Source organism: Drosophila persimilis, unplaced genomic scaffold (assembly GCF_003286085.1).
Source record: "Drosophila persimilis strain 14011-0111.01,24,50 unplaced genomic scaffold, DperRS2 tig00000606-arrow-arrow-pilon, whole genome shotgun sequence".
NCBI lineage: Eukaryota > Metazoa > Arthropoda > Insecta > Diptera > Drosophilidae > Drosophila > Drosophila persimilis.
The window spans coordinates 1,412,485-1,524,878 of record NW_020825324.1 but is presented as its reverse complement, the minus strand read 5'-3'; the positions used below and the strand labels follow the sequence as shown (position 1 = coordinate 1,524,878).

General features: G+C 45.5%; 11 protein-coding genes and 1 long non-coding RNA gene across 30 annotated transcripts; 6 read left to right on the top strand and 6 right to left on the bottom strand.

The window, feature by feature from the left end:
* The first annotated feature begins 4,908 nt into the window (after positions 1-4,908).
* LOC6597344 (transmembrane protein fend) lies at positions 4,909-12,618 on the top strand. Of its 2 annotated transcripts, XM_002022510.2 has the most exons (4): positions 4,909-5,472; positions 10,943-10,990; positions 11,743-11,994; positions 12,085-12,618. In XM_002022510.2, exons 1-4 carry the CDS (start codon positions 5,206-5,208, stop codon positions 12,466-12,468), a joined length of 951 nt encoding a protein of 316 aa, XP_002022546.1. In that variant the 5' UTR covers positions 4,909-5,205; the 3' UTR covers positions 12,469-12,618. The 2 variants fall into 2 exon arrangements, with proteins under 2 accessions (XP_002022546.1, XP_026846438.1); XM_026990637.1 differs by lacking the exon at positions 10,943-10,990.
* Positions 12,619-21,069: 8,451 nt separating this feature from the next.
* On the bottom strand, positions 21,070-30,310 carry LOC6597342 (AP-1 complex subunit gamma-1). Of its 9 annotated transcripts, none has more exons than XM_026990775.1 (16): positions 28,761-28,948; positions 27,323-27,811; positions 27,177-27,238; positions 26,946-27,087; positions 26,681-26,869; positions 26,387-26,625; positions 26,242-26,318; positions 25,738-25,755; positions 24,518-24,774; positions 23,865-24,460; positions 23,649-23,787; positions 23,293-23,584; positions 22,756-23,229; positions 22,554-22,697; positions 22,375-22,482; positions 21,070-22,310 (listed from the first exon to the last, which is right to left on the bottom strand). In XM_026990775.1, the coding sequence occupies exons 2-16, from the start codon at positions 27,337-27,339 to the stop codon at positions 22,200-22,202; spliced, it is 2,865 nt and encodes a 954-aa protein (XP_026846576.1). In that variant the 5' UTR covers positions 27,340-27,811; positions 28,761-28,948; the 3' UTR covers positions 21,070-22,199. The 9 variants fall into 9 exon arrangements, with proteins under 9 accessions (XP_026846576.1, XP_026846577.1, XP_026846578.1 ...); XM_026990776.1 differs by having other exon boundaries at positions 27,323-27,808; XM_026990777.1 differs by having other exon boundaries at positions 27,323-27,735.
* A 32-nt stretch (positions 30,311-30,342) lies between these two features.
* LOC6597341 (ADP-ribosylation factor-related protein 1) lies at positions 30,343-31,244 on the bottom strand. Its single transcript, XM_002022507.2, has 3 exons — positions 31,056-31,244; positions 30,720-30,972; positions 30,343-30,658 (listed from the first exon to the last, which is right to left on the bottom strand). Exons 1-3 carry the CDS (start codon positions 31,146-31,148, stop codon positions 30,402-30,404), a joined length of 603 nt encoding a protein of 200 aa, XP_002022543.1. The 5' UTR covers positions 31,149-31,244; the 3' UTR covers positions 30,343-30,401.
* Positions 31,245-31,357: 113 nt separating this feature from the next.
* LOC6597340 (protein CutA homolog) lies at positions 31,358-31,977 on the top strand. Its single transcript, XM_002022506.2, has one exon. The coding sequence runs from the start codon at positions 31,405-31,407 to the stop codon at positions 31,927-31,929; it is 525 nt and encodes a 174-aa protein (XP_002022542.2). The 5' UTR covers positions 31,358-31,404; the 3' UTR covers positions 31,930-31,977.
* Positions 31,978-32,172: 195 nt separating this feature from the next.
* On the top strand, positions 32,173-34,149 carry LOC6597339 (puff-specific protein Bx42). The gene is made up of 3 exons (XM_026990592.1): positions 32,173-32,477; positions 32,558-33,118; positions 33,178-34,149. The coding sequence occupies exons 1-3, from the start codon at positions 32,255-32,257 to the stop codon at positions 34,035-34,037; spliced, it is 1,644 nt and encodes a 547-aa protein (XP_026846393.1). The 5' UTR covers positions 32,173-32,254; the 3' UTR covers positions 34,038-34,149.
* A 939-nt stretch (positions 34,150-35,088) lies between these two features.
* On the top strand, positions 35,089-46,160 carry LOC6597241 (probable phosphorylase b kinase regulatory subunit alpha). 8 transcript variants are annotated; one of them, XM_026990792.1, is made up of 13 exons: positions 35,089-35,339; positions 35,404-36,010; positions 36,076-36,743; positions 36,818-37,141; positions 39,820-39,967; positions 41,728-42,057; positions 42,129-42,386; positions 42,551-42,715; positions 43,229-43,288; positions 44,566-44,822; positions 44,897-45,164; positions 45,230-45,827; positions 45,916-46,160. In XM_026990792.1, exons 2-13 carry the CDS (start codon positions 35,434-35,436, stop codon positions 46,019-46,021), a joined length of 3,759 nt encoding a protein of 1,252 aa, XP_026846593.1. In that variant the 5' UTR covers positions 35,089-35,339; positions 35,404-35,433; the 3' UTR covers positions 46,022-46,160. The 8 variants fall into 8 exon arrangements, with proteins under 8 accessions (XP_026846593.1, XP_026846590.1, XP_026846594.1 ...); XM_026990789.1 differs by having other exon boundaries at positions 44,350-44,822; XM_026990793.1 differs by lacking the exon at positions 39,820-39,967 and adding an exon at positions 37,351-37,495.
* A 2,431-nt stretch (positions 46,161-48,591) lies between these two features.
* LOC6597245 (T-complex protein 1 subunit beta) lies at positions 48,592-51,631 on the bottom strand. The gene is made up of 4 exons (XM_026990659.1): positions 51,575-51,631; positions 50,438-51,127; positions 49,451-50,078; positions 48,592-49,387 (listed from the first exon to the last, which is right to left on the bottom strand). Exons 1-4 carry the CDS (start codon positions 51,575-51,577, stop codon positions 49,101-49,103), a joined length of 1,608 nt encoding a protein of 535 aa, XP_026846460.1. The 5' UTR covers positions 51,578-51,631; the 3' UTR covers positions 48,592-49,100.
* A 2,519-nt stretch (positions 51,632-54,150) lies between these two features.
* LOC6597244 (chitooligosaccharidolytic beta-N-acetylglucosaminidase) lies at positions 54,151-56,017 on the bottom strand. The gene has a single exon (XM_002022503.2). The coding sequence runs from the start codon at positions 56,006-56,008 to the stop codon at positions 54,194-54,196; it is 1,815 nt and encodes a 604-aa protein (XP_002022539.2). The 5' UTR covers positions 56,009-56,017; the 3' UTR covers positions 54,151-54,193.
* A 14,201-nt stretch (positions 56,018-70,218) lies between these two features.
* LOC113566190 lies at positions 70,219-71,176 on the bottom strand. The gene is made up of 4 exons (XR_003408976.1): positions 71,120-71,176; positions 70,694-71,056; positions 70,482-70,624; positions 70,219-70,417 (listed from the first exon to the last, which is right to left on the bottom strand). It is a non-coding gene; the product is annotated as an uncharacterized LOC113566190 (long non-coding RNA).
* A 3,339-nt stretch (positions 71,177-74,515) lies between these two features.
* On the top strand, positions 74,516-77,576 carry LOC113566185 (centromere-associated protein E-like). 3 transcript variants are annotated; one of them, XM_026990655.1, is made up of 11 exons: positions 74,516-74,575; positions 74,649-74,692; positions 74,753-75,026; positions 75,093-75,317; positions 75,379-75,539; positions 75,618-76,000; positions 76,061-76,375; positions 76,466-76,721; positions 76,807-77,009; positions 77,113-77,334; positions 77,400-77,576. In XM_026990655.1, the coding sequence occupies exons 1-11, from the start codon at positions 74,548-74,550 to the stop codon at positions 77,428-77,430; spliced, it is 2,142 nt and encodes a 713-aa protein (XP_026846456.1). In that variant the 5' UTR covers positions 74,516-74,547; the 3' UTR covers positions 77,431-77,576. The 3 variants fall into 3 exon arrangements, with proteins under 3 accessions (XP_026846456.1, XP_026846458.1, XP_026846457.1); XM_026990657.1 differs by lacking the exon at positions 77,400-77,576 and having other exon boundaries at positions 76,807-77,060; positions 77,113-77,159; XM_026990656.1 differs by lacking the exon at positions 74,516-74,575 and having other exon boundaries at positions 74,740-75,026.
* A 268-nt stretch (positions 77,577-77,844) lies between these two features.
* On the bottom strand, positions 77,845-79,190 carry LOC6597243. The gene is made up of 4 exons (XM_026990708.1): positions 78,703-79,190; positions 78,483-78,630; positions 78,203-78,401; positions 77,845-78,144 (listed from the first exon to the last, which is right to left on the bottom strand). The coding sequence occupies exons 1-4, from the start codon at positions 79,136-79,138 to the stop codon at positions 77,935-77,937; spliced, it is 993 nt and encodes a 330-aa protein (XP_026846509.1). The 5' UTR covers positions 79,139-79,190; the 3' UTR covers positions 77,845-77,934.
* A 1,771-nt stretch (positions 79,191-80,961) lies between these two features.
* On the top strand, positions 80,962-81,805 carry LOC113566195. Its single transcript, XM_026990729.1, has 2 exons — positions 80,962-81,498; positions 81,551-81,805. The coding sequence occupies exons 1-2, from the start codon at positions 80,962-80,964 to the stop codon at positions 81,758-81,760; spliced, it is 747 nt and encodes a 248-aa protein (XP_026846530.1). The 3' UTR covers positions 81,761-81,805.
* The last annotated feature ends 30,589 nt before the right edge of the window (positions 81,806-112,394 follow it).

Here is a 112,394-nt window from a genome sequence, read left to right as displayed (position 1 = left end):
GGGTAACAAAACGTTTTTTCACGTAGTAAAATGTAGTAGTAAAAGTGTGGCTCGAACCGTTTCTGAACCTTTTCCCGCATCTTAAGAGCTTCCCATTATTGGAAACAGTTCTTCCAGCTCTCATTTGCAGTTTGAACTAGATCGAAATAGTGTTTTTGTGAGCTATTTTTATTGATAATAAGCTCAGTGGTCATTCAAAGTCAAGATAAATGGTAAGATGAGTAACGCCCATACATTTCAATGGTCAGAGTAGCTAGGAGGAGGTAGATCCCAGTCGTACCTGGATGTACTTTAGTGTTTCGGACCTCGCAGCGTAGTCTAGAAGTTTGGTGATGATGGATGTTACGCCTAACCATTGGTTTTGAGTGCTCGGCTACTGGCAGGACGAGGCACTGGCGAGCATTAGTAGCGCGACTCCGAAACGGCTTTAGCAGCGACGACCTCAGAGGAAACTCCGGAAAAGACGATGTAGCCAAATTCCTCAAGCTAGAACGATATCTCAGATCGCGGTATGAATCTTCACATTATTATGTGGAAAATGGGAGCACCAAGGGTCCTTTTAGTCTATATCATCAACTTGTAGAACAAAAACTTGGACGATGAACTCAAGTACTTACAGGAAATTTCTGCAGAAATCTAAAGCACCAGTTCAACAGCTTGGCGAACCCTGATTCCATTAAGAGATCATATAGTAGCACTTTTAATACTGATGTTATTGGTATTGTGGTATTTTAATATACAATGTATGTAGTTTAGATCCAATGAGGAACTTCTGCTATTATGTGCAGCTTGCTCTTCCCTTGGGTGCCCTTTTTGCGGTACACTGAGAAAAATGTACATATATCAAAGTGCGGAAGAAGCTCATTAGAAATGTGAAATGAAATGGTTCCTATTGAAGATGGGGAGGCCTTGAGCTAAGTTTTCTGCGTCACTTCCCTTATGTTCATTTTGGACTGCCCTGCTCTCTCTCACTCTCTCCCTTTGAGAAGAAGCAAGTGCACGGGGCCAGAGCTCTCTCTCTCTCGCTCGCACGATCGTTTGGGTTTGGGTTCACCGTTATGTTCGGCTTACTTCCGAATTGGTTTTTTGCTCCCGCTCTCTGTCTCCCTCCCCTTCCCACCTTTCCGGCCGCTCTCTTTTGCATCCCGTTTATTTATTGGATGGCGGCCACACGCAAACGACAAAGTCAATTGCGGCAGCCGCAAAATGAAAATGGAAATTCAAAGAGCAGCGGAATGAAATGGAAAAGGGCTTTTGGGCTCTGCGAGCAGGGGCATGGGCTGCGGGCTGCGGGCTGTAGGGGCGCTGTGGCATGATGGCATGTGGGCCAGGAGGGGGGAATAGGCAAACGAGACTTGTTCAGAAAAAAGTTGGAGCACTGGCAAATGGCTCGCCATGGGCGCATAAATTTCGTAGCCATGGTGTATTTGCATAAAGGTGTGGAGCCATTTCCCGAGAGCTCTCTTACGGTAGTTGGCTATTTTGTATACGAGAATGGGAGAATGGGCATGGATGGCTCTACACCTTGTGTAAATACACCTTGTCCCCGGATACCATGTCCCTACTTCAGGGTACATCAAATGGAAGGTTAGGCAATTCCCCTACCGCACACAGGCTGCCCTCTAGCCATGCCCAACCTTGAGTTTATGGCACCTTGCACCAAGCCACCTTGTCCGTTAGTTGTCTATTTTTTCTTTTTGAGTTTTCGTTTTATTTTTCTTGCTTTTGTTGTTGTTTGTTCGCATTTCTTTTCATATTTTGTTTGTGAGTGTGTGGGTTTTTTTTTTGGCAATTTCAAACATGCAACATGTTGCAATGGAGTTATAAACCAAGCCCCGAAAAATTCAAACTTTTCAGACACGGACGCTAAATGAGAAAAAATGTTCCCCCTTCCCCCCCACCACTTTTTTGCGATTCTCTCCGGCTGTAGCGGTGCCACCACACCCCTCTAGCACTCTCTTCCTCTTCTCTAGCTTTATTAACGTTTTGATGGGTGATGGGGAGAGGGGTAGGGGGTAGGGGGTAGGGTGCATGGTGTATGGTGTATGGCGTTCGGGATATTGTTCGCTGGCAGCGCAGTCTGTAATATTTTTGCCGCATAAAAGTCAAAATATGCAAATAAACCTTCCCGAATGGTGGAGATTCACATAGTATGAGTATGAGGGAATGTCGGGTGGAGGGTGGTGTTGGGGAGGGGGGAATCTTTATGCATTGAGGCAGCGGCAGCGGCTAATACGGTAAAACAGACATAGGAAAAGGGACATAGAGACAGGGACGACTGAAACAATGCGCATAGGGGGGTAGGGGTACGGGCACAGTCCAGTGTTCATGGGGACAGGCGGCTGTGGGGTGCGGTGCCCCCAGCAGCAGCATGGCTTAAATAATAAATGTAGTACACGCTTTGAAAGAATTTACTATACTTTGGCAAAATGGAGGTTATAAAAAGGCACACACACACACATCCATACAATGTGGAACACACACACCACATACTCATACACACACACATGCTTGGCATATAAATAAACAATGCCCCTATGTAAGAGGGAAAGGGGTGGAGGTGAAGGGAAAGTCGAAAGGGGCCTGGACACAGAAGAGGAATGGCAAGAGGCAGGAGGCAGGAGAGGGAGCAGCATTTCCATATTGTTGCTATAATCAGCGGCCCGCTTTGATTCATCTGCATGCCTGCCTCGCACCAACCACCAGCAGCAGGAGCGGCAGGAGAGGCAGAGGCAGAGGCAGTGGCAGCAGCAGTAGCAACATGACGAGAGCAGCAAATACGAAGTCAAAGCCAAAGCCTGCTTGGTGCCTTGCTGCCATTGCCCGTTTTCCCGTTTGCCACCCCATTATCATCAAAGAGACGGAGCTCAGCTACCCCTACCCAACTGATTGCAACCTTAACCCCTCGAACCAAGCAACCAGCAACACATCCAACCGACTAGCATATGTACCAGCCCGGCGCGATTCGCAGACTCCGCAACATCGAACTTCCAACTTCGAACTCCTGTCTTCGAGCTCCGAACCTTCTGGTTGCATCAGTGTTGAACGATCTGACGACAAGCCAGAGCAAGGAAAAAAACAATACGACCAAAACAAACAATAATAGATTGAAGACATGGAAAAAACGATGTAGCCAGGTTCCGGATGTTAAGAGAATTCATGAACAGTTTGCCAAATTTTAGTATGAATTCTCACATTATTGATTATGTGGATAACACAGATGTCCTCCCAATTCACAATAAAATGATATTAGCTGAAGGAGAAAATGAGAGCACAAAGGGTTTTTCTAGAAAAAAACTTGGAAGATGAGCACAAAAACTTTCTGCAGACACCTGAAGCACTAATTCAACAACCTGGCGAACCAGTGCCGTCCAACTGATTCCATTAAAAGATCATATAGTAGCACTCTTAATACTCATGTTTTTGGTATTGTGGTCGGTAGACTCTGAACATTGTATCATACATATGTAGCTTAGATCCAATGAGGCTAAGTGGAAAACACTGCAGGGCATCCAACTGTTCAGTTCGCTTCGAGCATGTTCGAGTTTGACACTACTTTTGGATGAGACAAGCAACGGTGTGCTGTGTGAGAGATGTTCGAGTAGGATTTGGCTGGCGGACTTGCTGACAAATAGCTTTAAAATAGCTCAATAAACAAAATGTGTTAGGGTATTAAATTAGATATTAAGGAAATGGAAGGTTTTTTAATCAAAAATGGATAAAAGTAAATAAAAGTAAGCAAATGTAGCAGAAATGTTTTGTAGCTAAAAAAGATTTATGGCCACTAAATAATATTTTATAGTTCAATTTATCTATGGCTTGATGAAGCAGATGGATAAGATGCAAGAAACACTTACAAGACCAGCAGGGATTTTCATTGAGTACTTAAGAGGATGTCCTTGCTCAATATGTACCATTGGTTTTAGCTATAGCCATTTGGCCAGCACTGTCGCTAGCTCTGGTTTCCCGTTTCTGTGTTATCTCGCAGCCGCCCCGCCGTTCAGTTCTGCTTTCGACCTTGCGCCCGCTCTATCGTTGTTTTCATTTTACACTCAACGACGACGGTTGTTCGACTCCCGCGCGAACGACGACTGCTTCATCCTAGCGCAGCGCACATTTTTTTTTAGAGAAAGACAGTTTTTGGTCTCTCGTGTTCAACGACGACGTCTTTTTTGCTGTTTGTTATAGTTGTTATTTATTGAAGTGTGACCGTGCTATGTTGTTCTTGTTGAAGTTGTCTATTTTTTCACGTGTCTGCGTGTGAGTTATTGTGTTTTATGCGGTGCCAACTTACCTGAGAACAGAAACAGGAGCAAAAGCAGAGCAGCAGCCAAAAAGGAAAAAACGGAGAAGGAAGGAAGGAAGGTGCTCAAATAACAAAGTCAAACAAACCAAACCTCTGCACGACCGACCCGGACCGCCCGGCCCGCCATTAGGCCGCAACGTCTCCACGCCCCAAAACAAATCCCAGCCTCAAAACCAAAGCCGAACCAAAAACCAAAGGCAACAGCAACAGTAACAGTAACAAAAAAAAAAAAAAAAACGTAACAGTAACGAGGCAATTTTCGTTGGTGTCGCGCTGTTTCTCTGTGTATCATCCCATACTCGTGGGTCGTGTGTTGTTTTGCTCTCCGCCGCATGTGGAGTTACAGTTACACTTACGTTTACAGTTACAGTTACAGCCTCAAGTAGTTGTTGTTGTCCCCCCCACCCCCCCATTCCACAAACATACTCTCGTTGTTGCTGTGTGACAATCGCCAAGGCAAATAAACGGTAATACGAGGAAGGAGTGAGAGAACGAGAGTGTGAGAGCGAAAGCAGAGGCGTACATTGAGGGGAACTGCTCTGCTCCACTAAATGCATCCAAAAGCACGGGACGATTATGTCTCCTCTTGATACCAAAAATAAACAAACAAAATCAATCAATTAATCAATCTGATTGAACAGATTGCTCCACGCCCACTCAGCCCAAAACATACCTATACACACACGCACACGCACACGAACCCAAACACAAACTCACACTCACGACCGCTCACACACGAGTCAACGCCCACACGTCCACACCCATTGATTGGAGTGGCGGTGGTGGGAGGAAGGAGAGAAGAGCAAGCAAGCAAGCAAAAAAAGGAGCCAACAAAGTGAGAGTGGGAGAGAGCAACAACAACAACAACAACAACAACAATTGGAACAACAAGAACAAACATGTTCAATTCACTTGCTCTGATGCTCGCCTGCTGCGCACTTGCCGCCCTCAGTCTCGCCCACAAGGATGGAGGATCGACTGCAGATGGAACGGGAACAGCCACAGAACTGAGCTCATCCTCATCCCCATCCTCATCCTCATCATCATCATCATCATCATCTCCCTCTCCCTCCCCATCCGCATCGCCATCAATGCCGTTTGCGACGGGGCCTGGGAGCAGCACCAGCAAGCAATTGAGCAGATGCCGTCAAAGCTGCTATCAGCAGGTAAGTCGCAGACGACAGACACCGAGAGAGCCTCGAAACTCAAACTCGGATCAGACTTTTTGGGCCGGGGAGATAAGACACCGATCCGATCCGATCCAAGCCAAAGCCGAAACATTTGATGGACAGTTGTATGCTCAACTGAGCAGCAGCAGCCGCATTGGCCAGGGGGCAGGGGAGAGGCAGGGGTAGGGGTAGGGCCTTCAAGGTTAGACATCGATGATGATGACAATGGTTATTCGGCTCCGAAAGGTAAAGCGACGTAATTTTTTATGCCCTGCCCCGCTCTTGCTGTGCCTTTCTTTATCTTTGGGTTGACATCGCCCTGTCGCTCTGTCGTTTGTCGTTGTTGTCGTTTTTGTCGTTGTTGTCGCTGCTGCTGCTTCTGTTGCCGCTGCCGCTGCTGCTCAGGTAGCCGCCGCTCAAAAGATGTCATCCGGGTGGTCGGCCAGTGTCATAGTGCTGCTAATAGAGATCGGCAGCGATCGGGGATTGAATTTGAATCGGCATAGAAAGAGAAAGGGGAGAGACAAAAGCCAAGCTTTTTCGAGAGCGACAGAGAGGGATTTCTTTTAGAGAGAGGAGAGCAAGAGTGACAGTTGGAACTGTTGAATAAATGTTCTGAAAGAGAAGCTGGAAGGAGCAGAGGAGCAGAGTTAGAGCGTACATACCTGGGTACAAAGGTGGAAGGAGCACAGCAGCAGAACGTGAGGGGAAACAATGAAAGAGTTGAAATGGGAGTAAAAGCAGGAACAACATATGCGAGGGGAAACGGCTGCATGCCAGATGCAACACAAGGAACACAAAACTAAAGAAAAGTCAGAGTAAATGGAATTTCTAGTACATCCCACAAAGAAAACACACAAAAAAATGTTTTAAAAAAATCATAACGAAAACTCCTAATAGATATAGCTTTATGATGCGAAGCTCATGTTTTGGAGTTGAACAAAAATTATGTTTTGAATATACATACATATATAGATGTATGTTCGATATCCATAAACTATTAGAGAAACTTGATTCTTGGTGTCCCCCCTTAGTCCCCCCATTTGTACAATTTATGTACAAATGTAACTTAAACCACATCGAAAAAAAGAAACAGAATTTTTGAATGCCCCAAAGGGGGGATTGAAATCAAGACGAAAAGATCTCGTTTGGAAAAGTTTTCCTCTCTATTGAAAGATTTCGAATTGTGATTGTCGTGTTATGGCGTGACTTCCTGGAACTGCGGATAAAAACCCCCAGAGAGCGCGTACCGCGCCCTCCATTGTGCTGACACCTCAACGAAAATGTTAATAAATTTCGGTATCAAATGAAATCAACTCAAATTCAGAAATGTTCATATCAATTCCCGTACGACCTGCAAGCGGTGCATAAATCAAGAGTCGTGTAAATATCATCTCCGATTTCCAAGTAAACCCGAGAGAGCTCGCTCCCAGCTCGGGCGTTAAGGTGAGCTCTCGACCAATTGACATGAGGAGTGCATGAATCACTTGAGCAGGAAAGTGTTGTGGCATTTTCAAAGAAAATTCAATGAAATTTGAGAGGATGGCTGAACACAATGAACACTCTGGACTCGTAGAGTACCAGAATAGACAGAGTAGGGGAGTACAGACGAGTGTTCTGTTGAGAAAATGGGAGCTTTCAAGCTGAACAGGGAAGTTCATGTAATTGAAACTCTGAATATTAATAAAAATATGTATATGTATCTATTATTTAGATACAAGAAACATTATTCTTGGTGTTGGGAAGCCCTCAGAAGCCGTGGGTAGGCTTTTTGAATTTTGAAGCAGTCTGAAAACCAAAAATAAGTATATTAGCGAAACTGGAATCGTGCCGCATCATGCACATGCCATATATGTTGTTTTTTTGCTCTCGAGTCCGAGTCCATCAATGTGCCGCGTCATGCGAGAGTGATGGGTGGAAATTAGAGCAAGGAATTTTGATCATCATCATCTTCAGCCGTACCATCATCATCATCATCATGAGCATTTGCCCTTTGAAGTCTATTCGTTGAAAGTCAAAAAGTTCTTAAGGGTTGAACGATGACAAAGCCCGTCGGTCTCGGTCTAGGACTCGAGTCGAGCCGTGCGCGAAGCTAATTTCATGCCCAGTCGAAGGAATATACTGGAACTAATCCACCCATCCAGTCAGGCAGACAGAGCAGAGCCATACCATACCATACCATCCGTAGCATCCGAGGCATCCGTTCCATCCGTTCCATCCTTTATGAATCCAACCCCTGATATCCCTGAAACCCCCGTCGAAAGCCGAATGCGTGGCTCAATCAGCGCCAAATTAACACCATGAAAGTCTTTTCCGCCCCACCCACCAGTGGGTGGATAGTCTAGATGGGTGGCTGGGATATATGCACATGTGGGAGAGGTGGTTGTGGGAGACTCTAGCGATCTTGATGTGATATGCGAGGCACGTATTCTTTTGGCTTCTGCTGCTGCTGCTGCTGCTGCTGCTACTGCTGGTGGTGGGAATCATCGAATATCTCCGTATGCGTACGTGTCTCATAAAAATTGCTTCTCCTCAAACAAAACAAAAAATAAGAGAAATAGAGAAAAAGAAATGTGGGAAGAGAACGGGGGCAAAAATGAGTGAGTGACCCTCCCGTAAGTTTTTTTTTTTTTTTTTTTTGGGTAATTTATGTGGTCAGAGGAGGAGGAGGAGGAGGGGGCACCGGCACCGGCCCTGGCACCGGCACTATGGGTGTGAAAATGTCTGGGACAATTGCATGTAAAAGTTGTCGCTGCTGGCCTGCGTTTAATTTATATATGGCCCAAAACAGACAAGACCCAGGGCCCAGGTACAAGAAGTGGGAAAAGCGGCGGCGGCGGCGGCAGAATGATTTGCCAGTTCAGCATTTTCATTGAGTCAAAGCCGTCTCTCATACCTCAATCTTCCCTCAGCCGTACCCTGTTCATTCATTCTGGCATTCAGTCATTCATTCATTTGAACGCCTTATTGTTGTTACTTATCGCCCAAGTTGTTTCAGTCCGTCGTCTCCCTGCTCTCCTCCTCCTCTTGCATCTTCAACATTTGCGTCTCCTTCTTTTATTTATTTATTTTTTTTTTTTGCAAAGAGAGGGCAAAAATTCAATTGAGCGGAAAATATGTTGTCTTTGCGATTTTCCTTTTCTGGAATTTGCCTCCTGCCCCTGCCCCTGCCCCTGGCCCTGCCTCTGTCCCTGTCTTTCCCGTTCCCGTTTTTATCTGCCACAACTGCTGGGTTTTTCGACTGCCCTGCTCTGCCCCGCCTCCTTATTGTGTAATGATGACAAAGTGCCGCCGCCCGTCGCCGCCGTCAATGTTGGGCCAAAAGGTGATGGCAGCCATTGTCCCCTGTCTGTCTCTCGGTGTGTGTGTGTGTGTGTGTGTGTGTGTGTGTGTGTGTGTTTGTGGAAGGATGTGAATCCTTAGAGATGGTCGTCTCCTTGATGGATGATCGCAGAATGCGTTTCAGGAAGTACTTAAAGGATTTCCACTGCTATGGGATTATCGCATAAGACAATCAATGGCAATTACTATCGTCAAATGTTTGAGGAAAGACTTTTTGCAATGCGGATTGGGAATTATTCTGAAAAGAGAGCTGCACATTTATTGGGGGCACTTTTGTTTTCTATTCTATATATTCTATATTTTAAATTCTTTTAGGGGTATCTAAGGATTCGAATGGAATTTTGTTTGATTATCATAGTGTGAAAGAGAAATAGCCAAAGGACATCCTGAAAGAGTTTCAATGAGGAAATTGATGGAGAAAATTAATGAGTGTGTCCGTTCGCTTATGGTACATTTGTACAGTAAATCAATGTCAGTCCCACAATGCGGACTGAATGTAGTGAAAATCTAGACTCTATGGAAAAACAACCCTGAGATATCTATAGAAATCCTCAAGACATATGTATGTGCCCATGCGAATATGTTAATTTTATTTAATTAAACGAAATATAGGGTGAATTTCTTTGTCAGAAGTTTGGTCCTTGCATTCTTATGCAGACATCTGCCTCGAGAGGAGGCTTTCTATTGTAGATTTGATGAAACGATCCAGTCACATCTGAGGTGTGTGTTGGGATCCAAAGGGGGCCTGAAATACAAGATATATTATTAAATGAAATATTTTCGAAAGGTCCCCATTTACTTGAAAAAACTTTGCATTTTCGCGTTTAAAATTTATTTAAAATAATTAGAATAGTTTTATAAAATTTTGTTTGTTTTTGTTTTTGTTACTTGCAAAGCAGTAACATATTTTTGCCCTAAAAATATATAGAAATTGTACTCAAAACTTAAAAAAAAAATCGTGGCGAATGTTGCTCGTGATTCCTTTCTCTTATGAGACAATTTGTACAGCGAATCAAATGTGATTCAAGCGAGGCCTCCAGGAACAGGGTTGTTCATCGTCAATGAATCATTTAGTCAGTGCAACGAATTAAGTTGAAAAGTCAGGGCAAAAAATTGCACAAAATCCCCATGATGCCCATAAAGGCAATAAACATATATCAAGATGGAAAACAAAGATCAATGATGGGTTTTTTATTCGTTGGGGGGTTATTTAACCCTCGCACACGCTGTCTAGCAGCGGACAGGGGGAGGACTGGACAGCAAAATGACATTGAATACACAAGGAGTTTAGATTTTTTAATATTGTAAAATTTCGGGGCAATAACAATTTGTCACGCAACCATCTCTAATCGTTTTTCTGTCGCAGTTTTTGCCATTCAATTGTGTGTCTGTCTGTCTATCTGTCCCTCCATTCTGCCTGCTCATTCATAAAGACAGGACACGAATAGATATAGAAACAGAAATGGGAATGGGAATCAGAATCAGAGAAAGAGAGAGCGTCCCCTCCCGCTGTTCTGTTCAGCTGCGTTCTGTTTTGTCCTGTGCGTAAGGCGACAGTTGACAAAGGCTAAGCAGGCAGTCCAGTTTTGATCCCGATCTGTTCCGTGCCGTTCCGTCTTCCATCCTTATCCATTTGCCATGGCAATCCCCCTCATTATCCTCATTGCCAGGAGCGTGAAATTTTCAATTCTCCACAGGCCAACGTTTGTGGTCATTTATATATATCCTTTTACGTACATAGACTTTTAGATTTCTTTTTGCCTGCCTGCCTGCCTGCCTGCCTGCCTGCCTGCCGGCCTGCCGGCCTGCCGGCCTGCCTATCTGTCTGTCTGACTGCCGGCTTTGCCTTTTATTACAAGTTACAAATTTGCGTCTATTGTTGAGGAGAAGCAAAGGACAGGACAGGCAGGACAGGCAGGGCTCAGGACTTTGGCTGTGAGGCAGGAACCAAGTCAAGGGATAGGACAAAACGAGATGAGGAGGATGACTCCTTGTTGTGTTTGTCCTCGCTGGCAGACCGCCTCGGGTCCTGTGCCTGATTACTTTTTCTTCTCGTAGCTTACTTAAAATTCGATTAGGCCACGCCCACTAACTAACTTTCGTCTCCTCTCTCTTCCCTTTACAGTTTTCGAGGGGCTGGCATTATTGTACGGATTCCACTGATTGCAGAAATGTAAGTATCTACGCTCCCCCCCACCGCCCACCATCGCCGCTCTACGCCCCTGGCATGTGACAGCCTCCTAACGATGTCATTAACCCATTAATGCTGGCTCTTGAAAATCTTCCACTTGGAGAATGTCACATTTTTGTTTTTTTGTGTGTGTGTGTGTTTTATGGTTTTGATGGATGTAGAGCCCTGGGTCTCAAATATTTGATTAACAGTTTTTTTTTTTGTTTTTTTAGCAGGGCGTTGTTTTATATTTTTTATGAATCCTAAAATGAAAGATAAAATAGGGATGAGTACTGCTGGTAATTCCACTGCAAGCTACTGCAAAAATGAAGTCAAAAACTGGTATAGATTAAATGAATTTAAAATAGTTTTACATATTTATTTAACGAAGTTTTCAATGTATTTTCATGCTTGAATGAAATTCTTCTAATTCTAATTAAATACCGAAACCCCGTTTCGGGCCATACAATGGCTATACCTCAGGATATTCCAAGCGAAGCATGACCAATACAATTGTTTCAAACCAAGAAAGAAAATGGGACTGTCCAGAGGGCCATAAGGGGTTAAAACCGGGGGCAGGAGAATGAAAGATGAGCAGAATTTCATTGCCTACCTGAGGGCGCGCGACATAATTACAAAACCTAATTGACAAATAGCTAACTTTCCACTGTTTTTCCTCCGTTTTTGTCCCTCCATCCAACCATCCATTACGCTTGCTGCCGCGCCGTGCCTTGCCTTGCCGCGGGCCGCCACAGTGCTGGGAAAACTGTCAAAAGCAATTGTCGCCCTTCGAGCTGAGGATACACAGGGCCCAGCGACAGGGAGCACTCGTGCTCACCGACATTGGCTGGGACGAGATGATAGCCAATGCCTCGCGCCAGTGCCTGATCACCTGGGAGGTGTCTGGGGGCGGTCTGATAGGCAATCTTCTCACGGACACGTCTCGTGCCGAGCTCTCCCTGTGGCCGGACACGGTCTACAATATACAGGTCACGTGTAAGCATAAGGTGAGTCGTCGTCCCCCGCCCCCTCATCCGTTGCAGCTCTGAGTGATCACTAATCCGTGGAACTCGGTATTTGTTTGCCATTTTCCGCAGCTTACTGGCATGATGCGACGCTCGAAGAAGCTCAATGTGGACACGCGCCAGTTGGTGGGCACCACCACAGAGGGCAACACCTCCACAACAACAACAACAACGGAGCGTGGACAGCCAAAGATGCATGCCCATCTGCATCCCACGGACCGGGTGTACATCATCAGTGCTTTGCCAACAACGAGCCAACTGAGTGGCGTTGTCTATCCGGCCTTTGGGGCGTTGGCCTTTTTCCTGTCGCTGTTGGTGATGTTCCTGTTTTTGCGTCCGCAGCGCAAGCGTTTCCTTCTAGATGCAGATGCCACGGAAGCGGACACGGCCACGCTGATCGGTGGACATCGGAGTTCGTCGAGGAATTCGCTGGACTCCTCGACGCTGCATGTCTAAAGCCGACGACGAGGAGGAGTGCCGAAAATTGAGAACTTGTAGTCGTATATAGAATTATATGTCTGACTATGTGATATTCTGCACACACACACACATAAAAACCCCCCAAAAACCTGTAAATACAACACTGCTATAGGCCCCCAAGCATTATCTCATGCATTTAATTATATCAAAACCAGATCCAGATACAAATCAAGAGATCGAAAGTCAAGCAACGTGCTCGCTCAATTAAGTTTAAGTTTTACCTTTTACCACTTACCACTTACCACTTACCTTTCTTAGATCCTAATGCCAAAACCAAGAGCAAGTCATACGAGTATATAGTATATGCTGCTAATATATAGAGTACATCGTTCATGCATTCAAACAGAAAAGAAAACAGGAGAATAGGAAAACATAGCTACATATATATACAGATACCATACATTATATGCCATATACTATACATATACCATATACCTATATATACACTTACATACATATATCATATATCATAGTTATACAGCAGATACAGATACGGAATATACAACTATATTATACATATATACATATATATATATATATATATACTAGTACTATAATGATAGTCCTAGGGGCCGATGGCCAACCACTACATACACCAAACTAAAATGCAACAAATTGCTACAAATTTTTGTCAATCGTCGTATCTCTCTCGCTTGCAAAATAACAAATAATTTGTTAATTAACTTAAGCAAACAAAAATTATAAAAATCACATTAAACAACTAAAGAATTTTTTTCTACATTTTTGTCGTAAAAAAAAACAAAACAAAAAAATTCAAACCTAAAATCAAAAAAACGAAATATTTTTCAAAATTTTTAAATGTTTATACCTAGACGAAAACCAACACTCAATTGAATTAAAAAAAAAAAAAAAAAAAAAAAACAAACAAACAAAACAAAACAAAATGTAACAACAAAGTAAACTATTAATTAACTGACTTACACTGTACTTGAGAGCATAAGCAAAGAGAACGGAGAAGGCGTTAGAGCAGCCACTAACTAAACTAAACTAAACTAATCACTAAACTAAATGGTTAATCAAACGTCTAAAGCAAAGAGAGAGAGAGAGAGAAAAGAGAAAGCTTCGCTACGCAAAATGCCTGTACATATTTAAGCCCTAATTTATTTATATTTAATTGTTATTAATTTTTTTTTTTATTGCCCCTAAAAACACCCCCTAAAAGCCCTTTAAGGTAATGATCTCTGTTGAATCCTGTTCGGAATAATACCCCTTAAATTTGTCTCATAATGAAATCATTGACTCTACTATTTTAATCTGAGTGGAAGAAGGTCTAGGCTAGTTTACTGGGCCTTTCAAGATCCCTTAGGTGTGGCATCGTAGAGTCCACAATTTTCGCACAAATTCTGTTTGAAATCTTCATATTTTATTCCAAAAACACTAGTATTCTAATTAAAACTTGGATAAAGCTGGAATTTGGAGTGTGTTTTGGTTTCTTGATCAAAATTTCGTTTATGCTCCCAACCAAAGGGAAGATTTCCTATCCAACTGGAAGTTACTTTGACTAAAAATGAAATGAAATTTCAGCTCAGCCCAACTCAAAATGGTTGATAAGTAATTATACATACTCGTGCATACATACATACTATATATTATATATATACTCGTACTGAAGTAAAGAGAGGCACCCCTTAGGAAAACTTAAGAAGAAAGCCGTTCCAATCTCCAAGGCGTTTTCCAAACTGGAAGCCCAGTTGTCCTTCAAGAAACCATGGTATAAGCTATCTGCTATCCCCCCTACATATTGGAACAGCGGTGGACAGGTCATCGCGACTGCTGTGAGACAAAGGCCACAAACAACATACATCTCGTGTGCACGATGCAGCGACTGCCCACCGCTGCATTTAGAATACAAGTTTGTTGAGTCTGAGCAGCCATTGCCATAGAGATACGACTAATTTTCTAGTTACAACTTTTAGTTTTAGCCTTAGTTTGTATTGTAGTTAAACCAATGCATTCTGTCAAGGAGCGAAATCTCTTCCAGGTTCCCATGTTTTTTTTTTTGTTTTTGTTTTTCACAAGAATTTAAGACTAATTCGAAATGCCAATAATATTTTTAGATATATACCAATGTAGAAGAAAACAGTTGAATAATGGAAGGACGCGAAACCCTTCTAACCGAGGAAAATTTATCCCTTATTTGTTTATTATGTAAATATAATTTGATTTGTTATTGCAGCTCATTTTTGGCTACTTTTATTTGTTACTACGGGTTGGCATGGGAATACTACACCCTTGGCGGTGGGGGGGAAAAGGGCTGGGGAAGAAATTGGAATAATCAGAAAAACTAAGTCATCGATTTTCAAGCCCCCCCTTGTGGCCCACTCTCTGGTTCTCCGAGAGTCGTCCCTTTTGTCCGCCACTTATCATATAAATTAGAGTTGGGATATGCAAATGCATTCAAGACAAAAAAGGGGGGATGATTCCTACAAGGGATTGAACGCAGGAGGACAGCGTCAGGGGCAATGGCAGGGGATGTCGTGTCGATTATGAGAAACTTCTTTGAATAGATGAAATGGAAAAATTCCTTGGCAAGAGGGAACGACCAGGCTGACGGGGATGGGATGGGAGTGGAGTGGAGTGGAGTGGCGCGGCCCCGGAAAAGTATTCTCTTAAGAATTTCCGATTAAACTTTTTTCGTTTTCTTCATTTTCCGGCAGCTCTCTCCACCTCACCCTTCAGCTGCTGTGCCCTTTCATAAATTTCTACGAAAACTTTTTCGTTTTTCTTTCATTATGTTTCTATATATTTTTGTATTATTTTTTTTGGTTCCAAAAATTATTTAAATATTTTTTCAATTCAATTTGGCTTTTTTTTTGGGATTAGCTGAGGGCCGAACGGGGTTTGGGTCCACCTCTGATGGATTTGGCGGCCACTTGGCTGCCATTAGCCCCGGCTTCAATCTGGCCCCATTCCACCTCTTGCCACTTGGCCCTTGCAACAACAGCATTCATCCAACCATCAATCCATCCCACACACACACCCGTCCCCTTTCAGCTGTTGTTCGCTGAGGCCACTTCAGGCCGCTTCAGCTCTCGTTGTTGGTCCATGTTCTCCGTCGTCCCATTCCACATTCTCAAGCACTTTTTATAAACCAAATTAAATTTATATGCCCCTACAGCCATCACCCGTCTGCCCCTGCCACCGGCCCTCGTCCCCACCCTATCCCAGTGTCCCACTGCTGTCCCACCCTGTCCTCTCGGTTTTGTGGGGCAAGCCAATCCCAGGCTCTCGACGCTGTCAACTGCCAATTAGCTGAGCATTTTTCAACATTTTAAATTGTCTTCCCAGAGAGTGCGTGCGCCCCCGCCCCCGCCCTCGCCCGCCCCCCTGCACCCGCTCTCTGGCTGCAGCACCCAGAAGAGATCAGTGGGGTGGTGGTTGTGGAGGAGAATGGGAATTAGGAGTGGATTGGGGGTATGGGATTGGTGCATTGCCTTCACTTGAGTGAGACGTCCGAGCGATTTTGCTTTTATAACCCCAATACCCATTAGGGACAAGGGCATAAACGATGGACGAAACAAATCAAACTAGATAGACCCTTGACATACCCTATAATGAATGAATACGAATATCAGGATTCAATAAAATCTTTATACACATGGCTGTACTGTTTTTAAATCTATTTATGATCCATTAGATCGGAAGGGTTGGACTTAAGAGGGTTTTTAGAGAGAGGCAAAACCCTATATATCCCCCAGCTTCCACCCCGAGGAATCGATTTCCTTTCCATACCTTCTGTCCTTCCGAGCCTCTCCCACCCACCTAATAGAATGTGACTTCCAATCATGGTATTCCAAGAGATATCTTCTAGATCAAGATCTTCCAATCCTGTCTTCCAATACTAAACTGAAATTTGCTCAATGCCAGGGTAATCTCTGGTACGTTTATCGCTTCTTTAGGGGGGCTGGCATTCTTATAAGTTTGTTTTCGTTTTTTTATGCCTCTCCCTGGGATTTCCCCACCTTCTCCTACCAATCCCCCTCCCCCGCCAACCGTCCGCCCCTTCTGTTTGTTTTAGTTGCTTTTGTTGGCTGTCAGTTGTGCAGCGCGTGCTTCATTTATCAAAAAGCAATTACAATGTTATTTCGATAAAGATGCTCCAATGCTCCCAATGGACACGCCCCCCCACACCCACACAAAGGCACAAAAAACACACAAAGATAGAGAGGTGGGAGGCGAAAAGGAGAGAGATGGCTGAATGAAAGAGAAAAGAGTGGGGTAGAGTGAGAGGGAGAGGGAGAGTGAGAGGCTCGGTCGCCCACCTGCCAAATCATTTGCCAAATTCCAAAAAGCCCGTATGCCCCCCACCAGTCCCAGTCTCAGTCCCAGTCCCATCCATGCCCCTGGCTTTTTGATTTTTATTTTGTAATATAAATTATTAAAAACAACAACCAAAAAAAAAAAAGCGTAAAAAAAGCAAAAGAAAACAAAAGAGAAGAACAAATTAAACAAAATAAAATATATAGAGTACCTACAAAAACAAACAAAAAACAAAAAAAACACATATTGTATTACAAGAAAATGACTAAGAGGTGGAAACGGAGAAGGAAAAAAAGGAATAAGAAATGGAAACCGAGAAGAAAGAAAAGGAATAAGAAGTGCTCAGAGGATGGAGCAAAATGGAGGAAAATGAAAACAAAAATTATTAATTCTAAGTAGACAAAAGAAGAGCGCGAATATGGAGATGGAAATGTAGCAGACGAAGAAGTTGGAGGTGGAGGTGGAGAAGGAGATGGAAGAAGAGTAAGAAGCAGATGAAGCGACAAACAAAATAAAATTAGACTACGACTAAAAGGCAAAACGAGAGAAGATAACTTTGGCCCCCCATAAAACTGGGGGGCAGCTGGAGTGGGGCAAGGGGGAGTGGGGCATGGGGCATGGGGCATGAGGAGCATGAAAAGCGAGCATGTGTTTGTGCCATAAAAGGTTTCTCATTACATTCTCAATATAGTACCCTTGCACGAGAGATGGAGCAAGGGCGAGAGACACAGAGGGTAGAGAGGGTATCACGACTTTGAACAGATGTTTGCCCTGCAGCGAATGATAGAATTTACGATCCTAGAAAGTACACACACATGCATATGTACATATATGTATGTGTGCACATCTGCTTGATGAGATTATTAAATCAAAAACAGGTCCATTTTTGTATCTGAAACTTTTGCACGGACACAGTCCAGTATTTTTGAGGAAAATACCGTTCAAACATAAGAGATTTTAGATAACATTGTGACTCTTGCAGATTTCATAACTCAAACAAATCAGATCAGTGTGTTTTTAGAAGATATGTATATTAACCAGCTTTCATTATCGTTGTCATTTGGATCTATGGATATCCTAGGGTATCTTAATCTTCGTCGCTGTAGATTTGTCCTTATTATTCTTGTTGTTCTTTCTGTAGCCACTGGTGCTGCCGTTGTTGTTTTTTGTGTCGTTTTTGGCCAAGGGTCGTCGCATCGTTGCACAAAATTACTTTTTTCCTCCCAGAGTGCCAGGAGGCGCAAACCAGAGGAGGAGTGGGCAAGTGGGAGTGAGGAGGCCCAGGGAATACAGCAGCAGAGGCCACAGCAACAGCAACAGCAACAGCAGCAGAAGCAGCCGCCCGAAGGGCGATTGATGTACCGTACCATGGAGAGCAGTCATGCGGGGGCGTAGTGCCACGGGGGTTAGCAGCAGGCAGCAGGCGGCAGGCGGCAGGCGGCCTCGACTTGCAGCACAAAATTCATATCAATATTGAAACAAATTTTCCACAAATATCAAAAGATTAGAGCAACTTTTCAATTAAGAAATGGAAACTAATCTCAATCATTCCATAACAGCCCACCCCTTCGGGGCAGGCCCCGCACCGAGTCAAGTATTTTCACTACGCCCTTGACAGCAGCTGCTGAGTGGGGGGGGGGGGGGGGGGGGGGGGGAAGTGGCAGCCGTGGCATAGATATACATAGATGCTTATGCTGTTTATAGCCAAAGCCAACACAAGCCCGGATGCAGGGCAGCAGGGAGAGTGGGTACAGGAGCACCACTGACAGTCATCGAACCGGGTTGCAAGCCAACACGTTCGAAGCGAACTTGTGCCGAGGCGGCCGTAGTCGTGCTCGTGGTCGAGTTGGATGCAAAGGATAAAAGCGTATCCATATCCATATCCCTCAATGCGTCGGCGCCTCTACACGTTGTCCCGCCTCGCCCCACACACACACACACACACACACACACACACAGAGAGATAGAGAGAGAGAGACAAAGGGCAGGAAACGAGCTGCTCAGAACAAGGACGAACTGCTACTGCTGTTTGGGCTTCGCATCTCTGTTTTGGCGTGGCACAATTCGCGGGTTCCGCTGTTCACATTTAACCTTACCAAAGGTTACCATACACCCACAAAATGAGAGAGTGGGAGCGGGCCCAAGAGGGAGCGCTCGTGCTCTCGCCGGCCCCAAAAAATCCCAGACACAGCTGTGGCCCGCTAGTCCTGCAATTGACAGCCGTGAGACATCCCGATATCCAGCGATGATTTCCATTATTCGCATTGTGTTACATTTTGCTGCTGCCGCCGCTGCTGCTGCTGCTGCTGTGTGGGGATTTGGCCAAGGATTAGGATTACGATTACGTCTGTCGGGGGTACGGCAGGGTACGATGACGGTGGGACTTCCACGAATTTATTCGTCTAACTTAGTGACTGACAGCCCGAGCGACTTGTGGCAGTGATTTACACGCCAGCCGCCACGTGGGACCATGGCTTTCCCTTTTTCATAGTCTACTTTCCGGGGGCCGTTACTCAGAAGGATAGACAGAGAGAGAGAGAGAGCGTGGAGTAATCGGATCGCTTGTATGCGATTACTGGAATGTATTCAGCATGCGATGGAATATTATGCTTGAAAGGAAGCCCAAAATAAAGATGAAACAAGTAAGAACGCTTTATAGGAGCATAAAAATCAGTTATAGTTACTCAAAATAGAAAAAGCTTTCTTGACTTTTAGTACAATGCTGCTTCCAATAAGTGTAGCCAATTTGAGTCACAAATCTTCAAAATTCTGTACACCACAGGGTGTGCATTCATACATATTCATACGAGTATCTAACCGATGACAAGAGATCCTGTGTCGTATTGTAAGATTATTCTCAGTTTAATATATTCTACCAGATGCGTATTTTCTGCTCTTATGGGCCTTGTTTTTTCTCTTTCATTTGGTTGTTCCTTTTTCAGTGTATCAAAAAACGATAGTAAAACGTAGTTATCATAGAACGTTTGTTCGTGAACGGACCGCGAGAGATGAGTGAAGTCTCGCTAAATGCTCGCAGACGGACTCAGAAAAGAGCATTTAGCGGGCAAAAGCCAAGCGACGACCGAACGCTGTGCCGCTGTGAGCCGCAGCTACGGCCGCGACTCTACATTTATTCCCGATACTCAGTCAGTTTGGCTCTCCTCCGCCAAAGGGCGCACACATTGCACGACGAAGAGTGTGTATGTGAGAGAGAATGAGTAAGCGCTGGACGGCGTTTCCTAGCCACTACAAATTGATTTCTTTCTTTTGGTTATAATAATGACTTCACACCAAACACACGAGGCTTCAAACAGAGCAGCAGTAGTCTGGCAGCATTCGTCCTATGCCGTGCAGGATCATGTAAGGAGCCTATCCAATTTGACTATGAATATTTAATATATTAAATAATTTAAAGGAGTTTTTTGATAACGAGTTGATACAGTCATGTCGGTATAGTGTCTTTATCTATTGAAAATAGTCGCTCTGTTATGAAGAGCTTCTCAGGAATATGACGAATCAAACCAATCAATCGAACCAAGGTTCTATAGTAACAAAATATAAAAATGTTAATAGATGGCTGTGTGTCATAATCGCTGCCTAATTGCGTTTAGTTTTTAAGATATAGTTTTATTAGGTTTTATTAACATTAGCGCGCTTTCTTACTGGATCTTTCTTTTGGCTTCCCACACAGGCAGCCCCGTGTACGAAGTGCTTAAGAATTTATTAGGTAGGTGCTTCGAGCCAAGTGTTTCCCATAGCTTTTGAGCGTCAAATGGCAGCGTTCACCCACGGCCTGAATTTTGTTATTGCATACCTGGGCATTCTCTTCATCACTAGTTTGTACGTGTCCCCGACGCCATCTGTCAAAGAGTAATTCTCGAAGCAAAATTCTCACTGAATTTCCAGTATCAGTCGTTGATACCGACCAGAAGATAGTCGGGGGCTGTCGTGTCCTTCGATAAAACAAAATCGTTTTGTTTATTTCGACTCAAAAGGTTGATTGAATATATATATATACTATATATGTGTTATATATATATATAAAAAAATGATAATAATACAAAAATAATAATATATTGTACAATATGTTAATGTTATTATTATTTCTCTCTCTCTCATACAGCTGCATAATTCATTTATAATCATAATAATAATAGTAATAATAGTTAATGGATTTTCTTTGCTTTCCGATGCCCCCGATCATGCCCATCCCCTCCCATTCTCATTCCTCAGCTCGCCTCCAGCCAGCCAAACTATTCAGTTATATGTATAAACACATATATATATATATATATGTAGGTTTATGTGTCTTGTGTGTATATTTATTAAAGATAGTATCTAGTTTTTCCACAGTGCTTTTCTGGTTTCTTTCCTTCCTTTCTCCGTTTCAGCGCCTTTTATCGACTTTAAGTACGTGCTCACAGGAAATAACAATATACAATATATATATATATACATATATATATATATTTGTTTTGTGTGTGTACATGAATGTATATATATATCAGAGGGCTTATCCACTCGATGGATGCGCTGCTCCTGCTGGGGCTGGGGCTGAAGCTGAAACTCTTTCCCTGCAAGAACCTGATCTTCCGCTGTTCCTTTTCGACATTGTTCTATCAAAAAAAAAAACAACAAAAAACCATTTGGGGGCACAATTGCATTATAAATAGAATTAACAAACAAAGTGCTTCTATGGATTCTTTATCAAATGGCCATTATACTTTTCATTTCATACCGCGTCTCGTTCTCATTTTCATTTCATTTAAAATGCTAAGCTTTTTCCCTTAAATGCCTTTTGCTACACAATTTCCGATACGGCTCTTTTTGTTGTATGTCTGTTTTATGCTTTTTAATACAATTTCTCTTTAGTCGCCTGTTTACTTTAGTTTCTGGGGGGCTATTTATAAGGTTTGACTTTTATTGTCTTATAAATTAAAACTGAAAGTTGTCTTTTGAACACACACAAAAAACGAATTACACACGATACAGAATGCTCAAACACAAGAAAATAGGACAAGTTATTGGACAAAGAATGTGTGTGTTTTAAAATCTGACAAGAAATCTATCGTAGTACAGTATATATATAAATAAATTAGCAAACAAATACGAAAGGGCTGGCCCGTTTTTGCTTGGGCGCTGGACTGGAGACAAAACAGTCTGGCAACGCTGGGCGCCAATCCGAAATCTAGTTGCGATTGTGTTTGTGTGTGTGTTAACTTAATTTACAATAAATGTGTGACAACCACAGTGTGTGTGTGTGTGCTAGCTTTTAGAATTGCTGCTCGTTTTTCCATAATTTCCCGCTGCTTCTGTTTCTGTTCTGTTCCTTCTCCTCTTTTGAGTTTTTCCGTTTCTTTGCGTTTGTTTTCCTTTTCTTTTTAGATATATTAGGCTAATTTTGCTTTAATACAAGTTACACTCTTTTATTCCGCAGTTCCTGGCTGCTGCTCTGGAAAGCCGCTGACCTCCGTCTGCTCCACGAGCTGCTGGCCATCGAGCGCATACTGAATACGTAAACGCATCCGCAATACCGCCTGGAAATTAGATTAAAGACAGTTTAATTATAGAGATAGCTCTTGGAGAACCGTGGAGACTCACATTTGATGTGGCCACAACGCGCATTTCCTGCGTGATAACACCGCCCGGCGGCAGCAGGTTACCCGAGGGCGTCAGCATTTGCAGCTGGAAACTCTTTTGAACGGCCGCCTGTTAACCAAAAAGAGAACGACTGAGTCAGAGAAAGAGACAGGGAGAGGAAGGGGAGGCATCGACCGTACCTTTAGCAAATATTGCTCTAATGTATTGTCTGAGCCGTTTGTGGTCGTCATGTAGATCCTCATGCAATCATTGCCCGTAACCGGCACCAGTTGCACCAACAAACCGTTCTTGTCCAGCGCCGTCAGCTTGGGACCCTGCGGTGGCTATTAAAACAATTAATTAGCATTACAAATACGGCAAAAACTAAGAATATATAGGCACCACTGTCACATTGTTGGAGGCTGCTGTGGGATTAAGATCGCCCAGCAGACTGCTGCCATTGCCATCCGCTGCTGCTACGGCTGCTGGTGGTGCTGCGGCGGCGGCGGAAACAATACCCAGCATGCTGGACACCAGATCATTGCCATTTGTGGGTATGCTGCCAGAGCCATCAAGACCCCCAAAGCCACCCAGATCCAGGCCGCCCAGCATGGTATTCATGTTGGCCGCACTCGTATGGTGTTGATCCAGCATGATACCGCCCGCACCTGGCGCCGTCGCTGTGACAGTCGCAGGCGCCGTCATATCCAGGTCAAGTAAATCCAACAGATCCTGGTTATTGGACACGGCTACGCCAATGTCATTGGCATTCCGCGAGTTCTTTTTATGCACGGCATTGGACAGATCGGTGGCTGCCACCAGATCACTGGCGCCCGCCGACAGATCTGTGCTGCCCAATAGATCCAGCAGAATGTTCTGAAAGAAGAGAATATGATGGTTAAGAGATGGAGTAGATGGAGGATAGATGGCATCGTGTACCGTATTGTCACCCAGCATATTCATATTGCTTTCGATAAGTGAATGTCCGACACCAACGTTGCCCCCTCCCTCCACACCATTCTCGATGACATCTGGACTGTTGTCATCGAAAGAGCCGCCGCTCTCGCCATTCTGCGAGCTTATGCGACTGATCTGCATGGCCGGCATCTTTTCGAGCAGCGCCGGACGCAGATGCTTATAGTGGCCAAAGAGTTGTGTGAATTCCACGCCTCGCTGCTGCAGATCCACATTGAGATGGCTGCCAAACGAGGTGATCAGAGCTTGGACTTCCCTAAGGACAGGCAGAGGATTAGAGAGGAGATCGTTGTGAGCTAGAGGGTTAGAGGGCTACTTACTCCACGCATTGCTGCAGACGCGTGCTTAGCTTGGCTAGGGAGACAAGGGCATATTGCTTGCTTGTGGTCGAAACTTGAGCAGAGGTTAAAAACTTATGATACATGGCGATCAGATCGCTCTCAGAGGGACGTTCAAACTCTGAAAAAAAGACAAAGCAATTTGATAAATTAAATTCCAGCATAATCTACGGCTAATCATTCGAGATATCCACTCACCATCCTCATTAGAGCCATACATGAAGAGATCCCCGTACTCGCCTATGGCCCAGACGGCAACCTGCAACAATGGCTGCTTATCCTCGCAATGGTTTGCCACCTGCAGCGATTCCCAGAAACGATTCGTGATGTATGTCTGCTCCGACACAGGGCTGCTGGACACCAGCTGTATAGTAGAGGATACCACATCGTCGCGCACATAATTGCCAGCGGCAATCAGGACACTCAGCTGTGTGTCCAAATGCCAGCGCGTATTGGGCGAATAGCGTTCGGCGGCCAAGATCATGCCAGAACTGCATTGAGCCTTAAACTCCGCATCGGCCTTCTCGAGGAACAGCAACAGCTCCTTGGTCATTGTACGTATATTTTGTGCATTGATCAGGGCAAACGACAGTTCCATTGCCCGGCGACGAATGGACACATCGGGATCCTTGAGACACTCCAGTATGGTGGTGCGATGCCGTTGCACAGCCGACGTGTCCGCATGGACAGTGCGGAGCAGCGTATTCAGTGCCACATAGCGTATGTTCTTGTCCGAATTGAGTAGGAATCGTCCCAGTATATTCACAGCCAGGACACGTAGGCCACCCTCCGAGCTGCCCAAAGAGAGACATATAAGTATTTTGGAGTCCATTAAATGCAGCAAGCCTCACCGTATATCCATTATGGAGAGCACTGTCTCATAGAGTATGGTGTTGCCCACATTTTTGCTCGTCTCCGTGTTGGTCGCCACCTGTGCCAGTATATCGTTCATCGCCTCCGAAGCATCCGGATCATTGTGGCCCAATATGCGCAGCAAGCGCAGTATCTTCACCTGCAGGAACGGATCACTCACACCGCTCACATCGTGCTCTGGCGAATAGCCGCCCAGAATAAGATTCTTCAGTATGCGCACTAGATTCGGGACGATCTGTTTGTGTAGAACGTATTAGTTTTGGGGTTCAAAAGCGGCACACGCTATTCGACGGGGGAAATGCGGAAAGTACTCATACTAGTGTGTCTTTTTAAGAGTGTGCAAGAGCGAGAGCGTGTCTGGTGTGGCGTGGTGTGGTGTGTGTGCGTGGGTCTTTGCAGGGTGTTTAAGGCTAAACAGAGAGGTGCAAACCAAACGGAGAGACCTCAAACATTTCGGAGGTCCAAAAAAACTCTATGTACAGGGGGGTATGGGTACAGGTGTTGGTGGGGAGAGAGAGATTCCTACCAAACAACAAAAAATAGTAGATCTACAAAAAAAAAAAAACTGCTAAAAAGTGGAATTCTATTACATATGTATACGTCTTTTCATCGCTTAGAAATGACTTGTTTCGGAATGTGAATCGTCCTTATGGAAAGGCCCCTTTAATTACACGTTCTGCTGGCAACACGCGGACTGTGCGTGAAAGGATTACTGCCAAAGTCACGATCAAAGAAAGCAGCGGTGGGGCTTTCTCAGGGATTCTCTTTTGCAGCATTCGCTTGTGCGTCTCGAGTCGAGCATCAATGTGCCACGCTCAAATAGACTCTTGGCAATGCCCTGTTCAAATATACTGTTGGCAGGGCCCGACGCAAAAGCACCTTGGCAATGCCACGGTGCACACTCAAACAGACGGATGGCAATGCCAGACGGATAAACCCTGCACGCGATACTGTCCGTAAGTCCGATCGCAGCCACAAAGCAGTACAAAGCATGAGTGATAATCGTTTCAAGCGTAATTAAATTTTTGTTTCACATATACCGCGACATTTATCAAGACATATACATAGGCAACAGACAAAAACTGGTTGAAAAAATATAGTTATAGGCGTATGTAAAGAGAGAGACACATAGAGAGAGAGAGAGAGAGAGGGAGGCGTTTTATATAGGAATATTTCTAGTAGGCACAAACGATCATACCTCTCGATTTCCGCTATCCTGGCAAGCAAATTACAACAAATTTCATTTTGTGTTTGCGCGGTATTCGATCAAAAACAAACAAGCATTAAAATTGTAAGTATACAGGTTGTTTGATTCAAAAAACACAAGATCCGGGAACAGAAAAAAGGAATGTGTGTGTGTAATTTTGCAAATTAAAGAATAAAGATATATAGATATGGGGAGGGGCGATATATAGGGTTAGAGCTTGGCTTTATACAACTACAGCTAGTAGGCCGCGCGACGGGCCACAAAACGATTCGACGCCAGCCCGTTTAGGGTGTTTATTTTCGAGCGCCACAAAAACAATTCATAAATAAAACAAAAGAGGAAAAAGAATACGACAAAAAACGTAATACGAGTCATATGGAAGGTACCACGAGCAGCAGCTGCAGCATTAGTAGTAGTAGTAGTATTAGGAGATGTAGCCTCTGCTTTGGGTCGGGCGGGGACACACATTATTCCTGGGGCACACCTGGGGCTTACCTTCTTGAAGTGCATTAGCGTGTCGGAGCTGTTCTCGCACATTTCCGTGATGAGCGTTACGCCAGTGATCAAAATGCCTGCAAAACAGGGGAGGGGGGATGGTTAACATTGAGGGTACGGGATATGTTTGGTTTGGGGACTTCACCATGATTCTTCTCGCTGAGCAGTGAACGCGTCGCCGGCAGGAATATCTCCATCAGCTCGGGCACCCGACGAATCACACGAAAGGCGCACAGCGTTGCCTTCTTTCGGATGTACGTATTCGGGGATTTCATCAGACGCTCCACTTCGCTGGCCAGATCTCGTGCCATCTCTGGCGAGGCAATGGCACCCAATGTGCACAGCGCCAGGCCGACCACAAACTGTGTCGAGCTGTTCAAATCACTGAAAGATATGGGGATTAAAATGATTTCGAACGTTTCAGATCTTCTGGATTTACTTCTTCAAACAATTCGTGATCAGCAGGTGTACATCTTGCCGCTCATCCAGCAGCAGCATGGCCCCCAGATAACCGATCCGCTTGTCTGTAAATCGCGTGCTGGCCGTCAGCTTAAGGCACTCCAGTTGTCCAAAGTGAGCCGGATAGCCGAGCATGTGTATGTACAGCAGCTTGGCAATGTTGCGACAGCTGCAAGTGCACAACGAAAGCAGTTATTAGCCGGTACGCAATTATGTATCATACTATATGTGAGGGGCAGACCTACCGCCAGACAGAGTCCTCTTCCCGGAATGTGCTCCGTATGTAGGCGCACTCTTTGTTGACAACGGCACGCTCCTCGGCCGCAGTGCGGGCGGCGCGAATCTGTCGGATGAGATCGCGCAGGCGTGTGGGCGTGGGCATTCTGACTGTGTGTGCGTGTGGGAGGTTGGATGATCAAGATAATTAATCGAATGCACTCCTCGTCCTCGTACTCGTACTCGTTCTCTTCACTTACCTCTCTCAACCGCCTCTGTAAATGCCTGCCGTATGGTGGCCATATTGAAGGCTGGATTGAATCTGTTTTTGGGGCGACAGAGGGATAGAGAATGGGATGTTAGAGAGAGGAGTAAGAGGTAACTGAAGCCGGTTGTGTAGGCCTACCCATGCTCGGAATTCATTGTGGAGGCAAAAACGTTGAATCACTTTTGGAGCTTTTTGCAGCAGCTTGCCTGCTCTCACGCTCTTTCTCTCTGTTGGGCCCCGCTGCACTTTCTGCTGACGCTGGCAGGCGCTCTCTTTTGATGTTGTTTGTTGTTGTTTCTTTGCTTTTGCTGTTTTTGCTGCTTTTGCCGGCCTACGCGTTTATGTACGCGTTATTGTCTGCTGGACTGTGTGGGCGGCCGTTTGGGCGTGTCGGCGAGGAGGCTGCGGCCGCGACAGCAACAATAACAACAATTTCTATGTGCAGATCTTCACGCGACTCACACAACAGTACACACATATGTCCATGCATACACAAGAAACAGCCGGCCGCTATTCCGTTATACTTTTGTTTCGCTCTCTTTGCTCTTCTGCTATAATGGGCAGCACACTCTGGTTACTCACTCGCTCGCTCGATCTTCTTCGCTCTTCACCCGTGTTACTAATCTACTGGAAAAGACCACTGGGTAAATGAGTGCGAGCAGTAGCAATTACTGCTGACGGCGTAGATCAACGGTTGTTATGAAACTTGACATCTCTCATACGCGCGCGGGTGCGTGTACTTCTCTCTGTGCTCGTGTGTGTGTGTGTGTGTTCGCTCAAACAAATGTACACATGATCTGGCCAAAGCAAAACAAGCAACATGAAATAGTAGAACTACCCTTCCCTCGATCTAGGGCTATCAGGTGTTAGCTCGGTTGAGAAGACACAATAGTCGAACGGACGGGGGGAATGCAAATTGATTAAGTGATTAATGCCTGAAACCGCACTTGAAGCATTGACACCAATACGCACGCACACTGTCGCACACAGGGGAAAAACACTTGCATATGCAAACTAAATTCCAATTGGAATGCTCGGAAAACCGCACACAGAACACAAAGGATGTACAAAATGTGGAACTAAACACAGAGATCTGTGCTTTTAATGGTTATCATTCGACTCGATCTACTTTTTGTCAAAACTAATGAATGGCCAGAAACCCATACAAATGGCCAAAACAGCTGCCGTCATCGATAGCAACACCAACATAAATATATCGATTGACAGAGAAATTAATAAGTCACTGAAGGCAGATTTGTATACTATATGCGAATAGTTAACGAATTTTAACACGTATTGTTTGAGTAGACTTTGAGTTTTCTCTTGTTTTCTTTCCGTTTTTCCCTTGCTAATTTATGCCGTTCATTGGAAAGCCAACACACAGATACAACCACCACACATGCACACGCACACATGCATTCAGGCCCTATGGCTTAGCGTATGCTCCTTTTTAGAGAAGAAAATCCGTCACTTTGGTCGGTTGAATGCATTTAAGCTACTATTTAACACTTTGGAGACTATGTGCGCTCTTATTGGCTAAGCCTCATTCTGTTTCATTTAGTGTTAGGTTAACCACCTGCCCTCCGCCTCCGCGTCGACCAACTTCCAATGCGAAATTTTACAACGCGACAAAAAATTTCAACAAAAGGGGACACGACACACTGGTGGCTTTTTATTGGCTGGAATGATTTCAATTTAGCGACAACTAGGTGGGCTACGCTCAACACATGTTCTCACTGCATTAGATTATGCTATATTTTAATTTTAATGCCACAAAATCAACGTAACAAGTAAAAAAAATGTTCGTAGAGAATATGTTGATGATGAGCGCAACAGTAGTAGTGAGAGCGAGTGAGAGGGCAATATTTACAAGCAGCGCCAAAATACACTATCGCATTGATCCAAAAATACCCTAATTGGCTGAAACTAAACTCGAATGCATTCTAATTATACCTCGATATTAATGAAATAGAGTGAAATTAATATTAAATTGCAAGTCAAGAGCATTAAATTCCGAGTAACTCAACGTTTTGCTCAACAATATACCAATATATACTAAAATATATCCATGAGCGCGAACAATGTGCATACGGTCACACTGATCACCCATAACGTAATTTTTGAAAATCGAACATCATTTCCGAATATCCCTGTTCTTACCTGCGATTGTTTTCCGGTGGCAGCACGCTCCAATCCTGCTCATAATAGGGATACATGACTCGGCGTGCTCTGAGATCTGTTTCTTTCGGGGGAGTAGCAGTAGTTGTTGGGGGTCTGGGATTGGGAGTAGCAGGCAGGAAGCATTAACTAACTTGCACACACAACACAACACACGTACGTATAAACTGTCGCCGCACACTCTGTGCTCCAGTGACACTGGAATAATGATAAGCACGCCCTACTACAGTGCTCCACATAGGCGCACACACTGTCCGTGTTATCTAATGTACATTAACAGGTAATTCCGTACGCTCTTTTCTTTTATATATATATGTACATTGATATATGAGTAAGTATATTCTGATGCTCTTGCTCTTTATTCGGTTGCTGCTCGTGTTAGCCACAGAGTCAGTGAAGGTTTAAGGCACTACTAGTTTAGGGGGATAACATTTCATTATTTTGTTGGAATATCTAACGTTGTAAACGGAATGAAAAAAACGGACTGGCCCGACCCGATGAAACTCCTGCAAAAGACTGAAATGGACTGCCTCATGGGGATTGGGCCCAGCATGAGCCTGGGCCCCAGCCCCCCTCCTCGACTGCAAGTGTTTGCAGTATTATATTGGTGGCACAGTCCGATAGAGGTGAAAACTACACACACTTATCTATTGGGAGCTGATAACACCACGCCGTGAGAACATATAACAATCTGCGTTGGGTGTTTTTTTTTCTTTCTCTTTTGGATAAGCAAAGTCGTCATTGACAACCACCATTGAGGGACTGGAACATACACATACGTCTGGACACAGCGAGCGCGGAAGATAAAGAATTCAAAGCAGGGGCAGACTAGCGCTTGGGTTTTTGGAGCATTTATAACAACATTATCTACAGCGCAGTTGGCCCCACACCACACCACACCGCATTACACCACACACTATCCCGCCTACACGTAACCTCTGTACTTTTGGCCTTAAATATTAGACTATACAAACGTTAAAGCTATAACTATCTAAGGCTGCTGCCCGGCTATTGCATCCGGCGTGTTTCGTTGCATCTTTCAATCGTTCTCTCGCGGCGGCCGTACTAAAGCATGCCGCTTGATGGCCTCCACTAGCCATTTGATGCCCTCGTCCACACCCTCACCGGTTAGGGCTGAGACGGGTATGGTGAGGCAGTCACGGCGACCGATTAGGGCCCCCGCCTGCTGGAAGACTGGCTTAATCTCGCGCACGCCCATCACATCGGGCAGATCCTGCTTGTTAGCCAGTATGAGCAGTGGCACGCCCGAGAGCAGCTCATTTTTGATCATTTTATCTGTTTGTGAGAGAGGGATCATATTTGGAAACGGATATTTAGATCGGATCTAGGGACATACCAAAAATGACCTTTGACTCGTCCATGCGCTCCCGGTCATTCGAGTCTATCACATAGATGACGCCGTGCGACTCTTGATAGTATTTGTCCCACAGCGATTGCAGCTCTTGCTGGCCGCCCAGGTCCCAGAAGTTCAGCCGCACACCCTGCACATCGATGGTGCCGATGTTAAGGCCAACTGTCGTTGTGATTTTCGTTGGATTGAGGCCCTTGTAGTTCTTTGTGAACTTGGTTTTGGCCGCCTCCAGGTACGTCTGTTGCATAGAAGAAGTTCATTTTGTAGGGACAGTTTTGCAGACGTGTCTGTCATTCTGTGTATGACGGCTGAGTGACATACCGTTTTGCCAGCATTGTCCAGGCCGAGGATCACAACACAGTACTCATCCTTTTGTGTGAAGTATTTGTAAAAGCCGTGTAGGAGTGTGTACATGGTAAATTGTTCTATTTATTTATTGTTGTTAACTTTGATTTTGTTGTCTCTGTCGTCACAGCTGCCTGCCTCTGTCGCACCTCTCTGCCGCTATTAACATAGTCGATAGTATCGATTAAATTTTTAGGCAACTTTAAGTGCGACAACCCTAAGCTTCTACATATGCTTTTAAAGTTGTTTTTCTTCACTGCTATCTCTTTTTTCACTTGCATCGAACTTGAAATCCGGTGCGGTGGCTGTTCAAAGTGCATAATTAATGCAATATAGGGGCAATGCCAGGTTCTTGCCCTCCCGCTGCTTGATTGCGCGTAATTTGCTAATTGTCGCTGCTGCTGCTGTCACAAGCCGCTCAGCCTTCGCCTCGACCACAACGTGCAAGCGGATCTTGTATTCCCCAACCAGAATGACAGACCGGCAGACTTGTGATTCATCATCGTACAAAGCCGGCAGCAGTTCGGTGGCCTTTGTGACCACTCCGGACAGGGAGTCTGCCAAGAAATTGGCTCACGGCATCATTGACCGTAAAATAGCCGCCTGTGTCAACATTATACCAAAAATCGAGTCCATCTACATGTGGGAGGGCAAAGTCACCGAGGACGATGAGTATCTGATGATGATCAAGACGCGCACCGAGCGCATCGACGAGCTGAGCAAGTTCGTCCGCGAGAATCATCCCCACAGCGTCGCCGAGGTGATCTCCATTCCCATAGAAAATGGCAATTTGCCGTATTTGAATTGGATTGTACAGACAGTGCCGGAGCTGGAGAAGAAGAAAGACTAAAATATACCCAAACATAAAAATGTAATAAATATAATTCGAATAAAATAACCATCTCATCTGAAATATTCTTTTGAAAATTTTGCAAAAACAATTTGCAGCCATTTATGCATGGTGCAGCCAGATGGGGTATCAGGGTATCGATAAAAATGCGGCTACTATCGATACATCCATGTCTCGTACGCTGGCAACTCTACTCAACTGGCTGTGAGAAAGTGTGTGTGTGCGTGTTTTTTTTTCTCCCAATATCTTTAATTTTGTGCCACAAGAATTAATCGCAACGCAAAAGCGTTATCAGCAATAAGGAATACGCAAAGAAATCAAAGTAATGTCGCTGTCGAGTCTGCTGCCCACGCCGACCAATGCGGTTTGGGACCGCGAGGACGAGCGTCGCCTGGCAGCCAAGGGTGCTCCGCAAATCGGAGCCCTGGTCTCCGCCAAAATCGCAGCTCCCCCTTATGGCTGTCGCAAGGATTGGGTGCCCCGCACAGAGGCTGACTTTGGCGATGGTGGCGCATTCCCCGAAATTCATGTAGCACAATATCCACTGGGTGAGTTCTGGCGCTGACTCCACGCTTTCTCCAGTGCATTTTTCATTGTTGGTTTTTTTTGTTTTGTGCCGTTTTCTTAGGTCTTGGTGCCCCAGGGACTATGGGCAAGAAGTCCGATGCTTTGGCTGTACGGTTGGATGACAAAGGCAAAATAAAATACGATGCGATAGCACGACAGGGACATGGCAAGGACAAAGTCGTCTACTCTTCCATCTCGCAGCTGCTGCCCGCCGAGGTGCTGGCCGAGGATGCCGACGAGCTGCAGCGTCCCGATGAGGAGAGCGTAGCCGAGACAACTGAGGAGACCCGCCTGGCCCTGGAGAAGTTGACCAACCAAAAGATAACCTCAGCACTGCCCGTCCGTCATGCCCAGAAGGCGGGACCAGCCCAATACATTCGCTATACACCGTCCCAGCAGGGCGATGCCTTCAATTCGGGGGCCAAGCAGCGTGTCATCCGGATGGTGGAGGCTCAGCTGGATCCGATGGAGCCGCCCAAGTTTCGCATCAATAAGAAAATCCCGCGAGGTCCGCCGTCGCCGCCGGCTCCAGTCCTGCACTCGCCGTCGCGCAAAGTCACGGTCAAGGAACAGAAGGAATGGAAAATCCCGCCCTGCATATCCAACTGGAAGAACGCCAAAGGTGAGCATCCATATTCAAACCCCCCATTCTGAGTGAAAACTAACGAAACTCTGCTTTAGGCTACACCATTCCGCTGGACAAGCGTTTGGCTGCCGATGGTCGGGGCCTGCAGCAGGTTCACATCAATGAGAAGTTCGCCAAGATGGCTGAGGCCCTGTACATAGCCGATCGCAAGGCCCGCGAGGCGGTGGAGGCACGCGCACAGCTGGAGAAGAAGCTGGCCCAAAAGGAGAAAGAGAAGAAGGAGGACATGCTGCGGATGATGGCCCAGCGGGCGCGTGAAGAGCGTGCTGGCCTGCGAAACCCGGAAACAGCTAGCGATCCCATCGGAGGTGGAGCCAATGGGGTGGAGGCTCGCGAGCGCAACGATCTGCGAGCCGAGCGACAAAGGGAGCGACAACGTGATAGAAATCTGCAGCGTGCAGCGCCCGAGAAGCGGTCAAAGCTGCAGAAGGAGCGAGAGAGGGACATTTCCGAACAGATAGCCCTGGGCCTGCCCGCCAAGAGTGCCGGCAATGGCGAAACCCTCTTCGATCAGCGTCTCTTCAACACCACCAAAGGCATGGACTCGGGCTACGGCGACGATGAGGCCTACAACGTGTACGACAAGCCATGGCGCGACGCCAACACCCTGGGTAACCACATCTACAGGCCCAGCAAGCAGGCGGACAGCGACAATTACGGCGGTGACTTGGATGCCATTGTGAATACCAAACGATTTGTCCCGGACAAGCAATTCTCAGGGGCATCACGTGAAACGGCCGGTGCCGTGCGCAGCGGGCCCGTCGAATTCGAGAAGGAGGAGGATCCTTTCGGTCTCGATCAATTCTTAAACATGGCCAAGAAGGCGCCCAAACGTGCCGAGGAGAAGAGCGAGCGCAACAGCCAATCGGAACGCAAGCGCAGTCGTCGCGACTAGACGTACAGCTGCATTAATAATAACCATCATCATTGATCATCATCCTCATAATTGATAATCGACATACACTTTGTGCAAATTGAATAATAATCACTCGATACTGACAAGAAAACAAGTCTCGACTTTAGCACGCGGGTACCATCTCTACTATCTATTTAATTGAACTTTTGTTGATCCATTTATGATATTAAGCAATGGGTGACTGCCTTTCGTATCCTCCAAAACCTTGATAACGTATTCAAATTTTAATTATTGAATTTTCGTCACCCCCAAATGCCGGACGAGGCTCAAGGAACGATCTGTTGAGTACCCCTCTGACAATTGAAACGACAGAAGCTAAAGGTTAAACGTGGTTTGCTGCTTTAAGAGCAGGCCATGCCCTCTTTTGCGAGAAGATGTGGGAAGATGAAGCAGGTCTGTGCTTTCTTTCACAGAAATTAGCAAAGCTCCCGATAGAGATGCAGAATGGGAATGGAGTACGAGCTACAGATGGAGCAGACAAATCTCAAAGCTGTAATTGAAGCTCGCTATCAAGATGGAATTCAAAATGTTCTTGTTGATACTTTTTCCGATAGGTATTTTTACTGGTATTTTCTAGTTACTATTCATCGCTACTTAGCGTTATCCTGAACAGAAGTTCTGTTGGTATTTTCTAGTCGGCACACACCGTTCAACGATCTGCAATATCGATCTGGAAAAGGCAATATTTTTATTGTTTATTTGTAGTATTTTTTAAAAGCGATATGCGATATTAATTGCCGCCCGTTTTCCTTTTAACCGTATTTTATAATCAAACACAATAAAAAAGTACTTAAAATTGGATAATCTTGTAGAAAACTGCTCAGTCTATCGGATCAGTGCAGAGGACCCTATCTAGATTTGAATACTAAACCGATATTCGACCATGAAAGAACGATTAGTAGTTCTATTTTTTTTTGTTCGCTCATGAACGACCCATTACGATCTGCTCTGGTCACACTGCATGACATTGAGTTGACTTTTGGTTTGCTTTTTTTAATTACAATACATTTTATTTGCAAAGAACGGACAGAACATACATTGATATTGATTGTGGCATCTCGCGTTACTTCACATACGACTTCTCATCGAGAATGAGCTGGAGTGCAAGTGCTGACGACTTTTCTAGCGGGTTCTAGAGGTTGAGGAAGCAGCGCGTGCAGTGGTCAGGACGGTCGGTCATCCTCTGCCTCTGTGTGAGGCACCTCTCACGGCCGTGAGACAACAATTGCATGCGTGCGTGCCTGCGCCACAGACAGACCACAACAAACGATTATAAATTATGTAAGTGATCATGTCAAGAGCAGCAGCACCCAACACACATTTGACGTGCTCTTTTTACATGTAGTTTAGTGACAACAGCACACACATATCCGAGATGCGTTCGCGTAGCAATTCGGGCGTCCGCTTGGACTACTATCAGCGGATTGTTCACCGTCTGATATTGGCGCACCAGGAGCCGGTGACCGGCCTGTTTCCTGCCTCCAATGTCAATTCGCACGCATGGATTCGCGACAATGTGTACTGCATCCTGGCCGTTTGGGGCCTGTCGATGGCCTACAAGAAGATCGCCGACCAGGACGAGGATCGTGCCAAATGCTATGAGCTGGAGCAAAGCTGTGTGAAGCTAATGCGCGGCCTGCTCATGGCCATGATGAATCAAAAAGACAAGGTCGAAAAGTTCAAGATGACCCAGAGCCCGTGCGACTCTCTGCATGCCAAGTACTCCAGCAAGAATGGCCTGCCCGTGGTCGGGGATAACGAGTGGGGTCATCTGCAGATCGATGCCGTATCCCTATATCTCCTGATCCTGGCCCAAATGACAGCCTCCGGCCTGCAGATTGTCTTCACCCTGGACGAAGTCTCGTTCATACAGAATCTGGTCTTTTACATTGAGTCGGCCTACTCCATACCCGACTATGGCATCTGGGAGCGTGGCGACAAGACAAATCATGGTGGGTATTCTCTCTCCTCCCCCTCCCTTTTGGTGTTCAATTCTACTCAAAATTCGATCTTTCAGGTGAGCCGGAACTGAATGCCAGCTCCATTGGCATGGCCAAGGCCGCCTTGGAGGCCATGAACGAGTTGGATTTGTTTGGTGCACGCGGCGGTCCGGCCAGCGTCATTCATGTGCTGGCCGACGAAGCCCACAAATGCCAGGCCGTCCTGCAGTCGATGCTGCCACGTGAATCGAACAGCAAGGAGCTGGACTCGGGCCTCCTCTGTGTGATTGGCTTTCCCGCGTTCGCCGTGGACGATGCCCAGCTGATACACAACACCAAAGACGCGATTCTGTCCCGCCTTCAGGGCAAATACGGTTGCAAGCGTTTCCTGCGCGATGGCTATCGCACACCGAAAGAGGATCCCTCCAGGCTCTACTACGAGCGATGGGAGCTGCGCATGTTCGAGAACATCGAATGCGAATGGCCGCTCTTCTTCTGCTACCTCATCCTGTTCCATGCATTTCAAAACGACAAGCGCTCGGTGCAGGAGTATGCCGATCGTTTGGAAAAGATAATGGTCCGTTCAGAGGATGGCACACTGCTGGTGCCCGAAAGCTATGCTGTGCGCCAGGATCTGGTTGGACAAGAGTATCAAAAGCCCGGCTCACAGATACGCGAAGTTGTGGGCCGTTGCCCCTTCCTTTGGGGTCAATCGCTGTTCATTTTGGGCCGCCTACTGCAGGAGGTAAGTACATACATACATTTATATAATGGAGCCATTCTGGAGTTAAAAACTCTTTCATTTCGATTTCCCTTAAGGGTTTCCTGGCTGTGGGTGAATTGGACCCATTGAATCGTCGCCTGGGTGCCCAAAAGAAACCCGATGTGGTCGTCCAAGTGGTGATCATTGCCGAGGACAATGAGATACGCGACAAGCTGGCCGAGCATGATCTGCACGTCCAGACCATAGCCGAGGTGGCGCCCATTGAGGTGCAGCCGGCCCGTGTCCTTAGCCACCTGTACACGTATCTGGGGCGCAACCGCAAGCTGGGCCTCAGTGGCCGCAAGTCCCGGGATGTGGGCATACTCAGCACCAGCAAGCTCTACTCTCTAAAGGATCGTATATTTGCCTTCACGCCGCAGGTGAGTCCACAGCTTTGATCGTTTAATCGGAATCCCTGCTCCCAGCTCCCAGCTCCAAGTTCCCAGCTCCCAGTACCCAGTACCTCTCTTTCCTCCTCTGTTTGCTCTGTTTAAGCTCTGTTCTAAGTATTATTTATTTTGATTTTGATTTTTTATTTGAAAACTATTTACTTTATATCATTATTATATTATCGTATGATGTGCATCAGTTTGCCGACTTGTCGCGCTTCTATATAGCCTCCGATAACGAACTCATGATCGACATCCTTAAGGGCGAAATCAATTTTCTCAAGTCCGCTTGGGATCTGCTGGGCCGGCCACTGGTCACCCTAGTGCTGAAGCGCATCCACTTAGGTCGGTTCCAAACACAGAACAAAACAAATATTGTTTCTGTTTTCTGTTTCTTCTTCATCAAATTATTCTGTATTTTAATTTTCTTTAATTGTTGTTTCATTTATTATGTAACTCTCTCTCTCTCTTTGTGTATGGTTCTACTCTCCCTACTATCTATTTTATCTGCTACTCTTTTATCTGTTTTTATTATTACGTTTTCTTTTTTTTTTTTAATTGAAATTTATTTGCAAGGGTTTGCGTTTGGTATCTTTCTGTATTGTTTATAAATTAATTGACACACATGCACACAAACACACACACACACACACAAATACGCACTTGAATTTATTTATTTATTAGAGAACCATTTATGATATATGATTCCACTCGATTGCCCCAATGACCGCAGCAAGTGCCTTCGTTTGCTCTCATCAAATGGCATTGATTGTCAAATGGGGGTTCAAATGTACCCGACTTCCAGTATCGTATGCTCGTATGTATGGTTCAATAGGTCCCCGCGATTCAATACAGAAAATACGCAAACTTTTTATACCCGATACTCAAAATGAGTATTGGGGTATATTAGATTTGTGGTAAAAGTGTATGTGTGTAACGTCCAGAAGGAATCGTTTCCGACCCTATAAAGTATATATATTCTTGATCAGCATCAATAGCCGAGTCGATTGAGCCCTGTCTGTCTGTCCGTCCGTCCGTCTGTCCGTCTGTCCGTCTGTCCGTCCCCTTCAGCGCCTAATGCTCAAAGACTATAAGAGCTAGAGCAACGATGTTTTGGATCCAGACTTCTGTGATATGTCACTGCTCCAAAAATATTTCAAAACTTTGCCCCGCCCACTTCCGCCCCCACAAAGTGCGAAAATCTGTGGCATCCACAATTTCGACGATACGAGAAAACTAAAAACGCAGAATCGTAGAAGATGACTATATCTTCTAGAGTGCAAAATCTGAACCAGATCGTATAATTATTACAGCCAGAATCACGAAAACAATTTCACTCTTTCTCGCTCTGTCTCACTCTAACACACAGGTTTCATGGTCGGTTTTGCCAATTGCAAAATATGAGTTCAAGGATCTCAGAACCTATAAAAGCCAGAGCAACCAAATTTGGTATCCACACTCCTGTGATATCGGACCTTGACCGTTTCCTGTCCAAATTTCGCCACACCCCCTTCCGCCCCCGCAAAGGACGAAAATCTGAGGCAACCACAAATCTCAGAGACTATTAAGGCTAGAGTAACCAAATTTGGTACACACACTCCTTTAAGATGTCACTATAAAACGTATATCTCAGAATTTCGCCCCACCCCCATCCGCCCCCACAAAGGACGAAAATCTGTTGCATCCACAATATTGCAGATTTGAGAAAACTAAAAACGCAGAATCATAGATAATGACCATATCTATTAGATTGCTGAATCTGGATCAGATCAGATCATTTTTATAGCCAAAAGGAACAAATCAATTTGCAGTGGCTACGCAGCGCCCGACGTCACGCTCAGACTGATTTTCTGTCTCTCTCGCACGCACTCTTTGTCGTGTCGTTAAATATTAGCGGCGTCTGCCGGAGGAGAGCCATACTGACTTAGTATCGGGTATAACCGTAGAGTTGCGGTGTCCGCAGCAACTCACAACGTTCCCCCTCGTTTATTGTTAAAACTTATACTGAATCTTAAGTAGTCCTTGGATGCGGCAGTCATGATTTATGTATATTAAGAGATCTCAAAAATAAGTAAAATATAATGCATTCATATACGGCATTCATATGTATAATTTCCAATAAAGACCCCCCCGTATTGGCTTGCATACGTAAGAATTCGGCAAACAGCGACCACACTCACCCATTCACTCCGTGCCTCTGCGTTCAAATGTAGTGCGTACGAGTCTTAATTAAATTAAAGTAATTTGCAATCAGTTGTGCTTTTGCGACTAATCGGGGACTTATTGAACCAAGTGACATAGATTATCAATCGATTATACTAGCTTTAATTTGTATTTTACTTAAGTTCTTGGTTATGGCAGAACCTATCATACTATTATAATTTGTGTACATACATAATTACATCTTTGTAATGGATTTTTCTTAGCTTTTAGTTGACATTTCCATTTGCTCCGATTGATCTTTCCTCTTCCCTCTTGAGTTGTATCCTCTTTGATCCCTTCCTTGAAAATTGGCCACAGAAAATCTATAAAAAAAAAAAAACACAATCAAAATACCTTTTTCTTGTTTATTTTATACGAAATGCAACCAACCAACCAACCAACAAAACAAACACTGAAAACAAACAAAAACAATCAATCAATCAATCAACAATAAAACACTTACACAGCATATCGACTATGAAGAATACTATACAACACGCGATCCCGATTTGCTTGCCAGCAATTTTACCACAAATTTAGCATTCTTGACCAACAATTGGCGTCACATGTTGGGCAGGCCGACAATCACACTAATGGCAACCCACTATATGCTAGGTAATTACTATTCCAAACCAAAAACCACAAAAAAACCCAAATCTGCATCCCCCCCCTCCAAAAAAAAAAAAACAAAACCCATATATTCCTGCAACACTGCCCCCCCCCTCACACACACACAAACACACACACACACACAAGAAAACCAACAACAAATTGATATCCAACTCCCGTATTAATGGATCCTGTGATCTATGTATGATCTCTTTGCTTGTGTCTGCAATTAGCATTTCCTCTAGCTTTCTACTACTCCCCTTTAAGCTGCCTCTAAACTCTCCTGTAACCCATGTAAATATATGCAAATTTGTATGAACATTTATGGCTACTCTTTCCTATGTGTGCTCTCTATAGACCCTGTTCTGTGGTGGCTTTGTACTTGGTTTTAGTTTACACCGCACCTATGCATCCCCTACACTTGACATAGAAATGCCACAGTTCTATTTCCTTCACCGTTCGTTTATGGGAAATTTAAACATTCGCATCAAAAGTGGAATGTGCCCCCAGTGGAACCAGAGGTATAATGGATCTCCCGTTTCAAAGATTTGAAGAACGCCTAAATTTAGAATGAAAAAACACCCACGGATCTGTGCCAGAGTTCCATTACGATCACGCGTGAATGGCATTCGCTTATGGGAAATTTAAGCAGCAATTCAATGGCATTCGTATCGACCTTTTTATACCATCTACATATAGATGTGCTATTAACCAGAGATCACAAGCCAGAGTCAGATACACTTTTTGTCGTGAGATATCCTAGAAACGGGTAAACTTTTATTAAATTTAACAACAAAAAGAATATATTCTAACTCGAACAGTGATATGTATTTGTGATCTTTAAAGAGTTTCAAAACACCTAAGTCTGAGACCATCAGTCAGTTCTTAACGAACTGGCTGATAATGCTTTCAGATGTCAGGTATTTGCTATATGTCCTTTCAGAACATACCAAACGAAAAGTATTGAAGTGCACCGGGCCAAATATATATATCACTTTTCGATATAACACATTTTTTTGTATTCATTTTGATTGTATGATTAGTATTATAGAAATTTTAGTCCCTACGATGCCTGGTTCAAACAAAATCTAAAATTATAATGGTATTTATACCATAATAGATATTTTTGAGATCTAAAAGCACTCTCTTCTATCGCATTTGTTTAAAAATTGAGATTGGAATTTCTGTAATCTTAAGACAAAAATGTTTGAAAAATGTTTTCCTTTGAAATATGGTTTCAATCCAAATTTGGCACCAAAAGAATCTTGAAATTTTTGCCCCTCCTTCTGCTTGTGACGCGTCTCGTATTTTTTTTTATTTTTTGTATTTTTTTTGTTTGCTTCATCCACCCACCAATGCTCACGAAATTCTATATATTCTGTGTATCTATTATCCAAACTTCCTTGGTGTGGCGGCAATGGCTGTGGCTAAACTTGTTCCTAGTTCCTAATGTTCCTAGTTAGTATTTTCGTTTCGCTTGGTTTGATTTGCGCACTCGACTAATCCCCGAAACCCCCTGAAGGTGCTGGAATTTTTGATAAGGATATGATCCATGCTATATATCGGTTATTGTTGTATTTATTGTGTGACTAAACCATAGCTATAAGAAACAGCGCCCTAATAACCAACAGCAACCACAAAACACCATTCCATTCCACTCCGTTCAATCAATCAAAAAAACATGAGCCGCATCCATATCGAAAATTTTGAAACAGCGCATTGAAGCAGAAGTTTAGCTAAAATTTTTGTATCAATAACCGATCCAGACCAGGACAAGATACCGCTGGCCATGATCCAAACGATGAGGAAACTCAAGTCTGGCTACATCAACGGCACCCGCGTGATGTTGGGCAGCCTGAAGGACTTTCTGAACACGTCGGCCATCACGGACTTGAGTTTTCTGGGCAGCACCGAGGACGGTTATCCGGATCGTCTGCATTCCGATGTGCAGACGTATTTGGACGAGCACCTGCTGCGGTCCTTCAGCAATCGCAGTACCATGAACCTACGCGGCGGACAGCTAAGGCCACGAACTCTACGCCGTCGCATGTCCTGCAAGGGAGCCATCAAGAAGACACGCTCCATAAATGTGGACTGTAAGTCTTTTCTTTTCCACATACATATATATGTACATATATACATGGCTATATTTTGTTTTGTTTTGCAGCCGATAACCTGGGAATGGAGGGACCCGCACCCCTCACCGAACGACGGCTGTCGTCGGTGGTCCCGCCGCCCTGGCTCCAGCCCAACAAGCAGAGCCATGTCTCAGTGTTCGCCACCACGCCCGAGGAGGGGCCCAGCACCCCGAGTCTCCATCTGGGCAACGAGCTGGTCATACGCGAGAATATCTATCCCGTGGATCCCCACGGATCGAACCGCACGACCATCGATAGACGCAGCGAGTTTGTTCGCCAGCACGAGAGTTAGTTTCCCGCCCCTCCCCCCTGCATACCATTCGTATTAATTTTTTAATTCGAATTTAGTCTCTTAATTTGATATATTTACGTTCTCTTTTCATTTGTGTCGTTGCAATATGATTTCTTTGGGGATTTGGTTCTGGAAAATATTGTAAATAATGCATAATAGTAACGGTGCCAAAAATTCTCATCCAACGCCATCGGGCGGAAACCAATTTTGCGGACACAGAGGTGGAGGAGCTGATTGCCATGTTGCGCGAGACGGAGAATCTCGAGGAGCAGGGCGACATACTGCAGTTCCTGGTCGATACCCAGGGCCTGGACTTTAATACGGGTGAGTGCGAGTGCCAGAGAGTGCCAAGGACAGCCGTAATATGCGGTTTAGATCCGCTTAAAGCTTTTATACTCTTATGTTTTGCTGGGCGGCGGGAGGTTCAGTACAGATAGGACACGGAACACATACACTTTAAGGCACACGCAAAACGCTCACACATGCCAAGCATACACGCCCAAAAACACGACAAGCATAAGCACACACACACACAAATCCAGTAATACATACAACACCACACATTTATCGGTCTGTCTGTTTCTGTTCCACATAATCTGCTCCTTCGGTTGGGGTACCTCCAGTTCCGTTAGCCATGGATAGCCTTTGAACACTTGTCTTAGCATAAGTCTGATCCATGGGATTGGTGGCATCTAAACCTGACATTCAATTATTTTATATATGCGTCTATTGTTCTCATTGTTCCCTGTGGTACTTATGCTCCCACATTCTTGTACTTGTCTCGTGCATCGTTCCGTACCAACCGTTCTTCGTCCTCTTCTGTGTGGTCTACAACAGCTGGCCTGGGATTCAAGAATAAATCGGATGATAGTGCCTCTGCCGCTGCCGGAGCTGGAGGTAAGTTGGCTGCTCGATCCCAGATAGATGTCCATAGATGGTTGTAGATCGTTGCTACTGTTGATGGTCTGGTCGTTGTTTGTAAGATCATCCAAATGGGGCTTTTAATCACGTAAGGATGCCCAGACTGTCCTTTCCACTCCCTTTCCAACTTCCACTCTCCTACGATTTGTGTTTATAACCAGAGATTGTCAGATGATTCCTTAAGTTTTCTGTTTAAGTACTCGCATTTTTGTATCCCTTCTATTTGTATTCCTTTAACTTTCTTGTAGCTATTACCCCCTCCTTTGTCCAGATAATTCCTATAACTTGTTCTTTCTGCTAACTGTTTAGCCTTTTCCTCGACTATTGTATCCCCTTTGCCATCCTTCCTCTTGTGACCCAGAGATTGGCAGAAACCTTTTTTCTTCTTTCCGTTTAACCATTTCCCTCTCTCTTTGTATATATTTTTGTGTGATTTGTGTGTCAATTGTTTCATAAAAATCGCTTTGTAATATATACCAAATATTTAGTATAATTTTTCAACGCTTTCTGCTTTAAGTTATGGCTTTATTCGTTTATCTTTTGATGAATGCTTGCTAAAGTAAATTTTTGTATTTCTTTTACATTTTATTTTATATTCTGCGCCACACATCACGAAACAAACAAACAAATAAACATACACACGACACGCACACATTCCACGCATGTTCTCTCTGTGTGCCCCATGGCCCATGCCGCATGTTGCATTAACCGAAAACCAAAAACCAACCAACATCCAACCGATTCTTCCCATACTATATGTTTCCTCACGCAACCCGAAACTAACCCAATCCAAAAAACAAAAAAAAAACCAAAAAATAACCAACTAAAAGAGCTCGAGCAAGCATTCGTGGACGAGGTGGTGCTCGGACTGGCTGCTAGTGCTGCAGGTGGTGGTGGGACAGGTGCTGGTGGTGGTGCGGTTGCTTCTTCTTCGGGGGACGGGCGCGAGGTCAACGCTAAGCCTGAGTCAGCGGCAGCTGCTACACACACAGTGCTGCCCACAGTGATCATCGATGATGCTGGTGCTTCAATTACAGCCAACCCGAAGGCCGCCACGGATAAGGCCAATGCCACCTCGACACCCAAAACGACGTCGACTCCTGGAGGCGCCACCGCTGCCACCGCCAATAGCAGCAGCAGCAGCAGCAACACCAACAGCCACAACATCAGCAGCAGCAGCAACAGCAACAGCAACAACAGCAGCCTGAATCTGAATGCGAATCCGTCTAACAACGATTCTTCTCACTCTGAAGGAATGCTGGAGGAGGGACGCGTTGTGACCGTTCGAGACCTGCTCAAGGGCCTCTACGAGAAGGCCTGCCAGCAGAAGCTCTGGGGACTGGTGCGCCACACGGCCGGGATGCTGGGCAAACGGGTGGAGGATCTGGCTAAGGCCGTCACCGATTTGCTGGTGCGCCAGAAGCAGGTCACCGTGGGCATGCCGCCGAACAATGAGCACACCATTACGGCCCCCTTGCCCGAAGGAGAGCTGCGTCAACTGATACACGATGTGAGTGCCCAAGGACAGATGCCTTTGTCCCCCAATATTAATGTGTGTTGGGTGTGGGTTTTGTTTGTTGCCAGGCCTATGGAGACGATGAGAGCACATCAATGCTCACCCAGGAGCTGATGGTCTACCTGGCCATGTTCATACGCACCGAGCCGCAGTTGTTCCACGAAATGCTGCGTCTGCGCGTTGGCCTGATCATTCAGGTGATGGCCAAAGAGCTGTCGCGCACTTTGAACTGTGACGGTGAGGCGGCATCGGAGCATTTACTTAACCTCTCGCCCTTCGAAATGAAGAATCTCCTCTACCACATACTCAGCGGCAAGGAGTTTGCTGTCAGCAGTGGTACGTCCGGCCCATCCATTATGCGTTATTTTCTCCTTCATTTTTCGAGTGTTTCCCATTTGCAGTGGCACGTGGCAATCTGTCGATTGTCAGCTGCAAGAGCAGTCGCGTCAGCAAGAAGAGCCAGATCGGTCTGGGCGATCCAGAGGGCGAGGATGCCCTGCTTGCCACCATCGATGATCGGCAGGGCCAGTGGCTGCGTCGCCGTCGCCTTGATGGCGCCCTTAATCGTGTGCCGCGTGATTTTTACTCGCGCGTCTGGACAGTGCTGGAGAAGTGTCAGGGCCTGGCCATCGAGGGACGGGTGCTGCAGCAGAGCCTCACCCAGGAGATGACGCCCGGCGAGCTGAAGTTTGCTCTCGAAGTGGAGACGGCCCTCAATCAGATACCACAGCCCGAGTACCGGCAACTGGTGGTCGAAGCCCTAATGGTGCTCACCCTGGTCACCGAGCACAATATGGTGCCCTCACTGGGGGGCATCATTTACGTGGAGCATCTGGTGCACAAGGCCAATCAGTTGTTCCTCGAGGATCAGCGCAAGGTGCAGGGCGATGCCACACTGTGTTGTGCCAAGATCAAGGATGGAAAGGAGCAGCAGCAGGCTGCTTCAGGGATGTTACTCTGCGGCGGTGCGGCCTATATTTGTCAGCATCTGTACGACAGGTAACGACAATCAGGATCCCCATAATCAGCCTCAAAGCTAACTCTCTCCCTCTCTTTCTTTTTCATGGTGTGTGCTGACCTTCCGCAGTGCTCCCAGTGGCAGCTATGGAACCATGACCTACTTGTCGCGTGCCGTGGCTCTCGTACTGGACTGTGTGCCCAAGCACGGCGAAATGGAGTGCGCCATCTCCTAAGGATCCGCAGAGGAAGGGATCTGCGCCCACTTAATGCCAATTTTTGCAACTTTGGAAACGTCCTCTATCTCAGTCACTCTCTCTCTCTCTCTTTCTCTACCGTTTTCTCTGTGTATGTCTAGCCCCCCCACCCCCCTGTCTTGTGTGTGTATTAAACCCAACGATAATTTTAGTCCAGAGGCCGATTGTATATATTTTAAAGACCTCTAACCATCCCCCTTTTTTTGAGATAATTTCGTTTGTGCGTGTTTTTGTGTTTGTTTTAACCCAAAAATTCAAAAAAAAAATCGCTTAAAACGAGTTGTATAACTTTAAGACCCTAATGACTCGTATTCCCATTCAAAGTCTTATCCGTTATGGATATTATAATGCATAAGCCATTAAAAAAACAACACCCCAAGCCGCTGCCGCTACAGATTTGTGTGTTTGTACGGACGCGCGAAACGACGAAACTTTTTCTAATTGTTGAAACTTTTCATTTTGAAAAATGCTCCAACGCCCCCATACCCCCACATTTTATACGTTTGGATTGTAATGAATGAACGCGAAAGATTTACAATAAAAATGTGTGTTTGCAATGTTTATGTGATGTTTGTTTTGACTTCTTGCCGAGCCAAGATCTGTCGAGCCGCTCCCATTGCTACGAGAATTATTCAACGACACGCGACACCAGCCAGAGCATACAAAAACAAAATAAATTGCGTGAGTCTTTGCAACTTGGCGACCGTGACTCGAGGCCTAAGATAGGCTAAGGATGGAAAGCAATATTAGTGTCTGGAAAATGCATATATCGTTTGATTAGCTGCAACTTATATTTCAAGGAGTCCCTTACCCTTTTCATGCACTAGACCCATGACAATCTACTGGGCATATGTTCAGGGGAGAAACCTTTTAAGCTTTCAAAAAACAATTGTAAGAGTATGAAATTTGGTTTTACTAGCTTTTATAGTCTCTGAGATCGAGGCGCTTATCGGGATGGACGCACAGACAGATATGTATATCGACTCGACTATTGATGCTAAGGATATATATACTTTAAGGGGTCCGAAATGCTTCCCTCTGGTTGCACCCGATACTCAAAATGAGCATAGGGGTATACTAGGTTTGTGCTGAAAATGGATGTGTGTAACGTCCAGAACCCAGAATCGTTTCCGATCCCATTAAGTATATATATTCTTGATCAGCATCAATAGCCAAGTGCATTGAGCCATGTTTGTCTGTCCTTCCCTATCAGCGCCTAGTGCTAAAAGAGTATATGAGCTAGAGCAACGACATCTTATATCCGAACTTCTGTGATATGTCTCTGTTACAAGTATATTTCAAAACTTCGCCCCGCCCACTTCCGTCCCCGCAAAGGACGAGTGACCGGGTACACAAGTAGAACCGCGGCCTTTGCCGCAACTCTCAACGGTACCGCTCGTTTTTGTTTGTATTTTGGCACTGTAGATACAAATGATTACAATGCCCAAGGTCATCTCACCTCGGTTTTTATTTTGTGGGCATATGGCAGATTCTGAAAGATCTTTTAAAAGATCTGATAAGACAGGACTACAATCCAATTATACCCGGTAGTCCCATTTCTGTTAAATGAATATTGATAATAAATCTTAGTCTATTGATTTTGATCCATTGCAGCAACAGGAATGTGGATGCCAGATGCCAAATCGACGCTGGAGCTAATCCATTGGACATGGCATGGGGCTGGGGTGCTGACACCTGACGCTGGTGCTGTCTTTAACGCGACAAAGGAGGCAGCCGAGTCCGCGTCCAATAAACGTTACCATGCAGAAATTCAATGCGGACGCAATTATGTTCTAATTTAGATTTCACTTGTTATGGCGGGGGGGACTGGCCCGTAAGCCGTAAACCCGTTTCGGGCCTCCCCCAAACACAGAACTGGCCTATAAAACGATCGAGCTAATTGCGAAACAACATCAGTCACTGACAAACCGACAAACCCAAACACATAAACATGAAGTTCCTCATTTGCCTGGCTCTCTGCTCTATCGCCTGCGCACAGGCTGGCTTCCTGGCTTCGCCGGTCACCACATATGCTGCTGTTCCATCGTATGCTGCTGCCACATATGCTGCTGTTCCATCGTATGCTGCCACATATGCCGCTGCTCGTGTGCGATATACGGCTCCAGTGACCACATATGCTGCAGCTGCTGTTCCTGCTTACACATCCTATGCCGCAGCTGCTCCTGCCTATACCGCCTACGCAGCTCCGGCCATTGTTAGCCCCTTCCTGAAGAAGAAGTAAACACGCACACTTCTTTTTGCATACGTTTCGGTCCATTCAAACCCTATGAAAACTTAATAAATATTCAATATGAAGCGTATATGGCATTTCATTCTTAGAAAAGTAGAACTCTCAAGGATCTCCAGGTAGGGTACTCCTCAACACTTGCCTCCTCACAGGATTTGGGATATAACTGAGGACCGTTGCCACTGCTGTTCCCGTCTGTTGTCGCTGATTTGCGGCGCTTCTTATATTGCATGTCTGTATTATGCATCTCTATACGAGCCTTCAAATCTGTAAAAATATACACTACACAATTTTCTTTTAGTTTTGTTAAGCATATAAATATTATCATTTTATTTTCATTCTTTGTGGTCGGTCTTCCTCTTTGTGTGTTTAGTGTGGAATTCGCTTCGATGCACATCAAATGTTTACAAAAATTGTATTCATTTACAAGTCTGTGGTGTTGTTTTTTTGTTTTTTGTTGTTGTAAGTAGTGTAGTGTCTAGACATTTTTGAAATGCTTATATTTGTTCGCTCTCCTTTGTCCTACGATCCTTCTGTTTCAGCCAGAGTCTGCCGTTTTTGAAAGCTGGGCTTTTAGTTTGTTGTTTGACAATAATTAAAGGGTGAGACTTCGACGAGAGCAGTACGCGTGTAAATGAAAAAAGTGCTTTGCGAGAGGGGGTGTATGTGTTGCGTGCTTGTGTTTTTGTGTAAGAAATTATTGGGTTTTTTATAAACCAAAAAGACGTAAAAATGTTAAACGAAGGTGGGGAAAGGGGTGTTTTAAAAAAAAACATATGATCCTAGAACAAGAGAATACTTAAGAGTAGTCTAGCAGTAGCCACGATCGGGCACACGACGGCGTGGCGCACACTTGATGATGTTGTCCACTCGCAGTATCATTTCGGCAGCCTCCGAGGCAGACATGAGCACCTGTCGCTTGACGGCAAACGACTCGGTGATGCCCAACTCCCGTACATTGGCCACCTTGCCCTCGTCCATGTTCAGGCCCAACTGGTTCTTGCCCTGGGCATGACCCGCGCGGAGCTCAGAGACCAGCTGAGCGGAATCGTAGCCAGCATTATCGGCAATGGCAGTGGGCAGCGACAGCAGAGCTCCTAGAAAAGAAAAGCAATCAATATCTATGCTAATCATTTCGAAAGAGTTCTAGGGACACTTACGTCCAAAGGCCTCAATGGCAATGGCTTCCTTGCCGGAGGTCAGAGCGGCCTTCTTGAACACAGCATTAGCCATGAGGGCCTCTGAGCAGCCGCCACCGTAAATGATGCGCGACTCCTTAACTGTGGCAGCCAGCACACAGAGAGCATCGTGCAGCGAACGATCGGCCTCATCCAGAATCTGTTGGGTGGCACCGCGGATGACAATCGTGCAGGCCTCGCCCAGCTTAACGCCGCTGAAACGCAACAGTGTGTCTTCACCGATCATGATCTGTTCGATCACATCGCACTCGCCCAGCTTCACGAGCGACGGATTCTCAAAGGTGGAGGCAATCTCACCGCCAGTGCAGTAGGCCAGACGCTCGATGCCATCAAAATCGGCATGTTCGATGGCCATCACCTTGGCATCGGCGAAGAGCTGTTCGGGATAGTTGTAGATCAGCTGACGATTGATGAACACATTGCATTTGTGCTTGAGAATCTTGTTGACTTTCTCCTTCATCTTCTCCTTTTCGGCCATCTCCAGGTCGGCGATTTTGGCCAACGAATCGACCTTAATGCTGCTGCCGAACACCTTGATCTTGTCCGTGTCCATGGGCGTATTAGCAATGAGAATTTTGGCATTTTCAATCTAAAGAGAGGTAGAGAGGGAACAATGCTAAAATATAAACAACAATTCGGAATCAAAACACTACTACACGCGGTTTTCAACGGCATTCTATTCGCACTTTTGAAATAATTGAATTTTTGTTTTCATTTATGGTTTCTTTGCAAAGTCACGCGCGTTCGTTTCGATTGTACAACACTGGAAAAGCTCCACTCTGCCATTGATGGAGTGGGACTGCACATCAAACTCGTCAAAATGGCTGTGATATGAGATCAAAAACACATAGCTCACAGTCATTTTGACGCGTAAATGTGCAGCAGCAGTAGCAGCAGAATGAGAGCAGCATGGTTGGGTGGAGGTACAGGGGTTTCATTTATACTTACGCGCTGTGGCTGATGTACACCTGGCTTCTTGTCCAGCAGGAAACCATCATCCAGGAACGAATCACCCAAAGTGCCGCCAGACTTCTTTATTATCTGTATAGACTTGAGCTCGCCGGAGCCCTTCAGACGGAGGACAGCCTCAACGGCGAGATTCGCAAAGAACTCCTTGTGCTGGTGCAGGATCTTGGAGGACAGTGTGGTACGGGCAATGTTAAGTAGATCTGCCTTGAATGTCTCATCGTTGGCAGAGTTGTCCTGGGCAACGGCAGTCAGGGCATCGAGGGCCACTTGGGTGGCCATGCGCCAGCCGGAGACAATGATCTGTGGGTGGAGCTTCTGTTCGACCAGCTTCTCGGCCTCGCGCAACAGCTCGGAGGCCAGTACAGTGACCGAGGTGGTGCCATCGCCAACCTCTTCGTCTTGCACACGCGACATGTCGACCAGAATCTTTGCTGCTGGATTGTCAACGCCCACAGCACGCAATATGGTGGCACCATCATTGGTCACCTCCACCTGGCCGGCATTACGGCCGTTGGCCACCAGGATTTTATCCATACCCTTGGGCCCCAGTGTGCTCTTCACCAGATCGCCGATAGCAATGGCGCCAATGAACGAGGAGAGACGAGCCATTTCGGCCTTCTCCTCCTGCGCCTCATTCTTGAGCACGCGCACGGGATTTAGAGACATCTCCTGTGTACGGGAAAAGTAAACATTTGTTGTTGAGTGTCTCAGCTAAATTCGTTCTCCCGTCTCATCGCCTCGACCTAACCCCTAAAATGGCGAGAGAGCGGCGAGTGATTCATCGCTCGAACATCTACAAAACGGCGTGGATTGCATCTAGAAAGTTCCACTCTTGCTCATTTTGTAATAATTGCATCACATTTTAAAGAAAATCATTGTCATTCCGACAATATTAAGACCATTCTGGAAGGTAACGCGCTCGCTCACGTGCGGAGCGGCCGCCTGTCAAAATGGCTTGGGCTTGTGGGAAGCTCGAGTCATGTTCGGGCCACACACCCGGCAAATGAAAACGCCTAATTGTATGGAATTATCAATGAAAACTAACAAACTATACTCTCAAATTATCACTTGCACTGTAAACAATTAAATAAATATATCTGTTTCATTTCAATTTACCATTTTCTATGTTTAATTAATAAGTTTTGATCACAGAATTCACGAATACCAACACGGCGCAACAAAGGAAAATGGCGGAATCGGTGTGACCGCAGACTTATCGATAACATTTGAAATATACCGAAACATACGTCTCATTTAAAAAATATACCGTAAATATACTGACGCATTCAAGTTATATTTTACATATTCCTCGTTTTTGATATTCCGACGAATATTATTACCTATATAGAACATTTAGCCGTGTCCACATAATTTTAGCCCATTGATGAATCAACTTTCTATTTAACTGGAGTATTCTTAATACTTGCTTTTATTGCATTTTGCGTAAAAAGAGGTTTTAGCGAAATAAGTAAGTCAATCAAAACGGAATCGGTGTGACCGCAGACTTATCGATAACATTTGAAATATACCGAAACATACCGTCTTACTTTAAAAATATACCGTAAATATACTGAGTCAAGTTATAATATTCCTCGTTTTTTATATTCCGACGAATATTACTAGTTATATAGAACATTTAGCCATGCCCACATAATTTTGTACGATTGATAAATCAAATCTATACATGATTGGCCTATTCGAAATACTTGCTTTTATTGGATTTCTATATAAAATTGAAAATTAAATTAATAGATTGAAGAAAATGGACAAAAATACCATGGGAGCGCGGCGAAAACCAGTATTTCTGCAGTATGACCCTCAGAACAGCACCGAAATATACGGTCTCATTTGAAAAATATACCGAGTGGTGCGCGCGAAATCGAACTTTTTTGAATGTGAGCGACAAGGATTTAAATGTTGTCAACCGGGCCTTTATCTATGCCCACATAATTTGATACGATTAATTAATCAATTTTCTACTTGATTGGCTTAATTTAAATAATTGCTTTTATTGGATTTCTATACAATGTTGAAAATTAAATTTAATAGATTGATGAAACTGACAATATACAATTATATACCGATATACCATAAATATCCATACCGGTTCAATTTTTACCTAAAAAAATTCCAAAAAGTATTAAAAATACCGTTAACGGTCGCCTGGTCTAGTGTGACCTAGATGTGGAGAACTATCGAGACACCATCAATTTATCGATATACATATTTTTTGTTGATAATATATTTGTAGAGCTGCCAACTTGCTGGTAGATTTTGATAATAATTAGTAACAGCTCTGCCGGGTGTCATGGCAGACAGCTATTGGCCTTGCACTTTCGAATAGTGTCGATATTTGTATCGATTGTGGGCGCGAAGTTTGAATTGGTTGTTACTCCATAATTGTGGAACATTGTTGTCTTCTGCTGACCAGAATGCCCTTAAACACAAATGCAAAAAGTTTTAATATTAATTGTGGTCAGCGCGGTTGGGCTTGTTGCTTATCATTAAAAGTTTCTTGGGCAACAATGGAAATTATTTTTACATCAGCCGCATGCGATAAGGACCGGTCGCGGACGGACCCCCCACCGCGGCTCTTGAAACTATAGTAAACTTGGGTTAAGTTGTGTAAAGTTAAGCACGAGTAATGCGGGGCTGGCGATAATCTCAAGTTTGCAATTGCACTGGCAATTTGTTTGTTATCTTGCTTTCATACATACACTGCTCTCTCTAACGCTCTCCCTCACTCTCTCCCCCTCTCTCTCTCTCTCTACCTCTCTCTGTGGAGTTCTTGCGGGAAAGTTTTCCCTCAGCATGAGCTATGTATTTGCATAGGCATAGGGCACAGGGATGGATCGCGACGGTCGGCTGGTCGGTTGGGTGGGGGGTGTCGATATGAGTGGAAATTGCGTTGGCCTTCCATTTGGCATGCACTCATTTGGGTTATCTGCTCGGGCACTTAATAAACTTCACTTAATGACTCTCGAAACATTCGCCTTGGAATCGCTTTGCTTGAAAATTCGCCTAAAAGCTCTCTCTCTCTCTCTGTCTCGCTCGACTCCCCTCCGCAGATGATAAGCTCAGTCCATCTCTTCCTCTCTCCAGGACGCATTTGGAGCCTTGGCGCCTAGATTTTACTTTGGGCAGCCACGTTGTCATTGGCAGCAGCGGAAGCAGCGAAAGGGCAGGGGGTAAGGGAGGAGGTAAGGGGCACTTTGAAGCCGCCAAAAAGAGGAAAACGAGAAATCCGCGTAAAAGCGCTTCAAAGGTTTTCGGGTCGACTGCATCAAAGTTATAATTAGTTGGGGGTTAGGTTTTTGGGCTACGTAGCTGCTCCACCAAGAACGTGGCACGCATGCTCTGGTGCGGTGCGGCGCGGCAAGTGTAATCCGCAATTAGGCTTCACCGAAAAAAATTCCTACACAGTTTTTGTTTCTTGTCGAAAAAAACACAGTAAGAAAGCTGGCTGCCCGGCTATGCTTCGATTTTTAAATTCCCTTGAAGTTTGACGACCAATAAGTCTAGGGAGAGAGAAAGATAGACCCGAGGCACAAAAAAGAGATTAACAAAGAGACTGCCGCGGAGCAGAGCGTCGATACGTCTTTAAATTCTTCAAATATATTGTGCCTATTGGATGCTAACTGCTTTGGGAACACTCGTATATGTGTATATGTAAATTCTTTGCTTATAAGTAGGACGAAAGGACACATCATTCAGTCCACGAAACTGCTTTCAGAGTTATTTATTATCTCTGTCGTAAAAATAGTGTTCGCACATTCCCTCGTGAAGGACACAGTAGCGAGGGCTTACGGCATCCGCGTGGATGCCACGGTCGACGAGACGATCCCGATAACGATAGAAGCGACGCTCTATCAGCTCAGGCGCATCCTTTGGATTCGACCAGAGCCGCTCGGCGGCGGCCCCAGCTCGTGGCCAGATGCGTGACTCCAACGAGTTTTGATCGACCGACTCGCTCCACATGCACACCTCGCCGCCAAGGACCTGCCGCCGATCGCGACTTTTCGGCAGCTTGTTATTGTAGACGGTCCGCCAGGTGTGGTATTCGGTGCTACCGTAGAAGCCATGGTCCAGATACCAGGCATCCCTGGTGGAGACAATGATGCGGTAGCCTCGCTGCAGCAGCATCTTGTTTAGCGGCTCGTGAGAGTCGACCCAGGTCTGGATGATGAACCGATTCTTGGGCAGGTAGTTCTCGATGGCGAGGGGATCCGTCAGGCGGCTGGACCAGAGAATGACCGGCTTGGGCTCTGGAATGCTGGGATACATGCGCCGGTTGATCTCCTCCCAGGCCAGGAGATTGCGCTGATGGAACTGCGCCCAGAGGCGGAAGAAGCTCTTCTCACTGAGGTCGTAGCCCTCGTCCAGCATCTTGTCTCGGATCTGCTTTGTGGTATTCCAGCACGACAGGTACACCTCGTCGCCGCCCATGTGTATGGTCTCCTCCGGTGACCCCATCTCTGCCACCTGGTGGAAGATCTGCTTCAGCACCGTGTACATGTTTTCGTTCATGGGATTCAGTTGGCCGCAAGGTGGAGCCGCGCAGTAGGCCTCCCAGCGAATCCTGTTCAGGCACACGGACAAGTGACCCAGCCCCTCCTCTGGGCCCCACTGCCAGCCGTTGTGGGCGTGCGCAGGCCCATCGATCTCTATGATGATGCGGATGCCCCTGAGGCGGGCGTATTTCATCAGCCGGACGACTTCTTTGTGGGAGTAGGTCTGCGAGCTGGAATAGGCTCCGTAGATCCGCATCTGGGGCACTCGGGTGATCTCCAGCGGGAAGCTGTGAGCGTCCACCACGTGCCAGTGGAGCACATTCATCTTGGAGGCGGCCATGCCGCCGATGGTTTTCCGCACATACGACAGGGGTATGAAGTTCCGTGAAGTGTCCAGCATCAAGCCGCGATGTGCGTAGACTGGACGATCGGAGATGATGACGTCGCTGACCAGCAGCAGGCCACTGGCCACGCTGCCCGTTACCAGATTGCTCACCGTCTCGAAGGCATGCCTCGCTCCGTACACCGTCGTCGCCTGGATGTTCACAACGGTGCCCGCCGCCTCCGTTGTGTTGATGACCAGCTTGTAGTTCTCGTGCGTGCGCCAGTCAAGGACCAGGCTTTCGCTGATCACGTTGGCCTTGACCACGATCTTCGCACTGCTGGCCAGCGTGCAGTCGCGGCGGCACTCTTTGCGCAGATTACCCAAGAACAGGCGTCGTGTCTCGTCCAGGAACTGACTGGTCGCCTCACTGGGCGCCCTCACATCGAAGTGTATCTTCTGGGGATCGAAGTGCACTCGATTATGAGACAGACTGGTCTCCACCGTCGGCATTGGCCAAACGGAGCCGTACTTGCCGCAGGACAGCCGGCAGTCCCGCTGGCTCTCAAAGCGCTCCATTTTGTAGTTTTCCCCTTCCACCATCTCGCTCTCGGTCGTACAGAAGGTTGTCTGGCTGCAGAGCCATTTTGCGCCGCCACCGCGGCCCCGCGCCAACCCAACGCCAAGGACTAGGAAAATCCAGAGAGCGAACATCATTGTATATGTGCGAATGTATGCGCAAAATGCGCCGAAACAGCCGAAAAAATTGTAAATAAAAAAAAGTTTATTTTATATTCCAACAATTTTGAGATTTCAATAGCCTTGTATTAGGTATTTGACTTTAAAAAAGACCTAGCCTTCTGTTTTCTCTTTCCGATGTCGATGGGTGGGATCGAATGCGAAATGGGAATTAAGTAGAGCTGATGCTGAAGCCGAAGAAAAGGGAAGCAAGGGAATGAGTTGATAGTTTGACAGTTTGATATTTAATTTCAATAAAATGGCGTCCCTGCGCCTAGCAGTTAGAGATGGAGAAGATGTTGAGATCAACTTTACAATCTACGAGTGAAAAGGATTCGAAAATTTCCTAGAGGTGATCGGAAAACATCAGAAAGTGGCCGACAACCTTGATGGTTCAGGGTTCCTGGCAAGGGGATGGCTTCCGGCTGCTTACCTGTCTTTTGCCCATGTATTCGCTGGGGAAAACCGTGTACGTTAAATTTTGGCAAGGATGATGAAATAAACAGAACATGCACTGAAAATTGCTTTATTCCAACTGGATGGGCCTGGAAACACCGCAAAAAATTTAACAGAATTTCAGGGGGGCAAGGGGGTTCCACTTAATGCAAATAAAATGTATCGCAGCGTTGACAAGCCTCTCGCAAGCACAAGAAAAAGAACTGCAGAAATGGGAATGTCAGGAATCGAGTGTAAAAAGCTCGAATGAAACATTTAAGTGAAATCGCGTTCGTCTGTGAATGCGTGTTAAATACAGAAAAACTAATGAATGAGAATTTATTCAATCAAGTCGTAAAAACATATCGAAATCACGATTATAAACCAAATTGCTGAACGGGCATTTCCATGATGTCGCACACGACGGTCGTATGAATAAATAAAACGGATACTAGCTCTCAATTATACCTGTAATTGGGCACTTTTCGTTTTCAAGATACTCATTCGCACATGGAAAAAGAGTGTGACATTCGCACGGAAAAAAAAACAGAAGGGGTTTTTACGGCCAACGGTTCAAAGACCGATTTCAGCACAACCTGAGGCAATCCTTCGATAAGACTAATTTCAGAAAGTTGTGCCAATGTTGCTTTACGCAGCCCAATATTAGCCAATGAATCTTTGGCCCCAATCCCATTAGCTATGTTGTAATCAATTTGAAAATGATACCGGAACAGAGTTCTATGCAAATTTCAAGGGTGGCCCTAGCAGCGGCTCAAAATATTTGTTTGTTAAATTACACAAATGGGTAAAATTCGCGAAAAGCGATTTTTAAAATTGCCCAAATTGATATAAATCAATATAAAATCTAATATATTTTCAGGAGATTTTTTTTTGACTATTTCGTTATTACTTGATTGAGGATTCGTTGGTCGTTAATGTCCCTATTTGCTGGATCCGGCATCCGACAGTGTGGGGACGGATGTAAAATATTTGATTGCCTTGTTCTTCACTCATAATATGTTTGCCACCATACAGTGGGGCTACAATGGACCTAAATTGGGGCCACAGTGGAGCCACAGTGAGGCCACAGTGGGGCCACAGCGTCGCCACACCTTGGCAAGAAAGAGTACGATATTAATCCCGAACTATTCAAAAAATAGCTCCAGTACAGCAATAATATATTTAGTTAGAAGTCGACTGTTTTCGACATTGCTTATTTCATCTTTTAAGGTGTGGTCCTTTATTTTTGTGGATAATCTTCTTGGCCCTCAGACCACACTGTGCACGGGAAAGACAGTGAGAAAGCATGTGTTGCAAGTACGAGCAGCCACTCATGTGGTTGCAAGTACTCTTACTCGTAGTTTGCGGTGGTGCGGGAGGCGGTTTGTTTCAGATTCATCCATGTTTTGCAGGTTGTACGAAATGCCGCAACATTTTATTACGGTTAAGCATGCATTCATTATGTCTGCTTGTAGCTCTGGCTGCCCTGTCCGCCTCCCTGCCACTGTGTCATTCTGCCCCATGCCACGGAGACAAATGAGTGGCAGGCGAGGATGGACTCCAGCTGGTGGAGAGGGAGAGGAGAGACCGAAATACGTGATGGGCCACTCATTCTTGTCCGCACCGTCCAGCTCATTTGGTGCTCGACTAATCGCAAATAACACACATCGATTACAGGAACAATCCTCGGAAGGCGTTGTCGGCGAGGTGAGAGGTGGCGGTCGAGGGGGAGGGGGAGGGGGAGGGGGATAAAGCCAAGACTGGAACAGAAACAGAAACAATTAGCACGGACCCGGACATAATTGGCGTGCAGTTACAGAGGCTGATTAAAGAAGCAATCATAAAATTAAGACCCATAATCCCGTGCAATTTGGACAAACACACGCAAACGGAATGGAACTAGGACTTGGACTAGGACTTGGACTGGGCACTGGGCAACGGGCAACGGGCACTGGGGACCACGAACGGACAAAGTGGTGGAAGAAAGAGCATAGGAATACGAAGCCCAGTGGAAGGAAGCTAATAACCAAAGCCAGCAGCAGCAGAGGGAAAAGCAGAGGGACCACACAAAAATCACTTTACACGCTCCAAATACAAAACAAGCAATAAAGTTACAATCAATATTCCGACCCTGGAATACCCGATAAATTTCAACAAATATAGCTATGGCAAGAGAGGAGAGATATCTGGGAAAGTATCTTTAAAGTGTGAATGCCAGAGCTTGGAATGCGAGATGCATTCAAATATACTCGTATACCAGCTTTAAGAGCTTATGGTCCAGAGTATATACTCGTAATGTGAGCGTTGCATGCCATCTCACGGTGACAATATACCCTTGAACTCTGCAAGTACTGGGTACTGTACGGAATGTGTGTGCGTGAGCGTGTGCGTGTGTCTGGACTGCATTCCGTTAAGGAGCAGGAGCAGGAGCAGGAGAAGGAGAAGGAGAAGCGGCGTGAGGAAGAGAAGTTAAGCTTCGGGTACGTGCGGCGATTTGTGTGCTCGGGCAGTGCCATGCCACAAGAGGTAAGGTAAGGGCAGTGGCAGGGGCAGGGACCTAAGGAGTAGCTGGCAGGACAACACAAGAGCAATATGAAACCTTCATTAGCGAGAGGCGGTGGGAAGGACGGGCAGGGCACTATTGCACTGGGCCCCCAGCCACAACGGATTGAAAATGCTTCCGGCCATACAAATTGTACATGAAACGTGAGAAATTAATTTTCAAGGTGGCCACGCAGCAGCAGCATCACCGTCCTGGTCCTGGTCACCTCCCCTGCTCGTGGTTCTCCCCTCCGCGTGACTTGTGAGCCCCAAGGTGCTGACCAGGAATTGCCTAACTTTTAGCCTAGACGTCGAAACCGAAACGGAAACCAAGAAGTTTATCAGTCTGTTGAGCTTTCTGGCACAAGATCGAGGCAGCATCGAAACCGAAACGGAACCCAAGAAGTTCATCAGCCTGTTGGGGCACTACTCATCGTTCGGCAGTTCCTGGGGAGTCATGGTGGGGGTTTTCGCTCTCTCTCGCTCTCGGGCTCTCTCTATATCTTGATATACATATGTACATACATATGTATGCAAAGCAATGTCAAAATTCAATTTAATGCTGCCGAAACGAAAATCTGTCAGCTTGCAGCACAAATACGGTCAAAGCCAAGCGCACACACACACACACACACTCAAACACACACACACACACAAATAGAAAAGGAGTTGGAGACAGCCACAAAGTGACGCTCACATACACAGAGGATATATGGATACCTCCTGTGACAAGACACACACAAAAGCCAAAGCAGGATGCTTGCGCCTGTCAGCGGCAATTGTGGCTGATTTGCGCTTTTTATACCGTATCAGAGAGTACTACGATTCGATCAGGATGTTCGTTTCTAGTAACTAGTCCTTCCATTTTCTGCAAAAAGTGCCACAATATCAGAGGAAGGCGTAGGACAAAGCTGTGGAAGGATAGGTAATGTTTTATAAAATAATTCAATTAATCTTTAATAATTTGTACATATGTTACCTGCTGACCCTTAAAGCCATTTGCCACAGTATTGAGAACTATTTATATTGCCCCGAGCGAATTGAATGTTCGATGGTAATTGGTTCTGATGGTGTCTCAATTTCAGGTAGTTGCATGGTGTCCGATGCACAATACATACCATCAAGCTCGTGTTTGAATTTGTGCGCATGAGAGTGGCAATTACGTACCGGGCCTCTTGTTTCCGTTCTAGTTGTCATTGTTGATTTCGTTCTTCTTGTGGCTCTTATGATTGAGATTTGCACGACATGCTCACACGCGCATTTTCGTTATCTTGTTGGATTCCTTCGTCTGTTCCGTCTCCTCGTCTATTGTAAATGGATCATCAAAACTCAAAAAATCTAAAAATGAAAATGAGAAACTATGGATTATCAAGAGTATTTAAGGTTCGGCTTGTTCTCAAATGCGTGTCTTTCCTTCTTGTTCTTGAATGGGACAGGACGAGGAATAGTGTGTGAGAGAGAGAGAGTGGGGGCAAAGATAAACGCAACGGCAAGCGATGTGGGTGTGGATGTAGGAGGAGTAGGAGGCACACATCGCATAACATTCCAAAGCATTTGATAAACGGCGACGCTTTCCAGTATGTCCTTTAAGTGTCCGTGTGTGAGGTATTGTTGAAAGGGTCGTCCACAGTTCGTATCCGTTGCGCTGTGACGTTGACAAGTCAGACGATTTCTCAAAAGATGCATTCACGCAAGCCGGCAAAAAATTAAGCAGAGAAATCGCACTGCCCTGAGAAGTGTGCGGATAACTCTGTGGCTTCCACTCCACTCGACTCTAGCTGCGGTATGCACCTGCTGTTCCATTCGCATTCCATTGGCAGCTGTCAACATCATTGGATTCCATAGGAGATTATCCGACAACACTTGCATTTGACAGAGTTGTTTTCAGAGGTCTTAATAACTATTAGCGATTTATTTTGAATCAATTTGTTGTTGTATTTGTTGAATATGCAGCGGAAAAACATGTAAATTAAAAAATCATGCAAAAACTTTTTATTTACGATTTTTTTAAACCCTCGTTTTTGAATACAAATTCGGCATTTCAGTGAATTGCCAAATATTAAGTGAAACGTAAGCTTCAAATAACAAATAAGTGCTGTTCGAGAGCCAAGATGTCAAGCGAATGAACTCTTTCGAGTACTCTGATTAAAGCCAAGTACTCATGGTATTTCTCTGGGCACGAGCGAAATATATGTATAAATATTCTGTAAATATAAAGTACAAAATGGTGGGAGGCAGGCGACTAAGGCAGTTAGAAAAAATTCAATAATGCAGAAAAATGGCAATATATAGAATTTGTGATAAATGGAATAGACGCAATAGACATAGAAATTTCTCAAAGAACTTTTTTCATATCATTTACTGTGAAAATACTGGGAACAGATGGAATATTCAAAATGGTATAAGGGCTTGTCAATGAGGCCAATAGTCCAACAGATATTGCTCGATGGAACAAAATGATGCACAAATTCTATGTATCAAATAATCCAGTTACGACGAAATACGAAAATGAGAACTCCCATTACCAAGAGCAATGAATGCATGTGGTTATTACAAGAATAAAGATCGAAAGCTTAAAATTTGTTGTGAAGAAATGTAATGTAATCTTAAATAATTGAAAAATTACACTGACGTTATAATGGAATCACGATGTGCGTTCTAAAAAATCATTACATACGAGTATGTATGTATTCAAGCGAATTCAAAGATAGCCAGCTCTATTTGAGGGAAAACTGAGACTGGGTCCCTTTGTTAACGCTTTGATTGTTCTTCCCGGGTCGAAATGTATGTTTCCTTCATCCTCCATTCATCTGTTTGCATGTATGCATGTCTCTCTTTTAATTGAGCTGACAGGAGCGTGGGCGGGGGCGGAAAAGGGCCGTTTATCCGGCTGTTATTTGGCGAGACCCACCAGCCCCTCGAATCCGAGTGTTATGACTTTGTCGAATTAGCCATTGTGATAACATTTATGCCCCGCTCTGCTGGTGCTTCATCGCACTTAATTGGGCAAACGATTGCCTGACTTGCTTACAAATGTGCCTCTAACGTCAGGATGGCAGACAGGCTGGCAGGCTGGCTGGTATGAGGACCCAACAGCCCTTCCATTCCACCCGAAAAAAAAAACGTGAAACTCAAACAAGCGGCACGCACTTGAAGACCCGACACACGCACGTATTGAGCATGTGTGTGGCACTGCCAGTGCCAGGGCGAGTGCGTGTGCGTGTGAATATTGCATGCGATAAATTATTTTAAAGCGCCCCAGTTCCGCCTTCGAGCAGGCATCTATTTAATATACCGCAACGCATCACTTTTAATATTGTTACGATTTTATTTACGCGCATGAAAATTTATAAACGTTTATGACATGTCAAGCATTGTTCTTCCACCTCACATCTTTCTCTCCCCCTCTCTCCACGCTCCGTACAGTATCTGCCCTGGATGAAACCCCTACTCGAAGGCGACAACGGATGTACTCGTATTTTTTCACAGACAGAATTAAGCGTTTTGAAGTAGATGTAATGCCACTCACATTCGGATCTCATAGAACCAAATACTATGTTAAACTCTTTTATTCAATCTAATAATAAAGAAAACGCTGTAGGATTTACCATTACATTGTATATACATATGTATGGTGGTCCTATTTGAAAAAGACGTTAGAAATTGTCTTTGCTAGCACTATGCTCTATTTTCTCCTCAAGGTGAGCTTTCTTGGACTTCATGTAATTTCTTCATCTGAATGCCAATATTCGAGTTCAAAATAGCTGTATGGCGTTGCTCATCTTACTATGTATTAATGTATATTGTCTTTGGCAGAACAAACGACTTTGTAGGTTCGGCACAGTGACCTGGCTGCCACATAAGCCGAACTATTCACGGGCCAATTCGGGTCCGACTGCTATAATTCTCTAATTCTCTAAATCTAAATCACCCCACTCGCCTTGCGCGGCTAATAAAGTTAAATCCATATACTCGTAATATATTCCAAAAAATTGTGTAATCATTTCAAAAAGTTCTCGAGTCACGTGCAGCATGTGGAACATCACATCAACTATGGGTAGTATACAACAAATGGACCCCAGTGGGTGAGTGCTGGGTATCCTAGTGTCGGGATACTGGGTATCTGACCTGAACTTCCTCGTTATTTCGACTCTTTCAATAAATGTTGTTATTACGATGCTATAGTTTTTGTTGCTGCCTTTTCTTGGCCTTCGAAAGGGATGACAACTACTCAAATAAAATTTATTGCTTCTGATTTTTCTTTAGTCATTATTATTACGCATATTTATGATGTATTTATTAATTTCTTTTGCTATGCTTTTTTCCCCCAACTCTCCCAAATACACCACCACCCACACATAAACACCCACACTAGCACCCATCAACCCAGAGAAATACACACATATCAATGGACGACAGGCAGGTTAAACATTTTCGTTTGATTTGTTATCAGGCATCGTTTGTAGTGCCTTTGAAGAGGGTCCTACCATTCTGACCAGATGCTTGCAACGCACAAAAAAGCCAACATCAGCACCAAGAGTCGAGGCCTTTAGTTTTAAATATCTCTGGCTCAAACTCGAATGAAAATATTCGAAATTCCTTAGGTATTCTGAAGGCAGAATATGGTTTTTTGTGTGTAGATTGAAAACGGCAAGATCGGGTGTTAGTTCCCATGGATGAAATTTTAGGAAGGTCTTTAATCTGTAGTTTTATTTGAATCATCATAGCTCGGCCGACTTGTGCCTAAATTGGATCTCAATTTAGTTCATGGATCTGTGAGGGTATTAAAAGCATCGGGCTATCATATAAGTATTCTTATTGGTGTTATTACTGGCGTTGTTTTTGATATAATTGTTGGTGTTTTTTTTTTTGGTTGTGGCTGCCGCTGCCGTCGCTGTCGCTGTGGCTGCTACTGCTGTCGGGGCTCGTTGACGGCGTTTGTAATTTCATTTTCGGCATTATGTAATTTATTAACTTTTCATTGAAAGTTATGTGCAAACGCACGTTGGCGACATCTTTAATTAATTACATTTTAACATGATAATTAATAGTGCCGCGTGCGTTGACAGGCAGCAAAGCCGAATGCCACAAAAGCGAAACCAATCGATGGCCACATCACCAGTAGCGCCTCATGTCTATCGATAAGCGTCTTAAAGCCCAATCGTGTACCAATTACCGCCTACTAATTCTGTGTTAACCTCTGGACATCCCAGGCATTAAGTGGGGTCACCAATGAGGTAAAGGTAAAGACTATAGCTCCCAGGCGTGAAATGTGCAGCCAACGAAATTAAATTCAATTATTTGATTCCGGTCTGAATTGATCAATTTTGTAAAGGAAGAGCAACGGTTGGTTGCCTCTACTTTACCTAGATCGAACTTAGAGTTATCCAATGATTATATAAAGCTTGTGGTACTAGTCCCTGAGCTGATTTCTTTTTAGAGTAAATTTTGGAAATTACAAATTGTAGAAACACTCCCCTTCGTTTTTGAGATCGAATTATTGCTTGAAAGAAACGATTCGACTTGTAATATCCCTCTACCATATTATATCAACCTTCCTATCTTCCCTTCCTCTTTATTTTTTTAATTACTAATATGTACTCACATATTTTTCTCGTAATTAGTATTTGTATTTTTAATGCAGTCTAACATCTATCTTTCCTGCATGTCCTCGAATGGTTCGGCAATCGCAACCTTCGTCATACGGCAGCGCCCCTCCGTCGGAGGGCTTCGTAACGGTGGTGTCGCCACTTGATTGGCAAGGTTATGCAAGATGTGCAGTCGAATACGATCTGTGAGTCAATTGGAATCCAATTTCGACAGGATATCAGAGGAAAAAGACTTCTGTTGGAGCCCTGGCACTGGGCTATGCGATACCCAGTAATTTGGCTTTAACGCGTAACCAATTCATTGAAGCATGTTGCATCGATGGCCATAATAATAATAATAATAATAATAATAATAATAATAATAATAGTATCAGGCGCAGGCACAGGCATAGACATGCACACAAACCAAAACAGAGACCGGAATCGTGGACACTGATGATGACCATAATGATACACAAACAATTGCCAAGGAACTTCAATTCAATTCCATTCCTTTTTTTGTTTTTGTTTTCAATTCTGTTTTCTGTTTTGCCGCATTCTATGCCTCCACATCCACATCCGCTTCCCCTTCGTGTGTGTGTGTGTGTGCGTGTTTTGGGTCTTGTGTTTCTATCATTCCGTCTTGGTCACGGATCTCTGGTTTCTCCTACCCCTGGCCTTGGTCCTGGTACTGGTTCTGGGCCGGGACATCCTCCCCTTAACAAAAAAAAGTTGTTTTGACAGTAGCCAAGATTGAGTTCTTATTCAATTTGTACGGATTTGTTGTACGCTGGCCCTTTTACGGTCCGCTTTCCCTCTCGCCTCGAGACCCAAGACTCGAGACACAACCACCACTCCACGGCACTCCTCTCCACTCAACCCATTCTTCAGATTCTCTATTGGAATTTATTTCATATTGTTGTTCCTTCCGGACTCCCACCCCACTCCATTCCATTCTATATCGTTTTGTTCCGTTCCGTTCCGTTCCCTTTTCCAGCAAGCTGCTAGAACTTGGCTTTGTTTTTGGGGCGCGCTGGCAAAAGTTCTGCTTGCTGTGGCCTCAGCTGCAGTCAATTTGAGTTATCCCCCTTGACCGGGCACTCCGTGGCCGTGCCCGTGCCCGTGCCCCACCTCGATTTGGCTGCAGGCCTGCAGATGGATCAAGTTAGCTGCTAGTTGACTCTTGCTACCAGTCGGTGGAGGGGTGTGGACTGGAGTAGCCCGGCCAATCAATGTGCCCGCAAAAGTATGCTACGGAAAAGTTGTAGCCGGCAAACAGGACAGCAGCCAGCAAACCATGTAAATGTCCTTGCCGGCCAAACACACACACGCACACGCACACAAACGCATTCGAACACAGTCCGTGACTCAATACAGACCAGCGGATTTCTTGGTATAAGCTTAATAATACGAGAAGTACGAGTACGAGTATACCCAAAACAGTGGCCATAAGTTTTTGGCTAACTTGTTATTTTTGTAATTGGCACTTCTCAGTTTTATCAAAGATCGGGAGGGGGAGTCCGGACCACTGCCACCAACCCCCGAAGGTTCTGTCCTGTTCATTTGACTTTTGTGTGTGGATCAAATTTAATCAAGTTTGTTCTTGTTTCGTGTACTGCCGTGGGTTATTTATGAACTGTGTGCAGGTGTTATGACCAATGTCCCTCTTCTGGAGCGGACCCACTCATGCCACCCACCCGTCAGCCCATCAGGCCACCAGCCCTTCAGCCCTTCAGCCCATCCCCCATCCCCTATCCATAACCATGGACACAGCTCCAGCTCAATCCGGAACTGAAGTGGCCAACGCTAACCACTTTAGAGATGAGCTGCCCTTAGCTGTTGTTCTTATACTTGCCGTTCCGTTGCCTCCTCTGGCATTACTTTGCCCCACATTATGCCGGTTAAATACCCTTACTCAGGACGTTGCAACATACTTTTCAGTGGGGTTTGCCAATAACGCGATAGCCATACGAGGGAAATATTACTCGTAATATGATTTACTTAAGTATATGCAATTTTCCCAATTATAACCCATAATTTATCTCGCAACAAAGCTGCAACTTATTATTAATATAATTAATGTGTTAGTTTATGAAAATCGACTTCTAAGACTTTTGATCCTAGAACAACCTCTACATCAAAGAAGAGCTAACTTCATCCTTCAGTCTTTTGTTCTTGTTCGAAAGAGTATCCACATATCGCTTGATCGTGGTTCTTCATTCCGTCGAGTTTGTTCCTTGCTTCGCCTCGCGCGACTTCAAATTGCCAACTTAGTTGTTATTTGTTGGCTGTCTGGCTAAAGACAGGAGGGGGAACAGGCACAGGCACAGGCACACCCAACCCGACTCGACCAGGCCAGGCCAGACCAGACTCGACCCGACACCCGACCAGGCCGGGGCAGGACAGGGCAATATTCGTGGATGAAGCACTCTGATGGCTCTCACGTCACCACTTCTGAAAATTGCGGCAATAATGCAACAAAGGTTTCTTGGGAAACACACACCAATGTGCATAAGCCAGCCATGGGGCAGGGGCACAACGTTTCGGCTGGCGTGTGGGCCAGGAAAGGGATAGGGGCAAGGTGGGTGTGACGGAAGGCTGTGGATGGATGTACTTGGCGACTGAAAGACGCCGTCAGTCACTTGGCCGCCGCCGCGTCCTTCAGCCACGACGATCTATTCCTCGTGCTCCAGCTCCTGCTCCTTCTCCGTCTTTTTCTGCTGCCAGCTCCAGCTCCTTGGCTTGCTGCTTCGTCCGTCCTTCTCCCTGCTGCATTTCATTTTCAATTTGATTTTTTTCTTCTTCTTTGCTCATTTTCCCCCTCGCCATCGCTTTCTTTTTGTTTCTGTTTACATTTTCGTTCACCGTTGCGGTTTTCGCTTTGGCTTCCAAGCTCGTGCCGCATCCCCATCCCCATCCCCATCCACATTTCCGCTTCCGTTTTCGTTTTCGTTTCCATGTTGCAAGGCAACATTTTTGTTTGTAATTTACTTGGGAATGCAGGCGCCTTCCTTCCACCGTCTTGTGCTGCGGTTTTCTAAGAAAAATCTTTTGTGTGCTCGCCACCACTGCCACTACCGCCAGCACCCTCCACCCCCACTGGATGGGCTCTAAGCCCCGCCGTTTGGGGCGTGGCGCTTTAGTAATTGCAGTGGTCCCTAACTGTGACCGCTGACAGGCAAATCAAGTGTCACCCAAATGCCCCAGATGCGGGCCTTTGCACCGCAGCAAGTCGTCGAGTGGCACAGGGCCAAAGCAATCCGCATACGCCGCGTGTGACGAAATGGAAATGGTGTGGGTGTGGGTGTGGGTGTAGGTGGCTGGGCTGTTGGGGGCTGGGTGCTCGGTGCTGGGCGTGGGTCTTGGGGGACATTGCAATGCGGGTGGTCGTTTAAAGTCTGCCTTCAGGTCTGTTCTCTCATTTTCTCTGAACACTCGTACGGCAATAAATTTCATTCGGCACTTGATCCCAGTTTAACATAGAAATGGACTGCTAATCGTGGAGCGAGTATTTCCCACCAAGTGGTTGTTGCTGTTGTTATCGCTGCTGTCTGTTGTCTGTTGGCTCTGCACAACGGCCAACAATGAGAGAAATATTCGACAAGAGTGGGGCATACCCTAAGCCGGAATCGGAAAACAATAGAAACGGAAATCGGTTTAGGGTAAGTGATCGGTTCGCCGGAATATTTGTTTATTTGGTTATGATGAACAAGCAAGAAGACCCATTGTTTGACCCATTAAGGAATGCCCTTTACTTTCTTTTGTTTGAGAATACCCCACAATTGTTGCTTTTGGGGTTTTGCCTGCGCACACAGCATCATGAAGAGGAGTGCCACAGAAGCAACACAATGAAACTGCACCGTATACACATGTCCTTTAATACTCGTACACTCGTTCACTGGTACATTCACAAGGCCTACAACAATGACAGCATATACTCGTATGTAGACACCGATTTTACCCACCCGCAGGCGGACCTGAACATAACAGAACAGAACAGACAGATATACAACTGCATACAACTACTTCCAGGGATCGACGTTTCAAATACCTTTGGATATTAGCCAAACACCACGTTTTCTATATGATAATAAGGTCCTATTTTGATCTCAAATTGTTAAAGCTTCTCCTACGAAAGTATCTCCAATGATCGCAACTTTCGCCAAACCAAAATCGTAACGTAGAGACTTTAACAGTCGATGGATATATTTTCCTGGGATCATAAAGATACATCTATGAAACGGTTAGCCTTAGGTCTTAAGTACAATAGCCAAACGGAGAGTATGGATCAGTTATAGGGTATGGACATCAAGGACAGCGAATTGATTTAGCTGTCAATTTAACGAGCCTAAAGCGAGTCAGCCTTTAAGGAACAATTCAGTAGCATTTTCTCCCTATCTCTTATTTCTCTCTGTCTCTATCTCTATCTCTATCTCTATCTCTGTGCATTTTCTTTGAGGCGAGACAGCCGCAACCACAATGGAATGGGGCCATTAGGGGAATGCCCAAAAAAGCTAATCGCCAGGTGTCGGCTATTGCCTCGTCCTTTCATTTTTGCTCACTAGTTTTTTGTGGGTGTTTGTTCCAAACAATTGGCGGTGCGCTTTTAGCCCGGCTCCACACCTGCCACTCCTGCGACTCACTCACTTATTCATTTCCATTCAGCACCCGAGTCCTTGGCTCCTGGTTCCAGTGCTGGGCACGCTTGGGCTCATTTCCATTCCCCCTCCTGCATTGTCGTTTGTCGGTTGATTCCTGTTGCTAATTTCTGTTGTCCATTGGATCTCTTGCTGCACGTGGAGGTGAAGTGTGGGCAGAGTGGGGAGCAGGATTTGGCTGGCCACTGGGGCACCTTTTACAAAGATCAGCGTGGCGACCAGGCTTCCAGCATGTGGTGGGGGTGGGTGTGGGAGTGGAAGTGGCAAATGTGTTGGGCCATCCTTTGCCCCGGCGCTTTTGTGTGCGCACAGGGACAAAAGAAAGCCACAGGCAGCACCACCCAGCATACAGCATCCAGCACACAGCATGAAGCATCGGCCAGTATCTAGTGCCATTATGAACGGATGATTCCTGCCTGGCCCAGGCATGGGTCAGAAGTGGAGCCCACCCGTCCCAGCCTCGGCTGCTTCCTTCGAGGTCGGCCTGCTTCTCCGGTTGCCATCGCACCGCACCGCAGCGATTGCAATTAATTCTGTGTATTCGCATCACGTTCCGGATCCCATCACCAAACAATTTCATACGTATTAAATGCAATGTCGAAAGTGAAAACACAATCTCCGTTTCGTTTCGTTCCGGTCCGGTCCGGTCCGCTCCACTCCACCCTCCCAGTGGGAGATTCAGCCGCCGATTCAGACCTCCTTCGGGAGCAAGGCGATTACCAGTTCGCCTCGAACTTTGAGTGCCCTAACCGTTAAGAAGATTGCGTTAAGTGGTTCAGCTTGCCCCTCAGCTTTCCCTCAATGTTCTCCAGCTTCACGTAATCCCGCCTTTGTTTACAAAACAATTTCTTGATCAGCCTCCACAGTCGGTCTATTTATACATATATGTACATATGGTATATAGGTAGTCCGAAACACGATCCTGCACTCTACTGTATTTCAAAATAGTAACAAAACGCGAATGATATTTGGTTTAATTTACTTTTATATATGGATATGTCTGACAGCGTATCCACACCACGATAGAGGTAGAGTTCTAGGCGCTTTTTATACCCGATACTAATTTTTTTATTGTGGTAGCGCCAGTGGACCTACTCCATATTTCAAAGCAAAATAGGTGTCAAAGAATGGTCCAAGTACATTTCCGAGTCCTCATCGATTTTGTCCTGCAAAGGACAATCGAAAAAGTGACAGAATCGAACAAATTACAGTGGAGAATGAATCACTTACCGACCATTGTGTATGTCTTCTAGAGTCTGCTATCCAGTATACCGTATCCAGCATTCAGTTTCGAAAAAATAGTCCGCAATTGTGTTTTATTCCAGTTCTAGAACCCACGTGTTTTCACACAAGAAATCTTGCATTTGGTAGACCTTTGGATACCAGCGATTAAATGGAAAAGGTGATTAAAAATATAACATAATGTGAAGTGGGATACATACTATAGACATGTCCATCTGATGAGTATATGTAGGTACATATGCAGTATTTATAGAAGTGTAGGTGATCGTCCTTACTGTTTCGTAGACCGTTGGATATCAGCGAAGAAATTGAAGACAAGAGTCGAGTCTGTGATGAGTATATTGTATGTGTAACCCCCAAACATCTCTAAAATCTCTCCGAAAAATCAATCCAAAAGAACATCTTTACAGGAAACAGAAAAATTAAAGAAGTGTTAACCATTTTGATGCGGAACTGATGAGGACAGGTGTCTTGAGGACCCCGGGTCCGGGGCGGGAGACCGAACAATCCGCAGACCGACATTGAGTTTTCACTTCACTTGCAGTTTCACTTAAACGTTCCGTCTATCCGGAGGAAAAAATATTTACAAAATTTCAAATTTTTATCAATTTTTTGTTTACACTCACACGTTTGATACTATGTTTTCCGAGGGAACTTATCGACAAGACTGAATTCTTTTGATTTGAACCCCGACCTAGCACTTGACAGCTCGAATCGATTGAAGTTGAAAAGTAAGGACTACTATATCGGGTATTTTCGAGAGAGAGAAAGCATGTGGAAATGTTCGACTGAGATACCGATTCGGGCGCGTACGTATGAAATATATAGAATAAATTAAAAAAATTATAAGTACCAGGTGCAAAAGTAGAGCCGCGACCATTGTCACGGCTCACAACGTACCGCTCGTTTAATTTTTTATGCCCTGGTTCCATTTGTTAAAGCCTGTTCTTTACGTACATCTGCTCTTCATTTTTTTCCATCTCATTTTCGCTTAACATATTCTTTCATTTATATCTTTTAACATTTTTTCGTACCTTGTATGATTAATAGAATCATTTCTTTCTTTAATTCAATTTCAATACGAGGTAAGTTCAAGGCAACTTTCTCCGCCTTGCTTCTTCCTATCTCCCACACTTTCTCTCGATTTCTCCCCATTCCCCAATCCTACACGGGGAAATTTGCTGTGAGACCTGCAGGGAGTGAACCTCTCTTCTTTGCTCTGAAAGCCATCAAATGAAGACGATTTAATTTCATTAATTTGCACACGCCACCCCTCTGTAGGTGAGTGACTGGGTGCAGGGGGTGGCCAGCCATGTTCACACCTCTCTCATTCTGCCAGTGTCCAGGACCTTGGCCACTTGTGTCATTGTGCCGTGCGCAGCGGACCCCCATTGGTCGGACCCTCCGGTCCCATACATTTCATCCACAAAAATGGTCTCTTAATTTTTGTAATTTGTCGTCTTGCTGGGCAGAGCAGTGGAGGTGGAGGTGGATGTGGATCCGCAAGGAGGTGTGCCACCAGGAGAATGGTCAGAGGTGGGGCAAGGTACCAGAGCAATGGTTTTAATGGCCATCTGGATATCAGCCGCAGCTTGTGGTCTCTGCAATGCGTTTGAGGGAAATGAGATTTGCATATTGTCGAAATGATGCCATCAAATAGAGATTCGAGTGGAAGAATAAATGGAATTGGGAGCAGGAGGTGGTGTATACCGGTACATTTCCCCATCCATGGCCTGTCTCCGTGATGATGTGGAAGAAATCCATCCTTTCCAAATGCCGGCGATGACTGACCAAAAAACCAACACAAAAAACACTCAAAACGAAACGAAACCAAAAAAAAATCAAATCTAATGTAAAAGTTACCTCTGCTGATCCCCAACCCTATGCAACGCCACACTGTTGGCTGGAATTGGGGCTGAAATCGAGCCCGTGTCTGGAGGGTTGGATGGTAGTCTCAGCTTAGCATGAAAGCTTGTCAAAATAATACCAACGAAATTAATTTTGACATATGCCACAATGAGTGAAGGCTGGGAAGCCTACCACCACACATCAGATACGAGACGAGGTGGCAGGAAGCTATTTTATATTTGCAGTGGTCTCTTGACTAAATCTAATTTATATAACATCCCTCGTATGTAAAAACGAATTGATATTTAATCCGAATCGCGATATATATACACACATATGTATATGTGAGTGGAATCAGCTCTTTAAACGGTTTTAGATAAAATTTAGACTGTTTAACAGCAAATCTATAATAGCACAGCGAATTACAAATTTGTTGAATTGTTGAAAAGCCCACGGTCCTTGCCTACCGTGATTAAAACGAAAAATCCATGGATTTGGAGACCTTTACAAGAACGTAGTACGTACCATGATGCAATTATACAAGGTGGTCTCGTCGTAGTGTTGGGTAAACATTGCTCATTTTGGTGAACATGTCACTAGTTCTTTTTTAGTAAGTGAGTCAACTCACTCATATTGCTCACTTGCTCTCTTAGATTGCTCAGTTACTCACTTGCTCAGTTGCTCTGTTGCTCACTTGCTCTATTGCTGACTTGCTCACTTAGTTGTTCACTATTCATGCACAGATGGTTCCAAATTTCACTATACTTTCGAATTAGCGACATACTGAATTTTTGAAAGAGTAAACAGCTTTGCCGGTAATACAAAAAGTGTGAAGTAAACGCAAATATGAGCAAAAGCTGCCAGATCGCAAAATGGCCTTTTATGAGCAAAATTGCGCAAAAAGTGAGTAGAGAACAAGTGAACAAAAAAGAACAGCTTGGAAGGAACATGTTCAGTTGCTCACTTAAGTGAACAGCTCTTTTTTTTCACTCACTCATGAGCAACACAACACTATCTCGTCGGGAGCCGAAGTTCGTTCGTGTTGTCCATTATCGTCAGTGCATGCTTGCTTGATTGATGAAGGTTGTTCACGCACGAATTTTTTGATATATTCTTAGCCCTTATTCCAGACAACAACAAAATTACATATTGTATATTATATAAAAAGCATATAAAAAAAATGCCACAGAATTAGAAGTTATCTTTATATATTATGTAAAAGAACGTTTTAATATAACTAAAATGTTGAAGAAAAATTATTAATGGATGCATAAAATTTAAATATTAATATATCAGTAATATCATTTTATTTTAAAATTTTAAAATCCACGGGCCTGTTAAGGGTTAATCAACATCAACATATGCGGTCTCACTCACACTCACTATACTATATGCATTTCACACAACCAAGCCCCGATAAAAGTTATACTAACCTACAAGTTCCAATCGATAATTGATAACAAGGTATTTTACACTGAATTCCAAATTTCTCTGCGTCCAACTTGTAAGCCGAGAAGTTGGCTGTGTGTTGTTGAACATATTACTTAGTAAAAATCGGCATCCGTTTGAAATCGTATTAAAATTTGTTTGCTCTCAATTCTGTGAAGTCGCAACTTGACCACTAACCACTCGGACCGGAACAGCTCCATCATCACGATTTCCAGGTCCGAGTGGAGCTGCTCCCCTCTTTGGTCATTGCCGTTCAGATGGATTTCTGTGCGCTTCACTTTCTCCTGCAGCTCGCTGAGGATTTGCAATGGATTTGCACTTAACTCTGGGCCAAAGCACTTTCGGAGTATTTTGCTTTTGGTTGTGGTGCACGTCAATAAGCTGTAGAAGATTCTGAACCTAAGGCTTCAAATCGCTGACGATCTGATCATTCCCCACAACGACTTGATGGTTGTCCTTTACATCTGGACGCTTCTGTTGCTGGTCTATGAGCTACCGTCCCTCATGCAGCTTCTCAGGTGAATATAGAGCCCCTTTGTGAGCTTTTGTTTGGCTGGAACTAAACAAAAAAATTTCACCCTAGCCCGAAACCAAGTAACATAGGCATTACCTGTCAGAGCACACACTATCGAACACTATCCGTGTTTGTACAAAAATTATTAAGTGGTTATTTTTTTGGTCTTCAAAACAAATGAAATTCTGTTCATAACATTCATAACAGTGTACGCATGCAGTGAAGTTATTACCGATATCCAGAATGTCTACTTATCCAAGATACGTCCGACGTAAGTTATCTGCTCCCTGGCATCTATGAACCTACCTAGTTTCCATCCTCAACGTCTCCCCGATCTTTTACAGCCACGAAAGCCAGTAATTTGAGGGCACTAGCCAACAACTTCAGGGTGAGTTCAGTCGATACAAGGGGTAGGATGCTGACCAATCTGATAAGGAATATTTTCCAGGCTTCGAACGACCCCGCTCCCATCATGCGTAGGTCACGCTCACAAGCACCCGCCCGATTAGGTGCATCGGGTAGAACTTATACGGCCCTTAATATTGCGAGTTGCAGTAGGAGCGTTTTCTCCATGCCAAATCAAAAATTATTCTCGGAGTTGACCTGGGGGTCTCTGCCTGAGAGGTCGACGGAGTCAGAGAAGGGGCAATCCACGATGTCGCAGCCAGCCCAACGGCAACTGAGTCTCGTAAAGACGGATGATACTCCCGCCGTCGGGACACGTAAGTTTACCCTCCATCTTTCTATTTCCATCCGGTACTATTTTTAACACTTTTGCCCAATCCCAGGAAAATCTCTCCTGGGGATCGTTGAGCAAAATCGACTGCTTACCGTCGAGACGCAGTACCAAAAGCTGCAATGCCTTCAATCGGATTTCGTAGAGTCATTGAGGTCATTAGACCTGGAGCAGTCCAAGCTGCTTGGAACGTACAGCTTTGTGACCCTTGTCGTCAACGAGGATAGCAAGTTGACTGTCAACAAGGAAGACTCGAGCAGTTTGGTCAAAAATTTGCGTGAGTTTCCATGGATTCCATTCCGAACTCTAGGAACACAGCTGAGGCTTCCTTTTTGCAGCGGCCGATAATGTGCAAGATCTGAAGGAACGATGTCAGGCTGCCGTCGATTCGGGATTCATGATGCTCTACGATCACCTTGAGCCCATCCAGATGGCCAAGGACGAGTTCGAGGCGTGCAGTCGGAAAGAGCAGCTGAAAGCTAAGCTGAAGGAGCTTCTGGTATGACTGAATGAGCAAACCTTCGCCCTCTGATCTAGTGCAGGACTCACCATATATCTCTCTGCCATCTATCCGTAGAACCGCAAGATGGAGAGCATTGTCGAGAATATCGAGCAGGTGTGTGTGACACCTGTCGGCCAACAGGTTTCGCCCAACATTTGTCTGTACCGCGACATAGACAAGCTGCGGAGGGAGAAACAGCTCTTGGAGGCCCAGCTCTTGCAGATCAATAAGGATCACAATGAACAGATGAATAGACTCAAGGCGGACCTCGAGGGAAAGCTGAAGGCTGGGGAGGAAAACTGGCAGCAGACCTTGCGCGACCTAAAGGAGAGGCTGCGACGCAGCGAGGCACAAAGAAACGAAAACGCAAACCAGCTGGCCATGCAGAACGCGTCTCTGCAGGCCAAAAACAGCACCATCGCGGCGGCGAAGGCTGATATGGACAATCTAGTCGCTCGGTGAGTAGAGCAGGACTCGGATCAACTGTCACTGAGTTATCTTGACTTGTCCTTGAACAGCAATCAGGAGCTGAATCAGCTATTGAAGGGGTCGGATGGTGCACTGGTCTGGACACGGAAGGAACTCGCGAAGAGCAGGGAGCATGTAGTTCACCTGGACGCGGAGCTGCATAAGGGACGGGAGCTCATAAACCAGCAACAGAAGCGCCTAGATGTCTTGGACATCCAACACGCTGGTGTGGAGAAAGATCAGACCATAGGTGATTTGAGGCTTAAGGTACAGAATCTCCTGCAGCTTATTAACCTGCACCAAGAGCAAGAGCAAAATTCTCTGAGGCTGCGGAAGAGGAACAATGAGCTGGAAACGATGATCAGGTGAGGCCCCACCAAACTTTTAAAAGTTTGGTCACTTTTGCTCCAGAGTTAAGTGCCTGCATAAGAGTATTTTCATTGCAAAATCCCCAGTGAGCTGCAGGAGAAGTTGAAGATCACAGAAATCCAGCTGGACGCCAATGACCAAAGGGAGGAGCAATTGCACTCGGATCTGGAAATCGTGAAGATGGAGCTGTTCCGATCCGAGCAGCTAGTGGTCAAGTTGCGGGAGCACTCGAATCGCGACCGCAAGACGATATCCGCGCGCGCCGACGAAATCAACGAGCTGAATCAGACAATAGATCAACTGTACTTAGAAACTGGCGAGAAGGACACGCAGATAAATCAGGTCCGTTGTCGATACGTTGTGGACACGAAACGACACGATGTCCGATACGATAGGCCGCCTATGGCAATAATCTTACTCGTTGCAGGTGACGAACCAGCTCTGCTTGAAAGAGGAGCATCTAGGCCGCGTTTTTGAAAAACTAAATCACCAGGAGGAGAAGCTCAGGCGCCTGGAGGAGCTTACAAACGTGAGCTCAAGTGACAATGCTCGCCTCTTGCTGTTGCGAGATAGGCAGCACGAAAAGAACATCCAAATGGACTGGGAGATTTCTCAACTAAAAGACACCATGTAGGTACCGGAGCAGTCAGCCAGCCCACTATAAGTGGCTTCCTAGAGTTGGTAGGAAAGAAATTGTAATACTATTTCAAAAGATTTCAAATTCCGATTTCAGTAAGGAACTGAGAGATTATATTTTCAACAATACACAGCCAGCGGCTGAAGTTCTTGGCTTCCCAGTTGGCGGCTACTCCATGCATCCAGAATATCTGAATTTACAGCCGCAGGCGGAGACGCAGGGAAATTTGGAATCCACTGTTACATACCTCGAGCCGCTGAACGGTCATTTTGTCCATCAGCACGATTTGAGCAACCATCAGCCACAGCAGCGCCACCAGTAAGCAGACCACCGATAGCGATTCCTGTAAAAATCAGCGTCATATCAATCGCATCTCCTTATAGTTTTTCCACCATCGGCTACCAGGACCACTAAGCACTGAGATCACCATTAGCATCACCAGCGTTATCCGCCACCGGAAACAGACCAGACAATACGAAAAACGCTCTGAACACTCATCGGCAAAATTTATTGTGAATTTTTTAGTCAATACTGTAGAATAAATTCGCGTTGTACTTATACTTTTACATAATACTTATTGGCTGAGAATGTGGGCCTGGTAATTGAGATGATTGGCAGTTTGAGGGCCGGGTGGCAGTAATTACTGCTTGTTTTATGAATTAATGATACTCCCAAGAATGAATAGCTCTTCGAGAGCCTATATATACTAAGGTTTTTCTTGGGCTTACTTCTTTTTTTTTATGGTATTTGAATTTTCATACATTTCAATAGCCAAAACAAAAAAATACATGGTTCATTCACATTTTAAATTTTTCAAAATTACAGAAACAAAAAATGCACTCCAAGTGCTAAATTGGCTCAATAGCATTAAGAGAAATATAAATTTGTAATTTGTTATTCCATATCGTAATGGACAATCTACAAATGATTGATAAAATCGATGAATTGCTGGTCAAAATTCCCTGGAGGCTCAATCGACGTAAGGCGATTTTCAAATAAAATCGAGTCTTGCCGCATCTTGAATCTCAATTCCTGGTGAGGATTGTCCTTGTTGCTCATCTTAATGTTGATCTCCTCGAGAATCTTATGCAGTTTCTGGAGGCGATCGTGTATGTTGAATTGGCTCTCCTGCTAGGAAAGGGAAAGACCATCACGGGCATGAATCTTCAATCGGCAGGCTACTCACACTCATCACTTTGGCACAGGACACCACTTCTATTGGTCGACACACGAGGCCACGCTCATTGGTGTTGGCGATGGCCAGCTGATCGATGCCTCCCAAATAGCTCTGCATGAGCCATAAGGGCGCAGAATTATTCCGGCGGCCCTCTTTGTCAACCTTCAGCGAAGCCAGGTGGCATTTCTTTAGCACCTCCGGATCGTTTCTATGGAATACATACAAGCACGATATATGTAATTATGTATACACATACATATTTATGTATATGCAACAGAGGATGACGTACAGATCGCCAAGTGGTTCCTTGTTCGACACGCCACTAACTTCTGCCGAGTAGAGCAGGCGAAAGCTTCCCAATTTGGCCGAGAACATTCCATACACTTGCTTCCGCTCATCCACTGGGGCATCGGTGCGCGGCAGCGCGCCCGGATAACCTGGTCGGTCAATATTGTGACGGTTATTAGCGATTATCAACGATGATGCTGATGCTGAGTGCAGCTACTTACGGGTGAAAACGTACTGACGTGCCTTGAAGGGATAGGTTTTAGCCACGCATGGAACCGTGTACCGCTCATCGTGATCTTCCTGTAATGACCGCACATAGATGCAGCCCTTGAAGCGACAGGCTGCAAAGTTCGTTTCTTTACCGTAAGTCCGATCGCCCATAAATTTCAGCATTGTTCCGCGATTGAGAAAGAAGTCCATGTGTTCGAGCACCTGGCGCGGCTTCGGCAGATGCATCACATGGTGCTGGACCAGGCCGAAGGCGCGTAGAAAGTTTCCATTTCGAGGGATGTACCGTCTATAGCCCTTTTTCAGGTCCAGCGGATATTCAGTGGCCCTCGGCTGGCGATAGTACAGAATCTGGGGGTTTCCCTTCAAACTCTTCGTATCAGGGTCGTACTCCCACAAATTCTCCAGTTTTAGGTCCACCAGATCCATTTTGTCCGTTTGCGATTCCGTATTAAGGGTATAAGCTATATTTTCTCGATATCGAAAACAAGCCGCATCAAAATTATACTGAAAATAAAGCGTATCTCTTGACTAGAAACAGCTGGCTGTGTGTGTTGGAAAACGTCAGTGCCCCATTTATTCGACTGATAGCCGGGACCGTGTTTAGAGACGGCTACGAACACTAATTTTCTCTGTATTGGCAGCAAATTTATCGAAGCTTGAGCAAAGGTTGTACAACTAATAGGAAAATCATAAAACGAAGCGGCAAAAAGTCCGGGCTTAGGCTTTCACCTATTGCAGTAGGCTTACGGCAGGCACGTACCAATGCAATATGGTCCGAGCGACCACTTTTGTTGGCCAAAATTAATAGCTCCCGAACGGAACACCGCCCCTTTTTTAAGAATGCATATTTAAATTATTAGTTATAGTGAAAAAAAAGTATTAGGCCTATTTTATTTAAGAAAACGGCGATGCACACTTAAAAAAAATTTTGATTTAAATAAAAATAAAATTGTTTAAAGGTTTCCGTAAATTATTGGCGAAATCCTTGTCTAGAAGCAAGGTTAACGCCTCGTTAGGTGAGATATGTGCCGGCTTTCCGACTGGGTCCTCTACAGCCTTACGAACTTATTCAGCATTCTCTGGGCATAAAGATACAAGTATTGAAATAAAAGCTTGTGGCCAATCCACATATTTTCGTTCAAACATCTTTGAATTTGACCGGCATTTGTTCCAAATTTTCTTCAAAAGCTTTATTCATTTCATATGATATGTCGCCTTAATTGCCGTTTTCAATTAATTGATAATTTTACCCTTCTCTGAATTCCATACGGCAAACAACTCTGCATTTTAGAATTTGAGGTTATGCTCTATTAATGCAAATTCCAAGAATTGTGGTGAAACAAAACACGTAGTAAGAACCCGACAGATTAAGATTCATCAAAAAAATGTAATCAGGTCTTGGCGTTTTTCAATTTTTGAGAGATCTAAAATGGTTATTTGGCACATTTGGCAAAAACAGTTGGGTTGCTCAGCGGGTTTTGCGAATGTGGCGCCATCTATGGTAATTTTTGGTACGCAGCTTTAATGGTCATTCTTTTTCTAATGCAGAGTGATCAAAACCAAGTTTAAGTTTTGACTTTTAAAAAATAGGTTTTGGCCAACAAAAGTGGTCGTTCGGACCATAGTGCAATGGCTTGAGGAACCAGTAAGGGTGCGAGGGTATACATCATATACATACATATGTACATGTAATTTCAACATGGCTGTGACTATGACAAAGCGATGAAATTTGTTTAAAGCACATTTGTTAATTTTCTGTCTATCAGTGCGACTATCATCTCTAATGACATAAAAACAGCTGATGTAAAAATGCAATTTTTCCGGTCAAATATTTCAGGGATGGGAAAAGATAAAAATACGCAAATAATCCTTAATATATAAAGTTTAAAGCCATTAAATAATTTGTTGGACCCCTGGCCATACTTTTGTATAAATACAAATGTTCATTTAAAAACTCAATAAGTTCTGCTCTGATTGAGCTTCTGTTTTTTAATGGTTATTAAAAGCAGCATAAATAACGTGTTTTGGAAAAATGTAGCAAAGAAATCGAATTCTTTTTAGAGCATAGCTTTATCTTTCATAATCTGTGACAATCATTCTAATCTAATCATTAATCTACACGAGCTGTAAGACAAAACTCATAACAGACCTCGATCAATGTCTGCAATAATAAATATTCAGTATTCTTGCGTGTACTCATGTACATTTATCCTATATATGTAGATACAATAACCGTAATAGCGCAAATAATGGGTTCGGCTGCGTCGAGGCGACTGTCTGCCGCCGAGAAGGCCGCGATCCAGGCGGAGTCGGGATTCTCGATTTTCCGTATTGGCTACCTGTTTGACATGTACGAGTCCCTGAGGAAGAAAAACGGAGTGGTGCAGAAGAAGGATCTAATGCACTGCCCCCCACTGGCCGGCCATCCTTTGGCGAATGCGATTTTGGACCGCAGGCTTAACCCTTCGAAAGGTTTCCGGCACTTCATCAATATACTGGAGCCCTTCCAACGGAGGACGTCGGTGGAGCGGAAGCTGTTGGCCCTACTACGCCTATTCGATAACAACGCGGACGACAAGCTCTCATCCGACGAGTGCTTCGATCTGCTCCTGCGATTGCCGTGCACGCGGCGGGAGTTTCGTGCCATGTGGCGGAGGCTCAACCGGATGCTGGTGGAGAAGGCGAAAGAGTGTGCCAGGCAAATGGTTCGTCAGCAGGCTGAGAGGCAGGCCGAGAGAATGGTTAAAGAGGAGGCTTTTAAGCTGGTTCCGGAGTGGGATCAGAAGGTAGGTAGGAAGCTGTATCTGAATGCATGAAATAAATAAAAATATAAGTAAGCATCAGAATAAGAACCCGCGGATGAAGGCACAAAAGAAGCCGCAGAAGCAGTTTGAGGAAGAGGAGGATCTGATATCTACTTGGGATCAAATCCATTTCGAGGACCTTATCTACATTACAAGGGGCATGGACCTGCAGGACTCTCTCTCGCTGCGCTTCCCCCAAGCCACAGAGCCGACATGCCCACACGCCCACTGGCAGTGGGAGTGAATTGCATATCCTTTCGCCGCTCTCATAACATCACGTTGCAAAAGTTTTCACATAAACGCAAAAGTTAAGTCATTCCTGAAAATTGTTTCTTGAATTTACTCGCGCCTTGAGCAGAACCAAGCGGGAGTGGGAATGGTGGTTGCAACTACGGAGCGGAGAAGGAAAAACATGAGCACTTTTCTTCAATGGCACTTGAGTACTCGTCCTCGTCCTCGTACTCGTACTTGTAATTCTTCCCAAGCCAGCTCCCGACTTTTGTGTGTGTCCCTTAACCCGCCTCCAGTTTGTGCTCCTGCTCCTCCTTCACTCAGCCCCGCTCGTTTCACTACGAGTACTTACTTACTTTTCCACGACCAAGTTCTGGTTTCGGTCTCGTACCCGACAGATTGCTCATTTGCTTCACTTGAGGGTCACCTGTTACGGCACGTCTGTCCCTCCTACTCGCTTACCATTCGTATGGTCATCCGTCATAAATACTGAGTAATTGGGAAAGCATTTTCTTGGGAACAGACGCACTCGTTCCGCCTAAGTTTGATTCGATTATGTACATGACGAAAAGAATCTCCTAAAAGTTTATAGTATTATTAGTAGGTCCTCCCTGCTTGGTCTACATAAGTCTGCTTTATTTTAATTTAACTCTATCAATATCCCCTTCGAATCCATCAAATCCTTAGCCATTTCACACATTCTCATAGATAACCATTTTATAATTAGCCTGGATCAAATTCGCTTCTTCCTTTGCGTTGACAAATCGCATTGTAAGTGGGATTTCAAGGGGGATTTTGCGGAGATTTTGCGGGTGACAGATAGTTTGTGCGGTTGGTGCTTTGGAATGGGGACTATAGCCAGACTATTGCCAGCTCTACGCTCTGTCCGTTTCACTTTGCTGGTTTTTGCGACTGATTGCATTTTTATCCCTTTTATACACAAAAGCCATGAAATATGCACACTAACTCATGCGTATTTTATAATAATAAAAGCGCACCGTACTCGTAAAGTGCCAAGAGATAGTTGGGGAAAATCGGGTCGTTTTTTTCCCCAACTCTCCAATTCCCGGAACCACCAATCCGTCCCGTCCCGTCCCATCCCGTCCCATCGCAAACGAACCCAAGCCCGAATGCAAAGACAAAAGATGCAACACAGTGGAGCTGAGTGGGCGGACGGACAGAAGAGGACAGAAGACAGACAGCTGAAATTCACTGGGAACCCTGACAGGTGGCACTCCGCCCTACCCCACCTGCCCCACCTACCAGTAAATCTCTTCACACGTGCCCTGGTGGGCAACTTGTTAACGCTGCAGAGCTCCAGCTCCAGCTCCAGCCTCAGCTTCTGCTTCATCCACCTGACATATGGCAAATCGGATATGCCACCATCAGCGGCATCCGTGGAGGATGTGGCGTGTGTAACAAGGTTAGCTTAGCGGCTTACTCGGTCAAGACATCGACGGGTGTTTGCGCTCGGATGGCATACTCCTCTATTGGTAAATATTTAAGGGCACTATCTTCGAATACCAGCACCCGTCTGGCGGCTTAAAGTGCAGCCTAAGCCGTCGAGTGAGAGGATCAACCGGTTAGTTGGGTGCACTGCCGCAAAGAAGTCAGAGGTGCAGCTGAGGAGGGGTTGGGGATCAATTTACGGAATTGTTTTAAGGCAAAATCATAGTTTAATGGAAAGCCCACTGTAATACTAGGAAACTAGTAGAAGGAGGAGTAGTAGGAGAAAACTATGTTGTTTGAGAGGTGATCTACTGAACGGGGTCAAGAGGGGTATTCGGTAGGCGGACCGAACCTTCTACCCTCCTCGTCCTTTAAGCTCCCTTCGCCTGTCTACGCCACTGGTGTCTGCCTAAGCCGTCGAGTGAGAGGATCAACCGGTTAGTTGGGTGCACTGCCGCAAAGAAGTCAGAGGTGCAGCTGAGGAGGGGTTGAACACACTTGGGGATCAATTTACGGAATTGTTTTAAGGCAAAGGCATAGTTAAATGGAAAGCCCACTGTAATACCTACTAGGAAACTAGTAGAAGGAGGATTAGTAGGAGAAAACTATGTTGTTTGAGAGGTGATCTACTGAACGGGGTCAAGAGGGGTATTCGGTAGGCGGACCGAACCTTCTACCCTCCTCGTCCTTTAAGCTCCCTTCGCCTGTCTACGCCACTGGTGTCTGTAGTGGGAAATTTACATGCCAAGCAGCTGCCGGAGGAGTCGAAGCTTGTCAGAGAGGCGTTGATTGCCTCGCTGATCAATTGAGGCATCGCCAATCAACCGCAGAGTCATCCCGGATTCTAGATTCCTGGGTGGCTAGGCCAACTGGGCCGATAGGCGTAATTCAATCGAATCCTGTTTCTGTTCCCGTCGTTATCCCTGCCCCGTTCCATAACTTCCCTTGCAATTTGCCATATTTTGTGTCACGCTTTGTCCTCGTTGCAGTTTTTATGCGACGCGGATGGGATTGCTGCTGCTAACGGGCAGTGGTGTTGCATGTGCAAGCTTCTTTTCTTGCCCCTTTGTCCCCTTTTCTTATGCCACACCACTCTTATTCTTTTTTATGCTCCTGCCGCTGCTTAAACGTGTTTCAAATACGCGATTTCGCACCCACCCAAAAATTTGGCAAGCGAATTTGCATCGTCTCAGAGAGGGGTAAAGAGAGCTTGGAGGAGTGGGAGAGAGAAGAGAAGTGGAGCAGAGTGAAGGAACCATCTGGAGCTGGTTGGAATACGAATGTAAAAATTTTCGCGCTCCATTTTATTGGACATCATATAAACATTTTGTACCACTATCGGGCTAGTCTGGGGTTCCACTCCCTTTATGTCCGCTGCTTGAGACATCTTGCTGTTCCAGAGATCGGACAGCCTTGTGGAGTAAGAGCGAGAACGAACTATCGCCGTGCCTTTCATTGGGCTCACCCTTGTTTCTCAAGCATATTTATTATCATGTCGAAGTGTTATCCTCGTTGGCCTCGAACACAGACCTCGAACAGGACCTGGACCTGTGGATGGGGCTTGGAGCTGTTGGAGCTGTTGGTGTTGTTGTAACTGTTGTTACTCTTCATGTTAACATGTGTTCGAATCGTTAAGGCGAGAACTTTGTGCAAAATTATTTGCTACAAAACACTCCACGTGTTTGCGCCTGGCTGACTGGCTGCCAGCCTCCCCTTCACGTACATACATATGTACGTATGTACGTATGTATGTCTATCCCTATCACTGTATATATATGCATCTATGGCTGTCTCTTTCTCTGCTTCTTTGTGTTACTGTGTTAGCACTGTGTGGCAGAGAGAGCCTGGGACTGGGCGCCAAATAACACCAACAACAGCTCATTGAGTTTTAGAAAAGTTGTTAACATGAACATTTGATGTCACAACATTGCCCGACGCCTCTTCACTTCCACTTCCACTTCCCCTGACTACGACTACGACTACGGTCATGTGTGTGCTGGAGTCAGTGACTGTGTGTGTGCGGGCAACATCCTTGAAAATTCGTAGTACACAGTACAGGAGTGGATCCAGTAAGAGGGAGCTACAGAGTCGGACCAAGCGTATCCATTATTGCGCCAAAAGCACCAAAAATTCACCAAACCCGTTAACAAAAGTTGGACAACCCACCCCACCCACTCACCCCCTCTCCCATTCCCATTCCCCTCCCCCTTCGCCACTATTCTCCTTACTTGTTTTCAGGCAAAGTGGCAGCAGACAAAAAACAAAACAACAACAAAAATAGAAAGAAAAACAAAAAGTGGACACAGAAAAATGACAACAACGACAGGAAGAGCAAAAACTTTTACACTTAACAGACAAAATTGTCTACAAATTTAGTTAATTTATATTATTTATTTAGTAAGTTATAGCTTTGGGCTTGTTGCTGGGGTTGATGGGGTGGTGGTGGGGGTGGGGTTTGGGTTTGGGTTCGTCCTATGTCCCGCTTTTAGGCGGGGGGAATAATGTTGGAATTCGCATGATCCTCAACGGCAAAGCTTTGAGCTCAATGTTTAAGCTATAAATTGTATTAATACTCAATAAACCCTTACATACATACAAACATTTTATATTTATATGTACGTACTCTACTACATACATATGTGTCGCATCCTAATTTTATTTTCAGTTTATTCTGAGCTGTACATCACGAGATTGCTCGCAGTGTTCCTTTTCGTTGCCTTCTTTACAAAATACCGTTTTGTTATTGTTCACTGTCTCTCCCATTGCTAGTGAAAGGGTGCGTGGGCGGGAGACGACTCGTGCAGAGAGGATCAAGAGGTACAAGATGAAGAGAGCGCTCGCGTGTGGGTTAGGATGAAAAAGAGCGACATGGTAATTGCGACACAGACAATGATGCAATTATACTGTGTGGTCCGCTCAGCCTCTTTAGGGTCTTATTTTACGCTCAGCACCACTGAGAGCGCTTTGACGCGAAAGAGAGATAGAAGAGCAAGCAAAATAAGACCCGAAAAGAGTGGGCTATGGATATGGTCTGGCATTTGAATTAACTTTTAGGAAGCACATTTAATTTGAATATGAGGGTCAGGGCGTTTATCTCTGGGTGTAGTAAGTAATCTGGCATGTCCTGGCATGTCCATTCCGTATATCCCCTATGGTAATGCTAATCCTCTACGTACTTCCTCTATATTCATATTGCTGCAATACATTCAAAACTTGCCCCTGTATCCTTTTTATTTTTCGCCATGTTACCCATGTTTTCTTTAAATCCTCCATTTACAATATGCTCGTGACCCATAAATCCTATCCATACACTTCCAATATATACATAAGTACTATGAACATATGCACATACATACATACATATGTAATCCCATCTAACAGTTAGCTGCATCCCGTCATTCCACCAAACCTGTGCGCTGCTTTAACCAGCAGTTGGTTAAACTGCAGAAAAATGGAGACCTTGTGGTCACCAGAAAAAAAAGAACAAAAAACGAACCGGAAATGCAACAAGGGACAGACGGATGGCCACGCGATGATGGTGGAGCGGGAGGAGGGGCTTGGAGTGCTGCAGAGTGGTGTAGTGGGGTGTTGGATGCTATGTTAGGGCTATATGCTAGGGTCATAAATGGAATGTGTGAAGCGCTTATGGCGTTGAGACCAATTGTCTCGATTGAGACGCACACGCAATACATTCAAGCAAAATACACACAAACATATACACAAAAACAGAGAGAGAGAGAGAGAGAGCGTGAAAGGCAAACAGAAGTCGCGTATTACACAGGACAACAAAGATGAGCGTTTTGTGTGTGTGTGTGTGTGTGTGTAGGGGCAACGTCAACAGCTAGCGTTTGGTGCGTTGTTATTGCTGCTTCACTGAAGGTGCCCCTCTTTTCGATATACCCTCGCAGATGGTACGCTTCAACGATAAGAGAATGTGCCCAGGGAAGCGCCCTTAGCCTTCTATCCATCTAACTTTTTTGTATTCAATCTAGTCCCCCAAACTCCACCCATATCTGCTTGCAGTGCATTTTGCACGGTCTGGACCTCCAAGACTGGAGCACTATATACTATATAGTACTATATCATATGGTATACATACCTATCGTTCGAAGGGTATCTAGAGCATCGGCTCGCTGAAGCTAGCTTTCATTTCTTGTTGTTGCTGGACGCTTTATTGGTCTGGTCTGAAAAAGAAGAGGCCCAAACGCTAGACGGATGGCTCCGAGGGGGTGGAGCCAGGCAGACAGACGCAGGGAACTGCCGACAAGCCAAAATGATTGCAGACAAATATTGGCAGAGAAATCCGCGTTTATTGTACACTTCAGACACACACACACACACACACACATCTGGAGAGGGTGAAGGGAGTGGAGTGAAGAGTAGGCTAAGAGCGGGTGAACAGAGGAGGGAGCAGAAGTCAGCAGTAAAGTGCGCAGCTTTAATGCAAACAACAAAAATGAGTACACAAAAAAACCATCAATAAAGAAAATATAGGTCCGGATGCCGATGATTTGTACACCCTTTCTGCCCAATCGTTGCAGTTACTGCAATATGATACACATATTGATCCGATCTTACCGGCAGCGATTTAGATACTACCTGCTCAAAAAAGAGGGCTCTGTAGACGGAATGAACTTGCTAAAAATAATCCTAGTTTTGGTTCCCTCGAACGAAAACAATATACCCTTGACCGTTTGCCAACAAATGGTACGAACAAAAATGACAAGAAATGCTATATGGGTGGGCGGCTGGGGGTGGGGAGAGGGTGTAGATAGAAGGAGAGGGTATAGCGAATGCAAAGTGGCAGGCAAAAATCATCGAAAGCCCAAAACAACCGGAAAAATCTAAGAGTGGGAAAGAGAGGAGAGGGAGCAGACAGCTATAGACAGTTGCCGACACAGTTATCCCTTGTCTGGGTGTTTGTGTCTGTGTGCGTGTGAGTATGGAATGTGAGTGTGTGTTTGTGTGCGAGCCAGTGCAGACATTTATTTATGTATTTATGCATATTTCGTGCAGAAAATACCGGCAAAATTTTCGCACATTTTCATCAGCCGATACCCGCGAGCCTGAGGTTCAGCATTCAGTATTCAGTGATTGGAATTTGGCCTGTCGAGGCACACGGTAACAAAGCAGTTGACCTTTGGCCACTGACCTGATCTTCTGGGAGACCGATGAACTGGGACTTTAATCCTGACCAGGATGACAATACAGCTGGGCCAGGTTCCTCAGCATTGTATTCAAACTAATGGGGAAAAAGTCGGGAGCATTTGATGCGTGAATCTCAGACGATTTCATTGATATTAGAGTTATTTAAAGTGATTTGATAGCTTCTTTTTGAGTAAGGGACAGCGGCAGGCATTCTGGGATCTTTCCTCTAGGATATTTGGCAGCTCCTCTGGTTCTCCGGCTAAAAGGGTGGCACTCAAGTCGCATAACTCGTTGCTTCTGAAATAGCATTTGATAGAGACTTTCCCTAAAAGAAAGACAGATAGGCAGGAAAGTTCTTTTGATTTTTTAGCTTACCTGTACAGCAGATTCATGGGGATGGGAATGTCGCCCAGAGTCTGGAAAAACTATTAAGTTACTGGACAACAAAATATTTAGTGGCGTGGACGAGATCTTACCCGCGAAGACGTGGCCGGCAAGTACTTTGTCATTGTTCCCATCAACGAGAGGAATCATTGGTCCAATCGCCCGTAGAGCTGCAGCACCTGCAGTGTACGTTCCCTGCCTGAAGCCGCTGAAGCAGCCCCTGTTCTCGTCTTTGACACGTTGGCCTGGCCACCGCGCAGTCCCCTGATGCCGAGTAAGAGTGCACCAAATCGCGGTTAAAGAATTGATCTACTCTTCAGGCATATTACCTAATTTTTGTATAAGATGACCGTCGCTCAGTGCAATCGATAATTTTACTGAATAACGACTATGAGGCGATAAATCGTTCAAAAATACAAGCCTCCACAGATCAAATTAGAAGTCAGGTAAGTCAGTTCCTTACGATATATATTTTGTCGACTTCCTTAAATAAATGTCCAACAGATGGAGTTGCGTCCAAGAATGTAACCAAAAACCAAAAACGATCGGAACCAATCGGAACCCATCGAAGGCTGAGATCTGGGCGGGAGTGGGAGTGGGTCTTAGTTATCGTTCTCCTGAATAACCCGGTCCAGCTCTTTCATCACTTCGTCTATCTTGCGCTGCTCCTCTTCGGTGATGGACCATTTGGCGCAGAGTGGCACAGCTGCAAAAACCGCTACTTCGGCGATGGGTGTCCTCTCCGATTTGGCATTTGGCTCTTGGCAGGGACTGGTACGGCCACACTTGTGCCTCGGCTTGGACAGATAACGATGGTAGATAGAAACTACCGACCGGCAGATGTCCTGGGGAAGCTGCTTAAGTATCATCGCAATGCTACTCGTCCTGATGGAAATTTTAAAACGATAAGCAAACACTTTTGAATTTTGGATCTTCTTCTGGATTTTTTTTTTTTATGGGAGATTTTCTTTTGAACTATGAACATTTTGTAAGACATGCCACATGACGTCAAACGATCTAGAGGTACAAATCGCCAGGGCTAGCTTAGATTCGGATTCGGATACGGAAATCGAGCTAGTTCCCCCCTTTTTTTTCTAGCTAACATAGAATAGTTATTCCACATTCAGAGCGTGCTGCACTTTAATTAAATTTCTTAATTATGTTGGATTAATACAAACAGAGGGCGCCGGCAAGGGAGCACACTGAAACTGCGACTGAGACTGAGACTGAGACACACACGCACACACAGTTCCACAGTTTCCTATTCTCCTCTTAAGTTTAATCAACATACGCAGCCAGGGAGGGCGGTAAGGACCAGGGCCACATCCTATCCGTTGTCGACGGCTGAGGCCCTGCCCAAGTAATTGAGAAAACTCGGCACAAGTGCGGGGTTCGTTCCTGACAGCTCCCACACGTTTATGCGTGGCCAAAGATTAGCATTATATCAAATTTAAGAATCTAAGAAAATCTTCCAGAACCAAAAATAATTATCAGGAAATTAAGATAAACTGTATTAGATGCTTCTAGTGAGAGCTTAGGGAAAGGTTCAGTTGTAGGCAATTTATTCGCTAAGGAAGAACATACGAGAAGCTCTTTAAGCTCTGGTGTGCCAGTTGTACGACAAATTTTAGACATTTTCTCGTTTAAAAAACGATACAAAATAATGTAATACTCGTAAAGTTAAGCGTATACAAATTAGCCAATCATATAGAAAATTGATTCCTTGATCGGAGATAATTTTTCCTTTAAAAATCGCATTGGAAAAACAGGAAAAACAGCAATAAACTGGAAAGTATTATTGTGCCAACGATTAAGCCTGGCGCTGTATATGTGTGTAGATCACTTAGACCTATATCTCGACTTCTATATTTCAAGCACTCTGTTGCAACTGGGGTCCATGCCACCGCATAAACGAAGGCTTGCCAGGGAAGGGCAAAGCAATGTCTGCAAATGAGCTGGTTAGCTGACTGTCCTCCCACTCCCACTCCCACTTCGACTCGCACTCGCACTCGCACTGGCTCTGCCAATCCTCTCCAGCTTCGGCTGCTCGAGTGCATACACAGTTAGTTACTTTGGCATTTACCTTTGCCAGCCAGCGACGAACCTCCTGACATGCCCCATGCCCCATGGAACCTTCTCATCTGTTGCCATTGGAATCTGCTGGGCTGGGACTGGGGCTGGGGCTGGGGCTGGGGCTGGGGTTGGAGGGCGGTGATGGGGATTACTTGCAGCACGTGACTGACATTCCAAGCGTTGCTAGTGTGGCAGGAGCCGGCTGTGGAACACAGAACGCAGTGGGGAGGCAAGTGCTTACTAAAAATTAAAACACATGTAAAGAAATAATTAAGATATTATGCCACGAACCCCATTCTATCCTTCCATCCTATCCGCTCTTCGTTTCCCTCTCTGCTGCTGGCCACGTCTGTCCATGTCTCTGGCCCACTGGCGGGCAGCGGGTGCTCCATATTCCAAGCACTGTGCAGCGGGGCGTAAACCAAGCACGATAAGAGCAAACTGTCACTCTGAATAGGCCACTAAATGCAGCAAGCAAAGAGTTTAAGCACAAGCGGAAAAAGAACAAGGGGATAGGAGAGCCCAGCTATGGTGATAAATTATCGCAGTTGTACGGATTTTTCGTTTAAGCAGCTATACAAAAACCATAATTGTTTAATATCAATATCATATATCAGAAGAAAAAGCATGTCTTGTATTGCTTAAATTTATTTTAGTGCAAATTTCGGTTATTGCTGCAAAACTGTACTACTGATATAAACGCTGTTTTTGTCGATAGAGTATTGATAAGATCATAACATGGAGCGAGCTCCCTTAGGCGACGCCCCTGGTCAGGCATCCCCCGTGGAACGGGGGTCGATCTGGCCCTTTGTGTCCCGGTAGGTGGTGGGCCATGCCTTGCGATTTGTTTCGTCACTTTTTGTGCCTCATTAAAATGTTCTTTCGCAGCTCCTGCCGTTGTTCTTGTTCTCCTCCTCCATGTATCATTAAAATATGTGTTTTTGTTTCGTTTTTTGGTATTGTGTGTGTGGGAGTCGGAGTTCGAGAGGGAGATGGTGACTAGGCCTTGTCCTGAATAGTTGCCCCATAGCCGAGTTATTTCTCCGTTTGCACTTCTTTCTGCCTTCCAGTGCTCGACAGTTATAATTTCTGCTTGTTTTATTTACGGTACTTACGCGCACTTGCACCGTGAGGTGCCCCTGAGGATAAGCATCAGGGCTGGCGGGGTCTGGAAGAAATTCAGAGGCGACTCTGGGACGGAGGAAGATAAGGTTCGTGCTTAAAACGTTTTTACATTTCATTGACTAAGGGAGCAGTGGGGCAGAGCTAGTGGGTAGACAGGGAGCACATATACACACATACACACATGCAATACACACACACACTTGGGATAGAGAGAGAGAGAGAGAGAGAGAGTGAGTGAGAACAACGAGTGTCGGCAACGTTGGAACAATTAAATTTAATTGCATTCCCAATTTGTATAATTATGCCTTGGTCTAAATAAATTTTTCATTTACTTCATAACGAAGACACAAGAAACGAAGACACCGGATGGAATGGGATGGGATGGGATGGAATGGGATGAGATGCGGATAGAGCCAAAGATCTGCCCCTGTCCCAAAACGATGACCGTGCCGATGCTGATATGCTGATGCAGCAAGATGACGATGACACCCACACTACCAACGTTTCCAGCTCCTTCGTTGTGGTGCCTGGAGGGCTTCCGGGCTCCAGACTCTGGCCACCTTTGGTCCGTCCATTCGAATCTACTCGGCTGTTGTGGTCGGAGAAGGAGGTGCGATTATTCTTGGCTATTGGATAGCAATTGGAAACACTCCCGTTATTCCGAGCTTACAAATTGGACGGGTGTTGACTGTTGATTCCCAAATTTGCTGCGAGTCAACATGTCCTTCGAGGTATGGTCTTTGATGATAAAGTATTGAAATGTTCCAAGTATAGGGTATGTTGGCAATTACAGTAGACCATGCCGTGGAGGAAGTGGGGACTGTTTTATTCACTCCTTGGCTTCGCACTGATTCCATCGAGTGGTTCTTCAGCCCAGTTCTTCAGTTCTTGAGCTACTTTTTCGCTGCTTGGCCTGCTCTTGGTTGGTCTTTAACTCGTTTTACGAGACTTGCACATTGATTCAGCTAATGATTCCATCTTCTGGTCCTAATTCTTGGCCACAACCATTTTCCATGTCAAAGTTGTCAGCCGTTGCATAATTTCAATTATCGACAGAACCCATCAACACTGCCTTCTAACTTGTCCTCCATCATGCGCCCCTTCCCCCAATAGCATCCACATCCACAGCCACTCCACGCCACATCATCATCGTCGAATGGCAGCCTAATCAAAATTGATGGCTAGATTGCATCGGCCTCGGCCTCGGCATCGGCATCGGCATTGTCATCCGGCCGTTGACAGCTGTCATCGTTGGCCAGAGATTTGCCAATTTTGACGATTAGCAGGGAATTCGAGGAATGACTCCTATACCAAAAGAGACTGTGGAGAAGTGGCCTGGGCAGGGGGGCTGGGGAAGACGAATAATTAGCATTACTTCCTCCCACACCCCCACACCCCCACACCCCCACACCCCCACACCACTTCAAGGCCCAATCACGAACGGCCCTCTGTCTGTCTTTCATCACAAATAGATATTCTATGCCACGATTAATCCAATAAGTTTCTATTACTTTGATTAGGTGTTGATTATGTGTCCCTGATTCTCTCAGTTTCAGTTTCAGCCTTTCTCTCTCTCTCTCTCTCTCTCTCTCTCCCTCTGTCCTTCTTTCTGTCATCTTTGTGTATGGGGCGGTGTGTGTGAGGAATAAAGTTTCTTCCTGCCGACAGGTGGCGACCGGGTGCTCCAGGGAACTTTTCAAGCTGCTTGCTAATAAAGTCATGAAAATACACTCAGACCCACACACAAGCGCATAAATGCTGCCGTTTGGCGAGCAACAAAGGCCAAGGAGCGGCGCCTCTGACGACTCCTTCAGCCAGGGGTTCTTCTGCCTTTTCCCTTCTCCAAACAAAAAAAACAAAAAAAGGAAAAACTATGCGAAAGATGCTGGGGAAAAGCGAGAAAGATTTTTGCAATTTATTTAAGTCACGTGCCATATTCTCTCTGCCTTCTCACCTTAGGCAGCAGCACAGGCTCTTCAAGGTGGCATGGTCTTGGGGTTGGGGCAACTTGATTTGGAACTCAAAGTGACTTGTCCCTGTTCCCGCCACTGACTGACTAACTGACAGAGCCATACAGGGAGACGCAGCCGTAGCCGTAGCCAGATTCGGAGTCGGAGTCAGAGTCGAGGCAAAGTTATGCCAGCCAGCCAGCAAATGTAACATAAATTATATGAAGCAAAGGCGAAAGAAGTTGATGCCTGAAGGAGACCCAGGGAGAGCAGTTGCAGGACCAGGTACTGGTACGGTATTGGAGAAGCCTCCTTTTCGACACCATCATATGCTGCTGCTCTTTTTGAGCACAGGACCTGGCAGTGGCAGTGGAAATGGGAGTGGCACTGGCAGTGCTCATCATGAGGCAACTTACTTTACTTAGTTGGCAGCGCTTAATTAGTGTACGCGAATTTTGAGCACGTGAGATTTCATAAGTGTGTGAAGGAGAGGGGGTGGAGGACGAAATAAGATGGCAAGAGAGAGACATAACAGAAGATGAATAATGGGAGGGAAACAAGGACAATCCCCAGACAGTGGGCAAGCCTTGAGTGAAGAGTTCACTTCATTAGATCGAGATGATTTGATACGTAATATTATCTTATAAAAAGAATAGTGGTGCATGAGTGCTCCATATTTAGGCTCTTTATCAAATTCTATTTCAACAACCTCTTCCAGCTTCTCTCTCAGCTTCTTCTAACTGCAGTCAACCTTCCACTTAAGTCGATCTTCGACTTTCGGCAAGGGACTCTCCTCCTTCTTCAGCAACCTCTTTCTTACAAGCATCTCTTGAAGCTTCCAATAGGCATTTCAATTCATGGCAGACATTGGCCTCCTCCAAAACTTTAAGTTGGTTTAATGAAGTTATCGATAATTCAACATGAACATTTATCATGTCTACTCGTATCTGCACTCCTCTGACTCTACTCTGTTCTACTCTAATCAAGGACCAATCATTTCAGCCTCATCCATCGCCAGCATCCATTTCGCACCCACTGTGCCGGCGGACCCGCAGTCCGCGTTGGCAGCACCCGCTTTCCTTTTCGCTTTCATTTACGTCGCGCTCTCTCACTTTGAAACAGTTTGATTAAGTTTAATTGATGTAATTACACTCTCAAATTGGATTGGATTTGTGAATACAAATCGTGGCAACGAGAATGAGAACGCGAACGCGAACGAGGACAAGGACCGGAGACAGAGAGACAGGACAAGAGATGTAGTGAGTGGCAGGGACTGGGACAGGGACAGGGACAGGGACCCGCCGAATGCTTTTCCAATCGATCCCATTAACAACTTCAAAGTCGAGATCTCGTCATGGATTTTGTGGCCAGCCTCACGCACACACACATACACATACACACACAGACGAGTACAAAAACACTCCTCCACACGCAACTTTCATCAATTTCGAAAATGAATTTGAAAGTGTTGCCATTGTTGGTGTTTTTGTTGTTGTTGTTGTTGTTGTTGTCTCCATGTGGCAGAGTGGCAAGGGATGAGAAGGACTCCTCGACACGGCTCTGTCCCAGCAGCAGCAACAGCACCAGCTCGAATGATGTGGCGCGCATATTTTGCATAATTTAAGCAATTTGTGCAACGGCAACGGCAGCAGCAGCGGCAGCGGCAGCGGCAGCGGCAGAGGGCCATGCCTGGACACCGCTGAGCAGAAGGATGCGGCCCGTAGAAAACAACGACAAGAACGACAGCGATGTGAATGACGGGTCCGTACCGGCAAGGTGTTGAAATTGCACCCACATTATTACATTTGACTCCCTTCCAGCCTGGCCTGGCCAACGGCCAACGGCGAACAGAATACAGCTAACAGCAGAGCCGGCAGAGCTGGAAGAGCTGGAAGAGCTGGCAGAGCTGGGCCGTCGGCCAGAGCCGACGCAGTCCCGGCCAGATAATGAAGCAGCAACATTTTAACCAGGCAAATGCGCAAACACATTGGGGTAGGGTTGGATGAGAGGCGAGTCAGCCAAATGGGACCGTAGTCGGACAGGAGGAAGAGGCAGTTGGATGAGGCAGATGCGGGACAGAGTCGGATGGAAGCGTGAGGTAGATGCGGTACAGGCGAATAGGAGACAGGCCAAAGTGGCAGGAGAGAGCGAGAGTGAGTTGGTGTTGATTGCCGACTGCCAAAACTGTCTGTCTGTGTGTCCGTCCGTCCATCCGCTGTACTGTCTGCTCCATCGTCCGTCTGTCAGGCAGAGTGACTAACTGACTCGGTCCCTGCTACTGATTCATGAACTGGCAACGAGCCCTGGCCACCAAACCTGAACCTGAACCTGAGCAGCCTCTAGTGGCAGCAAAATGTTCGGACATCCGAATGCAACACCAGCATACACTCATATAGCAATACACGTACACGCACAGGCGCACACACACACACACATACACATATATATGTATGTCAGGGACTGGTGCTCATATTTCGTTTTCCCACAGTCGTGGCCAGGACATGCTCTCATGCTGACGCTGATGCTGATGCCCATGGATGCTGTTTTTGTCCATTGCGTTGCCATGACAGTGGATTTTACAGAGACTTAAGTGCTGTGTGCACGCGTGTGCAAGTATGTGTGTGTGGCGGTGTGGCAGTGTGCGTATGCGTGATATATGCAGCTGACTCATTCTGCTGACGCTTCAAATTCAAACGCAAACACTGTTGCATACTTTTGAGAGCACGAGTGAGAGAGAGAGAGAGAGAGAGAGGGATGGGGGGTACACACACAAAGCCAGAAATGTGCGAAACAGAGAAAGAGAGAGAGAGAGGGAGCGAGAGCTACTGCTACGGACACATATTTTCTGATAAATTATTGCATTGTTGATTTATTTTTGGCTTTTCGCTGTCTGCGGCTTAAGATTAATTTCCTTGCGTTGTTGAATTCACACTTATGCAACTCCCCCTTGCCCTTCCCCTTTCCAATCGCATCCTTTCCTGGCAGTGCCACTGCCACCACCCCTCCCTCGCAATGGTCGGGCTCTGTCCCTGGCAATCCTTTTGTGTTTCAACTGTCGTTAAATGGCTTTTTAAAAAGCGCCAATAAAAATTAAATCAAATAAATATAATTTTTAATTAAAATGCCCTTTAATCTCTTCACAATTATTGCCAGCACAATGGGCAGCAGCAACAATTGCTGCCGCACCCATCAATCGGATGGGCATTTTTTTTATTAACAACCGATAAGCATACACTGGGAGAAACAAAGAGAGTGAGAGAGAAACACTGATCGTTTCCTCAATAATATTTACCTGGAATATTTTATAGACTTCGCATACTCCTAGAGTTTGTGTCATTTGACGAGGAATCTGATTTACCCGTGCATGATTTATTATCAAAGTCAGTAGAGTGACTGTGACGACAATTCTTTGCTAGACTTAAAGAATTCTGAGGGTAACCCTTAAAGTTGTATAATTTCGGACAACCTTTATTTGCTTTATTTGTGCGGTTAAATATCCTTCTTCTGACAAAACTTTAAAGTAGACACCAGTTCTGTTCGATAAATACCCGATCTGTGACTTGCGATTGACTTGAAGCTTCGGCTAGCTTTGCATCGATATCAATATATTCTATTTTCTATATTCTATTTTGTATACACCATTCTATTTAATATTGTTTGCAGGGTGTAGGGTGGGCCTCACGAGTGGCCTGTAGTATACGTCCATACACACATATATGCCTGGTCGTTGCCAAGTCTAATCTGTAGACAAAAGTCGCTGGCTAAGCCGCTCCTGAGTGGCCTTTGATTGGCCTCTGCCTCTATCCTCACTCCTTTGTCCTTTGTCCTCTCTCTTCTCTATCCCTTTCTCTGGGCGGCCATATGCGTGTGTGGTTGCCTCAAGGCTTTGGCCGAGCGGTGGGGTGGCGGCTCTCTGTGGCGGCGGGTTGTATCACAGCCACAGATATTAAACCCGGGGAACGTAAATATTTAACGAATACTTTATCTTGCAACCAGAGACACAAGGAATCTCTTTTTTCCATGTGATACTTAGCTTGGAGAACTTTTGTCGGGTTGCAGAGGAGATGCAGAGAGGCAGTTGCGGTGCATGCAACATGTGTGTGTTAAACAGAGTCATACTGTATCGATTTCATTTACCCACTCGGCCAAAAGGGAAGTTTAATAACTCAGACCTGGACCTGGCACAGGCTCCCTAGAAATCACAGGGGGACCATGGGCCGGGAGGTAGAAATAATGACCTATCCAGACCGTAGGGCACCTAGTCACCTCTACGTTTTAGCATCCCCCACTCATTCCTATCGGCACAGGTCTCCTTGCCAAGAAAAAGAACCCTCCCTTTTCTCGCCCCTTATTTTTTGGGCACAGAAAGTAGCACAAAAATGTCATTTAATTGTTGCCAAAATAGTTGGTCCCTCTCTCGTTTTTCCTCCCGTTGCCATGCGTGATCTACTCGTATGTGGGATGGGCAGGGTGGTTTGGGTTTGGGGTATCTGCTCTTACAAATTGCAGCGTTAATTGCATACAAAGAACAAGAAAAGTGCCCAAGAAAATTGTAACAAAAGGTCCTTTTCCATTCACCATTTCCATTCCCATTCCCATGCCCATGCCCATGCCCATGCCCATTTGCCCTCCCCTACAAGGAGAGGGGCACTGCCTCACATAGTTGACAATTGACACATTTGCAATTCAACACTCGAGCTGAGCGGAGCTGGAGCGTTGCACAATCAGCGTCCTCGCGTTTCACGTTGCACGTCGCACGCTTTCGCAGCCGCTGCCCCACCATCCAGACATCGTTTAGGCATTTGCATTTTGATGCCACACAGTCGTCACATAGCGAGAAAGAGAGAGAGCGAGAGAGAGCGAGAGAGAGAGAGAGACAGCGAACGGGAACGGAAACGGGACAGAGATGGAGGCAGGGAGCGACATAAATATTTGCAGTGTTTGATGTGGCAGCTTTGGGTTTGACTTCGAATTGGGTTTGGGTGACTCCAACGCGGCCCGACCAAGCCTCCACTACACTGAGAGAAACTGCAACTGCAACGGCAGTAATTGCAACTCAAATCGAATGCCCCGAAAGTTCTCAAGTGAAAGATTCGAAACTTTCAATTGAATCTCCCAACTTTGGGTTGAACTGAATAAACTCTGTCTGTTGTTGGATACAGTACCCAGTGGAGCCCAAGGGTATATTCCATTTGTACAGGTGTACGTAACAGGCAATGTCCCGGATCAGTATGGCACATTATAATTCGTTATGAGATTCGGGAGAATTAAGAGAAAGCTTTTCTTCAACTTCTGAGGCTACAAAAAAAGGGCTTAACATTATAAAGGGAATAAATTCCATTATTGTTTCCCCTTTGTATATATGTATGGGGTTGTTTCATTCTTTCTTTCCGCTCTTCCAGACTAGGTATCTGGTGGTCGAAACACGTGGCACACAGGGTTTGTTCTACCAGGCTCTGTTGTTCCGAGTGTAGCGATGGTGGCTTCCCGGATTCATTAAGTCGAGCAGCAGTGGAATTTGTGTGCCAGGATGTGTGGCTCTGGTGTGTGTATGTGTGTGGGTGTGTGGGTGAGTGCATCTTGCGACTCCTGGAGGCGCACTTGCCTTAATTATTGCCTGCTGCATGCTGCTCAAGGCATGAGGAAGTGGGGGGAAATCGAGGAAATGGGAAACGGAGTGTCAACAGTTTATGAAGTGGACTCGGGACTCCACGCCCACACGCTCCTCCGCCCATTGGGGGCATAATCAAACGGTAATTGGTGCGGGCAACGATTTTGCAAATTGAAAGAAAGCATAGACCAACAGACATAGACACAGACACAGACATAGACATAGACACAGACAGCGGCAGACACAAACATGGAAGGAGAGAAATGGAGAGAGAGAAGACCAAGGGACACTGATTCTGGTTCGGAGCGGAGTGGAGAAGGCAGACGGAGACAATTTTCTATAAAAACTAAATTTGAAATTGTGTTGACTTAACGTTGGCGCATAAAGCGGCAACCAAAACGGCAAATGCACTCACATGAGCAGATGGACATGCTAAGAGGACATCATGGTAAGGGACACAGACACACACACCAGCACACGAGCACATAGAAGGTTGCTGCTTGCATGCTTCGGGTGCAGCACTTTGTGCAATGTCTCGCCTCATAGTCGTCATGTTGGTGGAAATTTATTTTCATTGCTGCCGCAGGCAATGGCAATATCAACAGACAGAGAGAGAGAGGGAGTGCGCCAGAAGCGGTGTGAGCGGGAGAGCAAAGAAAGGGTTGGAAAGAGGAGGAGGAGCCGGAGGGAAAGTATGTGCGGGAGTATCTGCATTTCCATCGAAAGTCGCCTGACCTTTGGCACAGCCATTGACGAGCTTTTTTCGAAATGAAAGAGAGAGAGAGAGAGTGTTATCCTTTTTTTGTGACCAACTTAATTAAGAAATGGAACTTTAGGAACTAAGGAAACCTTCTATGACTGCTACAGTGGTACTGAATACCATCAGAAATCTAGTAACAACTGTTTCAAAACAGAAGAGCAAAAGCTTGATGTCAGTAATACCCATTAATGGCCAGTTTTCGAACCGCCAATGGGACTGCTTTCATTTAAGGATGTGATGTGATTTGAAGCTGGAAATTACCGCTATGGCCCACTATGGTCTATAATTAATCTTGGCGATCTGTTCCACTTTCAATAAGGAATGATATTCCTTCCGTCCCTTCCTTCTTTTCTATCTACTGAAGGATGAATTTCCTAGCATCCTAGGTGCGTGCTGTTACCTTTCTTGTACCTTTCCACCTGCACCTTCTAGCTCCCTTCCCCTTATCGACCTTTCAACCACACCGCCTGAATATCTTTGTCCATTCCGGTTTAAAGTTGTTTCGTCCTTAGCTGTCTCTTTGAATGTGTTGCACGATTTGTTTGTTAGCAGATTTTTTTTTCACGTTTGTGTTGGTCCTTTTTTTCGGCAGTCCGCTCTACCCCGCTCATGACACCTCCTGACAGGCAGCCAGCGAGCTGGCCATTGCCCTCCATCTCCATCACCATCTCCATCTCTATCGCAGCAATGAAAGTTGCAGCTTAGCGGCAGCAGCAGCAGCAGCAGCACGGCAGCAACAACGACGACGACGACGGCGACGCGTTCAAGTGAAAAGTCCGCAGCTGCTGCCCGCACTTCATGTGCTTGTATGGATGGATGTATGGGTGTATATCTGTGTGAGTGAGTGGTAAGCTTTTGCTGGACGCTTTGTTTTACTGCTTAGCTTTGGTCAAGTCCAGTCTGGGGATGCGCTTCTCCTGATGCTTCTTCTGCTCCCTCTGCTCTGCTTTGCCCCTAGCCCTAGCCCTAGCTCCAATTCCACAATTCCGGTTCATTGTGAGTCTAGAGACGTGACTGGCCACTGGCCACACGCTTGGCGAGATTCCCAACACTTGCGAGACGACCCTAAAGGGGCCGGCTCCATCTCCCGAGCAGTCGGGTTCAGGTTCAGTGGCGACCCTCGCGAATTTCTCCCACTTCCCTGCCACAACGCCCTCGTGCCTCGTTCGCCATGATAGCTGTAATCGAGAAAATCCCATAAGAGACGATTTAATCCCATATTTCAAAGTTATTCAAGTGCAAAAATGCCAAAAAGGAATGCAAACATAAGCACTGCCAGGACACGGACACGGACCCGGACATGGACGGAGGAGTGGCTGCCATTCTCAAAGACAGAAAGGGGAAGTGGGAAGAGTCTCAGTGCTAGCGCCAGTGCCAGTGCCAGTGCCAGTGATAAGCAAGTGGTAGCGGGAGCCGACTCCTTTTGGGAACTGGGCCACCTGGCGCAACCTTCTTCTGACCGCACACTTTACCACACTTTGTTGCATTGAATCAATTTTGAAGCAGAAGCGCAGCGCGTCCTGCAGAGTTTCCATCATCATCATCAGCTCAGCTCAGCTCGGGGTTGGGGTCGGGGTTGGGGTCGGCGTTGGGGTCGGGGGTCGGGGGTCGGGGCTCGGTGTTCGGGTCAGGTCGGATTTGGTCTTTCTTCTCTTAGCTCTGTTGCTGCTTCCGGTTTTTGGCGGATTTGAAGTACATTTTCATCATTTCTATGCCAATTCCATTTCGTTTCATTTAGTTTTAAGCGATAATTCCCCCATGCCCCAGTGCCTGCCTGTCTGTCTCCCACTCGCTTTGTGTTTCTTCCCCCCACACACTTAGTTTTGGTAATCCCCAACAATTAGCCAGAGATTTGAGCGATAATTGGGGAATCACACTCTCCCAAACGAGGAGCACAGCCATCCACACATCCATTCCCATTCACATATGTATGTACATATCGTTCTCCTCTTTCCCATCCGTTGACTCTCGCTCTATCTGCCACTGACACTGCCACTGCCACTGCAACTGCAGTTGAAGTTGGCAATTAATTGCATTTCAGATACAGTTTATAAATATGGCGCAGCTTTAAATTGGCTCATTAAATTTCATTTGTGCACGGGCCCCACACATCAATTGACACCGCAAACGCAAAGTGAGTCTATGCCCCGTACAGGGTGCCGCATGCCGCTGGCTGATGTTGCAACTAACAAGCAAGCAATGTGAAAGTTGAAGCCTAACAGTTGAGCTCCTTATTTTATTAACACAATTTGAGAGACTTTGTCCATCTCTGTCCAGAAAGATGCGTCACATAACTGGACAATACCCTGTCATCTCACAAGATGTTTGTGCTTTTGTTGATGGAATTATTGTATTCTTTTATTATATATAATCCATAATCTAGATGCAATGCTATATGAGAGAAAAAAGGATATATGTATGTACTACTGATGCTTCTTGCCCTGCTTCTATTGGAGGTCCCTGCCCTACAGACTACAGGGCAGTCGTATTAGTATACGTCTGTCATAGCCACCTTATCACCTTACAGCCATGTGGCTAGTTCTGGACATCGTCTCCCGTACACTTCACAAGATTCCAGGTAGAAGTTGGTGCCGGTTCTGGATGCCGGAGTCCCAGGCAAGCCACGGGCCATCCATCATCAACACGATGCGCAACAAGTACGCGGTCAAGATATTCCACGACCCGAAGTTCTTCCATTAAACAATCTCGATCTGAATATGAATAAGATAAATCTTTCTACATGTGTATATGTGTCTGTAAGTAGGAGAGGGCCAGCTGGCCCTTCGAAGGAGCAGCGGTTAGCAACGGGCAACAGCAGCAACAGCAGCAACAGCAGAACAAAATGAACGGCAGCAACAGCACTAACAGCAGAGCGAGACAGCAACAGCACTAACAGCAGAGCGAGAGAGCAACAGCAACAGCAACAGCAACAGCAGAACGGCAGCCGAGCAGAGAAGAAGGGGAACAGCGGACAGTCGTAACGGGACAATCGCAGCAGAAATCACCCGAGATCGTGTCGTGCCGTTTCAATTAATTGTTCTTATACTTTACTTGTCAGCTGCTGGATTTTCGCCCGGTGAGCAGCACCCTGTTAGCGCAACGTACCGCAATCGGGATGCTCCACATTTGGCGCATGATGCTCGCCAGAGCAACATCGTACGCTGTTTTTTTCTTTGCTGTTTTGCTGCTGCTGTACGTCCCCCACTTCGTGCATTTTGCGCTCTCTTCGTTTTCTTTTCAGTTTTGCTGCGGTTTTTTTTTAATTCTGTCACTGTTTTTGTTTTCGTTATTCTGCCGATGTTGTTGCTGTTATTTCTTTTTCCGTTTCTTTTCTTTAAATCCGTTTGATACCCTGGCAGACAGTATTGAGTTTTTAAACGTCGATACGTCTATACATGTCGATCGAGAGCGAGGTCGCTGTTCAGCGATAGCCCGCTTTTATCGCTCCAGAGTATCGATGGGAAAGACAGAGTATCGGTTGAAGGTGCTATGGGATAGGTTAGGGTGCTCAGGACTTGCACTATCTACACATGTCGATCTGTTTGTACGCTGGCTAATCGCCATCATATTGAACCATTGCACCGAACCACCCGATCGGAACGATCACTGCATATGTGCATGCACTGCATCGTAAAATTACACCGGATATAACGTATACGTACGTGATACGTGACATATTTTAAAGAGTGTCAAGCCCTCGACGCCCAAAACTAGATTTTCTTTCATATTTGCGTCTCTTTCGCTGTGGCTGTTGCTTCACACAGTTTGCCGGATGGTTTTGTCCTCTCGTTACACCCAATATTCCCACATCCCACAGTCAGACCCAGACCCAGACCCAGACCCAGACCCACATGCTGCACCCTCACTTACACTCACACTAAAACGTTCCTCTGTCCCCTGGACAAGGTGTACATATTTAAGTAGGGTGAGAGGAATCTGCTGGGCTCTCTCTTTTTGGATTTCAAACATAAACATAAAATATATATGCAGCTGTAGTAAGTGGTCTCTCTCTCTCTCTCTATCTATTTGGGAATGCTTCACCTTGCTTAAATGCAACTTGTTTCCGGTCCTGCCCCTGGCTACTCCTTCTGGTTTGCTATTCATACGTTCTGCCTGCCCCTGCCACTGCTGCTGCTGCTGCCATGGCATCTGTCTGCCTCTATTTTCACACGCTTTTTATATACTCTTACTTACGTTGGCTTTTACCTCGAAACCACCCACCGCCCCACACACCCGTTGTCATCGCAATCGCCGTCGCCGCGACTCCTCTGCCGCATGCCGCATACCACCTCCACCTCCACCTCCACCGCTACCTATACCCCTAGCTTTCCCGCCTGCAGTCGCCGTGTGCACATCCATTTGTAGTAATCGCTTTAAAATGATGGCAACAGATTTATGGTGGTTTATCTCTGTGCATTCGCCTGTGCAGGGCACAGTGGTGGGCGTGGGCGGGCCGGGGCCCTGGCGGATGCGGGGGGCGGGCAGAGTGCATAGGTGCTAGAGGTGGTTAGCGAGCGAGCGTTTAGCCCAGGCCAAACCAATCGCTGGAAGGTGGAAACTGGATAGCGGAGCTTGGGAGTGGGGACATGGGAGGTGCAAGAAGCAGGCGCCAAAGTGACAATCGCCAGCACCAGAGCAGCGCCGGGCAGCCGTGCTTTTGCCGAGTGCGGCGGGGGTCACCCTGTTCAGAAAATTTAAGGGTTATCCCCTGACGATCTTATGCTTGACTAAACAACAGTTCAGAGTTCGATGTGGTTCGACGGGGCCCCTGACTGGGTCGGGAGTGGAGGTCGTTATTATCGCCGGCCCTGGCCAATCCCCGTGCCAAGGCCCCAAGTCTGTCACGTGATTGATGATGTGGCTGGCTCCGGTCTGGTCTGGTCGGGTCTGGCTTGGTCTGGCTTGGTCTGGTCAGACTTCGGGTCAGACATTGACTTTAAGGGTAGCGGTAGCGGAACCACTTAAAGAGATCAGAGCACAGATCTGTACAGGGTGACCCAGGCCCGAACCCGAAACCGAACCCAAGCCCGACGGGCGGCTGCCTGTGACTTTCTTTGCATCAGCAGTTGTCCATCCTGTGGTCAGCCCTCCACCACCAACATCACCTCTCCCTTGCGGGTCTGGTTTGGCAGTTAAACATTTATGTCTGCCAAACAAACAGAACGGTCAGAAGGAGAGTGGCAGTGGGGAAGAGGGTCTGTATATGGCCGGCGGACTGGACAAACAAATCCAGAAGGCGGTAGAGCAGGGATGGGAGGGGCCTAAAACAAGCATCCTGCAACACAGAAATCCACACGAGCCGCAGACGTTGCCACTGTCATTCCGTTACCGCTCCAGCTCCATCTCTTTTTCCCCCAAAATGCAGTCTTGCCTCCAATAAAACAGCCCAGGACGGATAACTTCTGGGGCAGAAGACTAAGACCGATTTTATACACCCTTCTGGATATTTACATGACATATAGCATTATCGCAATTGTAATCAAATAGTTTTGCTGATTTAAATATATAACTTGATGAAGATATTGAAATTTAATAAAAAATGTATTACGAACAAATCATATATATTTAAATATATTAATATATTTAAAAAATAGAATTTCAATAATCACCATATATTTATAGAAAAGTTAATATTATTGAAAATATAATTAATTTAAAACAATTAAATTCCAATAATTATAATTTGTTCATACCTTCTAGACTTTTGACCCTTCAAATGTCATATCTTCAGAATGTACATAGCAGGCAATAGAAGAACATATGTAGGCTGGATTCTTGAACCCTAAGTCATCCTCTCTCAAATGATTGATTTTTAACTCTAGGACTCAATTGCTGATGATGATAATGGGTGTGAATAATAATGATTTCTGCTTTTGGAAGTCGTAATGCCATATTCAAGGGTATATGGTATACAATATAGCAGGAGCAAGAAGGGCTGAAGCCGGAACTGGGCCTTCGAGTGGGCCTGGGCCTGGGTATGGGTATGGGTATGGGTATGGGCATGGGCTGGGGACTGAGATTGAAGCTGGAGAAGCAGACGACGACAACGACGACATTTACTGTTTACCTTGATTATTTCATCAAAGTTTGAAAATATTTACATTGGCATTCCGGCCCTGGAACGTGATGTAGATATTTATACATGCTGTAGCTGTAGCCCCTGTCCGTGTGGCCCGTGCCGTAGTTCCATCTCCAGTCGTAGTCTACAACTGTAACTGTAACCCCAGCCAGATCTGGGCCCCTGCTCCCGCTCCCGCTCCTGCTACTGCTCTGTGCTCCCCATGCTACAGGAGCTTCTTTACATTGTTTGTCTCTGATGCTGGTTCTTTTTGGGGGAAAGGAGTCGGGCAGGATGCCAGAAGAATAAGTTTATTTTGATACACAAAATTAATACGTTGTTGGCATCAACTCATGCATCCACCTAGCTCGTCAGTCAGTCACTCCGTCACTCATTCACTCCGTCAATCCGTTCCTCCTTCTATCCGTCCCTGCGTCCGTCAGGGACTCCGTCAGAGAGTCAGCCAGCGTCGACACTTGCCACTTGTAAACGACATTTTATTAGTAAAGTTTATTTAAATTTGTTATAGATGTGGATGTGTGTATGTCTGCCGCCCTGACTGGGTCTTTGTGATGGTGCTGCCATTTTTGGGGGCAACGCGGATGCCGCATTCGTATTCAAAAGATCAACATATTGCGTTACGTGGTGTATTTTAAATTCAAAATTGACTTTCGAGCACTTACAGTCGAGAGTCAAGAGTCAGGAGTCAGGAGTCAGGAGTTGGCAGCATTGAGGAGCTGACTCCAACGACCTCCTTATCGCATTGCCAAAATCCAGGGGTGGAACTGATTTGCCAGTGAATGGCGGGGTGGCGGCTTTAGGAGATGGTATGGGCTTGGGGACTGGCCTGAATGCCAACACGAAGTCATTTTGTTGCCCTCGAACCAAAACTATGACCCAGAGAGATCAAGTATTTATAGCCGCTAGGCACTGGGTTGGCTTTTCGTTGATGGAATCGATGCCTTGTAATCACTTTTACTAAGTGAATTCTTCCCGAGCACTGCTTGAGAGGGAAAAGAAAATTTAGGGGAGAAGCGAATACAGACGTGCATTCATTACGGAATTTTTATAGTATTTGTTATGCTGGAATTTCATACATAAATAAAAGATTTTCAATCATTCACTAAGGTTAATTTTTATACACAGGTATATGGAGACTTAAATTAACAGGCATGATTTCCCCGGTAGTTACTCAAAATAATCCAACAATTGTTCATGGTACACACTCGTATATAACTTAAAATGCATTCACATGTTTAGGTTTCATTCAAAAGAATTGTATTTTACTATTTTCAATTGAACAAAAAACTTCCCAATCTGCCCACGTGTGAGTAATGTATCCATTTGAGTGCATATTTGCTAAATTTGTCTGGCAAAAGTGACACTAGCTGAATGGACTGGAGGCTGCCTTTATATGCAGCATTTTTACACACAGGACAGGAATAAAAAAGGAAATATGCTCGTATTCGAGTGGGTATTTACCAAAGGTAAAGTGGGTCTTCAATCGACTTCTTGTGCTGGGAGCTGGAGAGCTGGGAAAATAATCACAATATTAGCTAAGACTATATTTCAGTTGGTCTAAGTGTAGGGCTATACCCGACCCCAGTTTTCCCATCTCTGCTGGTTAAATCTTTTCATCCGGGATCTGCTGTTCCAATCGTAACAACTAGAGAAAAAAATCAATTTTCAATACTTCAAAGTACTGCACTTCTCAGAACCGATTCTAACCGATATCAATGGCAAACAGTTTCCAAGTCTGAGTTCCCGCTGCGCTGTGATCCGAGTTGCTTCAACCCGTTCTGCGGAAAAATTTGAATCGTGCTCAAAGCGTTTTCCTGACAGTTACCCACCACCCCCAACCCCAACCCCAATCCCATAGCCATAGCCATAGCCATAGCCATAGCCATAGCCATACCCATACCCATACCCGTACCCATACCCATTTCCATTGCCTCTCCCTCAACCCTTCAATCTGTAGGGAATAGTTTTGAGAACAGCAAATCTGAAAGAGGAAACTCAAAGCTGAGGCTGAAGCATAAGATGAAGCAGAGGCTGAAGCTGATGCTGATGCAGAATGAAGAAAGAAACTGGGCAAGGAATAAATACATAACTGAATATGACACGTTCGCCGCAAAGTACAGCAAAAACTAAACAAAAAACAATACGACAAAGTGTCATAAAAGTTGTACACAAAACTTAAAAGTATCTGCAACAGCAACAGAAATAGCAAGGCAGCGCCAACAACAATTACCCACTGAGAGGCGGCTAGAACAAGGACAGGAATCAAGTCGAAGCAAGGCTGGAGCTGCATCTGAAGCTGAGGCTGAGGCTGAGGCCGAGGCCACTAAGCACTTGGAAAATGACATAGGCAACTGCAATTGTTGCAACTTGTTGTGCTGTGCAAAAATAATAAGGAAGTGAACTTAAAATGATTACACGACAAAGTTTTACCCTGCAATTTGCAGGCGAGGTAAAAACCGGAGCCGAAACGGCAACTGAAACGGCAACGGCAACGGCAAAAGCAAAAGCAAAAGCAACCGTAAAAGCAGCAACAAGCCACGAGATTTACGGCTACAATCTGCAGTTGTTGAACTTTGCATTTAAAGCTGCATGTGGGGATTGGAATTGATTGCTCAACTCCCTCGCAAACATCTCTTCCTCACTTCCTCACCCCACTCACCCAATCTCCCTCTGCCGCTGCCTCTGCCTCTGCCGCTCCCTCTCTGTATGCCAACCCGCTGCGCTCGACCATGGACATCCTTTCATTTGTATTCAATATGATTTTGGCAGGCCATAAAAAAACGTTTAACAAAGAGCAGGCAGGGAAGGCAGTGTGCGGGGGGCATCGCAATGAATTCTCCGGCAAGTGAGTCAAGTGCGGGAGGGCGAACGGCGGGCGAGTGTCGAGGGCCGAGATTTTCATTTCATATATTGCCCACAGCAGCTGCTGGGTGGCCATAATCATCATCATAATGGATATGGCGGGGAACAAAGGGTCCAAAGCTTTGGAGCGGACAGGGCAGGACCCTTGCTGTTTCAGTTTTCAGCCCTCATAAATATACGCCATATATGACCCATACCATCAACTATACCGGGTCAATGTTTATGCTAAATGCCAACTATTTACGAGTAATGCCTATTCCACTTGATTTTGGGGCCATCCCTTCTGATAAGGCAGCAGGCAAAGTGTTGCCTGCTAATGAGGACAGGCCATCAATTAGATGGAATGGACAAGGGGACGGAACCATTTTTGTAATGTCTGATAAATGTTTATGCCGCGATTATTACTATTTCACTTGATCTGAACATCCCTCTGTAATGGCGGAACGTTTTGGCAAAAACTGTTGCCTACATTTGGGGGGGAGCACATTTAATAGTCAGAAAAGAAAGTGAGAGTGGAGAGGTGTTGCTATCGAGCTTCTGCAAATTATCGAATGATAAACATTATTATGCCTAATATAAAGACATTAGATAATCCTTGACAGTTGTTAAGTTAGAGTCAAAATGTTGCCTTCCATATCTGAGCTTGTTGTATGCTAAATTTCCATTAGTTCGAATTCGGAATTGGATATAATTCAGTGCCAGCTAATAAGTTGAAGCCTGCCGAGAGGCTTTAAGCGACGCCTGCTGCGTGCTCAAGATAATATTCGACACGTCTTGAATTTGCGCCCGAAGGCGTATACGTATTATAAAGTCAAGTGAGAGCTTGCCACATGTTATCCGAGTGCGATTGTATAAACACAAAAGGAGGTGAGGCATTTCAAGTCGGTACGAGTTGGTGTTGGTGTTGGTGTTGGGGTTTGCGGGGTTGCAGGAGTGGTCTTGTGTTTGTGCATCATTTGATTAACGTAATCGAATGACACGCCATATGCCAGTCACCCAGTCATCCAGTCAGGCAGGCAGGCAGGCAGGCAGGCAGGCAGTCACTCAGCGACAGGCGACTCATCTACATTCCCATTCTCCTGTGGGAGAGTTAAACGAAGTAAGTCAGTAAAAAGTCACCAAGGCGTACATGTGAAAGTCACTCGGGCTCTCGTATGTCTCTGTTTGATAAACAATTGACACATATACGGCAAGAAGGAGACAGGGAATGGGTCTGGAGCTGGGCCCGGAGGTGGAGGCAAAGTCGGTGCTGAGGCCGGAGATGATGCTGTAGCTGGAGCTGGGGCTGGGGCCGGAGCTGAAGGCGGAGACAACGCATGTAGCAAAATCAATTTTCACCTTTTCACTTGATCAATTTCTTAACGGCAATGAAAAGTTTTCTGCGAAGTAAGCTGAGAGCACGATTGCGGAATGTCAAGCAGACCCGGGAATTGGAGGGATGGTATGGGAGGAATGGCTGAAGATTCAGGCAGAAAAGAATGTTGGCTGGCTGGCTGGCAAGCCAGGACCAGGACCAGGACACAGGCAGGATGAACAAGCACGAGCACGGTCACAGATAGCATCATTTGCATTTCCACGCACACATCCAGAGAGCCAGGACACGACACACACGACACACACGCCAGTCCAGAAGCCGTTAACAGTTAGTTGGCGTGGAATGTGAGGAGGGGCGGCGGAAAGGTGCTGCGGATGGGCCTGAGGATGAGTACCCGTACGAGAATGCCAATGCAGCTTTCTCGCCTTACGTCTCGTTGCGTCCCATTAAAAATTATGTTGAGAAGAAAAGCAGACGGAGGCGGAGCCGAAAGGAGACCAAGAAGCAGAAATAACACACGGACATGGTCACGGATGCGGCGGATACGAATACGTTATAGTGTGGGTGGAGGAGTACGATGAGTAGAGCGGACAGAGAGCTCTGTCCTCTGTCCTCTCTCTCTCTCCTTCTGCCGGAAGCAGCAAATTTTCATTTTATTTATTTTATAAAGTGCTCGACAACCGCCCAGCGAGCAGCTTTGGGGAAGGATGGTTGGTGGCTGTGGGGGAAACGGGAAGAGACACCGACGTGTCACGATTGTGACATGACTCGTGACACGGTGCGACGCCTGTAACCTGTGACCTGTAACCTGTAACCTGTAACCGGTCGGATCAAGTTTGCTTCATTGGCTCAGCATAATTGTTTCCTGCTCGGCTCTCTGACTCCTGGTGAAATTTACATGCCAACTGGGGCGAGTGGCAAGTCGAACAGTGGACAATGGAGAATGCGACACGTAAGGCCAGGAGGAGGAGAAGCAGAAGCAACAGCTGGAGCAGGAGTCCGGGCTGCATGACATGTCCTGACTGGCGTCGACAGGCGATAATGATACCCGGTAAAGATCATCGAAGGTGGGACTCGGGACTCGGGCCTCAACCGGCTCTGGCCGAGGCTCTCCACGGTGGTCCACTAATTGATTGACCTGCCCAATTTTATGGCCTGTCAGTGCCACTGATTGACTGACTGACTGGCTGCTAGGCTGACTGATTGACAGTGGCATGAGGCGTGACCATGACTGCCAATCCAGTCCAGTTCAGTCCTTCCACCCCGCCATCGCTGTAACTTTTAGTGCACGGCGTTGACCTCGAGATTGGTTCTGCAGCTCTTAAATGGATTCGCCTACAGCAGCCCTGCAGCATGGGTCACATTTAATTGACCAATAAACCGGTCCAAATGACCAAATGAAAGACGAACAACAGTTTAATGAGTAGCTTTTGTTGTACGTATGCGCTTTGTGGGTGAAAAGCCCATGAAAAGCGCAAAGGCAACATGCTTACCAAGAGTGGGAGCATAAAACCAAAAAAAAAAAAAGATACTATACAAAGATGGGAGCAGGGGAGTGGGGCGCAGGGCTATTGGAAGAGACGGATGTGCGTTAAAGGATTCACGCGCTATTGCCAATTTTGTTTACTTGCCTTCTTGGCTCGTCTCTTCCCTGTAGCTGTTCTTATTAGCAATTGATGTGCATACAAAATACAAATTAATTTTGTCATCCGCAGACATCCACACACACATACACACATACAAACGTACGTTGCCTATTTCCGTTGCATACGTACGTTTGCCTATCCTTTTGGCTCTTTTGTGCGCTGCAGAAAAAAAAAATTGCCACGCAGACATAATGGCAACGTTAGAATGGAGTCCTATGCCAAATGTCACCCAGACGCTGCCATTCT

Bases quoted from the DNA above. Each gene is read 5' to 3' on its own strand.
- LOC6597344 (XM_002022510.2), top strand. From the start codon at position 5,206: ATGTTCAATTCACTTGCTCTGATGCTCGCCTGCTGCGCACTTGCCGCC. The intron at 5,473-10,942 runs GTAAGTCGCAGA...TTCCCTTTACAG, and splicing joins GTCAAAGCTGCTATCAGCAG to TTTTCGAGGGGCTGGCATTA. The intron at 11,995-12,084 runs GTGAGTCGTCGT...CATTTTCCGCAG, and splicing joins AGGTCACGTGTAAGCATAAG to CTTACTGGCATGATGCGACG.
- LOC6597342 (XM_002022508.2), bottom strand. From the start codon at position 29,400: ATGTATCCCTATTATGAGCAGGATTGGAGCGTGCTGCCACCGGAAAAC. The intron at 22,483-22,553 runs GTACGGTCGATG...TTTGGTTAACAG, and splicing joins TAGAGCAATATTTGCTAAAG to GCGGCCGTTCAAAAGAGTTT. The intron at 22,311-22,374 runs GTGAGTCTCCAC...TCTAATTTCCAG, and splicing joins GCGTTGTGGCCACATCAAAT to GCGGTATTGCGGATGCGTTT.
- LOC6597341 (XM_002022507.2), bottom strand. From the start codon at position 31,148: ATGTACACACTCCTACACGGCTTTTACAAATACTTCACACAAAAGGAT. The intron at 30,973-31,055 runs GTATGTCACTCA...TCTATGCAACAG, and splicing joins TGGACAATGCTGGCAAAACG to ACGTACCTGGAGGCGGCCAA. The intron at 30,659-30,719 runs GTATGTCCCTAG...TCTCACAAACAG, and splicing joins CGAGTCAAAGGTCATTTTTG to ATAAAATGATCAAAAATGAG.
- LOC6597340 (XM_002022506.2), top strand. From the start codon at position 31,405: ATGCAATATAGGGGCAATGCCAGGTTCTTGCCCTCCCGCTGCTTGATT.
- LOC6597339 (XM_026990592.1), top strand. From the start codon at position 32,255: ATGTCGCTGTCGAGTCTGCTGCCCACGCCGACCAATGCGGTTTGGGAC. The intron at 32,478-32,557 runs GTGAGTTCTGGC...CCGTTTTCTTAG, and splicing joins TGTAGCACAATATCCACTGG to GTCTTGGTGCCCCAGGGACT. The intron at 33,119-33,177 runs GTGAGCATCCAT...ACTCTGCTTTAG, and splicing joins CAACTGGAAGAACGCCAAAG to GCTACACCATTCCGCTGGAC.
- LOC6597241 (XM_026990788.1), top strand. From the start codon at position 35,434: ATGCGTTCGCGTAGCAATTCGGGCGTCCGCTTGGACTACTATCAGCGG. The intron at 39,968-41,727 runs GTAATTACTATT...TAACCGATCCAG, and splicing joins GGCAACCCACTATATGCTAG to ACCAGGACAAGATACCGCTG. The intron at 42,058-42,128 runs GTAAGTCTTTTC...TTTGTTTTGCAG, and splicing joins ACGCTCCATAAATGTGGACT to CCGATAACCTGGGAATGGAG.
- LOC6597245 (XM_026990659.1), bottom strand. The intron at 50,079-50,437 runs GTAAGTATAAAT...ACCTCTCTTTAG, and splicing joins GTGTACATCAGCCACAGCGC to ATTGAAAATGCCAAAATTCT. The intron at 49,388-49,450 runs GTAAGTGTCCCT...TTTCTTTTCTAG, and splicing joins TGCCATTGAGGCCTTTGGAC to GAGCTCTGCTGTCGCTGCCC.
- LOC6597244 (XM_002022503.2), bottom strand. From the start codon at position 56,008: ATGATGTTCGCTCTCTGGATTTTCCTAGTCCTTGGCGTTGGGTTGGCG.
- LOC113566185 (XM_026990655.1), top strand. From the start codon at position 74,548: ATGTCTACTTATCCAAGATACGTCCGAC. The intron at 76,001-76,060 runs GTGAGTAGAGCA...GTCCTTGAACAG, and splicing joins ATGGACAATCTAGTCGCTCG to CAATCAGGAGCTGAATCAGC. The intron at 77,335-77,399 runs GTAAGCAGACCA...ATCTCCTTATAG, and splicing joins CAGCCACAGCAGCGCCACCA to TTTTTCCACCATCGGCTACC.
- LOC6597243 (XM_026990708.1), bottom strand. From the start codon at position 79,138: ATGGATCTGGTGGACCTAAAACTGGAGAATTTGTGGGAGTACGACCCT. The intron at 78,631-78,702 runs GTAAGTAGCTGC...TTGACCGACCAG, and splicing joins ACGTCAGTACGTTTTCACCC to GTTATCCGGGCGCGCTGCCG. The intron at 78,145-78,202 runs GTGAGTAGCCTG...CTTTCCTAGCAG, and splicing joins CCTGTGCCAAAGTGATGAGT to GAGAGCCAATTCAACATACA.
- LOC113566195 (XM_026990729.1), top strand. From the start codon at position 80,962: ATGGGTTCGGCTGCGTCGAGGCGACTGTCTGCCGCCGAGAAGGCCGCG. The intron at 81,499-81,550 runs GTAGGTAGGAAG...AATATAAGTAAG, and splicing joins TTCCGGAGTGGGATCAGAAG to CATCAGAATAAGAACCCGCG.